At 39.8% G+C, this 144,179-nt stretch overlaps 6 protein-coding genes across 12 annotated transcripts; 3 read left to right on the forward strand and 3 right to left on the reverse strand.

The window, feature by feature from the left end:
* The first annotated feature begins 7,091 nt into the window (after window positions 1–7,091).
* avpr1aa (arginine vasopressin receptor 1Aa) lies at window positions 7,092–11,471 on the forward strand. The gene is given in 3 exon segments (XM_056740443.1): window positions 7,092–8,271; window positions 10,206–10,441; window positions 10,443–11,471. Coding segments are annotated over 3 exon segments (1,164 nt in total). The 5' UTR covers window positions 7,092–7,400; the 3' UTR covers window positions 10,500–11,471.
* A 6,831-nt stretch (window positions 11,472–18,302) lies between these two features.
* ppm1h (protein phosphatase, Mg2+/Mn2+ dependent, 1H) lies at window positions 18,303–27,588 on the forward strand. Its single transcript, XM_056740491.1, has 10 exons — window positions 18,303–18,771; window positions 20,538–20,703; window positions 20,924–21,286; window positions 21,445–21,557; window positions 21,665–21,749; window positions 22,441–22,559; window positions 24,395–24,458; window positions 24,745–24,852; window positions 25,497–25,648; window positions 26,502–27,588. The coding sequence occupies exons 1-10, from the start codon at window positions 18,542–18,544 to the stop codon at window positions 26,659–26,661; spliced, it is 1,560 nt and encodes a 519-aa protein (XP_056596469.1). The 5' UTR covers window positions 18,303–18,541; the 3' UTR covers window positions 26,662–27,588.
* A 2,784-nt stretch (window positions 27,589–30,372) lies between these two features.
* On the reverse strand, window positions 30,373–48,942 carry mon2 (MON2 homolog, regulator of endosome-to-Golgi trafficking). 2 transcript variants are annotated; one of them, XM_056740118.1, is made up of 35 exons: window positions 48,528–48,942; window positions 45,353–45,416; window positions 45,127–45,254; window positions 44,890–45,021; window positions 44,380–44,509; window positions 44,201–44,298; window positions 43,995–44,120; window positions 43,707–43,904; window positions 43,436–43,560; window positions 42,190–42,329; window positions 41,721–41,874; window positions 41,264–41,469; window positions 41,002–41,083; window positions 39,964–40,145; window positions 39,758–39,870; window positions 39,123–39,227; window positions 38,962–39,042; window positions 38,807–38,880; window positions 38,635–38,725; window positions 38,432–38,533; window positions 37,447–37,557; window positions 37,195–37,370; window positions 36,852–37,014; window positions 36,486–36,779; window positions 36,209–36,407; window positions 35,498–36,132; window positions 35,277–35,420; window positions 34,180–34,197; window positions 32,630–32,758; window positions 32,041–32,231; window positions 31,890–31,950; window positions 31,656–31,779; window positions 31,361–31,568; window positions 31,185–31,267; window positions 30,373–31,086 (listed from the first exon to the last, which is right to left on the reverse strand). In XM_056740118.1, the coding sequence occupies exons 1-35, from the start codon at window positions 48,633–48,635 to the stop codon at window positions 30,923–30,925; spliced, it is 5,139 nt and encodes a 1,712-aa protein (XP_056596096.1). In that variant the 5' UTR covers window positions 48,636–48,942; the 3' UTR covers window positions 30,373–30,922. The 2 variants fall into 2 exon arrangements, with proteins under 2 accessions (XP_056596096.1, XP_056596097.1); XM_056740119.1 differs by lacking the exon at window positions 34,180–34,197.
* A 2,057-nt stretch (window positions 48,943–50,999) lies between these two features.
* On the reverse strand, window positions 51,000–64,035 carry slc6a13 (solute carrier family 6 member 13). 2 transcript variants are annotated; one of them, XM_056740120.1, is made up of 15 exons: window positions 63,895–64,035; window positions 61,597–61,797; window positions 60,433–60,567; window positions 59,534–59,674; window positions 59,330–59,417; window positions 59,040–59,172; window positions 58,515–58,649; window positions 56,229–56,332; window positions 55,495–55,619; window positions 55,042–55,154; window positions 54,818–54,955; window positions 54,601–54,703; window positions 54,406–54,506; window positions 53,127–53,297; window positions 51,000–52,725 (listed from the first exon to the last, which is right to left on the reverse strand). In XM_056740120.1, exons 1-15 carry the CDS (start codon window positions 63,899–63,901, stop codon window positions 52,561–52,563), a joined length of 1,860 nt encoding a protein of 619 aa, XP_056596098.1. In that variant the 5' UTR covers window positions 63,902–64,035; the 3' UTR covers window positions 51,000–52,560. The 2 variants fall into 2 exon arrangements, with proteins under 2 accessions (XP_056596098.1, XP_056596099.1); XM_056740121.1 differs by lacking the exon at window positions 63,895–64,035 and adding an exon at window positions 61,910–61,993.
* Window positions 64,036–66,370: 2,335 nt separating this feature from the next.
* Window positions 66,371–70,706, reverse strand: LOC130414286 (aldo-keto reductase family 1 member D1-like). Of its 2 annotated transcripts, none has more exons than XM_056740122.1 (10): window positions 70,557–70,706; window positions 70,057–70,233; window positions 69,777–69,944; window positions 68,753–68,869; window positions 67,896–67,973; window positions 67,674–67,796; window positions 67,428–67,537; window positions 67,045–67,210; window positions 66,876–66,958; window positions 66,371–66,785 (listed from the first exon to the last, which is right to left on the reverse strand). In XM_056740122.1, exons 2-10 carry the CDS (start codon window positions 70,156–70,158, stop codon window positions 66,743–66,745), a joined length of 990 nt encoding a protein of 329 aa, XP_056596100.1. In that variant the 5' UTR covers window positions 70,159–70,233; window positions 70,557–70,706; the 3' UTR covers window positions 66,371–66,742. The 2 variants fall into 2 exon arrangements, with proteins under 2 accessions (XP_056596100.1, XP_056596101.1); XM_056740123.1 differs by having other exon boundaries at window positions 70,057–70,168; window positions 70,557–70,681.
* Window positions 70,707–76,730: 6,024 nt separating this feature from the next.
* On the forward strand, window positions 76,731–105,651 carry fbln1 (fibulin 1). Of its 4 annotated transcripts, XM_056739300.1 has the most exons (18): window positions 76,731–76,864; window positions 80,375–80,486; window positions 81,648–81,780; window positions 83,522–83,672; window positions 83,901–83,948; window positions 84,495–84,581; window positions 84,849–84,986; window positions 85,702–85,839; window positions 85,924–86,067; window positions 86,191–86,316; window positions 86,432–86,557; window positions 86,649–86,768; window positions 86,878–87,009; window positions 87,101–87,224; window positions 96,392–96,537; window positions 96,828–96,965; window positions 104,393–104,565; window positions 105,485–105,651. In XM_056739300.1, exons 1-17 carry the CDS (start codon window positions 76,810–76,812, stop codon window positions 104,530–104,532), a joined length of 2,058 nt encoding a protein of 685 aa, XP_056595278.1. In that variant the 5' UTR covers window positions 76,731–76,809; the 3' UTR covers window positions 104,533–104,565; window positions 105,485–105,651. The 4 variants fall into 4 exon arrangements, with proteins under 4 accessions (XP_056595278.1, XP_056595277.1, XP_056595280.1 ...); XM_056739299.1 differs by having other exon boundaries at window positions 104,393–105,651; XM_056739302.1 differs by having other exon boundaries at window positions 96,395–96,537; window positions 104,393–105,651.
* Window positions 105,652–144,179: the final 38,528 nt, after the last annotated feature.

Consider the following 144,179-nt stretch of genomic DNA (forward strand, 5'->3'; position numbering starts at 1 on the left):
TATGTGTATCAGCTCAGAGGCTCTTACAAACACTTATCAGCTCAGAATGAAGTGAACGATAACACGCTTGCCAGTCCAGATGACATCATGTGACTATATTTTCCACCGATGCCAGTCAGTCGGCTCTGTTCTCGCTCTCTAGAGAAATAAATAGGCCATTTCAATTATTTATACTTCTTACGTCCATCATTCACAAATGGAAAACACTTGATCACTCGCTCTCTGGTGTTAATGGATCTGATGGCTTGCTAGGCTGTTGCTATGTTGACAGTATAGATTATGCATGGTTGCTAGGGTATTCTGGGTATTGTTGAATAGTACACAGGACTCTTGTGTGTAGTCCAGATGATGCGAGCGGAGTGTAACTCTAACAAAGGGCTCTGTTCAAATCACTAATGCAAAATATGAACAATTACAAGTGATTCCACAGAAATCTGTAAACGTCTTATGAGTCAAACCCAAAAGAGCTTGTGAATGAAAAAACTCTCATGAGAGGAAGCAGACCAAAGGGCTCTCGTCCTTTCATTTGTTGATGTGTAGAGGGACATGTGTTTGTTCTGTACTGTGGTGTGTGATCATGTGTGTTTATGTGTGTCTTAATGACATTAACACAACTGCTTCACTGTAAAACCTAACAGTGAAAATCGCTCATTTAAATTAGTTACTTAACTTACTAACTAACTAAGTAAGTAAGTAAGTAAACAAGCAAGCAAGTAAGTTAGTAAGTAAGTAAGTAAGTTAGTAACTAAGAAAGTAAGTAAGTTAGTAAGGTGAGTTGAGTTGAGTTAAGTTAACTATATTATACTAACTTAACTTAACTTGTTAATAGTTAAAGTTAAGTTAAATCAACTCAATATAATTATTTTTCTAGTTCACATAACAAATATTTATAAAGCAGAACTCAACTCAACTTACTTATTTACTTACTTACTGAAAATATAATTACATTAAGCAGAAGTACTTAACTTAACTTAACTTAATTAAAAAGTTAATTAAACTCAATAAATATTGTTATGTGAACTCAAAAAATTATTAAACCAAGCAGAAGTCAATCAGAAACCATATAAGTAATCATTTAGGTGTCACAATGACATGAGATCAGTCGTGGAGATTAACATATTTAAATCATTTAGCTTTTCCAGGAAACCTTTCAAAAACATACGATGTATCGCAACCAAATGTGACGTTCCAGCAATGTTGTGAAATAACTGTTGGGTTTATTGCAGTAAACGTGTTTGGTTGAAGTGTCTTCATAAGAAAAGCACCAATAACATAGTCCTCCCAGGTTATACCCAAAAAAAATTTCATGCGAGCGATGTATTTGAATGATGAGTTTGTGTGTGTCAGAATATCTCAGTGCTGCCGGCGGTCTTATAAACGTTCATCAGCTCTTTGGAAGAAACTGTTCTGGGATAAGAAGGTCAGATTGATGAGATACTGATGTCACATGTGATGTAGACGTCAGCACGAGACGTCCGCAATATCCCACGAGTACTGATCAGAGGCTATGTTCACATGACATTCTACATTCACAAGTTCTTTCTGTGTTTTGGGGGAATCGCCTTCCATCAAACCGACATCCAAGAGCTGGCGGGGGGTTTCAAAAACTATTTTGCTTGGAGCTTGTTCGGGGAAAACCTCTTTGAATGTGTTTCATGAGTTTGCCCTCAAAACCCCGCAACGGCACGGAGAACAAACAACTTTTATGAAGAATGAACTAAATATAACATGGACAGAGGAATATGTTATTGCTCAGATGTTTCTCTTTTATAACTCAGGAGATGTGTCTCATTTAAGTCTCAGATGTTTCTCCTAAAATTGTCGAGGTGAAATCATCTGGATTTGAGTAAATGTGATGAGAAATGTTTGAGTTCACATCGAGATCTTCAATAATGTTGACTTTCGATCGCAGGCGAGACGAATCTGAGCTGAGTTTGACACATTGTTGACATGTCTTCTCAAACGTTTGTGAGATTTCTGAGTCTCTCCTTCTCAGAAGAAATATCTGAGACACACATGAGACTCTGGCGAACGTTTCCGCCGCTTTCCATTGAGTCTCGTTGATGTCCGAAGAGAAAGAATTCAGATATTGATTTATTAACGAAACGCTGTTTGCTCTGTTCTGACGTGTTCCGGGAACATAAGGTCCCAGGAGCTCTAGATACGACTACTGACCTTCGAGTCTAATGCTCCTGAAGTCATTGTGTGTTAACATCAAGGAAAGCACATTGTACACTCACGAATCAGACATTCTGATCCATCTAGAAAGTATGAGATTCAGATTTTTCCAACCTCCGAGACCACTAAAACCACTTTAATACCAGTTGGTCATAAGAAGAATTAACTTTAAACAATGATGTTTCTCCGCAGACGATACTTCATAACGCAATGATACATTCTTAAATGTCAAAACACTTCAACCACAGAAGCTTTGAGCCCACGCCAGCGTGTTCGTCACAAATGAACCCTGATGTTTGTGTGTGAGAAGTTCAAGAGCTACTGGAGTAAAGTTAATGCTGTTGGACATCTGAAACATTTCCACGTCTTTGTGAAGTAAAGCGTGCCAGTCTGATCGATTCTCAAAGTAAACATCTCGCGGAGGAGAAATCCATCGGCCGAAAGCTCTTCGCTATTAAAAGTATCTGTGTGATGAGATCATGAATGATGAATCTGCAGGTGGTGGATTTTGCTGTGAAATGAAATATCGTTGGTTTGTATCGTTGCCATCCAATGGTCGACGCGGATGTTGATGTCCCATAATGCTTTTCATCTGTGCGTCTGGATCATTTCCACATGCAGCTTTTTAATATCAGCTGTCAGGTTCAGTGTTATGTAACCGTTCACGCTTGTGTTATATAAGACTCATTTAAATCTTTATCTTGTTTGCACATGAAACAAAGAGAACAATCTGGATATGTGTGGACTGGATATGGGTTTATGGTCAGTCTTTGTGTGCTGTGTATGAGATCTCATAAAAGTTGACATTTGATTTGAAATGAAAGCATATGTATGGGTGCGTTTGTAAGTCTCTGTTCACATTTAACGCATGTTTGTTGGCTCATTCTCATTTATTTTGTAATCAAAGAAGAGTGTTTTTAACCGGTTACATATTGAAGTTCTACTACTAAAACTCTAAATAGTCCTCTGAGAGACGTAAAGGAAAAGTCCTGAAGTCATACATCAGGATGTGATCAATCTGTGGTTCCATCCCTCACACGCGTGCTCTCCGTCTTCTCATTATATGTCTAAGCACACAATCTCTTCTTTCTGGGAATGAAGCGTCTTTGTTTTCGTGTCCTCGTTCTGATGGGACGTTTTAGGCTGTTTTGACAGACATTGGATTGAAATGTGTTGGTGGTGATTTATATTTCCTCAGTAGCCTCTCTCTGCTGGACTCTCACAGAAATGAAGAGAATCAGCGGGATCAGATGTTATTTCTCTTCGAGAGACCGCACCGTTCATGTCTGATATTTCTAGAAACTTGAACCTTACATAGAAAACATCTGGGTCACACTTAAAAATCTGTTTCATAATAAAATGAAGCACATTGTTAAGCACAAAAGTCTCTCCCTATTCATTCAAAAAAGTTATGGAACAAACTTCATTAAATTAAAGAAATCTTTTCCACGAAATTGAAATACATTTTTACAACAAAATCTAATTTGTTTGAAACGATTCATTACAATCTCGTTGTATGAACTTAATTTTTTTAGTAGTCTTGATTCAATTAATTTGTGTCTTGTCTACACTAATATAAAATGAAATGTTTAACATTTTTTTATATTATACATTTTTAACATTAATTAAACATAATTCCATTTAACTTCAATAAGATTATATTGAGTCAATTATTGAGAACAGAATTGCAAATAAAGGATTGTAACCACAAATGACATAACCAAAGGCAACACTACTGAACAACGGTATCCATAAAACTCAAAAATATAACAAACTCTTCAAAACCTTAAAGATAAATGATCATTAAACAATAACAAGTATTTATTTTTACTGAAAAATACATCTTATAACACTTATTTAAGAGAATAACTCTGAAAATGCAGTTATACACAAATCATTGTGGGAAATATAACTCCCCAATTATAACTATTTAATGTTAACACAACACAACTCCTTTCATTCTATCATTATATTTGATTCATTTTATTGTAATACTTTGTCAATATTTAAAGAATACACAATCATGGCAATAAAGTTGAATTGGATAATCGAGAGAGTGTGTGTTCAAGGTTAGATGAAGTCGGCCTAAAGAAAAACAGACGAAGTGAAGTGAGCTGAAGTTAAATATGAATATTTCATTTGAAGGAGGAGGAGGTTGTTTAATGTTGGTTTTATTATTTCTCAGCGGCTGAGAGGTTTGTGAAACTGGAATGACTGAAGGAGATCTGATGCCCATATAATGATCGTCCACTGGCATAATAATACTGATATTTCACCGACACTCTCTGTGTCTTCAGTTACAGTTTTACAGTCACATCAAAATTAGTTTTCGAGACGTAACTCCAGACCGGAATATTATGAAGACCAGGAGAATCATGTGCATCTTCCTCAACCACACAAAACACCAAGATCACATCCAGACCTGTGAACACATTCAGCATTTACTCTAGAAAATCTTGTTGTGATTGATTTAAATCTCACTTTTGTGTAGTTTATGAATCTGGTCATGTCTTCCAAGCATCTGCTGACTGCTCCTCTCATCTTGCCATATTTTGGATGAATTAATCCTTTACAAAATGGAATGAAAACACTAGTCTGTTGTTAGGAAATATTTACTGTGTTATTTTATGTTAATTCTTTAAGAGTTTAACAATGAAGAAACAGACATTTGTGTAGCGATCACATGTTTCACACGGTAGTGCGTTTGATCATCTGGGTAAAAAACGATTTTAATGATTATATATTTTTATTAACATTTTTTTTATTAATTATTAGGACAGGAATTTTGCATTAGAGATTTTGATTACTTTGCATTATAATATTCAATCCACCTTATTCCGACGCCCCGTGACGCTTCGCGCGAGAGATGAGAGAAACTTCCGGTTCAAAGTTTAAAAACGCAATTATAAACTGATTATATCAGCATTCTGTCCACTACTTCATAGAGGAATGGGGATTTTTTTAATATTTTAACTTTATAGATTCTGAAGTTGTGACCGTAAACACAAATATGTGAAATCATATTTTTTTCTATTTAAAAACGAACAGCACCTGCACATATAAATCTGGCCCTTAATTAATCTAATTAACATTATACTAAAGATCACGTGCGAAATCTGCCTTTTAAACATTCTCTCTCTTCGTTTTGTTATAAAGTGGAATAAATACCCAACGTTACTGGCCGATGAGAAATGTTGTCCACGTGATGTGATATTCCAGCAGATTTCGACATCACGTCTGTAAAATACAATACAGAATGTCGCGTTATATTGAAGACCCAGAAGTGTGTTGATGATAACGTTTCATGAATCTATTTGAATTCCCTTTTAAAACTGCGAACTCTTTTTAAACTATGAGCACATTCAGACTAATGGTCGGTATTTGCTTGGAAATCGTCTTTTAAAAACGATCCAGTCTCTCACAGGACCAGACGTCTGTCTGAACTTTAGATCTGTGTGTGAGAAGCGCTCTTTCTTAAAGTCCCGGTGAAATAAAAAATGTCAATTCTTATTTTATCATGAAATATTTGCAGCGTTTATGGTAAATAGTTAATCAATGTGGCACTTTCTTTTTTTAAATTGATTTGACTTCAAAATCTTCAGTTTAAGTGTGAAAATTCACTTCCGCCCTGAAATGAATATCCATCTCTAGACGGCTTGGGCGGAGCATCAATAACTCCTCCCCTTCAACTGTCAGCCTGCTTATTTCATAATCAATGCAACAGCTGTTTTCACACAACCAATCAATTCACAGTAAAAATCACAAGTCACGCCCACTACTTTTCTCACATGAAATCCACTTGGAAGTCAGAATACGGAAGTAAAAACTATCGCAACTCCTGGTTCACAGGGACGTGAGACAAGCATCGCCAGGATAAATGCAGTCACGAACAGGAGGTTTTGCTCCTCAGTTTCTCAATATTTTTTTATAGATTACCACATAAAACAACAGTATTTCAATTCAAAATATGAATAACAGTCTAATTTATTCAAAGTGCAACACACTACTTCCGCTATCTCATCGGAAGTTATACCCATAATCATTTCTACAGCATCCCAGAGAATAAAGTGGATTATTTGGACAAATTTTTACAAAATAGATTTAATTGGGAGAGTAATTCTTGTAGTTTTTGTCAAACAGACATCGAAACGATAGAGCTGTAAACTTTTACAAGATTTTTTGACTGAAGGTTAGATTCAATCTAAAAATATTTCAATAGATGCTTTGAAAATAACATCTATTAAGAATTGGCATATTCTTAAAAGACAAGAACCTGGAATTTATGGTAAATATAATAATTGTATGCGCTAAACATTATATTCATAAATGTAAATACATCAAAGTTAGAACATATTTCAATGGCGGGTTCAATGACTTGAGGAAACAAGTTAAGTCTGTCAGCTTCATGAAAAGTAAAAGTACCTGTAATTTTATTTCTATTTTGGATATGCTTATGTTGTTAGATTAAGACCCTCATCTCTTTATATAATTATTTAATTAATCATTTTATTGACAATTGTTTGTTTAAATGTTCTTTAAGTATTTTACTTGTCATTTTTTGTTCCTTCTTTTTTAAAGGCTGTGCCAACACTAACTAATTTGCATAATATTTGTAGTGTGGTGTGGCATACATGTTAGTATTGAGATTTGTACAATAAAAAAAGTGTATTATTTTGGGTTTATAAATGATATATGACCCGGTGACCCGGACATGTTCTTGGCAGGTTGGTGAGATTCTCCCGCACTGTGTGGGAATGTGTCAAGGCTGTAGAGCTCTACAGTACGTGCCAGTAACACACTGCAGATTTAAGAGGGGGTGGCGACTCGGGGTCTCCTCTGTGGGGTGGGAGGGGTTATAATACCGACCTCAGCTGTTGTTGCTGGTTGGTTTGGCTCTGCGCGTGTGACGCGGGTTTATAAAGCTCGCTGACTTTGAGCACAACCAGAGACAGTTAAGGGGAGACATTTGGAAATGTTTGCACACTCTCATGGCTTGCACATCTTTCCATTCGTCAAATGCTCATTAAACATACCTAAATATTTATCACAGATCATTGCTGTTGTGCTCTTGACTCTCTCTTCATCGAAAGCCAAAATGGTGATGGTTCATAACGGCGGAGAGCGCATCGGGACACCGACGTCTCCATTTACGCACGGTGAAAGCGCGTCTTTTGCGCACTTTTAAGCACGTTGGACTACTGTGTGTTTTGGGTGATTTTGCAATGGACGACCTCAGCAATATATCACATTCATTGAATTCCTCAGACCCGTTCGGTCGGGACGAAGAGGTCGCCAAAATCGAGATCGCGGTCCTGAGCGTCACCTTCGTGGTCGCGGTCGTCGGAAACTGCAGCGTCCTGGTGGCCATACACAACACCAAGAAAAAGACTTCACGCATGCATCTGTTCATTAAACATCTCAGCCTGGCCGATCTGGTGGTCGCGTTTTTCCAAGTGCTCCCACAGCTGTGCTGGGAAATCACCTTTCGTTTCTACGGCCCGGATTTTCTCTGCCGTATCGTGAAGCACTTGCAGGTGATGGGCATGTTCGCCTCCACCTATATGATGGTGATGATGACCCTGGACAGATACATCGCCATCTGTCACCCTCTCAAGACCCTCCAGCAGTCCACCCGGAGGTCTCGCGTCATGATCGGAGGAACATGGGTCGGCAGCCTGGTCCTTAGTGTCCCCCAATACTTCATCTTTTCTCTCAGCGAGATCAAGAAGGGCTCGGAGGTCTACGACTGCTGGGCGCACTTCATTCAGCCGTGGGGAGTCCAAGCCTACATCACGTGGATCACCGTGGGCATTTTCCTGGTCCCTGTCATTATATTAATGACCTGTTATGGATTTATCTGTCACAGCATCAGGAAGAATATCAGATATAAAACCAAAAAGACATCAGCTGCTGGCGCGTGCAGGAACGGGCTGGTGGGGAAGAACTCGGTCAGCAGTGTGACCACCATATCCAGAGCGAAGTTAAGAACCGTGAAAATGACTTTCGTGATTGTTCTGGCTTATATCATCTGCTGGGCTCCGTTCTTCACCGTGCAGATGTGGTCGGTCTGGGACAAAAACTTCAAATGGGACGGTGAGAAATCTTTAAAAGGTTCAGGCAAAAAGACTAAATTCTGTCATCGTGTTTTCACCCTCATGTCATTTTAACCTGTATGACTTTCTGCAGAAGAACCCAAAATTGACTTCCATTGTAGGAACCAGTGAGACATTTCTCAAAATATCTTCTTTTGTGTTCCACTAAAGAAAGAGTCACATACAGGTTTTGATGTATTTCTTTCTTCTTTGTTCAGTTTAATTGATTGATTATTTGTTTAAAAGCTGTTTTATAAGGTTTAACAGATGAGCAACTCATACATTCAAATAGAAATAACACACTTTATGATTCACACCTTTGTATTTCAATATAGAAGCAAACAGTTTCTGATAGCAGATAACAAAACAGAAAAAACTATTTTAAATTTCTTTGTGCTTGATGTTGTTAATGTACATTTTCACTAAGTTATAAATGTCTGAACGGTCATATTTATTTTATGATGTGCACGATAGAAAGTGAAGATATATTCAGATTACACGATTAGTGAGCTGCTTTATATGATCTGAACACTTAAAACAGCAAAACATCCAGACAAGAGAGAAGTCAAAGAAAGACTTCAAAATACAAACATAGAGTAACATATACAAATGTAGCACAACTGTGTGTAACCGTTGATGCAATATGGGTGATAGGGTATATTGTGATGCACAAATAATAGTTAAAGAATGATACTAACAAGCCATATTAGATTAAATATATATATTAGTTAACAGATCATGAAATATCCCATTTGTGTGGACATGAACCTCTATTGTGTTAGACCTTTGATAGGGTTTGTTTATGGGACGCATGTGTTTATTTCTGCAAATAACAAACTGAACCTTTCACCAGGATTTATGATTTGTTTAAACATCATATTCTAGTGTATAAATAAAAATAATAGATGTATAAATATTACAATTTTCTTATCATAAAGTGTTTAGGCTATTTGCAGAAATGGACGGAGGTGATAATGTGATGAACATAATCTCTCTGAAAAGATCACACATGAATCATGAGAGGATTTTATCATGCCTTGATATACAGTTATGGGATATTTTATTTGACTTGTTTTCAGCCGACCGATTAGTGTAAATGACTAAATGCCTCATACAAAGAAAAATCAAAACTTAAAGGTTTATTAGTGAGGACCATACATAGATGAATTATTATCATATAAGATACACTCACACACACTGGAAAGACTTCTGTTGATTTGACTGTATATCAAACTTATGATCAATTCTATCCCCTAAACATAAAAGTCACACAATTTCTGCAATTTTACAGTTTCAATAAATATCATTCTGTACGATTTATAACCTTTTCCCTCATGGGGACCTAAACATTTCCCCACAATGTCAAAATCTACTTTTATAACTATCTTACAGTGATGAATACCAACACACACGTATGCACACAAACACACATACAAACACACACACGCACGCACACATACAAACAAGCACTCATACAAACACACACAAACACACAGAGGCACGCAGGCACGCACACACACAAAGATGTGCACACACACACGCACGCACACAAACACACACATACAAAGAGCCACGCAAGCACACAGATACAAAGAAGCATACATACACACACACAAAGATGTACACACACCCATTTTGTGAATGCAGATTCTATAGAAGGTATCAAAGCAACGACATAAACTAAAATTGATATACAATAAAATTCAACAAATTCTTTATTCAATACAATCATTATACAATAAAATATTAATATAAATGAATAATAGTGAAATAAAATAGAAATAGTTATATTAGTCACCAGCCAGACCGATCAATTAACACAAAGCAGAAGTTAAGTGTGAGTCAGGCCGTCTATATGAGCATTAAAAGTGTGTTGTGATGTGTCCACAATTGTGTTTATTGTTTGATGAAACATGTGTTTGTCACTGTGTGCAGACTCAGAGAATACCGCCGTGACTCTGTCTGCGCTGTTGGCCAGTCTGAACAGCTGCTGTAACCCGTGGATCTATATGATCTTCAGCGGTCATCTCCTGCAGGACTTCGCTCACTGTTTCCCCTGCGGACACAAAATCCAGCAGAGCTTCAGGAAAGAGGACTCGGACAGCAGCATCCGCAGGACCACGCTGCTCACCAAGATCACCAACCGCAGCCCCACCTGCAGCTCGGCCACCAGCGAGAGAACTTGACCGGTCGCCAAAGATCCTCAGGTCAGCTCAGACCGAGACGTAACGCCCTTTGGAAAGCCCTTTCATCCAGACACACAAAACTGGACGCAAGTCCCAGAGGAAATTGAAAAGTTTTGATTTCTGTAATATAAAGGAATGAAGAGATCAATAAGGAAAGGTCATTCTCTGGCAGGTTTAAGCACAGACGTTTATGAGATCTGGCGTGTCTACTATTTTTGGGAGAAATAGAACTCTGCTGTGCGTGGTGCCAAACATCACAGGTTCTCATGACTTTCTGTTTGGGAAACGTTGGAAACAAGAAAGCAGTAAATCTCTTGGGGGACTGTCGTACAATCGTGATAAGCGGGGAAATCTGTCAAGTTTTTCCTGCGAGGTGCGTCGACTAAAACACCGTTTATTTTGCCAGCAATTATTACATCTGAGTCAACCGGACACCTTCTGCCGGGAACAGAACCAAGTTCTCACCGACGCCAAAATATAAGACCTGCCTCCAAAAATAAAATGAATGTTGCACTAAAATAAAACACTGAAGAAACGCTCTGATTGATCAGACGTCAACACACCGGACATCACTCGTATCGCCAATTCTTATTATTTGTCGTGTAAATCATCTGGTTTTGCTTTTACGTGTCACAGTGCCATAGATGTTTATCACACACGGAAACTTTCTGCACGGCTTTAACGCAGAACCTCAGAAGATATGGGCTGTGTTTTGTGAACTATGCGTTGTGTTTTATTGTGCTGTGTATGACGACAGACCCGTAGAGAATCACTGCTTCACCGCTAGATATCAAGTCACTGTTCACAATCATAATTATTGCAGTTGAATGTGTTTTGATGTAGATATTAAATGTCAGATTGTAAAGACATGCACAAGTGTTTATCAGATGCTCTGTATTTGTGTTGATATTATTGTGAATGCTCTACGTTTTCTTGCCAAACTTTAAGTGTGTTGCACGCCTCACAAATGTCTCGGTGGATCAATGTGGCAATAAATGAAACTGTGAGGACTATAGATCTGTGCTCGGCTGTTCTTACAACCAACTTTTCTACTTTATATCATTCAAATGAAACTCTTTAAGTTCTTGCTGTGTAGTTTTAAAACCCTTAAAACATGTGTATTAAAGGATAGTTATTGTAGTAAACATACTTCTACTTGGAACAGAACTGGCTCGTTTTTTATTTTATTGTGAACTTTTAAACAGACTTTTATGTCATCGTACTCAGTCGGTTTGTTTAAAACTTTTCGTATCAATAAAAACTTATCATGGTACATTTTTCAAGAGGAAGTAATGCTAATATTTCATCTCTGTGAGGACAAAAAGTTCCGGTACAAAACACAATGCTTCAGTCCACAACATTTAACATATGAATGCTCTTGAGTTACACAATGAAAATCACCAGCTAGGACCCTTTCCAAACATCCCATAATAGCTTAAGAGCTTCCTGTTTGTTACACACACAGACCGCAGCTGTTTTGTCTCTGGAAAGAGAATGTGTGTGTGTGTGTGTGTGTGTGTGTGTGTAATTGTTTAGGATCTTTGTTTCTCAATGCTACATTCCTTCTGTTTATAATTGTATTAACATCAGATGTATTATTTGGACCTTTATATGTATTAATATAGTCATTAATCACTTCAGTTCTTTCATCTGATGTTCCATCATGGAAAATGTCTCTGTTAGTTCAGTCAAAGCTCTTGTGTTCTTCATCTGAACATACTCTGATTGCTTCTTCTCCAGTTTAACTGTGTGTTGTGTTCATGAATCATACACATCACGCTGTGGTCAGAAGTCAGTACTGGTGGTCCACATTTACATACGTACACATTCTTGACATTCACAAACACTCGTCCAAAATATTTTATTTTGCATTTCTTGTTCCTAACTGAACATGTTGTTTGTGTGTGTGTGTGTGTGTATGTGTGCGTGTGTTTGTGTGCATGTGTTTGTCTGCGTGCGTCTTTGTGTGTGTGTGTGCCTGTGCGTCTTTATGTGTGTGTTTATGTGCATGCATGCGTCTTTGTGTGTGATCGTTTGTGTGCGTGTGGGTGTGTGCGTTTGTGTGCGTGTGTTTATGTGTGTGACTTCTCACATCAGACATGTGTGTTTCCATGGTAACAGTCTTATTTTTCACCTTTGACTTTAATGTTTTCCAGATTCAAACCAGAATTCCAGTTGATCAGAAATTCTAATCATAGACTGCATCAATCTCTCTCTCTCTCTCTCTCTCTCTCTGTCTCTCTCTCTCTCTCTCTCTCTCTATGTCTCTCTCTCTATGTCTCTCTCTGTCTCTCTCTCTCTCTCTCTCTCTCTGTCTCTCTCTCTCTCTCTCTCTCTCTGTCTCTCTCTCTCTCTCTCTATGTCTCTCTCTCTCTCTCTCTCTCTCTCTCTCTATGTCTCTCTCTCTCTCTCTGTCTGTCTCTCTCTCTCTCTCTCTCTCTCTGTCTCTCTCTCTCTCTCTCTCTCTCTCTCTGTCTCTCTCTCTCTCTCTCTCTCTTCTGTCTCTCTCTCTCTCTCTCTCTCTCTCTCTCTCTGTCTCTCTCTCTCTCTCTCTCTCTCTCTGTCTCTCTCTCTCTCTCTCGCTGTCTCTCTCTCTCTCTCTCTCTGTCTCTCTCTCTCTGTAAGACTTATGTTCTCATTACTTTGAAAGTTTATGTTACCATGATCCTGAATGATTCTCTGGTGAGTGAATGTGCTGTTGTTTTCTGAAATCTGTCAGACCACAATGACGTGTACTTTATCATTAGCGGAATATACACTCAAAAAACAAACTTAATTAAATTAAGGAAAAACTTTTCCACTGTTTAAGAGAATAACTCAACAAAATGCAGTTTTAAGCAAAGCATGCTGGGAAATATAAGACCCCAATTATATATATTAAGATATTTTAACACAACACAACTCCTTATGTCGTCCAACATGAATAGATTCAGTTATATATTACTAAACATAAAGAAATCATGTTGTGAACACATTTTCACATTGACGTTAAGTAAATTGAATTGAGGACACTTGAATAAACTGAACAAAATGTTTACTGGTTGCATTTAAGTTGCTATTCTCTAAAGAGATATCTATACACACACACACACACATCTGGAATGACTACAATTCTGTCTAAATGTCATAATGGAGATGAATTGTTAGTTGTAGAACAAACAGCTTCCAAATTCGAGTGATGTGGCCGTTCTGGCCTTCTTGTATACGTGTGGCCTGAAGCTAAAGTATAAAATGTTTATTCGATGGAGAATTAAAGACTTCAGTGTTTAAATATGAACATTTACTGTTCAGTACATGATGGGCATGAGGTCTGAAAACAATGTCAAATATAATCTGATTCTCACATACTATTTCACGGAGACCCTGAAGCTCTGGCGTCAAGAAAGACATCATTAAGTATGAAGGATACAGGATTTACACATGCATGATCCCTTACATACTACTTTCACAACACACATCGTTTGATAAAATGCATCTTTTACACATTAATGGATGTTTTGAAAAGTGTCTGCTTCAGGCCTGCACAGATTTCAGATGTTAAAGGGACAGTTCACCAAAAAATGAAAATTCTGTCATCATTTGCTCACCCAGAAAATGTCCTCTGCTGAAAACAAAGGAAGATATCTGGAAGAATGTCAGTAATCACACAGATCTCATTCCTCGTTTACTGCCAAAGCAGAGAAAAGAAATACGTCAACAGGAGATGAGATCTGTTGGTTACTGACATCAGAACTTAGACATTCATATGTTTGGAACAACCTGAGGGTGATTCAATGAGACTGAATTTTCATTTAATGGTGAACTGTCCCTTTAAGAACACATCAACACTTGCAGGAAAACATGTTTTGATTTTATTCAAGTCAAAATATTCCAGGACAGTTTTACTGCGGTGTCATTTATCAGCAGTGTTTGGACTGTTTTACATATTTGAGTCTCTAACCCAAAATATTACATTTCAACTTCTAATTCATTCAGTGGTGATTTTGTGCTTTGGACATGAACAATCTTTTACATTTTCATTGAGGAGAGATGCTGTTCGTGGTTTTCCTTTGAAACCTTAAAACAGGTTTAACCCAAAGATGTTTATCAAAATAAATCACACACACATGTATGTATTAACAGTACTTTCCATGATAAATAGTTCTTCTCAAAGTATTGTTGTAAAAGAAGATCCCGGTAAACCTCATGAGTGTACGACTAGAGGACGTGTAGAAACCACAGTGATCATCTTGACCATCACCTCATCACCATGACGACGGGTTTAGCACAGGCCAGCACACCTCACCTCACAGTTTCCCTCAGAAGGAAGAAAAGTAAGAATCTAGTTTTTTTGTTCTTTTTTTTTCAGGTAAACAATGAAACAGCGTACAGACGGACTGCTCTCAGATCAGATTGTTGACAAACAGAAGGTCAATATGAATGTGTTCCTAAAGTTTCTTTCCTGTTCTGCTGTTGAACGTCCACCTCATAACAAAAGCCTCTCTTCTTTTTCTTGTCCTGCTGTATCCGCTGTGATAGAACATGTTGATGCCAAACCTTCATTAAAGAGTTTCATACCAGACCAACACTTCATGAGTGACTGATGAGAGTAAAGTCTGAGGATACAGAGGGGCAAAACTCTCTCTCTCTTCCTCTCTCTCTCTTTTCCTCTCTCTCTCTTTTCCTCTCTCTCTCTCTCTTTCTCACTCTCTCTCTCTCTCTTCCTCTCTCTCTCTCTCTTCCTCTCTCTCTCTCTCTTCCTCTCTCTCTCTCTCTCTCTCTCTCTTCCTCTCTCTCTCTTCCTCTCTCTCTCTCTCTCTCTCTCTCTCTTCCTCTCTCTCGTTTTCACATTCTGACTTTTAAAACGTTAACCATTAAAAACCATTTATGAAATCACTCATAGATTCACTCATATCTGTTCCAATGTGTTTTTACAGCCTGATCACTTTTCAAACAACTGGAGGCTTTTGAATAGTTATGATTTCATCATCATCATTTAAATGAATAATCAGAATTCACAGTTCATTACTCAAGATGATGAGGGTTTCATTTATAAACCATTAAATGTGTTTTATTGCTCATTATCGCACAGCTGGGTGACTGTAATGCATTTTAAGACACAATGAAGTCAATACTTTATCTAGTTTCACTTTTGTAAAAAGTCATCGTCGTTATTAATACGCCATAGGTCAAAGAGCATACGGGTCACATGACCATAGAACATGGCGGACACAGAATTATATTTTTTTATGGCGGACGCAGTATGTCCAAAATGTTTTCATACTACTCCCACTCATACTTTATAGAACGTACTGTTTTAACAGCCGATAGGTGTGTACTTATTCAAATTCAGTCTGATTCCAGATCACAGAGATGTCATGAAAATAACAGACATGATATCTCCAGGTACTTATACAGAATATAGGGCTGGGTATCGATTCTGATTTTCCGATTCTGATTCACAAGCTCTCGGTTTGATTTGATTCTCGATCCGAGTCGATGATTGTACACTGTAAAAATCATTTCAAAACACAGATCAAGTACCGGCAGAAAATTACCAGTAAAAATTATTTTATTTGACAGTTATTTCCGTTAATGCTAAAATGCGGATGAAAAAAGGATGAATTGATTTTTCGATATTTGTTTGCCCGGCTCTTGCTGTATCTGTAAAATGTTATTTTTCTGTTTTCAAGTTGTTCCAAACATACTTTTTTTTTCTGTTGAGCAAAAAATGATATATTTCGGTGAATGTAGGAAACCAAACAGCGTGGGGCACTATTGACTTCCATAGTAGTTTTGTTCCCACTGTATAGTGAATAGTGCCCCAGAATTGTTTGACTATGACAGAATTGTCCCTTTTAGCTGAACTATCACCTGCTTGTGGAAAACTCTCTGTCAAGTGTCGCTCCGTGTTTGTTTTTATGTTGCTATGCAGATTTCCGGCGAGTCCTCGTCTCTCTGCGATATTCTGATGAGTATCGAGTTCTGTGTTCAGGTCAGGTTTAGAACCAACGCTGAGGATTGTTTATCTGAAGATGAAATGACCTTGAGCTTCGACACAACAGACCATCACTGTAGATTCTGAACTCACAGTGTGACGTGTGAACAGATGAAATCATTTCCCAACAACAATCCAGACTTCAGACACACCAGTGCCTGACATTTCCAGTCCTGTCTGAGAAATGTCAACCTTTCAAATCCTCATGCTGTGGGTTTACTGACCCCGGGTCAGAGGGCTTTAATGAGTTTTTCTTCATAGACGTTTCTTCTGATGGCGGATCAGTTCTTACTGTAGGTTGGCTGAGAATCTGGCATGTGAGAGCTGATCTTGGATCAAGAGGTTTACCTTCCGTGTGATGATCAGTTGATTCTTCCCAGATGGACTGAAGGAAAACTGTGAAGAATTTGTGTGATGGACCGGCTCCTCGTGACGCCCTAAAATCTGTTTATTTTTTAAAATAAATATGTGTATACAAATGAAAGATGTGTAAGATATCATACATGGGCTAAGATAAATATTAAACTCCATTTTTTAGGAGTTGTATCCTCACTTTACATTGTTTTTTAAAAAGAAATATACTTATAATGTATGCCTCACATTTGAGCAATATTGAAATCTCACGGCGTTCATTTATGTCTTGATCACTAAGTAACTCACCGTAAGTGTTCACCTATATACAGTATTTGAATCGGTGACATAATACGTTTTCTATACATTGAAGGAACCTAAGTCTTAGAGCAGTATACAAATGATTTACAGGACTTTCTCATAGAGCCATTATGATGATTTGTGTCATTTCATAAACATTCATCTGTCCACAACAACCCAAAAGAATTCTCTCCCAAACTTCAGAAAATACACACACAGAGGGTTTCTACACCAGCCAGAACCAATAAAAATAACAAATTACCTGAATCAAAGCATCCATAAATCCAGTGTTTGATAGGAGGCTGATTTAACACTCTTAAATTCATGAAATTACCCATCAGCCCTCAGTTTCTCCATGATCCTGCTGCTCCAGAGCGACACAAGGACTGAAATCTCTGTTAAAACCATCTGAATTCTGTTCTCATGAGACAGCGACCTCTAGTGGAGCAGAAAAATCATTTTCCCCTCAAATAATGAGTCTGAATGTTTACGCACAACAGACATGATGGACAGTAAATGTTTCCTTCATATTATTTAGGGGTGAACTATATATGGCATTGGTTATTGACATAAATTACAGATTAATCCGATTATAACACATCATCAAAACATCTGATGACAAATCCCATAATCTCTGATGTTCTCTCATCTGCGGTGTGTTGTGTTAAATACTGTAAACGAATTCGAAAAAACCTCAGAAATAATTTTTCAGTATTATTCAAATGTGTTTAATATTATTTAGCATGGAAAACATTATCCAGAGAGATACATAAATGTATTTACAGATTATACCACAATATTGATTTTTATATAAACCACAATAGTACATGTACAATTTTATACACCAGTATTAGTTTATGCCACTAACTTTTGTGATGCTTTTGTGAATCATGTAAACTACTCTCAAGACTCATGATGTTTTATATTCTCAACGTTAATTTATAAAATTCAGCCTTATAAAATCAATCCAGTGTTGTTGTGGATGAACTACAGTGATGTATTTAAGCATTATAACCAGTAGTGTGTGTTATCACCACCACACTTGTGAAGTAAGTGAACAAAGGTCACTCAGAAAACTGTATAACATTCCTGATGTCAAGCCAGATGAACACTCATAAACAGTTTATGGGCTTCAAAAGACATTTGGTTTCAAAAACATCATATTAAAACATTGACCAAATGCTTGACAACATGTTTCAAACGATCCTCGAGTTAGTAATTCTACTAAATGAAATAGAAATAAACTCACTGAACTGAAAGAGTTAAAGGTTCATTTTGAAAGTTGAACTCATGTGAGTGACCTGCGGCGATGGTCACATGACTGCGTGTGAGGGGCGCGCAGGCTGCGGTGCGTTTACAACGCCGTTGTGTAGTGCGCGTTTCCGCGCAGCTCAGGACGCACTGGACGCGCGCACACACACACACACACACACACACACACACACACACACACCATCATGATGACACGCGTGAGATCGGCGGTCTCCAGCATCCTCGGCGGCATGATGAGCTCGAGCGCGGAGGAGAATCAGGCGCACCGCGCGGATCAGCCGCTTCGCTTCCAGTACTGCAGGCCGGATTTCCTCGCGCTGTCTCCTGATGAGGTGGAGTGCTCGGCGGATCACATCTCGCGACCCATTCTCATCCTCAAAGACGCCAAGCTGCCGTGGGCCACCGGATACGCGGAGTGAGTACCGATGCGCTCGGGCCGTGGACGCGCAACGGGTCGACATGCGCGTCACATACGCGGACGCTGCGGTTGTTTTGATTCTGTTTAATCATCGCACGCGTGTTGTCACGAGCAACAGAGATGATGATTTATCTCAAACATGCATGTGTATGTTCTCATGCAGATGTTGCAGAGCGCATGTGCGCACTTTACGCATTATAACCTTGGTCATGTGAAACTGCCCTGCTGACATAAACAACACGGAATCGAATGCTTATAGGTTTAAATGTTATTATGGAAATTGTATTGATTTGAAAGGAATAAGACAATCATCCATGCATTTAAAAACCATGACATCATTTTCAGAATAACACAACTTGAATGTACACGTGCGATCACAATGTTGTGTAATATGCTGTTGCGTTTACAGAAAGAGGTGAACTTGTGTCACATGCTCTCTGGTTCGGTTCATCTTTTATACACATACAAATATCCCCTCAGATCTGAATGATTGTTTCCCTGATTGAGAAAGTAAAAGGGCGTTTGCTTGCTTCCTCTTCTGTAGGTGCTGGTGTGTGGAAGTGAGATAGAGAGTGAGAGCTCTCAGTCCAGTAATGTGACCCGACTCATTTGTGATGAGAATATAATAGAAGCAGAGAACATCAGCAGTCCTTCAGCTTTAATGATGACATCAGGTCATTGTCTCACAGTGAACCGTTGAATGTTAACCAGTGAGAAACTGAAATACTGCGGCTCAGTTCATCTGATGTCTGTCATACAGATGGAGATCATTTGATTGATTTATCATCATGTGGTTTGGGTGCTTTTACATGTTCCCGCATGTGTTGCTGAAGTGCTTTTGAAACCAAAGTGTGTAACTGACCGACAACTGTTTGACTTGCACAGTATTTGACATCTACACTGCAAAAAATGACATTATTATTCTTTGTCTTGTTTTTAGTCAAAATATCTGAAACTTCTTAAATCAATGTAGAATTAGTTGACAAGAAAAGTGACCAAAGATATTTAATCTCTTTTCAAGGACAAATATAAGAATTAAGTAAATTTATGATAAAAACAAGCCAAAATTCTTCCTATGGGATGAGAAAAAGAATCGTGAAGTAAGGTTTACATTTTTCTCAGTCACTAAATTAAAGATTCTTTTTCTTACCCCATTAGCAGATTATTTGCTTATTATAAACACATATTTGCTGAAACTTCATATATTTTTGTCTAAAAACAAGACTTATTTTCTTAGCTCATTTTGCTCATCAAGAAAACGTCTCTTGATTCAAGAATTTTGAGACATTTGTCCTGGAAACGAGAAAAATACTGAGTAAGAAAGTCATGTTTTGCAGTTTAAAATTTAGAGATAGGAGAAAGAATTCAATCAAATGAGTATTTTTCATGTGGGAAGAAACTGGCTGCCTTGGAAACCCTGTAGTGATGAGGTCAATGATGAAGTGTTTTCTAGACTCACGCTGGTACTCATGACATCATCTGATGATAGAAAGTCAAAGTGCTTTGTTTGATAAATGTTTTAATAATGAAGTGATCAGTGCGCTGGAGGTTGAAACACAAGCGAGATGAATCTGTGAACCATCACAATTGTGTCTGTGACTTCAGAGGGACTATTGAATTGAAAATGTCAAATAAATGACTGGCCTTAAATCTCTTTGGATTGAAGTAAAGCCTCTGATGAAAATGAATCATACACTATAAGTAAAAACCAATATGTTACACGTTTCGTACGGTTTGATATCAAAGTTGTATTTGTCACACAGGGTGATAAACGCGGGTAAAAGCGCTCTGAATGAAGATCAGGCGTGTTGTGAGGTGGTGGAGCTCAGAAAGAGACCCGAAGACCATTCGAGTACCGGTTACACTCCCACCAGCAGGAGGCGCTCTTCACTTCCCAGTGCTGACATACTGGAGACCATTGACAACCCAGTGAGATGATTTCATCTGTATTTACATTTAGTCATTTAGCAGACGCTTTTATCCAAAGCGACTTACAGGTGGGGTAGCCAATAGAAGCAATTGGGACAGCATAAGTACAACAAAAGCATAAGTGCAATCAAAAAAAAGATTTACTCATTTATTATTCACACACATAGCATTCTTGTCACTAAATGCGTGGATCTTTCTTCATGTGTTTGTGTCTGTTTAGGAACACAAAGAACTGAACTTTCATTACTGGGGTCTGTTTGATGGTCACGGAGGTTCTGGTGCCGCTGTGTTTGCTTCCAAGTTTCTTCATCTTCACGTCGAGGAGCAGCTTCAGGAGGTGCTGGAGATCCTTCAGAATCCTTCCCTACAGCCGCCCACCTGTCTGGGCGAGGAGCCCACCCTCCATCACCTCCACCCCGTCGCAGGCTGCTCGCAGCGAGGTCTGTCCAGAGCCGCGTCTCTTCGGGGGGCGGCGGGGGCTCCGGGCTCTCCGAACACCATGACCCCGCGCTTCTTCATGGAGAAGAAGATCAAGCAGGAGAGTCTGGTGGTGGGGGCTATTGAGAACGCCTTCAAGGAGATGGTGAGTCGCTCTGTCACGTCAAGCATATATCCAAGGTTCAGAAATCTGCCATTGATTCTGGACGACAGTGAGATGAAATGGCCACTAGGTGGCAGTCATAGCCGTGATGTTGCTATATAAGGTGTGTGTGTGTGTTTGTGTGTCAATGCATGATTCAGGATGCACATATCGGCCGAGAGAGAGGCGTGTATTCCATCTCTGGTGGATGTACGGCTCTGGTGGTGATTTATTTACTGGGAAAACTGTATGTGGCCAATGCTGGTGACAGCAGGTGAGACACACACTTTCATTTCAATCAAAAACAAAATCAGTGTGTCAATCAAACGTATTCCGTAGATGCATGAAGATGTTATAAAGGTCTGTGCTGTTGTGTTTAAGGGCTCTCATCGTCCGTGCGGGAGAGATTATCACCATGTCCAACCCGTTTACTCCAGAGTCGGAGCGTCAGAGACTTCAGTTCCTGGTGAGAAAAACAGTCAAACTCTGGATTTCCAGATATCACAACGAATAAAAAAATGACAAAACATTAGCGCAGTATTTAACTGGAATGTGGACCCTGTTTGAAATACATTTATTTATATTAATTTACATATTTATGTAGTTTATACCTTAAAGTATGTTAAACTGGAACAACTCATTTTGTACTAAATAAGATTAATTACAAACGTGAGAATTATTTATTTAAGCACAGGTTTAAAGTTAGACTTTGAATTGTTATTTCGCACACACATATATTACACAAAATATTTAGTTCAATTACATCAGAAGTAACTGTCATTAAATTACAGACGAAATAAGAGTAATCCCTTACTTTACTTTTCATGGGAAAAGTAATTGTGCAGAAGTAGTACTGCGTCTATCTTCATTTAAAGACTTTTATATATGTTTGAATCCTTCTCAAAATTGACATTAAAATATATTGTAGGCTTAATTTAAGAAATGTGCAATGTGTAGATGTAGCAGTCCACATAAAGTGATATTATAATTGTATTTCAGTCTTAAGAGTAGTGTCAGTAAATAAGGAATATCATTTAAACTATACTAAGTGTTAAAGAAAAGAATTCTAAAGAAATAAAGAGAAGATAAAGATTGTGTCTAGATATTTGAGAGAAAACGCAAGAGCCTGAAGTGTGTTGTGTCTGATTCTCATCCAGGCTCATCTTCAGCCGTCTCTGTTAGGAAATGATTTCACACATTTGGAGTTTCCCAGAAGAGTCACAAAGAAAGAGGTGGGGAAGAGAATGCTGTATCGAGACTTCACCATGAACGGATGGTCAGTGTCATCACATACGAGCTCGTCTGTCTCTCTTAGAAATCTCTCTTTGGAGATGTGCAATTAAATGTAAAAGACTTATTGATGTGCTTCAATCCAAATGTTCTCATCTGACACTAGCAGTGTTTGCCAGGGAAGTTACTCGGGGAAAGTAATGAATTACTAGTTACTAATTACATATTCAATAGTGTCATAACTGTACAAACTACTCTCTCCACAAAGTGTTTAATTACTTATTACTAGAGCTGTCAAATGATTAATAACAATTAACTGCATCCAAATTAAAATATTTGTGTTTACATAATAGTCTGTGTACTGTTGATAATAATTTTGTGTTTATAAGCACATTCAAATACATGCATGTAGAAAAAGAAAAATATTAAAATGAACAAACATTTATAAAAAAATTAAATTATTGGTTAATATAAATAAATATATAATTTGATTTAAAAAAAAACTAAATATTTATACTCGATATGTGTTTATAAATATAAAATTAAAATCAACACTACACAGAAATATATAACATAAACACAAAGTTTTATTCTGGATGTGATTAATCGCGATTAATCGTTTAACGGCCTTATTACTAATGACTTTTTATATCTTCTATTAACCTTGATTATTTCAGTGATTTAAGGATAGACATGAAATGACTCTTTTAATTCATTCAAATAAATCATATAAAACTATATAGAGTATTATTATTAACTGACCAAAGAATAACAAATATAATACATTAAAGCACAGATTATAAAGTTAGACTTTGAGACTTGTTCAAGGGAAAATGAATTAATTACAGTAACTAGTCACACCTAACACTGGAAACTGGTGCCATTAATTCTGCTGTATAATCTATAAGTCTTACTGTACTGTACTGTGTGTCAACAATTTACTCAATTGTGTTTATGAGCGCTTTTCCACCATCGAGCTGAATCCTTCTTGTTGCTTAATCGTGCCGATCCCTGCCAACTGGTACGTAAATGGTTTCATTCTTCAGTGCTGAGAACAGAAATCTTTAGTGAATTTAATGCAAACTTGGCCTTGGTAACACAAGAGACTGAGCTATTAGACAACTGTGCTGAAAATTATGAGCCGAGAACGGTTTGTTATCATGCCGTGTCGAAGCAGGTTCACATATCTGTAACACTTCCATTCAGGCCACATTTACACAATGAAACAAAGTTTTTCCTTCATATTTTTGAAAAGTTTCACGTACACATGACAGCGTTATCAAAACTGTCTGTAAAAACCACAGATCCAAGAAAACAGATAAAAATCCTGTCGTGTTCACTCCAGGCCAGTGGATGGCGATGTTGGTGTGTAAAGAAACGACGTGCCATAGTACACACACTTTTAAAGTCTGGCGAGTGTAAATATTGTGTCTCTGGCAGTGTTGGGTGTAACGCGTAATTATTTTCTGTAATTGAATTACTTTTCCCATGAAAAGCAAAGTAAGGGATTACTCTTATTTCGTCTGTCATTTAATGAACGGCAGAGTTTTCAAAAAGTTGCACTTTGAGGCCCGTTTTCAGTCCCCCAAAATCTGAACTAAAGGGTAAAACGTACAAAAAGTTTCATTTGAAAACAACGTCGTGTAAACCGCCTTGATCGGTTCGGCGTGATGCATTGAGACAATTGTGTGCATTTTTATTTTTCCAAAAGAAATATTTAAATAAGTTGAGTATGTAGCTCAAAGATCAATCAATGATCCTGGATGTCTGAATGAAGCATCACTTTAAACGTTTAACAGTCAATGGAATAGATGATTTGATTTATTTGACACAGGCAGACGTTTGTGTTTCAGTGTTTGTCTGTTGTGTTGTTGTGTGCAGGGCCTATAAAACGGTTCAGGAGGAGGATCTGAAGTTTCCACTCATATATGGAGAAGGAAAGAAGGTGGGACTGCTGTGAAATCTGTAGAATACAAATGATACGTTATATGATGAAATGTTGAACTTGAAACAATACAAAAAAATATATAAGTCAACTTAATGAACTTATCTCCAATGATTTATCAGTGTACGCCATATTAAAGAAGAAATGTTTTAATGTCTTTCATTCTTCTTCATCTGAAACTGTTTTGTTGTGTTCACGTCTAAAGAGAATAATAATATGAAGAGATGTTTGATTTGTCAGTAAATGTTGTTGACTTTGCTCATAAGATGACTGATATAATCTTCAGGCTCGTGTTCTGGCCACCATCGGCATCTCCCGCGGCCTCGGCGATCATGACCTGAAGGTTCACGACTCAGACATCTCCATCAAACCGTTCCTGTCGTGTTCTCCAGAGGTCAGACCCCTCACACACTACACACACCATCATTATTGTAATGTGTTATAACCAGATTACATCACATCATCCTCACAGTTTGATATCACTCACAGAAACATACACACACTTGTCATGTTTCATGTCTGGATCATACGATCACCATTTCTATATGAGAATCATCCAGTAGATGTAGTGTATATCTCTGTCTCTCCTCCGCTCGGCTGCACTCTTCTGACATTCTCTTGATCTCTAATTCACTCTGTGCGCGCGCGCGCGTGTGTGTGTGTGCGTGTGTGTGTAGTTCATCGACGGTTCAGCTTTGAGTTTTTTTCATTTTCAGCTTCTCTTTAATCTCTTCCTCCTCCAGCGGGAATGCTCTTGTGTAACGTGTAGAAGTATGTAAAGTATGCGTGCGGTGTGCCGTCTGCAGCGCCCACTTCCTGTCTATTGTGTAAATGGTGGGGTCGAGGTCAAAGATCAGGGCAGGGTCATCACGGCCAGACGTTACGTTTGCTCTTATAAATCGGATCGGATGGTTTCATGTTAATGTGGTTAAAGCTTTATAGACGTCTTGGAGCGCTGCTTATCCAATCAGATGTTATAACGGGATGAATTTGTACTAATGTGCCTTTAATGTTCAGTGGATGTTGTCATTCGCACAGGTGAAGGTCTATGACCTCTCTCAGTGTGAACTCGGCGCTGATGATGTCATGGTCCTGGCTACGGATGGCCTCTGGGATGTGCTGTCCAATGAGGAAGTGGCAGAAGCCATCACTGGTTTCCTTGGAAACTGTGACCCTGATGACCAACACAGGCAGGTTGATCTGTGATGTTTGAAGCCGTGATGGATTACTCTTACATGTTACATTCATCTACATTGAGCAGCGTAACTGAGACTAACAAACTCAACTTTATGTAAATGTTAAATGAACATGATCACAACGTTGTGAAAAAATCATTTTTAAATCCTTTAAGTCTACTTCAAATGTATTTATACTACTGTATATTTTCCAATATACTTTATCTAGTAATATTAATATCAATGCTATAGTAGTATTGATATTCTTTTAATATTACTTGGGACTAAATTGGCGACTTCTTAAGGTAAGAAAAAAATGTTGAATTTAGTTCAACATAATTCAAGATTAGTTTTTGGCTTGTTTTTAACACTTAATTCTTATATTTGCTTTCTTAAAACAGGACTAAATATCTGAAGTCACTTTCCTTGTCACATAAACGTATCTTGATTTAAGAATATTTAGATATTTTTAGGGCTCTCAAACGATTAATCGCATCCAGAAAAAACACATACACATACACGTATACATATACATATGAAGGAAATCTTTAGGTGTATTTCTGGAAGCGATTAATTGTTTCCCGGCTCAAATTTTTACTAAAAGAAGACAAAAATGCTCTCTAAGAAAGATTTTTTTTGCTGTTGATATAAATGAAGTATGCAGCACTGAAGTGTGATTTTATAACGGAGAAACAAAGTCGACTGGAAGTATGCGCTCTTATTTTGTATTTTAAAACAAATATACTTATAGCACACTTAAATAAACGTCTTTTGGGATTGGTGACTTGTTATCATCTTTAGTTGAAGATATTCTTTAATCTCCTGTGATAAAATGACTGTGGAGTAAACAGCTCTTGTTGTTGTTCAGGTACACCATGACCGCTCAAGACCTGGTGATGAAGGCCAGAGGTGTTCTGAAGGACCGCGGTTGGAGGATCGCTGGAGACAGACCGGGATCTGGAGATGATATTTCAGTCTTCATAATTCCTCTGATGCACAGCAGCAGTAATGAAGCTGAAGCGAGCTGACCCGTCAGTTTCACACGCACGCTCGCAATATAATCCTGACGGTGTGCTTTGAAGAGCCGCAGCGATATTTCAAGCCTCTCAGTGTTGGTGGGATCAGTATATGAGTTATAACGTTTGCACAATGACTCCGGGAGGGTCCGATGGTTCTTTGAAGTTCTCCGTGGACAGATGTGCGCCCTCCACAGAGTGTTTATTCACAGAAAACTCATTTGGCAGCTAGGCGGAACCCACCGTGTCTTTGGTTGAGGACATTCGTTTATCCTCTCAACGTGTTTATTTTGCGGTTTTCCCTTTTTTCGAGTTCCCCAAAAATCAAAGCAATTTCCTCTTGAGATATTGTGATGAATTAAAATACGGCCGTGTGGTTCATTTCCTTTGCTTTGTGTGTTTCCACCAAATTCTGCTGTGTGATCTACACATCAGCCGCTGGAGATCTTTTAGTGTTTGTATATCATCCGCAGGTGCAGTTTATGTTTTTTGCACATGGTTTTGTTATTTGTATGTGTAGAATCTCATCTCACAAAAACACAAATCCATCCACGATGAGGCACCGCACTACACAACATCCGACCATACGGAGAGCGAATGTGGCCGGTGTCTGGCAATCTGACGGATGATTTTTGCTTCATGTGTTGATGGTTTTGACACTCATATTTGATTTTGCTCTTGGGATGTGTGCGAACTGAGAGTCCAGCTGACAAAAACTCAATCGTCGATTAAAACTACACAAACTCAAACTATTTGATGTGTTTATTGGGATTTGATGTGCCTCTACCATTCTCAGAATGGTTTTTATACACACTCCTACCTGCAATCTGTTGTCCAGAGCTCCTGTGTGGAGGTCCGATGAGCTCTGACTTAAACCCGTCATGATCACAGTAGCATCTTCCTCTCGTACAGCACAAACCCGCTGAGATCCTTCACATCTACACACACACACACACACTCCCCATGAGCGGCCATCTGCTCTACACAACCTCACTGTGACCAACACAAGACTCATTCGTCTGGGTGGTGCACACGCGTGATAAAATGATTCATATTTGTGTGTAGCTCCATTAATGCTTGAATGTTGATTTAAACCGTCTGTAGATTTAAATAATAATAATAATGTCTTAAATACATTCTAAATGATCAAATAACATGAAAAAGGGCACCGAGTCAAGTCAAATTATTTATATTTTTTTTGTTACAAAGCAGCTGTACATGAAACATTTTGACTATAAGCAAAACATTGAGATATATAAGAGTAAAAACATAAAAGGTGAAAACACAGAAAACAGACACATGCCGATTCAAGCACCACACACACAATATGCACAGACACACAAACATGTAGTCATCACTGACAAGGACACATTTAAGATAGAGGAGAGAGAAACAGGTCAAATATTAAATAAATTCCGGTATTCAATATTAATTTGAAGTGAAACTTTACAATTCTGATACTGAGCAGAGTTTGATCATATCTCATAAACTGACACTTCTAAAGAAAGATAAAAAATGACGCATGACTGAATTAAGCCCTTTACACACATAATAATGTTTATTCCCACTACGGAAAGTCAGCGATGCCAATTTTGAAGTAAACTGCTCCTTTAAACTTCAGATATCTGTTACAATAAAAAAAAACACTGTCTGGAGTACAAATGTAAATCTGTGAATGAGGGACAGACTTGAGAATCCAGTGACGTCCGAGTCTCATGATCTCAGTTTGAGTCGATCTCAAATATTTCTTTGATTATCAGACACACTGCAGCAGAAGTTCATCTGCAGGTCAGAGATGCAGCAACACTGAAGAATCTCTCAGAATGAGGTCAGCGCACATTATGTGTGAAATCCCTTTAATGTGACCACATACACGACGTCTCATTTATATGCACTAGAATGTAATTCCAGCTTCATATGTTTGTGCTCCCTGGAGATCGAGCCCACGACTGTTGTGTCGCGACCCTTGAGCTTGCGGGGGGTGAGACAGATGCTTCAGATATTAGGGTGCATTCGCATTACAGACACAATATACACACAGTCATTCTGCTTCATTGAGGGTCTCGCGCGACCCCCGCGCGCTGCGGGTTCAAACGCGGTGACGTCAGAGGCGCGTTCAGCCACGGTCCACGTGTACATCAAACGCACTGCATCCACAAGCTCACTGGACTGATCGAAATGAGATTTTTTCTGTGCACGTGCACCGGTCGAATCGCCGAAGGCATGACAGGTACCCCGTGAACGTCACGAGCGACGGTTCTAGCGTAGTGGGCAGCAGAAGCCACGTCACAGCTCTCTTCATAGCAACAGTAGAGTGCGACCTACATGCGTTACACATCCCAAGGGCAAAATCAAGCATGTATTAAAATTAATAACCCCACCCGTCCTGCTCTCGAGGGTAATATCGGATTTTCTGCTGCGCGCGACAAAACCACATCATTGTACTGATAGAAACAAGAGCTCAGTTCAGTGTTCCAAAATACATGACAGAACAAATCAAGACTCGTTTTGACGTTATTACACATTTCATTTAATGAAGACTTACCGTTGAATTTACACAACAGATTCACACATGCAAACCGCTCACACAGACACACAAGACTGAATACATTTAACACATTTTCCAGTCGATTCGAATTCCGACGCGAAGTGAATCCCAGCGCGGGAAGCGCGTGACCGGCACTGGCAAGGGAGTAGCTTGCGCAGTCATCTCCATAACGGGCAATGTCACATCCCAAACCAACAGCACAAACTACTACCTCAGCCAGTACACGGTCTGTCCGATCACCGCGGATCCGATAAACTCGTCGGGCTCCGGTCCGTGCTCACCCAAATCCGAGCGGTGTCGCTGGAAGTGCGCAGTGTGAAGAGCGCGAAGAAGACACTGAATGGTCGTAGTACTCGTGAGCGCGCTACACTCCCTTCTACCGCGCGACTATTGGCTAGGAGCGCAGCCAATGGCGTGTCAGAGGGACGCCGCCCACCGCCACGTCACACACGCCCACACTGAGGACACGCCCTGCCGCTAGCTTCCGTCAATGGCGGCTTCCTCAGAGCACGTGACGTACCGAGACACGGAGGAGAGAATTTCAGTTTAAGCAGTCGCGCAAATGTCCTGATAAACAAGAAATGCGGCAGTTCCATAGAAAATTATTATTACATTATTAATACGGTACAATAAAACGATATCACCGTGATAAACACATCGAAAAACTACTGTAGTAAAGTGTATTAATCACTATGCAATGACCACCGTTTGTATCACCGTACTTTGACTACAAATACCGCGATAAACTATAGTTACTCAAGTAAAACCATAACATTCTTCATTTATTTAGGTATATATATTGTCCATTTACCGGACCGTGTAACGTTTGGACACACTTGACCGCTCCATACTTCCATTACGTTACTTATAAGAGGGACTGAAAAATCTATATGTATAAAAATTGGGTTTTAGGATTTTTAAATGTAGTCAAGGCTATAAGTGTTATATATGAAGAGTTTTGTTCCAAAATGAGATAACTACATTTTTTATTGTGCATTCCAATTCATATCAATCAAACTGCAGTTGTTTTGTTTTGATTTAAGCCATAACTCAACAAATACAGCTAACTTACACAATAAAACACGATTACAAATAAAAAACATGTTTTTTTCCATGGTTTGTTATCTCCTTTTGTAACCACACTTTTCATATTTTATAACTACAGAACACTAATGTACTGAAGTGATTTTTATTATAAGCAGAAAGTGAGGCGTTTAGTGTTCATAGAACTGTAGCATTTATTATTGTACACACACGGGTTCAACCCTTCTCAATGCGACTAAAGATGACATGGAATGTTACAGTAAGATCTTGCATAAAATCCATTGCTGTTGAGAAAATTTCACAAAAAAGCCCATCCTTCGTGTTGTTTATGATTTATGCAAATAATTTTTTGATTTGATCTGGTTTCAAACCCAAAGACTTCATTCTTAATTACATCTTTAACACTATCACCAAACACTGTACATGAGGGGGAAAACAAACAAAAAAGAAAAAGAACCAATAAAACAACAAACACTGCAAGTTTAATTCAGGCCTAGCTGTTAATACATCATTTAAGTCGGCCAATTAGAATCTAACGTCAGCTTGTATTAGAAGCTTTGGACGATGACATTTAGAGCTGTCAGTCAATGGTTTCCATGACGTTTGCCATGACGGTGGGGGGTGGGTGAGGCTTCACGCGTGGCGTATGAAACAGTCACAATCATGAATAAAAACGTTCAGTCACGATTCGCCGTTCTGCACTTTGGAGACGGGCGCTTGCATGAAGTCCTTAAAGGGTCCCAGGGCGTCTTTGAGGGCGGAGCTTACTTCAGGAGACGAGCAGGTGATGCACTCCACCAGTGTGGGGTAGAGAGCGATCACCTGAGCCCATACGTTACCGTCCACTGATGGGAGAGAGAGGAGAGACACAAATGAGCAAAAATAACAATACAGGAAGCCCATCGTTCCGTCTCAGTGATGCTGAAGGACAGACGGCTCTCACCGTTCTCCGGCTGTGTCTTATTCAGAGAATCCATGAGTGTGCTAATGGCCTTTAAGACAAAGATGATCTCGGTCACTTGTTGCCTTGAACAAAAGGAACAAAAGAAGAGAATGAAGATTTGTGTAGTAACACTTCCGTCATGCGACTGCGCTCAGAGCTGGTGTGTTTGTGTTCACCTGGGCAGCGGGCAGCGACCGCTCAGCCTCTCGTCCTCTACGTATCGTCGCAGCACGTCCTGTGCCCTCTGCAACAGCACTGACAGGGCCATCCGGGAGATATAGCCCTCCTGTGGCGTGGTGACTTTATTACTGAAGGAGAACTGCAGCAGGGTCTCGAAACAAACCTTGGAGAACTCCTCTCGCATTCGCACGTCCATTTCTGCCTCTGCGGTTGACGAGAGCGGTTGTCATACTTTTTTAAAACACAAGATCGCTTTAAAACAAACACATTGCCGTGACATTTTCCTGGTACCTGTGAACGATGAGGACTGCGAGTGAATCGAGCCTTTATTGAGCATGCTCATAATACGACCCACAAACTCTTTGGGTATGAAATTGGCAAAGGGTAAAATCTCTGCGCTGATCAACTGCACCACCTGGTGGACAAAGAGATCAATACATTTAACACATTTAATGTTTATACGAAATACGGTTTCATGTTGGTAAATTCAATTCGGAGACATCAGTGTATGAACGATGATGTTACCTCGACATCCACAGCTTCATTCCCCTGGAACTCTTGTATGGATAGATTATCTGGAGGTGTGCTGCGAATGGAGAATAAAATAGATTTCTTTACTCTGTCATACGGTTATACTTTTATCTAACCAGATTTTCACTAGTAAAGGTTCGGGCACCTTTTGGTAAACAGAAAATCCTCGAAGGCGTTCGCCAGCTCCGGCCACATGGTGTCGAATTTGCCCGAGGATGCTTGTTGCCGGGCAACAGGGAGGCCAATGGAAAGCACTTTGAGCAGCGAGGATACGGCGAGTTTCCAGGTGCTCTCGGCAGGACACGCATACTTCAGACCCAGAGGAACCCTTAGAGTCTACATGCACAGAAACGCACTGACTTTATATCATGTGTTCACTTAATTTTGGCATTAAATATCGAAGGTGTTCTTAAATCGGATTCCAATAAAAACACATCGATCAGATATTTAATACAGCCGGCTGCTTGTACATTCTCCCGCTTATTAGACGGCTACTTGACAGAATCCAGCATTCCCTCGAGCCGCGTGATAAAACACTTTAATGTCTAAAGGATCGGTTCACGGTCATGATCTTGTGTTCAAGAATGCATTCTGTGTGATCAGTTTTCAGGGAAGCATGTGATGCTGCTTTAGATTTGGGTTATATTGATGAGGTATTTAATCAGATGCATTCTGTTCAGAACAGCCTCAGGGTTTGAAGTGATGATGATGCAAAAGTGTGGATGTAAAAATACCTTGATGATGCTCTGCAGGACCTTCTCATTAATGACGGCTTTATGACACGCCGTCTTATGATACAGATCCACCACCACCTCCAGGGAGCGCTCGGCAAACGGCACATAGTTTAAGGCCACCCACTCCGCCTGGACACACAGAGACAGAGATAAATAAAGAGTAGAACAAACACACACATAATGACAATCTGCTCCTAAGCCTTAACAAACGTGAATATTTGTCAAACAAAACATCAGAAGTGAAGAGTGAAGAATCATAAACTAAAGAAGTAAACAAGAGTATTCAGCTGTCATTCCATCAAACTAGGGCTAATTACAATTTTTGTTGCCTTGAAGCTCTGTTTAATCCGTTCAACTACAGTTAATAAAAGAGACGTACTATAAAATAAGCGTCTTCCGACAACCTGCCAAAATAAAAGTCTGGTTAACTCTGTATTTTGTGTGGACAAATGTATTACTATTTAATAGTAAAAAAACTAATTTAGATAAACTTAATTCATCTGCATAAGCTGAAGATAGTTGTTTACCTTTGAAATTATTCTTTCTATTTTTATTAATGTTTCTTGTTTATACATTTGTATTATATTGCATTTTGAATGTTATACGGCAATGCAATGTATTAAATGGGTTAACTTTTCAAAGAGATTACTGTATTAAATTTTAACTGCTAATGCTTCTATGAGCTAATTCTTAATCGGCTCTTGTCTTGGTTACACAAGTAACACACACGTGGACACTGACACTTAGTGGTCACTGCCTGTCGACATGGACAACGACGTAGAAGTATAAATGAAAACCAACAGTAGGCTATGGCGTAAATCCAACGCTCGAGTATAAATCCAGTCTAAGTATTCCTCCTTAATAAAGAAAAAGTATTTATTATCGGAATACCCAATTAATCGATGGAGTAGGATACTCTATTAATAAAATAATCGATAGCTGCCGCCCTACATCAAACCAAGAGCTACAGTGTGAATGAGTTACAGGACAGAAGTCAAAAACCGAGTCAGACCATCAGATCGAATGGAAATATGAATGACAGGACACAATTGACAGGCCATATAAATTATATTTTAAGGTGCATTTTGTTGGTTTCACCACCAAACAGAACTACTGTCTGTTGAAATCACTGGTGAACTGAATTTGGCATTATAATGGAAAGATTTCTGAGCAGTCAATACTGTACACATCCTAATGCATGCTTAATTCAGCGCATGTTGGATTGAATTACGCCATAATAGTTTAAAGCTATCAAACGAAATGTTAAACATTAAACAAAATGTCAAATTCTCTCTCATTTGCTTTGGAAAAACAAAAGAGTCTGCTAAATAAAACACACGTGAATGTAATGTTATTGTGAATGATGATGAGATTCTCCACTATTAATGTGACAAACATCTGTATTTTATGACACAGCCACTCTGTAAAAGTCACAAAAAGTGTTTAATAAAACAGAAAAACCAACAACTGGACAGTCATCTGAAAGAGAGAAGTTGTTAGATGGAGCTGAAGAGAGATGTAGGAGAGAGGATGACAGCAGAAGAACTCACCGGTGCGAACAGTTGGATCTACAGTGGATCCATATGAGGTACAAAAACAAAACAAGAGAAGATCAGACAAATGTTTACTACTGCCAGCAAACTACACACACACTGATGAAACAAACACATCTACTGCACAACATGACACGTGTGATATTGTGAGGATGAACAACACAATAAAACCTGATTCAACAAACGAACACTACACACGCTCCATTCCAAACCACAATGAGCTGACTACATACACCACATCATCACAACAACAACAGATGTGGAAGCTGATATTATAGTTGATTAAAATCAAAACATTTCTGTTTATTGAAATCAAATGAAGTATTGGCTCAAATGAAATAAAATAAATCAATAATATATAGCCACATAAAAAAAGTAAAAAGCATGTGACAAATTGCTCTAGAATATCATAAAAATAAAAGCTTATTTAATATATTAATAAAACTACAATAAAACAAAACTATAAAAACTCTGATTCAAAGAGGTAATACAATTCTTAGGATTTCAATCATTGAACATCATAAGGGAAGAGTAAAATTCATTTTGTATGCTCATTAGACTATTCAATTGTTAGCTTAAACATGTCAACGTTTAACCTTTAATCAAATAAAGTGACAAATCTTTGCTTCACGCAAGATATTTATTATGAAGACAGATGCTCATGCTGACAGCTCACTAGGTTTTGGAACAAAGCCGACATGTGCAACTGAGAAACAAAACCATTTTAAATGTTGGTTAGAGCAGAGCACAAAGCTGAAAGAAGATAAAATTGTCCTAAGATATGAAACGTCAGTAAGAGACGCTCCTTACAAGTGAGCCGAACTGAAGGACACCTTACAAACAAACTCAATCAAGCACCAGTGAATAAATAAACAAAGGAGAAAAGCTACTAAAAGGTCCTCAAGAAAAAAAAGAAGCACATTTATATTCCACAGACTGAGGCGAGACTTTAGCACAGAGCAGCAAAACTAAAAGGGTCTTATTCAGCACAAGAGTTCTTGAAACGTTTGCAAAATGAACAAGTCGTGCCTCTCAGATTAAACCAGAAAGATTAAAGAGCCAGAAAACCGCACGGAAGTAGAAGAGACGCTCACCTGGTTATATTTGGCATTGGCCACATGTTTGGTCTCCATTTTTCCGTACTGAGGAGGTTTACAGGAAAACTCCACGAACAGCAGAAGCTGCTGGAAGATGGCGGGATACATCACCTGAAGATTCTCAGAGCCGACGCAAATCGCCTGGAAGAATGAAACACCATCTCAAACAACAAACGCTCAACCAATGATAAACCAGCAGACAGAGCATGTTTTCTGACCTTCTGTAGGACGTCGAGGCTTGTAAGCACCACCTCCTGTAGACTGGTGAGCACCGCCTCTGTGTAGGACGGTAAGATGAAGGGTGAAGCGTCAGAGCTGATGGGGACGGAAACGGCTCCGTGCAGAATCACGCCCAGCTTCTTCAGATCTTCCATGCTGAACCCTGCCGCGATGTGCTGATACAACGCCGGAAAAATCTGTATTAATGCCGTCAGGAAGGGCTGGCTGGGCACGAATGCCAGTTTATCCGCTCCGCCGCTAGGAGGACGCGTGCACTCGGTTCCTATCCGGTACCAGGTGTTCCACGCCGACCACCAGAGGGCGGAGTCGTCTTGCTCCTCCCCGGGCGGAGGCAGCTGAAGTTGAGCTATGTAGCGCTGGGCTAACCGCTCGGCGAGGGAATCGGAGCGGATGAGGGGTCTGCCCGGGCCGGAGCTTTGAAGAGATTCCATGAGGACGGCGGAGACGTCCAACGCAGATAGAGTGTCTGGTTTATCCGTGTCTTTAACGGGAGTGACCAGCTGAAGAATCTCTTGGAAGCTCTTGAGTGCTGCGAGAGAAACCTCGCTGTTTTTGCTGAGGGCAGCGGACTTGATGTGATCCAACAGGACTTCCCAAGCTTTGAAGAAGTCACCTGAAGGGGGCGCATGAGGGGTTACAGTCATTCCTAAAAACGGATCCGAAATTCCTTTGTGCTTCTCAGCACTTACCCAACTGCTGCAGCAGATATCTCCTGGTGTTGAAGATGCGAGCGACACCCGCCAGCGTCAGGACCCACGTCTCCGCCCACTGCTTCTCAGCTGTGTCACGTGAGTGGTGGATGAGGATGTTCCCCCCCCCGGACTCAATCTTTTCTTTGTCAGCCGTGGTGGAGGACTTCCTGACACAGTTCAGCAGATGAAAGAGAACCTGCGGGATAACGGTACACTAGTAAGATTAACCGTGAAGCACACGGAAACAGACATGTGACCCGGTGTCACCACGTACCTTCCAAACCACAATGTTCCAGGTGGAAGGTTGTAGCAACGTTCCGTGAGCAGCGATGGTGGAGAACATGGTCTGGCCTGCGCTCTTCCTCACGGCTGGCCGCGGATCCACACACAGCTCGCCCAGTTTGGCGTACAGGCACAACCACAGGCAGTCGAAGGGCGGTGCGGGGTGAAAGGGTCTGTTCAGAGGTTCGCCTTTATCTTGAGCCTGTTTCACCAGAACGGCTTCCTCCTTCTCCAGCTCTTCTGTAATGGCTTCTCCTCGTTGGAAGAAGTAATCTGAGATGTTCCACTGGACAGAAAACGCTCCCAATGAGTACAACCCTAAGATCTGAATCATCATCTCATTTTAAACATGCCTCACCAGGAGTCCTATGGACGTCAAGCTGATGTTCAGCTCCTGATTCTGAAGTCCAAAACTGCCCGCAACATCCACCACTATCTGGAGGCACGTGCAAGGCATTGTGGGTAGGAAGTCGGTCACCACCAACTGCAGGCACTGGAAGGCTGTTCGTATGAGGGACTCGCTGTGGAATAAAAAACATGTTTAGTAAAGTCACAATAAAGTTTTTAGAAGAATGAAGACACCGAGAAATGACACGGTTGATGAATGATCAAGTCAAAGTCAATCAAGATGTGAAAACACAACATGATCTTCCATTGGTGTGGACGTTCATATATTTCGTGACATAGTCTGCACGTCTCACCCCTGGTCATTCCGAATGGCCCCGATGACCCCCAGCACCAGAGGCCACCCCGGTCCGAGGCTGTCGCCCTGGTTCTGAAGGATCTGAAGAACGCACTCCAGCTGTTTCTGTCTGATGTCTGCGTGAAGGACGTTGGACAGCTCCTTCAGCGGGTTCAACAGCAGCAGCTGGAGTCTCTGAAGAGAACAGAGATGATTGGTTAGAGATAAGATCCATGCGTTCTTCTCTGAGATCATCCGGATGAGCGGTCACCTGGTTGTGTGACAGCAGCGGTTGGTGTTTGTAGGAGAGTCCGGCTTTAATCAGTGAGGTGATGGCCTCCGCACCCCATTCCCTCATGCGTGCGTTAGGATGCTGACACACCTGCACCAACACAACACCAGATTCATATCACGTGCTACAAATATTTTAAGATCTGAGCATTTTTATAAGCTTTCTTTGATTAAATCAGACACATTTAATGAATCACAAATCAACACAAACACAGTTTAATGTAATGCACAAAACAATGGAATTTTTGTGACACAGTTGTAAAGAGAACGTGATTCATTTCTCCTAATATCGTTTTCGACATCACAGGGTCTGAAAACAGACTGTTGATAAAGAATTGCTCATTTAGAAGAAGTTTGGTGCTGATACTCGGCTCGAGATCTGGATAAAACTAACTCAAACTGATCACGGGTGGGAAGAGAGATGGCAGAAGATTTGTCATTACAGAGAAGAGATTGACAGGATCATATGACCAGACTCCTCACAAAAGGTTTCATTTAATAACGTGAGAGAAGATCATCGGAGAAAAAGAGAGATTCAAACTTACCTTCTACAACACAGACATGTCGCAAGAGAGAAAGAGAGAGAGAGACGTGATGAGACAACATGAGGAGGTTTAGTATCATCAGAAGGAAAGTTTCAGTATAACAGACCAAAGCAGGACCAAGAAAAGGCAACAGAAAGATACAATCTTTTTACACGTTGTTTTTACAGACACCCTGGTGTCTCTTTTCAAGTGTTAAGGTCATTGCACATTGAGTCCAAAATTTCAGCACCTCACGTTGCGTCAATCACATTTACACACTGCCTCCGATATGTCCATCATGAACCAATTCGGGCTGGGTTCGATTTTCTGCATTTTTTGCATTCGTAGCAAAGCGTTTTGACCAAATACGAAAAACACATACAACATTTTTGGACTCCCTGTGCAAAGACACATTTGAGTGTGTTGATTCTTCAGTCTCACCTCCAGCAGATGAGCCGTCAGAGGCCTCCAGAGAATCTCAATGCGAGCCATGTTGACCAGCCCCGTCTCCAAGAGTTTGGCCACAGCGAACAGAGACGGCTCCTGACCACAAAACATAGAAAAAAGCCAAACATCACTTTCTATTGACGTAGCTGGATGAGCGTCGCTGGTTTAGCAGTCAATGCAATGCAGCAGAACAGCACCTTGTTGTTGCCGTAGGCCATCTCCATAGCCTCCATCGATAAAGAACACAGAGCGTTTATCAGGTGATGCAGGGAAACGTCATCCAGATATCTACAATCACACACACGGATCACGTGAAGTAAGTGAAAAGCTTCTGATAATCATCAAACTGAATGATTCCTCTGATCTTACTGTGAGCTTTCAAAGAGTCTAGAGAGAATATTGGATATGACGGGCAGATCGGTCATCACTGCTGTGGTCAACACCTGACAAAAAAAACAACAACATTCAGTCTGTGACACACGGAACAGTTTAGAGAGGAGTATACAAAAGAATACGTTTCTCACCGTGCTGGGACCCTCGACGGCCCGTCCGGGTTTCAGGACCCCACCAACGGCCGGCTTCAGACCCAGAATCCACACCAGATGCTAACAGAAACAAGAGAACATTACTGAGCGTCACACATATGAATTCATGAGATGAGAACTACAAACGTGTGTGTTTCTACCTGGAGTGTGGCTAAAACCAGCTGCCAAGACGTTCCCAGATAAACACCGTGACAATGAGCTAAATTCAACAGAGTCCGCATGCACTGAATGTTCTTCGCCGTCAGCTGAGAGGAAGAGAGAGATAATATATATAAACAATACATTATAATAGAAAACAGTTTGTTTACAGTATCAATGAGTGAACCTGTATTTAACCAGAAAAAAATATTAGAGTCACTCACAAATAAAATTCAATAATCATTATAATTCAATTAAACAATATCATTAGATTAAAGTCACCATGAAATCAAAGTGTTGCAGTGATTATTATAAATGATTCAAGAGTGCATACCAATATTTCTTTTAAATGAATTTGCACTTTCTTTAATGAAAAACATTAAGCTCCCTTTAACAACAGCACTTCAACACATGACATAAGCAACAAAAAAGGGGTCGGACTTAACTAACGGTCCAGGAATCTTTAGCCTCCCCTCCAGACCCATGTCAGTCACAGAACAAACAAACCAATCAAAAAGGGAAGGGCAAAATAAAGCCCCACCCTACATATTATTGTAATTTCAGAACGGCACGATGTGGAATAGAAGTCAATCGCAACTTCTGTTTCATGGTGACTAAGACAGTGTGTGTGATGTACCACTACAGTCCCCTGTGGCTGTGCGGTGAGAGGTTGACCCACTGCTACCACCTGCTGGTGAGATTCACTGGACGGACTGACCATCTGAACACTCTGACCCTGGATTGAGTACACTACACACACACACACACAAACATCAGCATATATTCACACACATGCACAGGTTGTATTTTGTAAAGGATTTAAAGTGAACACGGCTCTTGTACCTTTATTAGAGAGGTTAGCGGTGTTGCTGCTCAGGATGGTCAGGGCGTAGTGGGGGGGCAGCGAGGCTTTACACACGGCTGTGATGAAAGCATCACGCGGCGTCACTAAACCCAGACGACCGCACAGAGCTGCCATGGAGAGCTCGGCCTTCAGAATGTTCTCTGTGGCCGCCTCGTCCGTACTGAAAAACACACACAGTCAGATGATCAACAATAATCTGATATTAAACGGATGAAGACGATACTCTGATTGAGAATGGAGCATGTAAACACAGCTTTTTGATTAGCGTCTGAACTCATAAGGGAAGTGAACACAAATGGAATTAAGATGTTGATTAAGAATCAACTTAATTCTAGAAAATAAAGGAAACCCGAAAGCTGTATGTGGTACCATGGTGAAGACAAACTGTTTGTTGATACATTACATTGTGAATGGAACGTTGAACAGCACAAACTGTCAACACATTAATCGTAATATTAGTTTACTCAGAATAAGGCGAATCATTTGATTCCTGACGTCCTTGTAAACGTGGTCACTGTTCATAAAGATGTTTCCAATACACAAATATATGAAGAGTTTGGTTCTAAAATGAGATTACAGTTTGAAAAAAAAATGTTTTAATGTGTTTAACTGTGTTAGTTAGCTGTATTTTTTGAGTTATTATGGCTTAAATCAAAACAACCAATCAGCAATTTGATTGATATTAATTGGAATGCACAATAAAAAAACATGATTGAGTTATCTCATTTTGGAAACGAACTCGTATATAAACAATAAGACAAAGCTCACTACAGCACAACAATTTAACAACTTGCTATTATATAATTGCTTCGATAGTATATCCTGCACTTGCTAATTGCACTTCTGGTTAGACCTAAACTACATTTCGTTACACTGTACTTGTATATGTGTAATGACAATAAAGTTGAATCTAATCTAGTCAGAAAGAAATTGGTTTAGATTTAGTTTTTATGTGAACAGGATTATAACAACGCTTAGTGTGTGTGTGTGTGTTTGCATCCACACACGTGTGTTACCTGGCGTCCAGCAGAAGTGAGAGAGCAGCTAGCAGTCCGCACCAGCAGGCGTTCACCATCTCTTCCCAAACCTCATGAGCCACTGTAACAGACACATTGAGCGGAAGAGACACATGACACGAAAAGCCACTATAACTACAGATATTAAATATATCTCAATTATCAGGAAAAAACATTTGTAATGCTTTATTTTTAGGATCAGAATGTCAAAGACTCATTCGCAGATGAGTCACATGCACGATCGACTCCCGCTGTGACTCACGTGGTTCGTGTGGGCCGCTGTAACTCAGAGGAGGCTTCACAGGTGCCTCCCCCTCTCTCACTGGCGCCACCTGATTCTCTACCGCCAGCGCACTCTCGATCATGGCGGTGATGCCCCTGACCAGATCCAGCAGAGCGCTGAACGCCACAGACATGGCGTAACCTTCAGGGATCGAGGGCGGCTCCACTTTATCCAACATCTCCAGACTGACAGCCAGAACGAGAGAGAGGACAATCACGAGTTTAGGTAAACATTATACACAGTTGTTAAGTCTGGGTGATACGGCATTCGTGAAACATTATACTTAATATTTAGTGAAACTAGGAGGGCGGGACTCGTGAATTTTGATTGACAGGTCTTGATTGTTGACGTTATGTTATTTTTCTCCGCATGTATTTGACATAAAATCATCCAGTAAGTGTGGAACATCACCCCTGGAGCGCGTGTGATCACTCACTATGTGGCTTTGGCACTGCCCTGAACGCTGACGTTCATGAGGGGAATCCAGGTGCCCCGGTACTCAAACGCTGCCTGCGTGGTCAGAGGTCCACCTGAACCAGCGGCCCCCGGGATGCCCTGAGCAGACCCCTGCCCGCCTGACACAGACCCACCTGATACACACACATACATACAGAAGTTCATTTGAGGGACATCAGGGTACACAGTTTCATTTTTTGTACAGAATTTAACAGATTTTTCATGTATTTTAGGAAATATTCTCAAAATCCGTCCAGTAACAGAAAAGGACAGCATATTTATAAAGAATGGTAAAACACTGTTATTTAACAGTTTATTTCTGGTGCCCCAGCTGCTGTTTTATACATTATTCTTTTTTTAATAAAGACATACTTATAGTGTGCAGAAGTATGCCAGAAAGGATGCTGTCGGTATATTTGTTAACAGTAAACAGCGTGTGAGTGTGTGACCTGCGGGTGCGCTGGAGGATGAAGAGTTTCCAGCACTGGGGAGGATGAAGAGCGACTGGATGAAGGATCCCAGAGCGTTGACAATGTCTCTGAACACTTTAGTGGAGTGCTGCTTCATATCATAAGACTGACAGAAAGACCTGCACACATTAGAGACAGAAAGAAAGTCATCGATACACCGGACGCGTGCGTGCCTGACCTCCAGTTAATTCCAGTGTGTGTTTGCCTAGTGTATAACTGGGCGGACGCGGTAAATTGCGCTATTCACGCGTAGTTGGACGCTTGAACATTTTGAGTTTACTCGCTTCATGTGCGTGTGAAGTTCACTTCACAACAAATGGAATTTGCGTCATAGGAGGGGCTTCTGCCAGGCGGCTCCAGTCATGAAATGGCGGTCATGGATTTTGTTGAGATTTACCAGATTGTCAGACCTCCTTACTCCCTTTCTTCCCAGCAAGATCCTTTTTATTCCTGTTTGGATGAAAGTAAGAAGATGCATCGTACAAGATTTGGTCCTCCATTGTCGTTTCGGATTTCTGCCTCAGCTCGCTACGTCATAATCACGTTACAACTAGAGCAAGCTCCTGATTGGTTAACGTGGAGGGAATTTTCGGCAAAGTTAAAAAAATTTGTCAAATGTCCGAAACGCTGAATTCGAGTGAATCGCACCGCAGGATGTTCATCGTGTCTTAGCATTGATTTAACATGTGAATCACTCGCTCTCAATGGTTCATTTGCGTCTGGTGGGAGCGCAGCATGATTATACAACTATTTATTTTCGATTTCATTTATGTTACTATAAACTTGTATTAATATTTTATTGTACAATAATTGAATTAAATAAACATTTTGTTGAATGGGTGCTGTGGTTCGGTCGCATTTAAACAGTACGATACACTGACATCTAGCGGTCAAGCTTGGTATCGCAGTCTGAATTCAAAATATTAGAGAGACAAGTGACTCGTCTTCTCGGTTTCTTTTGCTTGTTATCAGAAATCCTCTACAGGCGCTCTTTTGTTTGTGAATGTGTACTGGAAGTTAAGGGCAGTCCATGAACGTTTGTTTATGTTGTCACTTTAAAACTGTCTATATACCCCAGACATTCAGTCTAAGAAATAATGATTAAACGTCATTCAGATTTAATAAGTGTGTCGTGAAATAAACCACATGGGAGACGACGTCTGAAATTTTGATATAAAAACGGATTTGTTTGTCATATTTTTGTTTGTTTGGTATGTTCTCTCACCGCAGTAAATGAGGCTGAACACACAGTCTGTGCACAGACTCCACAGCCACGGCTCTCAACCACTGAGGTTTCTCTCCATCCAGAAACTTCACCAGCAGAGACAAGAAGATCTCACACTCCGTCACCTACAACACACAAAGCATCAGATCATTAACATATGCCCGCCCACATTCACACTTCCGCCCCACCCAGACAAACAATCACCCGAGAAACATAAAATATATAATGAGAAATAGTGTGTGAGTGGAGCGCCGTCTCATCTGTGTCTCACCAGGAGGCTGTAGAAGTGTTTGATGAGAACAGAGACCACCCGCAGGAGTCTCATACAGATGGGGAAATAGGGTTTCTCTACGGGGGCCGGAGATGCCGCGCTGCCGCAGCTGCCCTGACGGAATTTGATGTTCGGAGAGAAGAGCTTGATGACCAGCGGACAGACGCGTTCCTTCAACAGGAAACTGAACTCTTGGTGCTACGATAAAGAAACACAGAAGAGGTCACGGCGCGATCGCAGGGTCAACAGCTGTCATCGTGTTTGTGTCACTCAGTGTGGTGTGTTCACCTGCAGGAAAACTTCAGGAAAGTCGTTCAACACCGATTCCAGCAGCTCCAAGCCGAACGTCCGCGTCATCTCCGTCATGCCCACCAACCAGTAGGGGGCGTCGGCATTCACCAGCTGACACAGATCCTGTGGAGAGGGCAAAGTTCGTCGTTATAAGTGCTGTTAGGTGTATATTGACATCAGACAGATGCTCCGCCCCCTCGCACCTGAAACAGCATGTATGCGTCTTTGGCGCTGGGTCTCAGCGTGCTCACAGATCGCCGGTTACTGTTACCCTGGACGGCAGGAGGCTCTTCTGCGAGACCTGCGGTGACGTAAGATAAACATGAACATGAGAGACAAACATGGGAGACTTCGTAAATACAGTAACATCAGACGTACTGACCTTTGAACCTCTCGTCTTCCGCCACCATCCTCTCAAAGACCACAGTCACGACCTGCCGGACGGTGGCGGCCGCTGTGTTGTTGGTGATGTTGTCTTTCGTGAAGTGAAGTCGGAAACACAGAACGATCGCCTGATGAACCACAAACACAGAACCATCGAATGCGCTACGTTTCTGTCCATTGATTAGCTGACATAACCTAATTCATGCCCACGGAGGAATCGCATTGGTCCATATAAAACATTTCAAATGTTTGGATCGGCTGTGAGAGGTGATGTGGAGCTTCAATAATATTCTGGTTGGACTAGAGAGAATGATGCCGAACATCTTAAACTTTTAATGTGTGATGTGACGCCTTGGATTGTGAGTGTTTATTTGCATGTCCTCACAAACAAAGTGAAATACCACTAATGAGGAAGCTCGACTGCTTTTCACTCCATCATGAGGCTCAGATGGGTCTGTGTTCGTCTTTAAATCTACTGCAGTGTTTGTTTCATAAGTGTGTATGGTACCTTCGACAGAACCTCATCGTGTACGACGGTGTTGGTGGTGAGAAGCACAAGAACCGTCTGCAGTAGTTTCAGTTCCTCCAGTCCGTTCTCCATCAACTGCCACAGCATGTTAATGATGTTCCCCGCAGCCGCCTGCACATGCACACACACACACATGAACCACTTCCTTCAAGATTCCTCACAAAACAGAATATGGCGTTATGTTTGTTGAAATAAGCGTGTACACACGAGTCTGACCTCAGAAACCACCTCGTGTGACATGAGTCTCTGAATGGCAGCGAGACACAGCTGAGTGATCTTGGGTTCTTTGGTTCCGCAGCCCATGAGGAACGGCTGGACCACCTCAGAACTGCTCTCCTTCAACGCTGATCACACACGACAAACCAACAAATTACAACAACATCACAACAGAGTCTGATGTCTGTGATCTCGTTGTGTTCTGAACGTTCAGCGTGTCACTCACCTGCCAGGACGTCTGTGTGTCTTGCCGCGATGGTTTTGATCTTCACGATGCCTGACTCGGCAGCCTAAAAGCAGAGGACAAGATAATAACGTGATTCAATGCTCTTGTGCAGGCGTGTGATTGGAGCATTTTCATTCTCAAAACAAGCAGACACTGAGTGGAATGAGCAGTCGTTGTGTTACGCATGGTATAACATGCATTTAAAATGTGTTTGTTTCCTGATTTACAAAATAAAAGTCACGCACTGTGAATGTGACGGGCCGCAAAACTCACACACCACTTATAGACAAAGATTTTATGTTCAGTATATGATGCTGCGTTCAGAAGATATTCAAAGATCTACTTGAACGATGAATGAAAACAACTTCAAATGGAGAATTCTGAAGCGTTTGAATGAGTGTCGAGCGCCACTGTTCACCGACACACACGTTCACAACAACTCCTTTATCCTGAAACAACACACAGCAGATCTCGCCATGACCTCAGCTGTCACATATGATGGTCTCGCTCGTGACTCTGGAGAGATCGGCTGAGACACGCGAGCACGAGGAGACGGATCTGACAGCTGTGTGTTTGACATCTTCATCTGGGATGGTCCTGTAGCTCAATGTGATGCGTTCGCTAAAAGGAAACCAACTTCTGATGTTACACAAACCCCCGTGTGGATGTGAACGTTGTTAATCTGACGCCACATGATTTTATACAGACAGAAAGAAGGAGTTTATGCTACAAACATTTTAAATTTGTAAATAAAAATAGTTTTAGATACATTCTAAAGCTGTAGCAAGTTGTTTTCAGTACAATATGGATCCATTGAAATTTTGAGGTTTACAGTGCAACACTTCTTAAATAGTTCATCTAGGCGACCTTTGACCTCTTGACCAACAATGTTGACTAGCGACAGCGAATATGGTGATTTCTACAGGAGAGAGCCACATGTCCATTAACCTTCTTACAACACAAAAAACTGCTGAAGACATACATTGAATAATACGGTGGTCTCTCCACAACACTTTTGTTATTAAATGCAAAACATAAAGCAAAATACAATCGAAAACATGATCCGAGGGTATATCTCCAATCAAGTACATGAACCTTTCACCAGAGCTCGTGTTTATCAGCAGGTGAACAACCCAGAGAGAACAAACTAGTGTCCTCTCCACAGCTAGACTAAACAAAAGCACATTTCTGACATGTTCACAGGAACTCAGAGGGTCAAAGCACAATGCTTACGGAGTAACAGATCTCGTGGTGTAAAACATAGATATATATAAACATAGATGCCACATTTCACCGCTCCAGACATGCCAACGTGCCGCCATCTTGGAGCAGTCAACGTGTCAGTTTCTGTCATCAATAAAACCAACAGCTTCTTGTTGTTAAACTGCTGAGCTGAACATTCCCTGAAGAGATGAGATAAACCTTTTACAGACGAGAATGTGCTGCTTTGTGTTTTTATCTGTATCAACTCAATATTACAGGTTGTTGAACTCCCCATGAACAGAAAGTTGTGACCGTTACTTCCGTATTTTGACACATTTTCGAGTGATATGGAATTTGAATGAGCAAACTAGTGGGCGTGGCTTTTGTCCTTCTCTGCGAGTTGAAGGGGAGGAGTTAACCGAGGCTCCGCCCAAGCCATGTAACATGGGTCATTTAAGAAGAATTTTTAAATGACAATGACCCACATTGATAAACCATTGACAATAAACGCTGTGATATTTCATGAAACAAAGGCAGTGTGATATTTCATTTCACCGGGACTGTTAACTCTGATCACTTTTGAATGTCATTTCATGTTGTTGTATTGTGTTAGCTTATCAGATATAATTATGTTTGTGTCTACGCAACATCTAACATTTAAGATCTGTACATGTGCATAAGTTGCAAATTTGCTTCTGAATGTTCATTGATCAACTTGAACTGTTCAATACGTTGTTTGACTTACATAAGGCATCCCCTATAAACAGGAGCTCATGACGCATCTCTTTATTGTGTGAAGAATAATTCTACAGTCTCAGATTAGAAGAGCATTACTAACACACTGAGCAGATGATTTGTGTATCATGAAAACACACAGCTGAGGGAGAGACTGTTTAACATAAATACTCAACAAAACTGTTCACTCTCACCTCTAGTGGCCTGTCCAATCAGAGTTGAAACTGAATTATCCTTTCATTAGTTCTTTTGTACAAATACATACTTGAACACAAAGTACCTCATCAGAAATTCGAATAAAAGACATCGATCTCTGTCGAAATGTACACTAAAGGATCAGATTAACACAGCTATGCCACATACATCCAAACAGACGTGATGTTCTGCTGAAATGTGATGGGTCCATTTGTCTCGTGTGATTTGTTCATTCATCGAGACTCTGATCTGATCTGTGATGTCTGAAAGAACTTAATGTGATGTTTACTTCCCCAAAAATGAAAATTCTGTCATCATTTATTCACTCTCTGGTTGTTCTAAATGTGTATAAATGTCTTTGTTCTGATGAACACAGAGAAAGATATTTGGAAGAATGCTTGTAACCAAACAGATCTCGACACCCGTTGACTCCCATAGTAGGAAAAAAAAATCTTCTTTGTTTTGTTCTGTTGAACACTAAAGAAGATATTTTGAAGAATGTAGGACAGCAAACAGTTCTCGGGCACTTTTGACTCCCGTTGTCTTTTCCTACTATGGGAGTCAACGGGTGTCGAGATCTGTCTGGTTATACGCATTCTTCCAAATATCTTTCTCTGTGTTCACCAGAACAAAGACATTTATACACATTTGGAACAGCTCGATGGTGAGTGAATGATGACAGAATTGTCATTTTTGGGTGAAGTGTGTCTGAGCTTTCTGGGCTGGGCCTTTTCCGGGTTTCATACATGTGACACTTTAAATACCCAGAAACAATGTTATGACGCTGTCTGACGCTCACGTGCACAAACACAACGACACGTTCTTATTATCACAATGACTTAAATATTCAGATCACATAAATCTAAAGTGCAAACAGGTTGTACACACACACACAAAGTGACACATGTATATAGTCAAGTGACTGCCTGTAACTGTACATGTATCCGCGTACAGTATACAGACATATAGATGTATATGTGAACGATATGTAATATATATAAAGACTCAGATGTGTAGATGTATATTGTGTTTGTAACGTCACCTCTTTGACTGGAGGAAATTTCTTCTTGCACTCCATGGACAGAGAGCGCAGATCCGTCTGCATGTTGTCCAGGAGCTTCTTCACCGCCTCAGGGCTGCTGGTGGACATCTTCACACACGCAAGGCTGTAATTAAACCCGAAATAATGACCAATAGAATAAAATAAAGCGAATTAAACCCGCTTCAGCGCGAGGCACATAAACACAGCCCTCAGTGCCGCACACACATCAGTCTCTCTTCAGCCCGAACCGCTCTCACGCGCATTCAACATGATCATATTCATATGATCTTTATGTCATGTGTGATCTTTATGATCTAAAATGTGCGCTTCATGTCTCAGTTTCGTGATTTTTCTTCATTCCTGGATCCCATAATGCCCGTGCGGAAAACGACACGTCAAGCCACGCGTCACTTCCGTAAACACTGACAGGATCCGCGGCGGAGCGGGGCGGTGGCGCCCTCACGTGGTCGCTCGGCAGCAGCGCAGCGCTTTTTATTGGATGAGAGGTTTTTTGCTTCACCAGCCGCATGCGACAAAGAATAATTCTTTATTCTATTGATGTTAATTGTTTAAAAGAGGTGAAAAGAAAAAGAAAAACAAACAAAATGAACAAAAATTCCCCAAATATATGATAAATGAGCGTTTTACTGGGTCAAGCATTACAACCAGTGACAGACGGATCTGTTGAGATTAGGATCGCAGTGGCCAATAGAGGACGATCTTTCTACTGTTTCTGTAATCTGCTTTTGTGTAAAATTGTGTTACTATATAATAAACACGCCATGCAGCTTCTGCAACAATGTTTTTTGTTGATGTTAACATGAACAGTATATCACTGCTGAAAATAACAATTGAAATCCAATAGAAACCATCACAGAATGTTTCATTGTTTCCAGTACAATTCCCATTATAACCAATCCACTACATTTTCTACTGTGGTTTGGTCTGGAATCTATAGATTTTTTCAGGATGTCTTGATTTTGGCAGATTTGTAATCAGTTCCAGGGGAAAATGTTGACCTTTAACAGAAGGTTAATTTCTGACCCTTTTTAATGCTGTTAAATTGTATGTTTTGGAAAAAAATGCATCTGCCCTCTCTAACGTATGACATTAAATATCTTTGATGTCATGACATGATGCAGCCACTAAATTTCATGAATCTTACAATATATAATATTGGTGTAAATACGCCACATTTGAGCAGCAATAAACAGTAAAAACAATGATGTTGATAACATTTTACTGTCTACAGCAGACCGGCCCTACCTATAAGCAAACTGAAGGCTAAAGTACACTTTAAGACTTTTACTCAGATTTTCAGTCAGGACTTGTTGCAGAAAGTCTGTTTCATTAGTTAGTGTGTTTCTATCTGAAGCTTTTAAAAAGTCTCCAAGTGTATGATGTCTAAAAGAATCTGCTTAGGGGCTCACCGCCACAAGAGGGGCCCCCAAGAGCACATGAAATTACAGCTTACAGCAAATAACTCTCTCCAAAAAGCATTTAATGACTTATTACTAATTACTTTCTATATCTTATATCAACCTTGATCAGTTAAGTGATTCAAGGAAGGACATGAAACGACTCTTGATTCATTCACATAAATAATATTAAACTACATAAAGTATCATTATTAATTGACGAAGGTATTACCATTCCATTCCATTTTCTACCGCTTATCCGAACTACCTCGGGTCACGGGGAGCCTGCGCGTATCTCAGGAGTCATCGGGCATCAAGGCAGGATACACCCTGGATGGAGTGCCAACCCATCGCAGGGCCGAAGGTATTACGATTGTAAGAATTATATATTAAAGTCCGGATTTTAAAGTTAGACTTTAAAATTGTGATGTCAATTCTACTATTGCACACATATATGTGACCAAAACAAGTCTTAAGGGGGAATTTTTCGAAATTTAGATTGTTACATCATCTGAAAGCTGAGGAAATAAGCTTTCTATTGATATATGGTTTGTTGGGATAGGACAGTATCTGGTAGAACAACAACACAAAGCTGGAATCTGAGGGTGCAAAAAAAGCTAAATATTGAGAAAGTCGCCTTTGAAGTTGTTAATCTGAGGCACTGCAGCAGGCCATCCACTCACAAAAATAAAGTTTTTATACATTTACGGTAGGAAATCCTAATGATTTTTGGACAAAAGAAAAATCTGTAATTTACCCCCCTACAATGTAATTTTGGATATAACTAAAGATGTTCCCGTGCTCCTTAAGACTGGTTTTGTTGTCCAGAGTCACGTATATCACACACAGTATTTAGTTCAATTTCATGGGAAAAGTAATTCAATTACAGTAACTAATTACTTAGTAACCAGTTACACACAACACTATTGGGGATATATGGGATTGAAGCTGTGACATGTATGCTGTTAAACAAGCCTACATGTTGATCTATCTAAAATCAACCATCAGGAGTTACAATTTGCACAATAAACTGGATTGTGCGGCTCAGAGCGAGTAGTTTATAATAGTCTTTTATTGGTGTAATGTTCATACAGGAGTAATATATCTGGAAATCAAACACGTTTTGTACAATGTTGTAAAAATCAAACTATGCCGTTCTGTACAAGATATATACATGAAGACTGCTTTCACATAACACGTCAACTCTTCCAAATAAAATCAAGAGAAGACAATGGTCCATAATACGTGACCGAGTTGATTTTTGCAGACATTAAAATGTATACATTCAGAAAACACAGAAAATCATGTGAAAGAATTTGATTGACTGTATACCAGCTTTCCTCCAGCAACATTTTCAAGTGCAGATTAAATTGAGATTTTTGACCCTGTGTAACACTGTTCAATAGTTTCACATGACCTCAGACACTCCCTGATAGCACACATGAATCCTGCATACGTCCATTTGATGTTTGCTAATCTGCAATACGTCTCGGTGACGTCTGCTGTCAGTCTTCATAGAGAAATGTTGAAGATGAGTTAGAATGGATGTAAAACTGTTCTTTCTAAGATGTTTAGCAGATGTTTTTACACAGGATGTTTTCCAGGGCCAGTACTGTATGTATAAAGCCATTTTTTAATATTCTTAAGTGTAAGAATAAGAACATCTCTGTTTGAAAAATGAAATCGCAGGTTACTTTATGTATTTATCTTTGTATGGGTCGATGTCAACCGATGTTAAATTTCACACAAAAGTGTACAGCTCAATATATCAATCACTATTATAAGCTCAACCTTGTAAATCTATTATTAGTCTATTATTACTATTATTATTCATCTATATATCTATTATCTACTATTATTATTATGTAAATCTATTATACATACAGTACGGGCCCAGATCTTTAGCAGACGTATTACAGACGTCTCCGTCTCCGAGATGAGCAAACTATGTATTGTAGATGTCTTACAGACGTCAAACAGACGTAATCCAGATGGAGTGTGCTATCAGGTCTATCATCACATGTGTTAACACTAAACTCTTGCTTTAGTACTGTCAGATCTGTTAAAAGCTCTGTTGAAAGTCTATAACCTTCATAGACATGTCTAACTCATGCACACTTAACCCCACATACTCTGTTATATTAATGATGCATATCCACATCCATTCTACACGTCTAATTGCTTCCTCAGAAAGCAGATGTGATGATTGTATGAGCCGAAACGGTCCAGCTTCTAACATCTACCGTTTTGAATCTGATCCGCTCGGCCACACACCGGACAAAGCGTCCCAATGGTGAGAAACAAGAGGGGGAAAAATGATTTATAGTGTAAATAGAACGTGACGGATTTGAAACCCAACACATCATTGCAAACTCACACTCATGTTTCTTTTGCTCAGATTGTAAAATCTGCTCTCGCTGTTTGTTCAGAAGAACATTCTGCTTCTGTAAAATCTAAAGGCCCGTGAGAAAAGAATAGAAACACAAACACTCCTCTTCTCATCTCAGGACGGTTTCATCGATGTAAAGGTCCTCGTGTTTATTTGGCTGCCAGTGTTGTGAGGTATCACGGAAGGGTTTATCAGAAGGCTCTCGGGGTAACAGACAGCGGGACGGTTAACAGTGCGACTCTTTCTCGCTGACGGGGAAGTAGCCGTCTTTGGTCGGGACGCCTCTTTGACGAAGACCGCCGCCATCGGCCACAAAAATGGCCTGAAGTTTCTCTTGTTCTTGTCTGGTTTTAGGCAGGTCTGGGTACGGTGTCGTGAGCTCGATCAAACGCTGAAGACAATGCAAACATTTATAAAGCAACAGGTCAGCTTTACAGTAGCTCAGAGGAATAAAAGTTATATTAAAAATATAAGTGGGCCACTTCATGCTACCTTCACATGCTTCACACTTGTTAGTCATGTTTTAATGCTAATAAATACTTGTCACGTTACTTCTGGATGAAGTGGGATTTATCCAATTTCCGAGAGCACGTGACAGCAGCGTTATTCACATGTCATATTGAAATAATGCACTAACAAAGTATTCTACTAAATTGATGTATTACTACATCATACAAAGTAGCCTTAAATCTACCTTTTTTGAAGTCTATTTATTTTTGGAAGGGTATTATGCAGAAATAATCAGGGAAATGTGCTTTTTCATTGGTAATCAGCAGATAAAGTGTCACTCACCTCTTTGAGGGAACCTTTGGACGTGCTCAGTTTAGAAAGCACCCACAGAGGAATACAAACCATCGAGGACAGAGCCAGCAGCCAGCCGAGAGCGTAACCCCACCACGGGTACACATACTCATTATTGTACTTCAGAGGAGTGTATTTGATCAGGGAGAATGCAAATGTACACTGCCGTGAGAAAAAAAAAACATTCTTTAAGAGCTACATTTCATTAAAATAGCTCTAATGATTTTTTTCAAAATAAGAGTTCTGCTTGCCCAACCCAAGTCAAAAGGGCAATTCCAGCGTTATGGACGTGACATTTTGCGTTATGGACATGACATAAATATGCTCAGAGAATGGATTTTTTACGATTATATTGAACCATCTGTTAATATTTTACTGAGCCCTTGTTGATAGAGTCTAAACATCCAAAAATACATATAAAAAAAGGGAAATAAAAATGAGTTATGGATGTGATAAAAAAGGACAATTTTTTTAGGAGACGATAAACTTTGTAAGATTTCTGTCAAATAAAATGCACAATCCTGAAGCAATAATACACAATGAATGGAGAAGGGATGGCTCTTTATAGAACATCAAATAGTTACTTTATTTTAATTTTAATGTGTCCATTTACGAGGAATATGAAGCGTTATGGATGCGACAATCCTGAGAATGGCTCTTACCTGACTATGAAAAATCATGAACTAAAAATTAAACAAAGACTTTACAAATTTGAAGAGAGATCTCATATGGGTATTTGAGCCACTAAATGTTCAAATCTTTGCTGTTACCATAATAAATATCGCTGGTAAAAACTACATTTTTCGTGGTAAGGTTGACATTTTCACAGAATTGCCCAAAAAACATATCCCCAGATAATCTGTGTATTCTGAATTGACTAAACCGTGTTTATATGGAGTTGGTACGGTGTCTCATGAAGGTCAAATAAACTTTTCAAGACTACTAACTGTATGTTCAAACCGCCAGCGACTCTGTGGCTGAATTCGAGGGGTGACTTCATACCTCATGACAATGGATGACGTGAGCTCCGCTGTTCTATTCCTATTTGCTCCCGAAAATCGCTCATCATTTGCATAAAGTTGAGCAAATCTCTCGCCAGTGGTCACTGTCGCACGTGTCTCGCCGGCTCTCGTTTGAAATGAATGGCCTCGCTTTGTCGCTGGCGCATGAACGCATAGTAACTTAAACTATAAAGTTCAATGACACTGTCGTAAAGCATGCAAAGACTTCTCGCACATTTGAATTGATTTCTAGGCGAATAAATACTCACGAGACATGTGGCTGGAGTAAAAAACATCCAACAGTATTTAATGTAAGGGCCAGGACGATATCCAATCATGTCCTCAATTTTGTCGTAGAATCGATCAGCACCTGCAGTCAAAACACAAACAAATGATCAAACTCGGGTGACACGTCACCATCTGAATTTTTCATAAAGCACACAAAACACGGAGATGACTCTCACCGTAAATCCAGGCGATGCAGACCGTCTCAAAGACAGCTACAAAGAGCAAACACGTGCCACTCGCTGCGTAATAGTCAAACAGCTGGAAGACGTACATTCCACCCTGAAGCAGACAGAGAGAGAGAACAGGATTATAAACATGACCTGTAGGACATACCATAATATTCCTTGTGATATTGTGTGAATACCACGGTAAATGCTAACAGTAAACTATCACCTCCGTGAGCATAATGAGACCCACGAGGAATGACACGACCGCAACGACAAGGATGAGCAGCTCCCTGCGGTTCTTCCGGCGGAACAGAGACGGGTGCATGTCCACCATCGCTGTCACCAGACTCTCCACACACACAAACTGAGGCATGACACACACACACACACACATTAATCCCTGCAGCACAAACACACATCAGTGTCTCCGGAGAAAAGAAAGATTCACACCTGACTGTCTAAACCCAGAAGAACGATCATGATGAAGAAGAAACAGGCCCACAGAGGAGGGAGGGGCATCATGGACACTGCCCGCGGGTACGCGATGAACGCCAAACCAGGACCTGAGTGAGACCATGCATGACACAACACACAGCATAAGACTTAGCAAAAGAGTAGAAAGAAATCTCGTTTTACATATCACATTTTCTTTTGTAAAATCAGGCTCTCCTTACAGTAGATAACAAAAATACGTTGTAAGAACGTTTTTCTAGGTTATTTCTGAACGAAAAAAGTTTTTTATACCAATTATTTTATAACATTTTTAGGATGTTTAGCATAATGTCAAAAATTACTCTTTGAGAGAACGTGAAGAGAATGCAAGTCAAAGTTGTGAAAATGTTGCTTGTGTGGTGAATAATTCATAAAGAAACATGTCAAAGATTGTCGTGGTCCAACACCCACCAGACTCGGCCACCTCTGAAATTGGGACGTTCTGCTCGTAAGACATGAAGCCGAGAATCGAGAAGATGGCAAATCCAGCCACAAAACTCGTTCCGCTGTTCAGACAACACAGAGCCAAAGAGTCTCTAGAGACAGAAAAACATGCAGAAAAAACAATATGATATATGAGATCAACCACAGTGTTCCACATTTACAGAGCTTGTTCTCTATAATGTACGCAACTCAAAAATAAAACATCAACAGTGTTTCTTTTGAGTATCATCTTAGTCATAAAATCTTAAAACTAAAGGTGCTTGAAAGGTTGATCACAGCGATGCCATAGAAGAACCATTTCTGCTTCCACAAAGAACCACACTGTCATGATTCTGCCCTTCTTGTGGTTGTTTTTCCAGTTTGGAGTGACAGGATCATGACAGTCCCATGTCTTGTGTTTGGAACCACGTGGCCACTGTTTGATTCTTTGTGCAATGTGCTCTACTGTCTTGTGTCTTAGCCCCGCCCCCTTCATTATCCCATTATCAGTCCACGCCCTTCACCTGTTAGTTGAGTTGTAGCTCGGTTTTTGAGTTGTGTCATGTTTTTTTCGTTCTGCTTTAATAAATAGGTTTAGTTGAAGAGTTATCTGCATCTGGGTTCTGTTTCATGAACATCCTGAAACATTCAGTCAAAGGCTCTTTGAAGAACCATCTCATTCCTACTTTTATTTAGAATCTGAAGAATCAATGGATTCTCACCTGTAGCAGTTGTTGTTATATTTGTTGTAGCTTCCGAGTGCCGTGAGACAGCCCAGACAGATGGCGTATGAGAAGAAGATCTGTGTGCCTGCATCCATCCACACCTACAAGAAGACAGAAGAACACCTCATCTCACTTTGATGTCAGTAGATTACATGTATTTTGGGTCGGTCTCTTGAGGTATAAAATCAATAAAAAAACTAATCCTGGAGCACACAGGCTCACACATCTCACACATCTTTAGAAGCAATTTAGTGTCGGGTCAGAGGCCAAGTGAAACCCTTTTGTAGGATTCCTAGAAGTTCTATAATCTCTTACATCTCTCAATCACATAACATTTTTTTCGAGGTTTTGATGCTTGAGAAAAAACACGCTGGCATGTTTTTAGCACGTCTATCTGACAAGACACGGGTCATCTGGATCTGAATTCATATGACATGACACATCATGTGAATGAACATGCACACTCCTCATCAAAACAAATCAAGTTTATCGAATTATCATCTGTTTGTTGAAAGCACGTCCTCGTGTCTTCACATTCATCACCTGAGGCTCAGAGATTTCTGAACAAGACCCAACACAGAAGATTCCCCTCATGACACTTAACGTTCGGAGAACTTGTTCACGGACAAACTTCATTTATTCATTCCTGAGAAGCCAAAGGCTTCTGTTTATTTGGCCTCATGTTTGCAGACGTATCTCAACGCTCTCATTGACTAGACTAAGATTCCTCGGATATAATGAGCTGTGTTAAGTGAAGTTAAAGAATTCTGGGATACGTCTGGATGACCGAGTGGCTTCTCATCCCTGCTTTAAAAACAGAAGTTCTAATGGTGTGTTTTGGGGCAAGAGGATTCATCTGTCACATAACACCCCACCAACAGACACCATTATTAGTTTCTATTCAAACCAGCACAATTCGCATTATAACAATTTAATCCATTAAGTGTTCTACTGTTTTTTCAGCAGGGATGTATCATGTGGGGTCTCTGTCTGACACAGATGCCAAAGTTCAAACGCACAGATGGTTTCAATTGTAACAGGACAGAAAACAGGCATCCCTACTGTGTTTCCTGCTCCGGGACAAATCTAAACACCTGGATAGACAAAACCACACGACCTTTCAACTCAGGACACCGCATGTCCCAGAAAACACTATTAGTTCCAGACAACTTGCTAAAAGACACTAAACTGGGTTCACACCAAACGCGAATTAAGTCAATGCAAAGACGCGTATGGATGCTAACTCAGTCTCGTCAAAGATTATATCTGTCAGATCGCGTCACTCACAGGAAAATAACAAACTCTTCCTGCAAGTAATTAAGAGTGTAGAACCCGATTGTTCACGTTTGGTGTGAACCAAGCATTACACACAGTTTTACGTATATACCCTAAAGATGTATAAGTTGTTTTGTCATTTACTAGAATGTTATTGTGTATTATGCTTTGTTTACACCAAATGTGAATAATCGCGCTCCACACTAATCATTACACTGCGTTCACACCAAATGCAAATTAAGTGTTTTGCGCAAGTAATTAACATACAAAGTTAATGCAAAGACGCATAGACGCAAACTCACGAATGACGAGCGCGCATCAATCTCGTCTTCCGCCAAGGTTAAAAATATTTGTCAGATCGCGTCACTCACACGTAAAAACGTTTCCCACAAGAAATAAAGAGCGTGGAATGTGATTATTCGCTTTTGGTGTGAACCCAGCATTACTTGCGGGAAAAGTTAATACATTTTGCATGAGTGACACGAAAAATATCACGTAACGGGGTGTGTCTTTTCGCACCCGGACATGTCATCTAGTGGTTGTCATGAGCTCTTCACCAGAACTTCTCGCTCCAGTCCAAAAAATGTACTTTGTATGTAATTAAAGGCCATTACACACACAGTCCGACATTTTCGTATGTATTTTTTCGTATTTGCCACTTGCTTGGAATTGTCAAAACGCCTCTCAAGATGTTTGCTATGGATGCGAACAAAGAAAATCAAACCCCGTCCAAATTTTTTCTGAAGGACGAAAATATCGGAGGCAGTGTGTAAATGTGATTGACACAACGTGAGGTCGTATTTATTTTTTAACGTGCAAAAATTTCGGACTCAATGTGCAATGGGCTTTCACACTATTCGCTTAATTCGCGTTTGGTGTGAACCCAGCATTACTGTATAACATTACATACACACGTTGTGTCTCACAACTATGGTACTTAGAAAGTGGATCTGATTGTTGAGGTCGTTGTAAGAGTTTGTTTTATGTGAAATGTTAGTGATGATATACCTGTGGATCTGCTAATCTTCCCAGATCAGGATAAAGGTAGTACTTGATCCCTCGGGAAGCTCCTGGAAGTGTGACTCCTCTGATCAGTAAAATCAACAGCATTGCGTATGGAAAGGTTGCGGTGAAATAAACCACCTGATGAGAGACAGAAAACCAGCATCAGGCTTGATCTTTGTCTTCAGATGCACTTTACAATCATCATTTAAGTTGAATTACTTAAGCCACATAATAATATTTACTAGGTTCATTTACTTTTGTATTTACATGCAAGCTTACCATATCAAGTTTTAAAATAATAGTTCCTTCGTTTGTCACATAGAAGTTGTATTTTGAGTGCACACATTTTAAAAGATATTTTGACAAATAAAATACATAAAGTATTATATTTTATAGAATACATTAAATTACGGTTGTTGCCTGTTGTTCTTGGTAGGAGACAAAATAAATAATATTGTTTTAAATAAAAATACAAATGTATTTTATTTGACGGCAATTTTCAGACAGCATCAGATGTGCGATTCGTACTTTTCCAGTGGACTTGACACCCTTCCAGATACAGAAGTAACAGAGAACCCAGGCCAACAACAGACACAAGACCAGATCCCAGTGCAGCGTTCCAATCTCATCGATTCCAGAAGAGATCCGTAAAACTCTCCGTCTGCAGAGGCGAGAATCACACATAACACAACACATCAGAGTCTTGCAGACGGCTCCATTAGTTAGACGGAGATTGACTGGTAAAGAAGTAGAGTATTTGGACAGTAGAGGTACAGTGAATATGCAGGAGATGAAAATACTCTTACAGTAAAACTTACTCCCAAAATTCAATGACTGGTGATGTTGCGTTTTCCATGTTCATTTCCACAATGGAATCATTTCGTCTCTGGAACTCCACGCAGGTCTCTATAGTAAACAACAGTGAGTGCGTTTACTTCAACCTCTGATGTGAAGTTTATATATGAGGGAAATATGATGAAACGTGATGATGGCATGACACTTCAGGTGGAAATGTTGCTCACCTGTGTTCCAGGTGTTGTTGCAGGAAGCCCACGGCAGATCCCACGTAAATGAAAAGGAGAGATAGAATATTCCCCAGGCCAAAACTATTATGTAGTAGAAGTTCAACAGGGCCACAATTACTTGTGTGGCGTATCCAATACCTACAGAGAGAGAGAGAGAGAGAGAGAGATGGAGAGTAATATTGTGTAGAATCAACAACAAAAAATTATGCAAAGGTATGCATCAATATTTTAGAGTTGTGCCAACTTCTCACAAACAACATTGGGTCAGACAGATAAAATGTGTTTTTAAGTAACACCAACTTAAAAATTGTTGCTCATTATTGAAATGATTAAGTTGTTCCAACTTCTTTTTAATACTGATTTAATCAAAGACAATGTTTGCAAATGCACATTTTTTTTATCCCAATTTACAAAATTCTCAATAACAAATAATGTTGTCGTAAACACATACACAAAGATTTTTAGGTTAAATCACACACAATATTAAGCTAAAGTAATTTTCAACATTATTAAGTCAGCAAACTCATCAAAATAGAGTTTCAAACTTAAATGTTTTAACTATACCAAAAATAGATTTTTGACTTGCACCATTTCATTTAATGAAGTTGTGCCAACAGATGCCATGAATTATTTTGTTACAGTGGATGAACATGCTATTTAAACTTGTACTGAAGTGTTTTCAGTGTAATCATAAAGTAAATATTCATACAGCAGACAGGATTCAACGTGAGAGAAGATTGTTCAGAAAGAATTTCACAGCTTGATGCTGTCGGAGAATCACGAACGCATGAGACTTCTCATTTATTGATCCGACACAGAAGCCAGAAACAAAGACCTGTAATGTTTCAACTCCATAACGTGAGAATGTTTTTATTTGATCTTCTGCACAGTTTTACCTTCAAACAGCGGGCAGATTTTCCTCCAGCAGGTGATTCCTCCCTGACTGGTGTACTGACCCAGAGAGATCTCCAGAAAGAAGACGGGAATACCGCAGGTGAAGAGGAAGATCAGGTACGGAATGAAGAACGCACCTGCCACAGAAAAATGAATCATACTTGACCATGGTAGAGCGATGGTAAAACTGTAAGAACAATCAACATATCGGTGTGATATTAACACACAAAACAACAACAAAAGCAGTGTTACAATCAGATCTATGGGTTCATTGTGTAGTTTCTGGTTTTATTTATGTTTTTTCTCAAATGTAAAACGAGTCACAATTTCAGTAGATTTCCAAAAGGCTTTCATGTGTCTCTCTGGACACACGCCAGGGGTCGATCAAACAACAGATGTGACCTTTCACCTTTTGAATGAGTAACACTGTAAGCTCAAGAGGTCAAATCTCAACACATGCCAAACACTCAACACATCTCCACCAAATCAAACTTCTGCTGAATAACTGGTTCTTCTGGACTAAATTATATTAACAATATTAGTCAAATGGTCAATATCTTTCACTCTAATAAGAACTACTGTAACAACATAAAATGTTTGTTATTATTTTAACATTTTAAATTTTTTAAATGTGCAACATTTAAACGTATAATACGTTTGGTTATTATCGTCAACGAAAAGTTAAGCTATTAAAAAATGTCTGTTTATTTAAATCAAATCAAATATTCTCTTGTGAGAATTATTTGGAAACCTTCAGCAAAACGCAAATAAAAAACTTGTGTTGGCAATAAACTGGAATAAGTTTAATGTGGACACTAAAAATAAAAAAAAGAAGCACACAATTGTTAAAGTGTTTTTTGGTCATTTTTCGTGTTTCGACATTCACACTAAAGATTACAAAGTTGTGCAATAGAAACAATTCATTAAGAACGAGTTTAGACACTAAATAATGCAACATTTACACCTCAGAGCTAACCCCCGACCTGACCAGACGCATCACACATTCTCTCTTGTCTGCCTGAGGGGCTTCAAGTGAGTGAGAAGTGCGTGAAGTATTCTAATAATCTTCAGCTCTTATGAGGTCAGTCAAGAGAGTCTCCTGAGGCTGCACCTCCGGCACATCTCAACACTCTCAACATTTTCATTTGTGATGTGCACCTCCTCACCTCCTCCGTTCTTATAGCAGAGATAAGGAAAACGCCAGACGTTTCCCAGGCCGATGATTTCTCCGGCCACCGACAGAACAAACTCCAGTTTATTGCTCCACTGGCCGCGCTCCGTCATCTTCTCATCTGCATGTGTGTCGACCTCCAGCGAACGGTTCGGCCCGTTCGACGGCTCCGTTTTGGCCGTGATTTCTTTCTCACCTGTTGAGGAATTTAAGAGTATAAATCAAAAGCTCAAGACAAGCATTTTTTAAACAAAAACTTGTTTAACAAGTTTATTTATTTTATTATTCAACTTGTTTTGAGCTCACACCTCACACTATGTTTTGTAAGATTTAGAAAGAAAAATTCAATTTTTTACTGTGAATTCACCAGACATGAGCATGCAAGGATTCTCGCACAAAACAACACAACAGCAGTGGAAAAACACACAACCGCATCATCAATACATTCGTTCTTGCTGCAGTGCATGTTGGGAATCTGAGTTCACTGCAGCACATCACACTAACAAACCTTAAAGGGACAGTTCAGCCAAAACTGATTCAGTCCTCATTTATTCTCCCTCCTGCATCATTTATCTGCACGTGAGTGTTTCTTCAGTGGAACACAAAAGAAGATACTTTGAGAAATGTGTCAGTGGTTTAGAAGTCAGTGCAGAAACAATCTCTTCTTTTGTCTTTTATCTACAGAACCCCGTCAGGACCCCACGATGACTCTGACAGATCGCTACAGTGCTCTGAAAGACCTCTCTCTGTTTTCAGAAGAACAGAAGAGCCACTCATTGTGTTCATTTCTGTCAGCTTGAATTATCCGAGCGGATCCATTTGTGCGTTCACCAGACCCGCAAAACCAGAGGAGCAAAACTGGAGAATATCTCAACTCAGTCTCTGATGTTACTCTTCAAATGCTCAGGAGAAATAAAAAAGAATCAAAAGAGACATGAAGGAGGTTTAAATGAGTCTGGATTGTAGAGGTGAAATCAGTGGATGTGATGAGAAATGTGTTAGTTTGAGATCTTTTGATTGCAGATGAGACGAATCTGAGCTCAGTTTGATACAATGTTGACATTTCTTCTCAAACTCTCATCATCTGTCACGTTTCTGAATCTTTTTCTTAGCAGAAGCATTTGATGAGAGTTAAGCAAACATTAACATTTTCTCTTCATTTAATCTGGCTGATGTCTAAGAGAAATCATTGAGATATTAAAGAGATCTCATGTGTTAGCTCTGGTGTGTCCAGGGGTCAGAGGTCACTACAGGAACAGATGAATGTTTCACATACTTGAGGTTTTTCCCAACATGCCTGTTGGACGCAGGGGTCAGAGGTCTTGAGAATGTGTTCTCGTCCCCAACACTGCATCTCTATCATCACAGCTGGACGACATGTCAGGAGTGTGATGCAGAACAGGTTTCACAGAGGTTTGATCCCAAAATTGTATAGATCACACATTTGCTCAGAGGTGAGGTGGAATATGTCGGTCACGTCTGATCTCTCCAGGACTCCAATGAGAACAATTGGACTAGTGCAGGGCTGGGCTGGGAAGAAAAACCCTAACCTTTGGCCCACATCAGCCCTACACCATTTCTGTAGTTTTAGGAGGGGGGGAGTTGGTTGCATGCACTCCCATTTATAATACATCTGCCTCAGCGGCCCAAGCGTCCGTTCCGGCCCAATACGTTAGCGGCCCACCTGGAGAACTCCAGATGGCCAGTCCGCCCCTTAATCCCAAGTGCCACATTAGATCTCAATAACGTCTCAAACTGTGCTCAGGCTGGACAAGACGACATCACGTCAAACCTTAAAGATGTCAGGATTAATGTGACTCATGGCCAACAGCTGCCGATCGTTCACAGATGGAAAACTAGAACATCCAGACAGGAAAAAACCATCCGGTCGTTCAAATAAACGCCTCATTTATGATCATGAAAAAAAGGCAAAAACATTAGAATAGAGACAATTCTAATGAACAGAATAGCAAACAAATGTTAAAAGAAAACATCCTTCATCTCTAAACGTCCAGAGATCTCAAGCATCATTCAGACGGCTGATGTCTTGAATGAAAAGATTTGTATTTCAACTCCACAAGACTGAATTTTGCAGGATTTCACGGCTCAATTCTCCACTGACAGCATGAACGTGTTCCCTGAGATGATAAGAATCAGTGACAAGCGTGACATAACTTGCCTTTAAACTGCATTCGGTCACATTCTTACAGAAATACATTCTGCACAAGCGTACACTTCTCTGAACGCACATGATCTCTGTGTCCCTCAATGCAAACATGAATCATTAACTCACCTTTCATGAGGACGACTGAATGCGGGCGGCACCTCTGTGAAGTGAAGTCTCAGGTTTGGCTGTAAAGTGTGAAGAGTTTCCAGCTTTAGTGGGACCAGTCGGTCGGCTCAGGATGGTCCAAGTCCAACTCCTCCCCCGAGCCCTCCCTCTCTCTTCTTTTCACAAAACATGGGCCACCCGGGAGCCGAGCGGAGAGATTGCATAACATTAGCACCCAGCGCCTGTTCTCTCTCTATACTGATCCAATAAAGACTAGAAAAGAAACATTATGATTTACTGTGGCAGAAGATTCACAGTACTTGTTTTCATGGACATGAAGACTGTCTGTCATTCCAGTCGCTTGGTTAAAGAAAACTGTCTCACCAGATATCCGTTGTTATAAGCATCTTATTTTCACAGTTTAAAACTTAAATTCACATGTTGCTGCGATGAACAGCAATGATGCTGATATCAAACGGCCTGGCGAGATGTGCTGTTCTATTGTGATCAGACTTATAACTTTAACCTGCATGTTGATTGTAAAACAGGCAAAAATAAATCGATCAACAATCTGAGCCGGTCAACAAATCAAATAGTCTTGTGATCTGTTTTTATATGAACACACACAACACTCTACAAGCATCTCAAGACACTCTAGTGCCTACTAAAACAACCTAGCAACCACCAAGAACACCTTAGCAACATCTCCAAACACCATAGCAACTTCCTAGATCTTTCTAGCAACCACTCAGAACACCATAGAACCTTCAGAAACACCCTCGCAACCTTTCAGAATACCCTAGCAACGTTCCCCGACACCATAGCAACCTCACAGAACATCCTACCAACCTCTCAAAACAGCTTCCCAGACTACCCCAGGCCTCACAAACGCTCTTGAACCTCCTAAACACAATGCAGCAACAACACAGATCACAATAGCAAACTCTCCGAATAACTTAGTAACGTGAAAGGACATCTTAGCAACTACCCTAAAAAACTCAGTATGGCTGTATCATGATGGTTTCTTTGAGGGATGTGAATTATTCTTGGTAAAGGATGTAATGTTACTTTAAGTTGAACTGAGAATGTTGATGAATTGAGTGGTTGGTGATGTTCATTCATTCCTGGAGTTTCTTCGCTCTTTGTGTTGGGTTTCACTCTTTGCATACTGATGATTCTGTGTTTCTCTTCTCATGGGCTCAGTGGTTTGTGTTCAATGACTGAAGAAATGTGCCTCTGTCACCTCACAAACACTCTCTTCTCTGCATGACATTAAACACGTTCTGAACACGACTCGTGTTCACCTCAAGATCCTGAAACATATGACATGCAGAACAGAACTGAATCTCGCGTGAAACGGTTATTCACATAATAAAAATTAAGCCAATTTAAATACACACCTCAACTCTTCACATTACTCAAATCTGTGTTTGACATGAAGTCAGTGTGTTTAAATGAACAGTACACATGATGTGTGAATTACAAAACAACTTTCAGTCACTTGACATGATCATTAAAGACATTTTACATGTTTTTCTATCATGATTCACATTTATCTCTATAACGATTCTAACGATTTCATATCACTTATACAAATTGATTTAATAAGTTCATTTTAATCAAGGAAAGTTCAGTAAATACTTTGTAAAGAACACTTTGAAGGAAATGTGCACAGTTGTTGTGTATATAATGTCATTTATTATTTTGGGTGACTTGCACAAGCTTTCTCAGATCTTGTCCAAATGTATTCTTCCACTTTCTGATTTTGAAAGTAGATGTTCTTTGTGTGCCTGTCTGTGTTAACATCACCTCAGTTACTAATGAAGAGCCCGCTGAGAACAGTTCATGTCTGTCGTCTTACAGCTGGAGACTCTTGTATAAAACACCCAGACAGACAGACAGACAGACAGACAGACAGACAGACAGACAGACAGACAGACAGACAGACAGGGACGCTCAACAGACCTCGGTTTTATTTTCTATTTTCTTACCGTGTGAATCTGGTATTTACAAAACCATTGACTGAAAAACAAAACACTAAAGAAGGAAATCCTTTTCTCACTTTGAAGAAATCAAACCCAAGAAGAGTTACAGAACTCACTGGCGCCACACAGTGGACATTGAGTTACGGTGCATACACCTGTCAGAAAGATGAAAGCTAAACCATCACGATTAATGTGAGTTTACTGTTGTTTATCTGTAGTAAAACTACTGTAGAGTTCATCTTAATACAGAGTTCACTGTCCCAAACTGAAACTGTTTACTTTCATGAACGCTCCGTTAAAAAACAACTTAAACTGGTTAAACATTAACAGATGAAGAAAAATATCACCAGAGATAAATACTACTTTTTGATTTACCATTTTTTCTAAATCGACTGTAATAGAACATTAGATTTTTATTGGATTTTTTTCTCTCAACACTCAGAACTGATGGTAAACCGATGAAACAGTGACCTCGTAATCGTTTTCAAGAAATAAATCACACACAAAATAAAAAGGGTTTCATCATTTATTCACCCTCATGTCATGATTGTCTTTCTTCTGCACAACACAAAAGAAGATATTTTGACCAACAACACCTCCCGACTGAATTTTGATTTCAAAGATATTTTTACGGTCACGGTAAAATTATTTTATCAGATTTTATAAATTGTATCTTTAATTTTTTAAAGATTTATTTTTGCCGTTTTGCCTTTAATTGTACAGCGGAGTCGTAGAGAGGACAGGAAGTGATATGGGATAGAGAAGGTGGTGGGTTCGAGAAAGGACCAGGAGATGGGAATTGAACTCGGGTCGCCCGATGCGCAACCGCGCCACATGTCGGAGCACTGCCTACAAGACTATCGGCTCCGACGTCACGTCTCATTTTAATATTCATCATGAAATGGATACTCTGGGTGGTCACACCACCTGTGAAAAATAAAAACAAACCAACAATGTTCAACATGAATGAGACGACATTAAAAGCGTGTTTTTACACCGCTCCGATCTGAAACTTACATCAGTAGTTCCACGAAACGAACATCTTTGTTCAGCTTTTCAATGGCACTGGATTCCTCCTCTGTGAGAGAGAAATCAAATATCTGCCAAACACAGAAGATGAAATGATCAGAACGCCGGGACTGAATGATTAAATCAACTGAAGTGAATGAGGATGAACGCGACACACCTGAAAGTTTTCTGTGATCCGCTCAGAACTGAAGCTTTTGGGTATCACGGCGACTCCTCTCTGAGCGTTGAACCTGAGGGCCACGTGAGCAGTAGTTTTCTTGTATTTCTTGCCGATGGAGACCAGGAGTGGATCTTCTAGCAGCGGAGGACATTTCAGATTCACCCTGTGAACAACATTCACACATTCAACAATAAACAACTACTCAGATCGATACAAAATATCATTTTTATGTAAGTCACTTTGGATAAAAGCGTCTGCCAAATGCCTAAATGTAAATGTATTTATATCCACCGTGTGCTGCACATTACAGAAATGTACTACGGTAATACCACGGTACTTTAATATGGATCATGACTCTAGAGACAGTGATGGATCGGTACCATGATGCATCTCGGGACGTCCCGAGCGGACTGTATCCCACTACCGTGATGTCATTCTGCCGACAGAACTCCAGGAGTTTGGGCTGGGTGAAATATGGATGACATTCTACCTGCAGGCGACAACATATAACAAAATACTTTATCTGTAGTTTGAGCTTCTGACTGTGGTGTTCATCTGTTCGATTACTGACTATGTGACTATCTGTGCATCTGACAAACGACAGACGAGCGGGTGTGTTTGGATACCTGGTTGGAAACGGGTTTGTGCTTCAGTCCCGGCTTGTTCAGAATGAGCTCCAGTTGTCTGCGGTTGAAGTTTGAAACGCCCAGAGATTTGGTCAACCCTGCGTCCTTACAGGCTTCTAATGCCTGACAGATATCAAAACGTGAATTAATGCAAGTATTTCTCAGAATGTTCCACGTGAATCAAAAGACATGAGTTCTCTGATGGACTCACTGCCGGCTCACCTCCCATGTGGCGCGCAGATCATTCTGGTAAAAGATGTACTTCCCGTTCTCATCTTTGGGGTAAAACACGTCTCCCGGCTGAGACACAGACATACAGAATTTCATATTTAACCAAACCTGTCTTTTTTCCCCAGAGGGAAACTAAAAATCAGCATATTTAGCAGAAGGTGCTCGAGTCATTGACCAATAAAAAAGCAATAAACTGAAATGTGAGAATAAGCCTGTGTTCAGACTTGACTTCTTCATTGAAGCTGATAGTGTCCGATTTACATTATAAATCTATGGAGTAAACTGTGTTTTTAAACGGCAGGGTCTTTTTCTGCAGCTCAGCATCTTCTGAGGTTGATAAATGTTAAACATTTCTGGAAAAAACGCCCTACGTCAAGCACAGAGACCTGTCGTTTCCATTACAACATGCGAGGAACGTCATTGGTCGATAATGCTCGAACAAATAAAATAGCGGCCGAAACGCCCGTTGGAGAATAGTCATCTGTCTATAATTTAATATATTTATGTTTTATTTCCACTTTGAACAACTTCTAATTGCATTTCTAGTGAGAAATCAGTATTGTCATTTTTTAATATGTGATTAGTTATTCCAAAGACGCTCTCTGTTTATAATGCAAATACACTTCCGTTACGCTGCCTGGCGTTATCTGTTTCTCTGGGCTGCCTTCGTGCACAGACGCTGCCTCCAAAGTCATGGCGTTCAGATGCTATTTGTAACCAAACTTTGAACCCAAAACACTTTGTCAACTTTCTCTTGTCAAAAAAGAAGTCAAGTGTGAACACGGCCTAATGATGTAAAGCACAAGATGAAGCCGGTGTGAGGCTGTAGGTCGGGTTTGGAGACTCACTTTAAATGCGACGGGAAACTCAATGATGTACAGATCCACATAGTCCAGTCCTAAAGTCTTGAGTGTTCGTTCTAACGCAGGTCTCACCAGCTCGGGGGGGTGAAACGTGCACCATAACTACATCATACAAACACAGTGGAATCACACATTTACATTCATTCATTCAGCAGACGCTTGCATCCTGAGAGAGAACACACATGTCACATGTCATGTAGAATAAAAAACTCAACTGGCTTTAGCTATGAAAATAAATCTGTTTTAATCTCAATGCATGTTTCATCAGTAATGCATCATGTACAGTAAAAACTATTTATTCGAATTAAACATAACTACACTGAGAAAAGCTTCTTGCTAAAAAGCTGAAGTGAAACTTTAAAAATACACAAAAAGTGAAATAGTGTACATATAGATGGTTTCATCTTAACAACATAAGATGAAACCCCCAACAAGTGAACTTCCGGTACACATTCACAAACAATCGAGCGCCTGTAGATTATTTCTGATTAAAACTCCAAAGAAGAGTTTAGAAGTGTTACTTGGTTAAACTTTTCTCTAAGATGTTGAATTTAGACTGCGAGATGTCAGTGTACCACACGGGTTCTCTAAATGCGACCGAACCACAGGATTCATTCAACAAATTGTTTAGTTAATAAAAAATGAACTAACTTACAAGAAAATTCAACAAATTATTTTTTTATACAATTATCATACAGTATAATAACAATTCAAATTAATATTAACATAAATTAAATCAAATATAAATAGTTATATTATTAGACACTAGCCAAACACAAACTGGAAGTTAACAGGAGGTCAGTCACGCACGAATCCTCTGAAACGGTCTATATCAGGAAAAACACGTTTTACAAATGAGATGTGTGCAGCTTTTCTGTAAGGGGACTTTTATTTAAATGCATTTCTGAATATATATTTTTTAAAACATAAAAGCAAACAAAAATTAAATAGAAAATAATATTTTTATAAAACTATTTCTGTGCTCTATGACAGTGAGCAGTGAGAATACCTTTCCGCAGTAGAAGATCTCTTCTCTTGTCACAGTTCCATCAGCTATCTTCTCTCTGATGGCCTGTCCCACCTCATGTTCATTGTAGTAAACCAGAGCACCATCAAAGTGTCTGTATCCCACGTCTATGGCCCGTTTCACAGACTGATATGCTGTTCCTTTAGGAGTCTGACAGTACATCACATTAATAAACTCATTTTATTAGATTGCAGGATATCGTCAGTATATCAGATCCGTGGATTTATGGATGGGTTTCCAGCTACCATCAGATGTTCCTCACCTTACGGGGGTCTCCGTACGTCCCCAGACCGATGATGGGCATTCGGTTGCCGTCACTCAGAGGGATGGAGTGACTCTCTTTGGTCAGCGACGCTGAAATCATGACCGATGATCTGATGTGGCACAAAGGTTCACGTTTATCCCTTCTTATCACGTTTATAGGTGACCAATTTGATACCTTTGATCAAAAAATACCACATTTATAAAGTGAGAGTACAGTATCACACAGATCGAGTTTGATCAAATGACATGTATAAAACCTATAACAAACATCAAAAAGCAGAAGTTTAATACTGTCTGGTGTCTGTTGAGAGCATATACGACCAAATTCTTTACTGATACATGTGATACAAACATACAAGAATATTCTTTAAAGAGGTTTACTGTGGTACCAGATGTATTTGATATTGAAATCTGTAAAGCATTTTCATTTTCAGGGTTTGCTGATATACAAAAGGAAAACCAGTTAGACAGAGAATCACTCGTAAGTTCAGTTCTTACCGGCTTGCTGAGGATGATTTTCAAGTCTTATCGATGAGTTTCTGTGAAATAAATAAAAAGAGGCGTTCTACAGCATGTGTTTGGCACACACGGCTCTCTCCTTCAGTGTAAATCTGAGATTTTTAAATCGTTTTATCTTCTGCCAAGCAAACTTTGCACCGATGTCACAAAATGTTGGAGTGCATCCAGAATCCTGCTGCAGGTAAAACAAAACATGTCACCGCTTACAAACACACAGCATTCTTCAATACTTCAAAGTCCTTTTAAGTATGCATGAGTCTTTATTTGAAGTGTACTTTATTTAATACTAACATCAATGTACTAGCTAGCAGTATACTGTTAATAATACTTGGGACTCCATTTTCACACTTGTCTGTTTATGAAAGTCTACTTTTATATGAAGGTATTCTACATAGAGTTCAGTTGTTCAGAAATGTTTTCTTTGTGCACATTGTTCCACGAACACAAAGTCAATATAGGTCATGTATGAGACTCTTTCATAGATGGTTTTCACAATGAAAAGAACATTAGTTCAACTTTAATGATACAAGTTTACAGTATTTGATATAAAGCATATTTAAAATAATGAAGGCACTAAATCTACTTTGAATGTGAAAAACATTTTTGACCCTGGACAACATAACCAGTCCGGGAACATTTTTAGTAATCGCCAAAAATACATTGTAGGGGTAAAAATTACAGATTTTTCTTTTTTCCAAAAATCCATTAGGATATTAAGTAAAGATCATGTTCCAATATTTACAAATGTTCTAATGGAAATGTATTAAAATTCTCTTTTTGTGAGTGGATGGCCTGCTGCTGTGCCTCAGATGAACAACTTCAGAGGTAATTTTCTCAATATTTGACTTTTTTGCACTCACGGATTCTAACTTTGTAAACAGTTGTTGTTCTACCAGATATTGTCCTACCCTAACACAGCATATATCAATAGAAAGCTTATTTCTTCAGCGTTCAAATAAAAGTCTAAATTTCGAAAAATTGACCCTTAAGAGTGGTTTTGTCGTCCAGGGTCACATTTAAATAAGTGCTCAGATGTTTTCTTTCACTGCTCAGGAGATTTTGTGTGTTAGTACCTTAGTCTCATATTTTGCTCGGGAGGAATAAAAACAGAATCAAATGAGAGTGTTATTGTTGAGACACATGAAGAGTCTGGAGGTGTAAAATAATGTGGTTTTGAGTAAATGTAATGAGACATGTTTGAGTTGATATTGAGATTTTCAATAATATTGATGAGACGAATCTGAGTTCAGTTTGACACATTGAGATCTCCTCTTATAACAGACACATCTGGGAGATTTATGACTCTTTTTCTCAGGAGAAATATCTTAATCTCATTGATGATTAATAATGAGGATATAAACCGTTCCCATATGTGATTTATGTTAACTATGGATAATAAATGTGATGCGATCTAGGAACTGGCTTCACCTCACCACACATCAGTCCTCTCCGAGGGGGGTTGCATCACAGTTAACAGTCCCACCAAACCCCAGCATGGGTGAAAGTTTATGACCCCAAGTCTCTCTAACACCCTGAGCGCCGAGATCACATGAGTTCCCCCCAAATGGATCCAACAGTTATACATCTAATATATACAAAAACCACATTGAAATCACACGAGTGTAAATCCAGCTGGTCACGTGTTTGGGAGCGTGTGGAGTCTGTGTTGATGTCTGCTGTATTCAATGTGTCTAGACTTCCTCACAGTTCTTCTGGCTCGCTGTCTAGAGTCCGGGCTGCCATCACAGTGGTTTTGTGGTTGAAAACAAAACTTTTCTGGGGATAACATTTAATGAGCACAAAAGAAAAACACCTTCAAGCTCCAAAAACGTCTACCAAGTCATTAATGAACTCATGAAAACATTCAGCAGCTTTGTGTGAGTACAGGCCGACATTTAATGAGCTCGTAAAATCAAAAACATTTCTTATTTCCAGTACAAACATCTCCACGTTCATAAATGAACTTTCAAAACGACATATTAAAGATATTGACGGGAGGAAATTCTCTGTTCATTTACTCAACTTCATGTCATTCCAAACCGTTCCACCAGTGGGAGCCACAGAGCAACTGCAAGACGGCCACAACGTCTGGACCCAGTAAGATTACCCAGAATTCAGCAGTCATCTCATCTGTGACATCATGTTCATCATCTCAGCATCACTAACCTGACATCTTCATTTGAAATTCCTCCGCGGTCGTAACTTTCCCAGCAAACAAGCACGATGCCAAGACTAAGAGACGTGGAGTGCACGTTCATGTACACAAACCAGACGCTAATGGATGACATCACACACTTTACACAAAGCACAGTTATAAAATTTACGAAGAAAGAGTTTAAAACACTGCCGTTCTCAAGACAGATGCTATAAAAATGATTGATTTCACTATGTCGCATCTACTTCCATCTGTTTGCAGTGTTTCACGTTAACATGTGTAATCCATGACATCATCCATCTGCATTACAGAGAGACAATTAAACATCTCTATCATCATATTAAAAGTGTGTGCATGTATTTAAACGTACGTTTGCTTTGTAAAACAAATAAAATAAAATTGAAGTAATTTCAAGAAATCTATTGTTTGCACCGAAGGAGAGATTTCAGACTTCTATTTTTAAAATGATACAAACATATGAAATGCATTAGAGATGAACTCAGCTGACATTTGTGCATTTATTCTTCTGTTTCAAAATGTGCATTAAGTCGAATAAATTGTACTAATATCACGGACATAAACATCCATCTTGACCTCTACTTTGGACATATTGTAATTGTGAATAAAGTTACGTAACTTCCTAAAGACAGAAGCATCTCTTTAACGTAAAAACACATCAAACCTGGGTTCCCTGGCCCCTTTAAGAGCTGTCTGAGGGGGTCTGCCGGTGATTGCGGCCCACCGCTGTGTGACACAGATAAGACAGGACGGACCCATTGGGAGTTCAAAAGAGTGTTGGAGCCCCCAGCGAGATTACAGTCATTTAGGATGACCTCTGCTGGGGTAATTTCCTTCTCAAAGTCTCAGTTGTGCTGGCCGCTGGTTCTCATTAAACTCTTGAGAGAGAGAGATGAAGATAGCAAAGGCTTGTGAGCTCGCTGCGTCTGAGCCTTGTACATAAATGCTCTTAAGATGTCTCCGGACCATGAGTCTGGTCTGCATTAGAGTGTGTCTTCAGAAGCCCGTATGAAGTCACGTTTGTTCATTCTGAACGCACACAAAAGTGCAAAATTACACAAATGTGTTCTTGTCTGATGCGCCGAAACATACCTCGTGCATGCTTCATTCAAGCCATCAAGTGCTCAAATCAATGTAAATTATTATAAAAACAACAAATGTGAGGTTTCAGAAACTCAAGTCTGACCTCAAGTGTTACACATTACACAGGAGATAAATGATTTCTCAAATCACTTGTTGCTTTTATGTTTCTAAGAGGTCACCTGGACAGCGCAAAATAAACAATGAATAAAATAAAGAAACATATTTACACTGAAAGATTGATGTGCCTTAGCAACCATCTAAATAAGAACATTTTAAAAGGACAGTTCACCCCAAAAATTTGATTTTTCTCATCATTTATTCATATTCATGTCATTTCACCGGTATATGTTGTTCTTCAGAGCACAAAAGAAGATATTTTGAAGAATGTTGATAAACAAACAACACTGACCGAACCCCATTGACTTCCATTGTATGAACACAAAACCACCAAGACATTTCTCAAAATATCTTCTTTTGTGTTTTACTGAAGAAAGACTCTCATACACGTTTACAAACACACAAGAGAGAATAAATGAATTAAGAACAGCAGAGCAACAAACAACATCACAGATGATGCAAACATCTATTAGTTACATTCATCCATAAATTATTTAGCCTATTGCGCAACATTTCTTTCTGTTATTTTCCGTAACGTTGAGACACACAGTGTGTGTGTGTGTGTGTTTCTCCAGCTGTGAGCATGTGGCTTTGATTATTGAGCGCTCTGCCCAGAAGGAGTCACTGATTGAAGCTTCAGACTCCAAACTGTTCGTTATGTCGTCTGGCAATTATTTTACTCATGCTTGCTAATTTCAGGAAATTCGATTTGTGTGTGAGACACATGTGTGTCTTAGTGTGTGTGTGCGTGTGTGTGATTGTGTGTCTACTCACTGGCCCGTCAAATCTAAAATGTAAGTGTATCCTGAGATCCGTGAGTTTAATAGAGGGTCCTTCATAGATTATAGTTTGAGAAATCTCAGAACATCTACTACTCAATAAAATGAAGACATCTGCCACCTCATAACAAACCCTCACCAGAAACCAGTTTATTCATTGTGCTATTAGTATACTTCTAAACTAAACATACTTCCAAACTTTTTATGTACTTCTCAGAGAAACACAGCTGTAAACTTGTACTTAAAGACATAAAGTACACTTTAAAAGTGGGCCAATTTAGTTCCAAGAACGGCTCAAACAGTACTCGTACAAGTACACTTATAAAATAAGGTATACTTAAAAAGTATACCTAATATAATGACATTAAAGTTGGTGTTTTTTATGTAACGCAATGAGACTCTCAACATGTTTGTCTTCATGAGATCAGCGTGTGGTTCTGTCCACAACACTTTAAGTACATCTGCAAACTTAGAATGTTGATGTTTGTTGGCATTTGTTGGGGCAGTGTGAATTAACCTAAGTAACCGTAGGATGTTTATGGTTGCTAAGCAACAGAGCCACTTGAGCATTATGATGTGCTGCTGTCACATGTGTATTTGTTCATCTTCATACAATCACAATTGATCCATTTATAATGACAAACAAATTGTCACAAAGCCTACAACAACGATATCAGATAGAATCATCCAAAGAGAATTTTGCGTCACAAGAATTATCAATTTATTTCATAATAAAAACAACGTTAAAATAAAGTAAAAGTGTTTCTCAACGATCATTGATGTCGTGTTCCACCGGCTGTGAAGGTTTGGTGAGACCATCGGTGGACCACACAGTCGTCTGGAAAGAGAGCATCAATCAGTCGAAGTTTCAACAGTCTGAACTATTGCTCAACGGTCTCTGGGAGTGAATGACTGACGTTAAAACACCGATGGCGTGCATTCTTCACATTTCACAGAATACATTTCTAACCAGCAACAGTTTGTAGAAATATTTCATGTCTGCTGATTGAATGATTGCCAACCACAAAGGAAAACAAACCCTGCGTGTGCACATAACTTCAACTTATGACAGAGATATCATTTAATTTAGATCCGTCTCTTTAATCAAACCAGACTCCAGACAATAATGAGAGATCAGAGATTGTGGTTTTACTATTGTAAACACGACTGAAGTAGGCAAAATACAAACTTAAACATGTTTACTTTACTTTGAGTATATATAATAAGAGCATGGTTCTAAAAGTGATTAAACTAAAAGTTAAACAGTATTTGCAGATTTTTTTTTTAAATTAAAACTGAAGTTAATTTTTATAACTGTTTTCGTTTTTATTTTTTTTATTATAATGCTGAGCTTACATATTAACATACCGCATATAATCAGGGAACAAATCTTCATAACTTAACAATTTGTAAATAATTACAATATTTATAGAAAATCATATATTGATCGAGGTACCGTTTTCGTGAATAGAATTTAAGTGTTAACGTCACTTCCGGTTGCACGTTTTCAGCGTCTTCTACGGTTGTCGCTAAAATGATACATATACGGCTGGAAATGGTGCAAAATCTCGCCATACAATTACAATAAATGACATCAGCTAATGCTCACACATACCCTAAACCTAACCACACACACAAAACAATTATATTTCTCAGCTGTTTTCAGCGAGACAACAGATACAGCTAGCTGTATTCCTTAAACCGCCTTCTACAAGCAATCGTCCCCAAAGATGAGCACCGCCATCACAACGTACTAATGAAAAACACACCTTAGCAACCGATTATTGACAGCCTGACAACCACCCACAGCAAACTAGTATTTCTGCATTAACTTCGTCAAGTGGCAAACGGCAACAGTAACTAAAGTGACTGAAGTATTACTGAGTTTAATATTTTAGCGGACCAGTCTTGACTCTGAACTCGCGTTTTTCTGTGAGAGTGAGGCCCCGCCCACCCGCAGCGCGGAGACGCCCGAACGCGCAGCGCGGAGACGCGCTCATTAAAACTCCGGTCAGTCTGACGGGCGCTGTTTCTCCTCTCGTGAGTTTTGAGAAGTGAACTTTAGTGTTGTGTTGTGATAATGTCTCTCTGTGCGATAGTGTTGATCTGTCTGTGCGGTGTCCTGAAGGCACAGGGTGAGTTTACCTTTAATATTCTTATTCATCATCTTTCAATGCGTTCATCTCATGTGTTAGTTTCAACATTTAGTGTTTTCTGATGTTGATGTTTAATCGCACTCTGGTGAACATTTACTGATCATAACTGATCTCTTATTGAAAGTTTGTAATGTATGGATTGGAATGGTACATCATAGTTGTGTAATGTATTCCGGTATATTTAGGAAAGTCACGGACTCATTTCCTATGAGAAAGTGTGTAATATCCCTCCTATAGAAGAGAAAGAGATCTATAATGGGAATTGTATTGGTTTAATGGGACCTATAATGGCTATACAAGAAGGGTCCCCACAACATGCGGAGAGCCTCAGATGTGAATGCTGACCTGAGATCAGTGGTTTATGAGTTAGAATCAGTGTTGTGATAAAAGGAAAGTCTAAACAGTGTTGAGTCATGGGGGAGCAGACCCCCGCTGGTTCTAGATGTTGATTTAGGCTTTAACGGCCGTACGGGCTCAACAAAACCAAGGACTTCTGGGATCGAGTGACCCCACATAGAGCCTCAATCAGTCTGTACGGCTCCTCAGGTGAACTCACCAAAAATACAACGTTTATTCTTCACACATTTGTGTTATTCTGACAGATTTGGGTTCTGGTCGTAACTCACGGTGACACAATAAGTGTGTTTATTTTCACATCGCCAGCAGAACTCCACCAGTTTACCTGCACAATGACATGGGGGTGAGCTTTGGGTTATGAGGCTCCACTCATTTGTCGTCTTTAACACAGAGGTCAGGTGCTGAAGTGCATTATGGGATTGCTTTTATGTGAGATGTGTCTATAACACCTGTACATGTTGCCTTTGAAGGTTTAATGAGGGTGCCGGGAGTGCTGAAGTATTGAACGTGATTGATTTATCTCTGCCGGGAGAGTTCACCCAAAAATTGAATTTCTGTCATCATTTATTCACTCTCTTGTCATTTTAAACCTGTATGACTTCCTTCCTTCTGCAGAACACAAAAGAAGATATTTGGTACAATGTCGATAACTTTTTCCAAGGACCACAATGGAACTTTTTGGTGTTATCCTTGACAAGAGTGTGATGCTCACGTATAGTCACGCTATGTCTACTCAAATCAAATTAATAATATAAAATCAACCGAACAGCGGTGGCAGCCATTGACTTCTATTGTATGGACATAAAACCAATGCAAGTGAATGGCTGCCATCGCTGTTCGGTCAACAACATTTCTCAGAATATCTTCTCTTGTGTACTGTGGAAGAGAGAAAGTCATACAGGTTTGACAGGACAAGAGAGTGAGGAATTCATGACCGAATTTTCATTTTTGGGTGAACTATCCCTTTAAGGATTTAAATGAGATTAAAATAAGAGAAATGTGGCTGCGCAGCTAGAATCATTTGTGTTGTTGGTGATGGTGATGTTGTGAGATTTTAGGCATTTGGGCACATTCTTCTCACAGTTTAATAGAGACACTGAACTCAAGAATCAAAGCTCACTCGCTTTTATAAACAATTGAACTATTTGTTTGTTTTTTTGGCTTTTTAGAGAACTCTTCATACAGAAATGACCGTAAAGTTTACTGCTCAATTAAAATAAAACCTAATTCACGTATTAAAGGGATAGTTTAGCCAAAAATATAAATTAAGTCGTTTATTCACTCTAATGTGTTTGTTTCGTCAACTCAACCTAACTCAAAAAAAGATTTTTTGTGATCGACCTTTTATTTTTATAGAGTGAAAATATGTAAAGTCTTATTCATGAAAAAAGTATACATACCTCTGAACAGTCCCTCCAACATTAAAAGAAGATATTTTGAGAAATGTCTCAGTGGTTTTGTGTTCATACAATGGAAGTCAGCAGGGGTAACTGAATACAATTTTTATTTATAATATATAATATCTCTGTAAAGAGAAAATTCATATGATTGTTCGTATGGCTCGTTGCTCTCAATGAAATAGAAACGTGAAGAAACGAGTGCATATAAAATCCATTTGGCATTATCATCCGTGTGTCTGAAGACGAGATGTCCAGAACCACTCGCATGCCAGATATTTGTCATGTTTTGGCAGAATAAGGAAACCATGGGGAAATGATCCGGTCCAGTCCAGTTGTGACTGTGGACTCATGGCTCTTTGGAAATGTGGAAGTTTTGTGCTGTTTAATCGTTGGGAGAGAGGCAGACGTGGTTGGTCAGCCGCCCGCCAGACAGAAAACATTTGGCACCGGTGGAAAAATACTGCTGGAACAAATAAACAAGAGAGAAGAGAAGCAAAGCCGAGCAAGAGAAGAACTCTTTCAAATCTTCAGTTAGCAAATGGCTTTGAAGAAAGTGAATCTGACTTTAAATGAGTAGAAAAACATAACTGGATATGAGGCCGGCACAAGCCTTTACGGCCCTAAGCAGAATTTTATTTGGGGGTCCCCCTGTGCCCCCAATGCAATCGATTATTGTCAATGTTTGATTATATGCATGCACACTTTATACCTAACACACCCAATTCTATTTCTAGTTCTAGCTGTGTTTGGGATGTATCAATGTCATAAAAACAAAAGACACAGAAACCTTCATACAAGTGTATTGTGATTGTCAAAACATTTGATCATTTTATTACTTCAAATTTTAGGTGAACTGTCCCTTTAAATTCTAAGCACAGACCATACAAAGGTTCTGGAATTTATTTTTCAATGCATTTAACTATTTGCAAAGAATGTATTTAAAATAAATCATTTTTATTTTATTGTAACCACAACCTATAGATGCCCTTTTAAAGCCACATAGCCCTTGAGGATGATTTCATCTTTTTTTGTGTAACTTGTTAACCATTTAAATAAATTTACAATATGCACACAATAATTATTAAACTTATCCCAAATGAAACGCTGAATTGACAGAGAATTATAAATGACATGAATCGCGTTAATTACATATTTTTAATCTACATCAGCAATCCGAAATTAACATTTCTTAAAAAAGAAATGATTCTTTTAAGAACATTTGACTGGATCGGTTCTTTAGGGAAACAAATCCATGGATCTTCTATAGCATCCCTACGAAGAACAATTTGTAGGACCTTTGTTTCCAAATTAATTTTATTTTTGATCCCCAAAGAATCAGTCTGCAAAGGTTCAAAGAATGAGTTCTTACATTCACTTTCAAAAAATAAATGTCCCTAAAAGGTTCTTCGTCAGGTTTTCTCAACATCCACTGTTTGACCTAAAGGTTCTCTGTTGTGTGGATGCATCTCCTCTCGCATCATTAGTCGTGTCATGAGTTGAAGCATCATGACCATGAACCCTGACCTGTGACGGAGACGATCTGTCAATTTAGCTGCAGTTACGGACTTCATACAAGAAAAACATTGAGTTTTCAGACATGGATGTCTGTCGGTGGTCGATGTCTGTTTTAATAAGCACATGACATGTAACGCCTGGACTATATTTCAGACTAAATAAAGTGTCTCTGATTGGAGTTTTAAAGTTTCAAGTCTTTCCTGTTTTTATTTTCCAGAGACGACAGATCCCATCTCACTGGATGACTGTTGTAAAGATGGTAAAGAGAGAGGTCAAGAGTCACAGGACTGCTCCAGCCTGCCGCTCATCTCTGAATCCACCACCTGCAGGTCAGATCCGCCCCCGACTGACTAGAAAACACTTAAAAAGAATAATCTGGTGCCAGTAAAAGATGATTCATATCCCTGTGTGTCCCTGATCCCTGATCTAGACCAGTGCTTCTCAAACTGGGGGGCGGAAGATGGATCTGGGGGGGCCACAGATTTTTTGGGCATTTTATGAAGTATTGAAATTCAGCATAGATTTTATGCAATCAAACATAAAAAAATAAGATTGATGTTCCAGCATTGTATTACTGAATATGTTTTTGGTTTAATTAGAATTCTAAGTTTAAGATTATAAGTCTTTATTTGGGGGGCCACAGAGCAATGCATTCTTCACAAAGGGGGCCTTAAAAAAATAAGTTTGAGAACCACTGAGCTAGACGGCCTCACGAGACTCACAAATCAGGTTATTTGAGTCCAAATCTGCTCAGGGCTCATTCAGTGGAACAAATAATGTCAAAGGTCTCTTTCGTTAGAAAATAAAACAACTTTTATCAAACATATAATGGCTTGAATCTTTGAAGCAACACTAAGACAGTGATGAAGAGTTTTCTGTGAGCTGCGCTTGAGTTCAGGTTAAGTGTGAAACACGGCGAGACATTTCAAATAGTTGTTTTTTATTTCACAGAACGAGATTTATTTTCTGGCTTAAATATATGACATGTTACGCAGAGAATATGTCCCAAATTGACTTTTGAAACTCTTTTAGAAGAAATGCAACGAGAAATGACATTTTAAGAGCGTTGTTTAATTATCATCCCTCAGCAGATTTTGACTCATTTTCCCAATCCACAAAATTCCCCTTAGTCAGACGGTGAAGAAATATCTGTGTGAAGAACAGTAGATGTGCTCTCAGACCTGTGTTGAGATGTTTCTGTAAGGATGGATGAGTTGAGTTTCTCTGCTCCTCACGTCAGCTCAGTGGACCAAAGCCAAACCGTGACGTCCTTTAGACGAAATAGTGTCGTAACATCTTAACATCTGTCCTGTGATGTGGAAAAGATGCAAACAGTGATGTGATGTTCTTTCCCATCTGATATCTCCTTTATTTATTTATTTATTTATGACCTTGTCACACATTGAGACTCGCTTGCTAGACTAAAATGTGTAGGTTTTTTTGTCTACAGTATGTGTTGACATGTATATGTTGTGTTTTGTGTATTATAGGATAGCTCAGGAACAGTGTTGTGCTGCAGTTCTAGAAGACAATACCTGTACCACCGGCATCAACATGGCGAAGGACCAGGGAAGCTGTGATGCTCTTTTATCCAGCAGTACATGTGAAACAAAGACATCCAAGGTGTGTGTGTGTTTCTGTGTGTTATAAGCGTGACTCAGAGTAACTGAGTCTAAAATGAACTCATGGTAGCACTTAATACTAGCAGTGTGCAGTAACAATGCTCATCCCTTAAAACAAATTTAGAAAACCGTAGTAACCATCAATTTAACATCGTCTCAATTCAGGAACTTTCAAATGTACAAACAAAATAGACACACAATCTTAACTCAAAATATACACAAAGTAACATGTTTGGTTGAGCACACCAGTAATGAGCAATCAGAAATACAAATTAAGAACAAACAAAAAATATAAGCAAAAATAGGAATGAAAGAAAGAAAAAAGTATTACTGCGGGAACTAGTTTATTCATAATATTTAGTCTAAAACTATGGGAATACAAATGGCAGTGTCCCACAAAACATGATTTCTCTACTTATACCATGGTAAAAAATCACAGTTTTCACAAGTGCAAAGTTACAAAAAAAGGTCTTGCAGATGATGCCGTTGTTTTTGCCACGTCTACACACGTGACGTGATCATGCAGACGCGTAGAGTTACTTAGAAGACACTTAGAAGATTAAGAAGAGAGATAATATATCTTCACTTGAAACACTCTGTTCTTTCATCATAACAAACTTATGAACATCTCACAAAAATATGTGCTTGTGCTGTAGTGTATTCACAAATCACACTTTGGTTTGGAATCGTATCCACTACAGTGATTTTCAAACATTTTCAAGTGTCCAGAGAGCGACGGCAGACTCATTTTTTATTCGGGGAGATCTTGTGTATACACGTCTGTGAGATGCGTCACAAAAACATCATCAATCTGTTTTGTGAAGAATAACTCTTGTGTTTATCAACCGATGAGAGCGGGCGATACGAGCCTTTAGATGAGCTAAAGATGAATATTGGTCTCTGTTTATATTGAGCAGGAGTGAACTTGCCCACGTCAGTAAAGTAAAGAGTGTTCCTGTCAGGACGGATTATCTCTGCCAGACGTCAGCGTGAGTGATGATGTGACATCAAACACACCTGAGTGAATTTTAACATCAGCCTGGATTCTAGGAAACATTCGTCTGGGTTTGTCAGCGTGATGCTGTACAGATATTAATCTTGTAAAGTAGGTCTGAACGCAGAAATGATTGATCACGGTGTGCGGTTTCATCCAACACAAGACTGGAAGAGTTTAACATCTCGGCACAGAACCCAAGCAGAACATATTTCTTTCTCCCCACAGGTGTTTCACAAAACTAGAATCAGTTTACGAGACAAGTATTCATCACCTGAGGGTTGTTTATTGAATTATATAATCACTGACGTCTTAAAGTTTAGAATATTTAATCTAGCGTGTCAAACGATTAATTACATCTAAAATAGAAGTTTGTTTTTATGTAATATATGTCGGTGTACTATTCATATTCATGAAGTATTTATGAACACATGCACATAAATGCATATATTTAAGAAACATTTAAAAATAAATGTTAAAAAAGAGTTTCAATTATTGGTAATTCCTAAATATGTTTATAAATACGAAATGAATATTCACAGTACACGGACATATATTATATTAGCACAAACTTTTATTCTGGATGCGATTCATCGTTTGACAGCCAAAGTTTAAACCTTTTGAAAATACTTTCTTGAAAAAGAACTTCAATATAGTATACTAAAATATATTCGACTAAAGAGAGGTTTTTTCTTTATGGGGTCTTTAGTTTGAAGAGAACAAAAAGATGTGATGTTGTCGTCTGCAGATGTGTTGTGAGTGTTGTTTGCTGGGCCGGTCGGCTCAGGAACGCGGGCTGTCATGTGACCTCAGTCTCCCGGTGGGGTATCAGTGCGGTCTGGTGTCTCGGGCGTGTTGTGTGGACCGCTCGCCCGGCGCTGATGTGAACTCTACAGACGGTGAGAATCTCAAAACCAGCGCACACATGCTTTTTATTGATGATGATGTTGAGTTCTGTTTCCCTCTGGTGGTCATGTGAGGAGATCTCTACAGCTTTTCATGTGTATGAACTTTGTCTTGTGTAGATTATATATACTATAGATGACTGGACATTAATTGTGAACCCGTAAATATAACTTCATAACTCTAATGATTTGCTTTTAAATTATTTTGCTTTGTTTGTACAGGTGGAGCTTTAGTGAGCGATACACCGAGTGCAGAAGATCGATGCAAAGGTCTTTTTGTTTATATACATTATAAATACATTACAGAAATTAGAGATTCACACTTTTTTTAAAGGTTAAGAGTCACTTGACTGAAATGTTGAAGAACGTTTTGATCGAAAAATATAATTGTGCCAAAAGATCAATTAATTTTGTAACCAAATATGGTCAGAGGTGTTACATTTCCCTGACACGCTTACAGTATTCCACCAATCACTACACACTGATGAACTGGCCAATCACAGCACACCTCACTTTTCAGAGCGATGAGATTTGTCAAAAATCTGTGTGTTTCAAACGAGATACAAACATGCACAGTATGTGGAAAATACAGCGTTTGTGAACCTTAAATCTAAAACACACCATAATATTCATTTTAGCCCTGTCACACGACCCCTTTAACATAATTCTCAAAGTTACCTTTTTATTCAACAGTTTTGATAAGTTATTCATAATATACTGTAGTTTTTCCATTAGCATGAGTGAGTGACACTAAGCGTTTGTCAGTATTTTCTGTGTTTATGATCTTAATGATGTTTGTGTGTGTTGAAATAAAAGCGGCCAGATGTGCCCAGCGCTGTGTGAACGGGACGTGTGCATGTTTCAAGGGATACAAGTTCAAGGCCGATGGACAAAACTGTGAAGGTGCGTAAAAACATCCCTCAAACCCAAACCACAACACCAGTCCTTTTCTAATGTCTCTCTCTCATTCACTTTCTCTCTCTCTCTCTCTCTCTCTCATTCACTTTCTCTCTCTCTCTCTCTCTCTCACTCTCTCTCTCACTCTCTCTCTCTCTCTCTCACTCTCTCTCTCTCTCTCTCTCTCTCATTCACTTTCTCTCTCTCTCTCTCTCTCTCTCACTCACTTACGTTCTCTCTCTCTCTCTCTCTCTCTCTCTCTCTCTCTTGCAGACATTAATGAATGTTTGTTGGGGGCTCATCTGTGTCGCTCTGGTGAGCGCTGTATTAACACCGTGGCTTCATATCGCTGTCAGAGGGAGGTGAGCTGTGGAACGGGGTATGAACTCACAGACAACAACAAATGTGAAGGTAAGAAGACAAACAGACACGGTTAATTTCCTAAAATGATCTGCGTATCATTTACTCGCCCTCCTGACATCCCAAATGTATGGAACTTGCTTTTACCACTTGAACAGGAACAAATCATTTGTTATATCAAAGGTCCAGTGTGTCATTTTTTGGAGGATTTATGGACAGAAATGCAAATATAATATTTGCGTTATCTCGCAAAACGTTTGCGACATTTCCGCAAATTACACATATACTTCTTTACACAAGGATCATCGACCTAGTCTTCCTCAAAATGAGAATATAAATAGATCTCTATATGAACAGGCGACATGGACAAACAGTGGTCTGCACAGTGACTGTAAATCCGAAAAGCGTTAGTGCAAAAATATTCATTAAGAACTTAAATGTTACACCAAATTCAGTTTACACATTAATATTACGCTGAACTTAAACTGGTTTCAGTTATACTACAATATGTAGCACTAAAGTTAATTAGGCCTCCTATTGTTAGTAGCCTAATGATCTTCGGTTTAATACAAATATGTTTACGGGAGAACGCGAGGTTTTGCGAGATAACACAAGTATGTTTGAAAAAATTATCTTCCCTTTCATATATTTTCCACCCCATGTCCCTAAAAGGGCTCCGTATGTTTCTTTCTACTTACACCGCGAGTGAGCGGTTGGTTATAAACATGCATCATTGTTTGTTCTTGTTTGGTTGAATGTTGTTCAGACATTGATGAGTGCGAGTTAGGTTCTCATAACTGCGCGACCGGACTGGAATGTCAGAACACGTTCGGATCGTTCCGGTGTCGACCCATAGAGCAGTGCGGCACAGGATTCATCCAGGACGCTCTGGGGAGCTGCATCGGTCAGTCTGTCATAAAAATAACAGATTTCTGGGTTTGTAATGTTTGTATTTTTACGTGTTATTTGTTGTTTGGTTCCTTCACAGATATAAATGAGTGTTTAAGCATAACCGGACCGTGTCAGCCGGGTCAGATGTGTCTTAACACGGTGGGCTCGTACACTTGTCGGAGAAACTCTGTTAGCTGTGGCCGCGGGTATCACCTGAACACTGAAGGGACTCGCTGTGTAGGTACAGAAATGAGCATTCCTTTGAAATAAAACAGATTTTCTTCTCTCACTAAAGATGCCGTTTCTTCATTATATTAGTGAAAGACATGATTGTGTACGCTCTCTCTCCTGTGGATGTTTGTAGACATCGATGAGTGTGCCGGACCTGATAACGCCTGTGACGGTCACGGCTGTATTAATCTGATGGGATCGTACCGCTGCGAGTGCAGGTCCGGTTTCAACTTCAACAGCATCAGCAAAAGTTGTGAAGGTGAGGATATGTGTGTAAATATCTGCGTTCAAATCTCACAAGCCATATAATATACAAGAACAAATTCACACAAGCCATCTTCTAAACATCCTTCCTTTCTGTTCTTTATTGTCAGACATTAATGAATGCCGGAATTATCCCGGCCGTCTGTGTGCTCACAAGTGTGAGAATGTGCTGGGCTCGTATCAGTGCAGCTGTACCGCTGGATTCAAACTGGCCAGTGACGGACGCAACTGTGATGGTGACGTTTCTTCAACAAAACATTAACAATTAACAATCAGTCTTTATGTAGAAACACGCATAGAGCGTCACATGGACACTTTCACACACAGATGTGAACGAATGTGAGACCAGTCCGTGCAGTCAAGAGTGTGCGAACGTTTACGGGTCTTATCAGTGCTACTGTCGCCGTGGTTATCAGCTCAGTGACATTGATGGAATCACCTGTGAGGGTGCGTGCATCCAACTCCACTATTCTCTTTATAAGATTTCAAAACTTTCTCTTTATGGTTTCATTGTCATCATAATAAATGAAAGTGTGATTTCTCTGTCTGTCCTCAGACATCGATGAATGTGCTTTGCCCACCGGTGGACACATCTGCTCGTATCGATGCCACAACACCCCGGGGAGTTTCCACTGCACTTGTCCCGTGAGCGGGTACACGCTCGCCCCCAACACCCGCAGCTGCCAAGGTCAGAAAACACCACATTAAGGGTCTAAACCCATGAAACAGACAGCTGACTGTGACGCTAAGGTTGTGTTGTTTCTTTTTCGCACGATTAGACATCGACGAGTGTCTGACGGGTACACACACCTGTGCAGAAGCCGAGAGCTGCTTCAACGTTCAGGGAGGATTTAGGTGCCTGAACTTTGAGTGTCCGGCCAACTACAGACGTTCAGGAGAAACGTAAGTGACAATCACACATCCAGACAGTCTGTTAGATTTGTGTCGTTGTGATGTTGAGTCACAGTTAGTGTGTATGGCTGTGAGGATGCTGAAAGGCACAGGTGAGTGTTGTTAACGGTATCAGATCTGCTGGTCACAGTGTGCATGAGTGCAGCGTTCATGATGGCTGCAAACAGAATGCATGAAGAATACAACAGACAAACTCTTCTGCCGATGGAAACACAATACAGCACAACAGTGACCTCCAACCATACCGGAAATTAGCAAATTGTATGTATTTTTGTTATGTTTATGTATTTGCCACGCATATCCAATGCATAGTCAACCCTTATCCATCGAATATTCAACGCATAGTCAATTCATAGTCAACTCGTAGTCAACGCTTATCCAACGCATACCTAACGGTTGTCCAACACGTATTCAATGCATAGTCAACGCATAGTCAACGCTTATCCATCGCTTATTCAACGCATAGCTAACGTCTGTCCAACACATATTCAACGCATAGTCAACGCTTATCCATCGCTTATTCAGCGCATAGCTAACGGTTGTCCAACACATAATCAACGCATAGTCAACGCATAGTCAATGCTTTTCCATCGCTTATGCAACACATATCTAACGGTTGCCTAACACGTATTCATCGCATAGTCAACGCTTATCCATCGCTTATACAACGCATAGTTAACGGTTGTCCAACACATAATCAACGCATAGTCAACGCATAGTCAACGCTTATCCATGGCATATCCTACGCATAGCTAACAGTTGTCTAACACGTATTTAACGCATAGCCAACGCATAGTCAACGCTTATCCATCGCTTATCCAACGCATAGCTAACGGTTGTCCAACACGTACTCAACGCATAGTCAACGCATAGTCAACGCTTATCCATCGCTCATGCAACGCATAGCTAACGGTTGTCCAATACATAGTCAACGCATAGTCAACGCTTATCCATCGCTTATCCAACGCATAGCTAACGGTTGTCCAACACATAGTCAACGCTTATTCAACGCATAGTCAATGCTTTTCCATCGCTTATGCAACACATATCTAACGGTTGTCCAACACATAGTCAACGCTTATTCAACGCATAGCTAACGGTTGTCCAACACGTATTCAACGCATAGTCAACGCTTATCCATCGCTTATCCAACGCATAGCTAACGGTTGTCCAACACATAGTCAACGCTTATTCAACGCATAGCTAACGGTTGTCCAACACGTATTCAACGCATAGTCAACGCTTATCCATCGCTTATCCGACGCATAGCTAACGGTTGTCCAACACATAGTCAACGCTTATCCATTGCTTATTCAACGCATAGCTAACGGTTGTCCAACACGTATTCAACGCATAGTCAACGCATAGTCAACGCATAGTCAACGCATAGTCAACGCATAGTCAACGCATAGTCAACGCATAGTCAACGCATAGTCAACGCATAGTCAACGCATAGCCAACGCTTATCCATCGCTTATCCAACGCATAGCTAACGGTTGTCCAACACGTACACAACGCATAGTCAACGCTTATCCATCGCTCATGCAACGCATAGCTAACGGTTGTCCAATACATAGTCAACGCATAGTCAACGCTTATCCATCGCTTATCCAACGCATAGCTAACGGTTGTCCAACACGTATTCAACGCATAGGCAATGCTTATCCATCGCTTATCCAACGCATAGCTAACGGTTGTCCAACACGGATTCAACGCATAGTCAACGCTTATCCATCGCTTATCCGACGCATAGCTAACGGTTGTCCAACACATAGTCAACGCTTATCCATTGCTTATTCAACGCATAGCTAACGGTTGTCCAACACGTATTCAACGCATAGTCAACGCATAGTCAACGCATAGTCAACGCATAGTCAACGCATAGTCAACGCATAGTCAACGCATAGTCAACGCATAGTCAACGCATAGTCAACGCATAGTCAACGCATAGTCAACGCATAGCCAACGCTTATCCATCGCTTATCCAACGCATAGCTAACGGTGGTCCAACACGTACACAACGCATAGTCAACGCTTATCCATCGCTCATGCAATGCATAGCTAACGGTTGTCCAATACATAGTCAACGCATAGTCAACGCTTATCCATCGCTTATCCAACGCATAGCTAACGGTTGTCCAACACGTATTCAACGCATAGTCAACGCTTATCCATTGCTTATCCAACGCATAGCTAACGGTTGTCCAACACATAGTCAACGCTTATCCATTGCTTATTCAACGCATAGCTAACGGTTGTCCAACACGTATTCAACGCATAGTCAACGCATAGTCAACGCATAGTCAACACATAGTCAACGCATAGTCAACGCATAGTCAACGCATAGTCAACGATTAGTCAACGCATAGTCAACGCATAGCCAACGCTTATCCATCGCTTATCCAACGCATAGCTAACGGTTGTCCAACACGTACACAACGCATAGTCAACGCTTATCCATCGCTCATGCAACGCATAGCTAACGGTTGTCCAATACATAGTCAACGCATAGTCAACGCTTATCCATCGCTTATCCAACGCATAGCTAACGGTTGTCCAACACATAGTCAACGCTTATTCAACGCATAGCTAACGGTTGTCCAACACGTATTCAACGCATAGTCAACGCTTATCCATCGCTTATCCGACGCATAGCTAACGGTTGTCCAACACATAGTCAACGCTTATCCATTGCTTATTCAACGCATAGCTAACGGTTGTCCAACACGTATTCAACGCATAGTCAACGCATAGTCAACGCATAGTCAACGCATAGTCAACGCATAGTCAACGCATAGTCAACGCATAGTCAACGCATAGTCAACGCATAGTCAACGCATAGTCAACGCATAGTCAACGCATAGTCAACGCATAGCCAACGCTTATCCATCGCTTATCCAACGCATAGCTAACGGTTGTCCAACACGTACACAACGCATAGTCAACGCATAGTCAACGCTTATCCATCGCTCATGCAACGCATAGCTAACGGTTGTCCAATACATAGTCAACGCATAGTCAACGCTTTTCCATCGCTTATGCAACGCATAGCTAGCGGTTGTCCAACACATAGTCAACGCATAGTCAACGCTTATCCATCGCTTATCCAACGCATAGCTAACGGTTGTCCAACACATAGTCAACGCTTTTCCATCGCTTATGCAACGCATAGCTAGCGGTTGTCCAACACATAGTCAACGCATAGTCAACGCTTATCCATCGCTTATTCAACGCATAGCTAACGGTTGTCCAACACGTATTCAACGCATAGTCAACGCATAGTCAACGCATAGTCAACGCATAGTCAGCGCATAGTCAGCGCATAGTCAGCGCATAGTCAGCGCATAGTCAGCGCATAGTCAGCGCATAGTCAGCGCATAGTCAGCGCATAGTCAGCGCATATTCAGCGCATAGCTAACGGTTGTCCAACACATAATCAACGCATAGTCAACGCATAGTCAACGCATAGTCAACGCATAGTCAATGCTTTTCCATCGCTTATGCAACACATAGTCAGCGCATAGTCAGCGCATAGTCAGCGCATAGTCAACGCGTAGTCAACGCTTATCCATGGCTTATCCTACGCATAGCTAACGGTTGTCCAACACGTATTCAACGCATAGTCAACGCTTATCCATCGCTTATTCAACGCATAGCTAACGGTTGTCCAACACGGATTCAACGCATAGTCAACGCTTATCCATCGCTTATCCAACGCATAGCTAACGGTTGTCCAACACGGATTCAACGCATAGTCAACGCTTATCCATCGCTTATCCAACGCATAGCTAACGGTTGTCCAACACGTATTCAACGCATAGGCAACGCTTATCCATCGCTTATCCAACGCATAGCTAACGGTTGTCCAACACGGATTCAACGCATAGTCAACGCTTATCCATGGCTTATCCTACGCATAGCTAACGGTTGTCCAACACGGATTCAACGCATAGTCAACGCTTATCCATGGCTTATCCTACGCATAGCTAACGGTTGTCCAACACGTATTCAACGCATAGTCAACGCTTATCCATCGCTTATTCAAGGCATAGCTAACGGTTGTCCAACGCATAGTCAGCGCATATCCATGCATTTCCAACACATATCCAACGCTGGTCGAGAATAACTTCCTGTTTAAGTCTTTTAACGCTACACAAACATTTGAACTAAATACTTCCACCAGAACACCGAATCAAAAAGTTAATGGAACATCTTTAAGATTGAATTATATCTGTAAGACTTGAAAATGAATCAAACTGAAACCGTAAGTGCTTCTGGACCAGTGTTTACATCTGGCGAAGTCTTCTATAACCGTACAAGGACCAGGAAAAATGGGTATATATAAAAAAACTTTAGGAACCCACCTGTTGTGCTGTATACAAGACTGATCAGTCACTCTGAATGCCACGCCCCCTCAAACAAACCCCACCCCCTCTAAAATCACACTTTTCTGCATGTGGTGCACCGCAGCGTTCTAACCCCGCCCTCTCTCTCTCTCTGTCTCTTTTCCCTCCATGTTCCTCTCTTTGCAGCCGCTGCGAACGCTTGCCTTGTAATCACAGTAGCGAGTGTCTGGCCTTGCCTGTGAGAATAACCTACTACCACCTGACATTCCCAACCAAAATTCCCATTCCCACCAACATCTTCCGCATGGGTCCCTCCAACTCAGCGCTCGGGGACGACATCGAGGTGGGCATCGTGGACGGTAACCAGGAAGGCTATTTCTCTGCCCAACGTCAGGATCACGGCGGCGTGCTGGTGGTCCAGAAACCCATCGCGGTCCCTCAGGACTTTGAAATCTCTCTGGAGATGAAACTTAGGCGATACGGACACCTCAGCGTTTATCTGTTCAAGATACGCTTGTTTGTAACCCCGGAGGACCTGAGCAATGCCATCACTGAATGAATGAATTGATCTGATATATTAAATTCATGTTTCTAGAAGCGCACTGCTTTAGTAGTTAAAATGTGATAAGAGCGAGTGTCTCGAGACCGTTCATTTGGATACTTTAACAAAATCAAAAGAAATATCATATGGTAATCCTTCTTTAAAGGAATAATTCACCCGGTTATGAAAACCTCTCCTCATCCTCATGTCATCCCAAATACAGTTATGACCACTTTGGCTTTATTCTGATGTTGGACCCGGACCTCGTAAAAGCCCAAAGTATTGTCAATCGATCTACTGGGTTGGTAAATGTCTTCTGATGCCCAATGATATGTCTGTGAGAGAAAACCAGTCACGTTTGAAGCTTATTTACAGAACTTAAAACAATCTTAAAATATGGTGAAAATGATGATAACTTCAAATCCTATTGGGATTGCTTTCCTGTAGCTCAGTGGTAAGAGCATTGAGTTAACAACGTGGGTTTGATCCCAGGGGGTCACAAATACCTATGTAAAATGTTTAGGATAAAGCAATGTAAGTCACTTCGGATAAAAGCGTCTGACAAATGCCTAAATGTAAATGTAAATAATTTGTCTCATGACAAAATAGCATTTGAGAACTTAAAGGACAAGTGAGAACCAAAGAAATGATCAGTTTTAGACCAGTCGGACGTGGTTGTTCTGGTTTTAGTTTCACTAAATAAGCTGAAAACATGATTTGTGCATTCTGGAGCTTTTGAACATTTTGATCAAACTTATTTGTGATGTCATGAGTGAGTGATTGAGATTTTATTTTATATTCGGGTGAACTGTACCTTTAAGAAAATTCTGTTGGCATTTTCTCGTCCTCATTGTTATTGTAAATCCATATGCTTTTATTTGTTTAGTGCTTTAGTCATGGCATTTGATCACAAAACATACAGAAAGAACGCTCTCATATGACTTCTAAAGGAGTTCCAGTCATATAAAACTGCTTTTATCAATATTACAGTTTAAATGTTTTGTAGTCGAAATAAACTATATTAGTATGAAAAGAGAACGATTATTTTAATATCCACTTTGTGTACCAGCAAAGGGGTTTAAGAACACAATGGAGGTGAGATGATAAAGGTTTTATTTTTAAATGGGGCATTGATAACACTGTGGTGGTGTCATGTGTGAGAACAATAGACTTGAGTTGAACATTACTGCTGTAAACAGAATCCAAACACTGAGAGCCGTTTGTTTTCTCGTGTATCAGAACTGCTGTTATGTGACTTCTCTGTGTAGTCTGCAGTGTAGTTAACATTCCCTCCTGATCTCTGATCTGTATGAACTCAGCCACTAGATGGCGCTTTCAGCCAAAGCAAAGCAAGTCAACCTAAGTGAACGGTTGCCCAGTCAGTTTATCCTTTAGATTTTGTTATTCATTCAGTCTTTTATTTTCTAATAAAATATTACCGATGTCATGGAGTTATGATTGGTGTTTAATAACATGGGTAATGATTTTTCTGGGCCTGTTGCTCTGCGCAGGACGGTTGAAGGGACGGCAGGTGAGCTGGTGATGATGGTGGAGGTCACACTTGTGTTCGGGTTTCACTGCACAACGTTTTATCATGTTGTCACATCTGATGTAATCTTAAACCAGTCTCAGGTGGTTAATTTCAAATGTTGGAAAATCAGCATAAAAAACAGGTTTGGTATGTTTTGATGCTGGTTTAAGATGGTCATGTGCTGGTCCTTGGCTGATTTAAGCGGATCATTTACTGGTCCTTAGCTGGTTTAAGATGGTCCTAAGCTGGTTTAAGATGGTCATGTGCTGGTCCTTGGCTGGTTTAAACTGGTCCTCTTTTGGTCCTTGGCTGGTTTAAACTGGTCCTCTTTTGGTCCTTGGCTGGTTTAAGCCGGTCAAACCAGCATCAAACATGCCTTTCCTAGCATATGTTGTTGTTTTCAACAGGGCAGTTCAGCGTGGCTATACTGGGAGACCAGTACAAACCAATTTAAACTACCTTAGACCAACAAACCACCTCAGGCTGTTTGAAGCTGTCCCTTTCAAAAATGAACAATCATTTTATTATTAATACAACCCCAAAAATTATAGCAACTACAGTGAAATGTTACTATAAAAAGCATGCTTCACATTCTAAACATTTAAAAAGGGAAAACACGTTCACTTTTGCCTGCCATGTCTCCAATGTTATATAAAGCATTAATACTGTGAATTTGCTTATTTTGACATAACTATTTGTTTTAATCATCCTAGTACCTCGGTCTGTTTTCGGCACATGTGTTGTAGGTTGTTTCCAGGCACATAGTGTCCCCACACAGCTAGGTGGCGTTGTGCTGGTTTCCATCTCTGTCCCACACACACACACTTTCTGACAGTGAATTATGAGATTCTGGGCTTTGGACGGTGGTCTGAACAATTTGTGGCGGAGCTACATCGCCGCTGCGCACCAAGAAATGAGGCCCACTGTGTTAGTGTTGGTGCTTTATCAACACCCGGACTATAAATAATAATTACTAGAGTAAAAGAAGAGAGCTTTCGCTTGACCATGAGCGCAGCCGTCCAAAAACTCTGTTTTCCCCTCAAGCAACACGTTGGGATATGTCCACGTGACGGGCCGGGCGACGAGTTTACCCCTTGGATGAGGGGAAATTACCGCTTGCTGTAAGACCCTGATGTTGGCTTTGATGTTCGCTGACAGGCGGGTTTAGCCTCGGGTCTTAATTTGTGGCGTTCGCCCCTCGAGTCGAAAGATCCGTCCCGCTCTCCCTCCGCATGTCGTGCACAAGTTGGGTATTATAAGCAGGGAGAACATTTGGCGGTTTTGGCCCAGATCTAAGCAAAACACGGACCCACCCGCTAATTGCTAATTACAGGTCTATGCCCAGCGGTGGCTTGACTTCTCTGTAAGGGGCTTCTCCCCTCTCGGCCGGTAACCTGATCTGAGCTTTGGGGTTTAGCTACAGCTCCTGCGTTCCATGAAAGAGTGCAGAGATGGATGGATAACTAATCACGGCACGTCTCCAGACCTCTCCGGCCCGCCGGGGTCTAATTCATTTGCGCGTTAGTTTAAACAGATGCACACATTCGACTACACTTTACTGGAGTTCTCCAATGGAATTGGATTACGAGAATTTGGTAATTCCACCGGCGAGCAGATCGTGGGACAATTGTCAAAGTCATCCCCTAAATTCACACATCTAGGGAAGTATTTAAAAAAACTATGATTCATCTTCATTAATCGCAACCAGAATAAAAGTTTGTGTTTACATAATATATATCTGTGTACTGTGCATAATAATTTTGTATTTATTCAATCATACACATACATGCATAGATTTAAGGAAAGTCTTAAAAATTAATAACAGACTCAAATGGGTCCATTGTTAACATCAAGTTTATAAAGTCCATCTGGGAAGCGTGATTTGATGAGAAATGCTTGCGTTTATGTTGAGACGTCTGACTTGTGGTTGCTAACATGGCCAAGACTAATGTCTTCTCGAAGTTGGCCACCAAACCAAAGAGATCTCGATGAATCTCTCCCAGAGTCCTTCTTATTCACATTTGAGCTGTTACAGAGATGTGCTCCAAAATCTTTGCCCGAACACCCAGAGAACGTACAAAACGCAGCTTTAAAAGAAGTCAGAGGAGTCGAGTAGTGTTGTCAGGAAGTCCAGGATTTAGGGCTCCCCCGTACCATAAATTCCACACCAAATTTTGGGACGCAGAACTGGGAATGCTGTGCTAAACCAAATGTTTTCAGGAGAACGTTTTACATCAATGTCACAATTTTGAAAAAACATTGAGTGGCTGACAGGAAACTTGACCGCCGATTCTCCTGTGGTGGGATTTTTGGCCTCTCGTCATGTTCTGTCCACTCCCCCCCCGAAAACCTAATTGTTTGTGTTAGGAGCTCCGTTTTAAGAACGCCCGTTGTATTTGCGCACATAATATTTATTTAGTGAAGGTTTCACTCGCCTGCTGGGTGCTTGGTTCTGCGGTGGGTTCTGCTGGAAGTCGTCCGGTTGTTGGAGACCCTCGACTGTGAAGGAAGATTATTTTCCCCAGTCAACACTAGAGATCAGGGCCTGTTTGTCTGTGACGTCTCACAAGGGGTCCTACTGTGCCTGAAGCGGCTTTGCATTGTAGCGTGTCTTCATTGAAGCCGGTGCGGACAGAGAGAAACTCAACCCCACATCGTTAGCGTGTATTCCTTTGGCAGAAGCAATGTTTTGATCAAGAAAGAAACTGGCATATAGTTCATGACGGTTCATTTCTTCCAGCAGGTCAAGGGTGGATCGTGCAGATATCATCCAGTGTGGGAAATCCTGCCAACCTAATGACGTATCCTGCATCCAGAACCCCATCCACTCCATCTCCAACACGGCTATCTCGCTTCCCACCTTCAGAGAATTCACCAAACCAGAGGGTACGAGCTTTCATATCTAGATTTTATTACCGTAGCGTAATTTTTACATGAATGGTATTCTTCGCAGGCCACTTAGAAGCAAACTTAGTAAACTTAGCCAAGTCATCGTAAGCATGTGGTTATTAAAAAAGTGAGCTGTGCGGGTTGCTAGCTATAAACATGTCTAGCTATCTGACTAGCTTAACATGATAATCTGTTGAGTGTTCCGCCAAAGTGATGTTTGACGGCCTAAACTATATTCATTGCACTGTAATGCGTTTTACTAATCCCAAACTTTCTTTCATCAACAGAAATCGTGTTCCTGAGGTCCCACATACCTCCAAACTTCTTTCACACGGAATCCATGGATATCTTCTACGACATTCTCGACGGGAACGTCAACAACTCATTTGACATCATCAAGCGTCTGGATCACAGCATGGTCGTGGGTGAGTGTCGCTCCGGCATGCGGCTAACAATGCCGAAGGACCGCAAGCTCAGGAATCCCTCTCTGGAAATTACATTCGCATCAAGTGGTTTTCTGACCTAATTTCCCATTACCAAAGATTCTCTTCGGTTTTTTCTACAAACAAACCAAATGCACATGTGTCTCTTTGCGGGGGAAGGAGAGCGGGAAGCATGAATCTCGAACGGAGAAGCTCATTCAGTCTAACTGCTTCCGACAGTGTGATTTCTATCTTGGTTGTGCTGATGATAGCTCTGCGTCTTCTGTGGCCTCCTCTGGCCGTTCTGAAGGCCCGTGTGTAGACGCTCGTCCATGTGTTGTTCATCCCCAGGCCGTGTTTTTCCTTTGCTAAGCATGCGGCCTTGTTTGCCACTTTTGTGGCACGGCCGACTTTAATGTGCTCTTCTACTCTTCGCTGTGTTTTTCCAGGACGCTTTGAAAAGGGTTTTTCGGTGTCCAGATGTTGGTGTACTTTCGCACTGAGGTTATTGGGAAGGGTAACCGTACTCGGCGAAGTTAATGCGGGTGAGAATGACAAGGAACAGGCGCTCTTTTGACGTCTGCTGACCAAATATAAAAATGAAATTCATTCATAGATTATGTTAGCTGGAGGGGGATAACACAATAGAGATCCAAAAACAATCTCATTCATGGTAGGGGGCGCTGTCACACACTTTCTGATAGACCACACCTTCAACGTATGCCTTTTGAATCTGCTCTGATGAAAAGAGTTTCCCAAAATGTTTTTTTAAAGCTCTGTTATCAATATATCGAATGTTTCCAAATTCATACAACCAAACGTTTTTGTGGATGTGCTTCAAAATGGTGCTCTTGGCTGGCAAGAATTTTACAATAGTTGTCGGGGAAAGAGTTAATAATGGTTTAGGGGGTGCACTCTGGGTTCACGGTTGGTGGCTAGTCATTATAAGTAACAGTTTCTCAGTAAGTATATAGTATGTACATGTCGAACAAGTCTGTAAAACAAACTACCCCCTCTCTTTAGAGTTTGGCCTGCAAGCAGCCCTTAGCAACCAGACAGACGCACCCTGGCAACCGCTCAGAAGACTCTCGCCGGCAGTCGGGTTTAATGTAACGAAGCTTTGCAGCACTTACTGAATTTACTCCTCAATGTGCTTGAACATCAAAGGCGTTCTGAGATGAAATCTATTGTAATGAAATCCTGAAGTGGCTCATTGATCTCCGTGTGTGCGGACCTCATGGGTAGTTTCCCCTTGTGCCAGAGAGAAAAGACTTCCTAAATCACAATCGCACAAAGACGCAAAACAACCGGCAATAATGCAGACAGCAGACACTTGTGGTCGTGTGGAATCCTGGTATGATGTCATGTGTGTGTTTGTCTGGACGGGCACCAGCGTTATTCGAGCGGGTACCACATGAAAGCCTCGGAGCGACCATCTCGTTCTCCAGCGCTGAGATCTTTCTCAAACAGGCTCTGGGTTAGGGGGCCCCGTGTGCCCTGTGCGTCCCATCTGGGGCCTCATATCGTGACCAGAAGCTCCTTCAATTAAAACTCGACGGTGGTCCTCCACTCGTCTTTGCCATGAGTCAGAGGGGTTGGAGAACAGCTGGTGTGGATAAATCATGGACTCAAACCGGCGCAGCGGGTCTTCATCTAGATCTCCCCTCGGGCTCTGGATTAGAATAAAGAGGTTTGATGTGATTTATGGAAGAAGTCGCTGGTAAAATAACATTTGTTGATGCTGTGATGCATCTGAGCAACGTGATGATGGAGAACGGCCAAGCAGATAAATCAAAGCACATATTAACACAATACTTGCACATTTGTAATGTTAGAGATAGATTGTGTAGATTATGAAAGATAATTGCTTTAATCACGTGATTGATTTAACTGAACCTAGAACATGTCCATATTTAACCCAACCAGTGGTTGAGTGTATTTTACATCTATTGGTCATTTTTGTTGTAGGATGTTGAAATTGTTCTTTCTGGTTGTGGCTTAGACATGACAAACTTTACTCAACTCATATGAAACAACCATTGTTCGACCAAACACACAGTTCCTCACTTCATTGATCTTTTGGAGCAAGTATTAAGCCGCACAAACACATGTATTGTGATATCATTTTGTGTTGTTGGTGTTGCAGAAGTCATGGATAGAAACAGTTTTGTTGTAGGATTGAGTTGATTTCATCGCTCGTCTGTCTGTCATCTTTACGTTCTTCGGGGCACTCACCAATGAAGGGAAACAGATTGAAGTGGTCTCCATGGCGACGGCATTGGAATAGCACCTTGTGTTTGTTTTTAACACTGTAGGTTGGTAGGCTGTTTTCACAGAGAGATGAGAGAAGCAGCTGGAATTAGACAGTCTGGGAAGAGTCAGCAGTTTGACAGCTCACTGATGACATGGACATTCACTCCACAATCGCACAACTCTTCACAGTGTGACACAAGGCAACATATATATTCATTGTGTGTGGGTGCTGAATATATATGTTGCCTTGTGTCACACTGTGAAGGGTTGTGCTTCTCTTTCTCTATATGGTTGTGTGTTCATTTGTTTTGTTGAGGTATCTACGTGTTGGTGTGAAGATGTGTGTGTGTGTGTGTGTGTTTCGATATGCCTGTATGTTGGTCTGTGTTGTGTTACAGTATATTGGTGTTAGTGTTTGTTGGTATTCTGGTGTGTCTCAAGCAGTCTTTGTCGTTGTGTCATGTCATGTTGTGTTGGGGTGTTTGGTGTCTATGTGTTAATTTGTGTTGGTATGTTTGTGTGTTAGTGTATGTTGAGGTGCCTGTGTGTTTGTGTGAGTTGTGTTATACTGCTGTTAGTGTGTGTTGGTATGTTTGTATGCTGGTGTGTGTGTGGTGTCTGTGTCTTATTGTGTGTTGGTATGGTTGTACGGTGGTGTGTGAGTGTGTTTGTGTTATTGTGTGTTGGTATGTCTGTTTGCTGTTGTGTGTTGGTGTGTGTTAAGTTGTCTGTGTTGGTATGTCATGTTGTATTGATCTGTGTGTCTTGGTATGTTTGTGCGTGTTGAGGTCTCTGTGTGTTGGTGTGTGATGGTGTGTGTTGAGGTCTCTGTGTGTGTCCGTTGCACAAGTGTTGTGTTGACTCTGATGTGCAGCTTCAGTGTTGAGGATGAATCTCTGGCGTTGTGATGAGGTATAAACATGAGAAATGAAGGATAGGAAAAGCCCAGAGATGCGGTGACTCCCTTCACTGCCACCAGCATGAGGAATCTACCGACATCCACAAGCACTCGATCTCTGTCCCTTCTTCTCTTGAGCGGCTCTGGGTTTGAAACATCTGGTGCGGATGATGCACCTGTGGTCAGGATTCGGTGCGTGTGATGCTGTGTGTTAGTGGAGGAGAGCTGGCGGTAAGGCGGAGACGAGCTGTCTGTGATCAGGTATGTGACGTTGGCTACGGCTTCTGTCCTTCACACACACCGGAGGAATTTTAGTGAAGTGTGTCAGAAGTGAAGATGCTGTGGAGGATCGAGGATCTTCATGAGTGTGTATATCAAACTGGGTAACACTGTGTTGTTGTGTTGGGGTGTGTGGTGTCTGTGTGTTAATTTGTGTTGGTATGTTTGTGTGTTGGTGTGAGTTGTGTTATATTGGAGTTAGTGTGTGTTGGGATGTTTGTATGCTGTTGTTTGTTGGTGTGCGTGTGTGTGTTGAGTGATGGGATGTTTGTATGCTGGTGTGTGTTATTGTGTGTTGGGATGTTGGTATGCTGGTGTGTGTTGGTGTGTGTGTGTTATTGTGTGTTGGGATGTTTTCATGCTGGTGTGTGTGTGTTATTGTGATTGTGTGAGTTGTGTTATATTGGAGTTAGTTTGTGTTGGGTTGTTTGTATGCTGGTGTGTGTTGGGTGTGTGTGTGTGTTGTGTGTTGGGATGTTTGTATGCTGGTGTCTGTTGGTGTGTGTGTGTGTGTTGTGTGTTGGGATGTTTGTATGCTGGTGTCTGTTGGTGTGTGTGTGTGTGTGTGGTGTCTGTGTGTTATTGTGTGTTGATGTGTGTGTGGTGGTGTCTGTGTGTCTTGGTATGTACTCTACATCATTAATCCTACCCTAAACCTAACAACTACCTTACTAACTATTAATAAGCAACAAATTAAGAGTTTATTGAGGAAAAATGTCCCATACATATGAAGTATTTTGAATTGTAAAACTAAGAGCATTTTATCAATGTTTTGACTGTAGAGTGACGAAAGTAATGCTTCAAAAGGTCCTCCGATGAAAGAACATTAAACATCTGAAGAACCTTTCTGTTTCACAAAAGGTCCTTTGTGCCGAATAAAGGTTCTTCAGATTATAAAAAAGTAAGAAGAGATGGTTCTTTAAAGACTGAATGGTTCTGTGTGGGACCAAAAATGGTTATTCTATGGCATGAACAATCTTTCCAGCATCTTTATTTTTTTTCCCATTCCATTTTCTACCGCTTATCCGAACTACCTCGGGTCACGGGGAGCCTGCGCCTATCTCAGGAGTCATCGGGCATCAAGGCAGGATACACCCTGGATGGAGTGCCAACCCATCGCAGGGCACACACACTCACTCACGCACTCACACCCAACGGACAATTTTTTCCAGAGATGCCAATCAACCTACCATGCATGTCTTTGGACCAGGGGAGGAAACCGGAGTACCCGGAGGAAACCCCCGAGGCACGGGGAGAACATGCAAACTCCACACACACAAGTCGGAAGCGGGAATCGAACCCCCAACCCTGGAGGTGTGAGGCGAACGTGCTAACCACTAAGCCACCATGCCCCCCGCATCTTTATTTTAACAGTGAAAATCACTAAATGAAATGAGTAACTTTAACTTTACATTTTTAAAAAGTGAATTCAACTAAATAAATATTTGTTATGTGAATTAAAAAAATATATCATTTTAAGCAGAAGCTTTCAATCTGAAACCATTTAAGTAGTCATTAGGTTGTTAAAACTTAGATTTGTAACCTGAATTCAAACTGACTGAGTGAAACAAACTTAACATCTTTAAGTTGAATTAACTATGATGGACTAAACCAAAAATTTTAAATATAAAGTAAATGAGTTTTCAATACTCATATTAAGACAATCGGTTTCCTCAAATGGTTGAGTCAGCGTAACTTGTCGGGTTTTACAGTGCATAGTTTGCATTATATTATATTTCAATGTATTTTTTGCTATGATTTGCTCGTGTCATTTTTTGTTCTGTTTAGATCCTCCTTGAGTTCAATCATTCCTGAATTTGTGCATTTTATAATCCACATCGACAGCATCGCAAACAACACGAGCGATCTTTTGTAAAACATGACGGCGTGGTTCCAGCGAAGCAAACATTCCAGATTCAGTCCAGGCACTTGACCGCAATGATTCATCGCTAATTGAGCCTGAGACACCAAACCGCACATGTGGCCTTTGAGAAAGTCAAGTCAACTCTTTAGTGTTGTTTGGATAACGCAGCCACGCTTTCCAACAAGTGCATCGCCGGGTTTGTCGTGTCGTCGTGCGATGCCCTGCTGGGGGTGTGTGTAGCTTTTAGATATGTGGGCAAACGTCTCTGCCCTTTCCTGTACCAGCTAGTGTGTCATTATCCAGTTCTGCGGTGGTGAAAGTCATTCGTTGCATTTGTCTCTTGTGTCAAACCTGCCCAGTTTGGATGCTCTCAGACATTTCCTCCAAACGGCAGAGCGACCAGAAAACCAGAAATTGCACTGTTTACATGTAAACCTTCAATATTGTAACCCATGTAGCCATCGAGGATGACAAATGGTTGTTGGACTGGACTTTGTTTTGTGGCGAGCGTGTGTACTGCTAGCGAATGCTATTTTATTTGTCTTGCTCTTTAATGGCATTTCGAAATGAGCGTGGGAAACGGAGATTTGGACATGTTGGTGGTTTAGAAGTTGACCACAGACACATTCGAAGCTTCTGAACAACAGCAATGTACTGTAGGGTGACTTCCCACGTCCAGAAACACTTTGATCGGTCGTGTTCATAACACTGAATTCCCAGCGAAACGCTTGCAACGTGAATGTGTTGTGTAACTTTTTGTACTTTGCTAAAATGATAAATAACTCTCTTGGTTTTTTTAATTGAGCAGGGATGGTGAGTCAGACGTATTTGCGCAAAGGTCCATGTTCACAAACACGTTTTATGTCAGAATCACGTTCTTTTTCTTTATTTTAGTTTGTGAAGGGTCAGAACTGCTATCATCACCTTCCATCATTTGTAATGAGGGTAAATGAAGGTGGTTTGGAGATCGGCTCTTATAGTTTGACCTTTGGTTGTTTTGTGGTGTTGTGTGATGTCACAGCTGCTCTACGACTGCTCTTTACCATCACACAAAGCTTTACGTGAATGTATGATGCGTGTCATTTAAAGGGCAGCATATTTATGAGTTTCTCATTACGGCTCCTTTAAGGTCTAAATTTTTGCCAACTTAAATATCAAATATGAAGGGAACATTTTTTTTTTTGACCAAATTTTGTCTCCAGTCTTCAGAGAACTGATGAAGGGCATTTTCCAAACGGCATTTATGCGCCCTTGAAGGGCACGCCATTTGTAGGGGCGTTCTAAAGGAAAGTGAACACCTGAATCCCTTTACGAAGAGCCCTTTCAGAAGTCCGTTGGCGAAGGCCACATGCCATGATCACTTCAAGGAAGTGAGTTTCAATTGTGATCACGTGATCTTGGATTACGAGTTCTCGTCACGCATTTTGAAGCAAATATGGTGCAGGATTTTTACGGTTAGATAAATGTAAATTCAATCATTTATTTTGTATATGTTTTACGGTATTTTTGTCAATGATAAATATCATTTAAGATTGTAAAATATAGAGTAAGATCATTTAGTTTACAGTTGAGATCTCTTCTCAAACTCTGACGGACACATCTGTGACATTTCTTAAGAAAAACATCTGAGACACACATGAGACTTAAACAAAAGTTACCATTCGTTCTCAGTTTAATCTCACTGATGTCTAGGAGAAACAAATGAGATATTAAAGAGACGTCATCTGTGATCTTTCTCTTCTGGAAGAAGTGGAACGTCATCAATCCTCTTCTGAGAGAGTTTGGTGTGTCCAGCCCGTACAAACAAAGGATTTTCGTCTCGTTCTAATCATGTGTTCAGTGGAAGAGAATTTTCCAGAATTCTTGGCTCATTGGTGAATTCTGAGAGCGGGTGTGGTCTGTCAGCTCTGTAATGCAGAATGTCTCAATTCCTTTGGGAAATGTTGTTCCTTGTTTCTCTAACAATGAGGTTGAGCGATGCATCCATCATCACATATCAAGTCGCTTTGTGATTGTCAAGAGTTATTCGTATTTCCATAAGCATTGGGTCCGTTAATATTCCACCACACGATAGATTTCAAATGTCTCCGAGAAAATGCTGAATGTTTTATTTCTCTCTGTTCATGTCGTTCTCAGGTGTGGTCCGGCAGGTGAAGCCTCTGGTTGGTTCTTTAAGCACGGTGCTGAAGTTGGCCATGAACCACGTCATCAACGGAGTCATTTCTCACCAGAAAATCATCAATGTTCACATCTTTGTGTCCGAGTTCTGGTTTTAAAGAGGTTCCCTTGATCATCTCCTGACATTAAAGGTGTTTATTATGAATGCATTACTACATCTTTGAAAGTTGAAGAACATGAATGACTCGCTCTCTAGTTGTTCCAAACGTGTTAACATTTCTTTGTTTGGTTGAACAAAGAGACAGATATTTGGAGGAATGCTTGTAACCAAACAGTTCTTGGACCCCATAGACTCTCATAGAAGGAAACATGACAATGGTGATCAAAAGTGCCCCAGAACTCTTTCCTCTCCTACATACTTCAAAATATCTTCTTTTGTGTTCATTAGAACAAAGAAATGTATAAAGTGTGGTTCCCTTCTATGGGAGTCAATGAGCTCCAAGAACTGTTTGGTTACAAGCACTCTTCTAAATATCTGTGTTCATCTAACGCATTGATACAGATTTGGAACAACTCGAAGGTGAGTAAATGATGACAGGATTTTCATTTTTGGCTGAAGAAAGTATCACTTTAAAGAATTGTTTATCTAAAGATGAAAATAACCCTGTGCTTTTTAGCCACTAGATTGTTTTGTCTGTGTAATACTAAGATAATTTCGAGACTCAAAGTGCAGCATATTTCTGTCAATGAAACTTATTTTAACCAGGGTCAAGCTTTATGACAAAAGGCAGTAAGAGTAAGTTAGCAATATGACTTCTGAGCTGTGCTTTGTTCGAGGATCAGGCCAAAAGTATACAAAGTCAATAATCACTGAAAATACCACTTAAAAAGTACTCAAACAGTAAGTCGTTCATCCTTTTGAGGAAAAAGCTTTAATATGATTACTTGTGATAATTTACTTAAAATCAAACATATTAATTTGTTTTAACAACAAGAACATTGCATTATGACAAACTGGAACGTTTACATCAGTGAAATGAGAATGTTTTTTGCGGCTCTGAATGTTTTTTAATGTAAAATGAAAGCATGTTTTCCTCTTTTGTTTTGTAGTGGGACTGACAGCGTTTGTACGCGTTATTGCGAGAGGTAAAAGAAACATGAATGATTATAGAGATGACGACTCGACACTGATTGTACGCTTGTGTAGACACATTCTGCATTGCTAAATGTATTTTATGTATCACCAACTGTGTCATTAAAAGCTGTTTTTAGATTTATACTTTTGCTTTCCAGAAAAGTATTTAGTCTGTTGACTACTGAAATGCTAAAACGTGCGCTTGTTAAAGTAAATTATTAGACATGTAAGGGATAATGTACAGGAAACCGGTTGTTATCACAGAAATAATCCCTGACAGTGTGATCATGACTTGACGCGGAGGGTCTTGTCACACCGAAGAGGATAATTTTGCGATTACAGCCGTTAATGAAAAAAAACTGGACATGAAATGTAAATTTGAAATATTTTATTAGCTAATTTTTACCGAATGCATTTACTTTCGGTTTTAAGATAAAAAACGATGTTCGAACGTCACAAACTTAATTAAATCATTTGTAAATATAATCTCATGTATGTCATTAAAAGACATTTTTAGATTTAATTTGTCAAAAATAGTCAAAATGATTTGCTGCATCCGGGTAACTGTGTGTTATTAGTTTTGAGCAGTTGTTATCTGGGAATAACCAACCTGCAAATGTTGCGAGTGGGCCAATCAGAATCAAGCATTCCAACCAGCCGCGTGATATGTTTGAAATGTTTTTAAGCTCTTTGTTAAACATTTAAACCAAACAAGACGAACATGCAATTTTACTTTAATCGTTTGTAAATATAGTCTCGTGTATGTTATTAATTATTTTATATAATAATTATTAGGTATTAAGTATTTCATAGTTCCGTGTAATTTATGTTTATATGGTCCGATGATTTGTTATATAACATCTTAACGTAACATAATATTTTCTAATTTTATGTCTTGAATTTTTATGATTTATTTATGACATTTTATTTGGCATCATTAAGTTTCCTATAGCTCTAGTCATGAGGCCATTTGACCTATAAATACACACCGCCCATCCCTTTAAGTAATGAACATACTGTATATATATTTTTACTAGAACCCTTTCATCTCTGGGTAAAACATCCACAGAACTCAAAGCGTCCCCATATAGAATGAGTTGGTAAAAATGAGTAATTTAATTATTTCACGAGCTTATAATTTGACCATAATTTGCTCGGGTTGATTCAAATCATTAGTAAATCAAACTTTCCATGTAACTTGGCCGAGCATTCAGCGGGAATAAAAGGCCGCTGGTTTTTGCGTATTGGTCAATTTAAGAGCTGAAAGTCATGCCAGCGAAAGCCAATCATTCCCACAATCCTCTTGTTGGACTGGCAGGCTCTTCATGCCATGCATTGATAAATCCTGCTAAGTGCTGCTCATTCTCAGCAGTGGAAAGTTGGTCGTGGCGTTTGGAGGGACGGCAAGAATGGAGACCGCATCTCTTTTAGTGAGCAGCTATTGAACCGAGACTGTCTTTCCTCAACGTCAGGAGACGAGAAACAAACCGCTCCAACTTATTTCAGCAGATGGAGAGGAGAGACCGTAGCCATAGTTCACTCATGAACGCTGCCGACGAGAATGAAGAAAATGTAGATTGTAGAGATGAAATAATGTGGATTTGAGTTAATGTGATGTGAAATGTCTGAGTTTGAATGTCAGATGAGACAAATCTGAGATCACTTTGACACATCGTTGAAATCTTTTCTTTAACTTATTTCTGAATCCTTTCCTCAAGAGAAACATCTAAAACACATGAGACTTAAACAAAAGTTTAATTTGCTCTCCATTTGATCTCACTGATGTAATAACTGAGATTTTTAGGACGTCTCATCTGTGATCTGTGAGTTAACAAAGAGTGAAATGGAGCAAATCAAACCATTTGTTTCTGGACATGAGATTAAATGGAGACTAGTTTTAACACTTATGAACGTTTATGAATAACTCTTATGCTTAAGTGTAAGAATAAGAATAAAATTACGTCATTCTTCGAATTTTGACACTTAAGAGTAGAACTTTACTCTGAGTGGCTTTATACATTATGCACATGTCTCTCTTTGTGTTTTGTTTGAAGGTCAGAAACTTTCTCTTGTCTCAAGGTAGACTTCCATATTGGCACATTATTTCTCATCGATATCTCTGTGCTCTTACTGTGTGTCAACAATTAACTTAATGTATTGTTTAAGGTAAGGATTTTGGGGAGAAAGATTTTATTAGCGGACAAAAAGGAAACGTAATGTTACTTTTGGCATGAACGCTGCAACATGACTCTGGAGTTTTAAGCAAATAATAACACGCGTGTGCAGTGTGTGCAGAACCAGCGTATGGGGCACGTGCAGAGTAAAACCCAGCACAAGAATTCTCATCTGTCTTCATGCCACACACAGCCAAAGCTGGATCACATCACATCACGACATGACCTTGGACTGTGTGTGTGTGTGTGTCTGTGGGTTGCTCTTTGGTGGGGTAGTGGTCAGGGCCCATGGGAAAGGGAGGCTCTCTGGATCTTGAGACCGGAAGAGAAATAAGGGTGAGATACAGTGAGAAAGGAGAGATGCGTCTGGGACGGGGCCCAGCTTCAGGACACACAGACGACGGGGTCGCATCAAATGCGCACACACACACACAAACATGCTCCCTTTCCCTCCACCCCAGCCATTCTTTACCGCAACACATGTTTTAAAACACATGCAAGATGATTTAATCAAATGTTGTGGGGGTTTCTGTAGCCGTTCTTTCTCATTATGAATAGCAAAAAATGAAGGAAGAACTTTGGGACGTATATACGATGGCTCTATTGATACTAAATGCTTTAATCTTTGAGTTTAAATCCAGACAGATCACTTAGAACTAGGGCTGTCAAACGATTAATCATGATTAATCACATCCAGACTATAAGTTTGTGTTTATATGATATATATCTGTGTACTGTGGATATTCATTTTGTATTTATAAGCACATGCACATACATGTATAAATATTTAGGAAATATTTATTTATTTATAAAAGTATGCATTTATTTATATTTACCAATAATTTAAATAATTTACAAATTATTGTTATTTTTTTATTTTATTTATCTGTATGCATATATTTAAATGTGCATTAAATATATATTTTTTAATTATTATGTACTGTACACAGACAAATATTATGTAAACACAAACTTTTATTTTAGATGCGATTAATCGTGATTATTCGTTTGACAGCCCTACTTAAAACCAATGCTTTGTATGCTCGCATTTGAAGTTTGTTGGTTAGTCTATTTGCAAAACATTGGAGTTTCAGTTCCAGAGATAAAGAGTGGGACTTGATTTTATCCATCATGACGTCAGTCAACAAGAAAGCTAGTTAATTCATTTTAGTTCAATTTTTCACACGTTTTTTTGAAGATGAACATTTTACATTTGCTCAAATGTGCAATGGAACATTCATTTATAATGAGAGTGCTTTAAATGTTATTTCCGCATCAGGGCAATTCTAGCGTTATGGACGTGACATAAAAATGCTCAGAGAATGAATTTGTTACGAATATATTGAACCAACTGTTTATATTTTACTGAGCCCTTGTTGATTGAGTCTAAACATCAAAAGATGTCAGTCTATGAAAAATAAACATGCGTTATGGATGTGAGAATAAGAAAGAGGGCGCGTTTTTTGGGAGACGATACAATTCTTAGAATTTCTGTAAAATAAAATCACAATCCTCAAGCAATAATACCCAATGAATGGAGAAGAGATGCCTCTTTATAGAACATCAAATATAAATATAGTTACTTTATTCAAATTTTTATGTGTCCATTTATGAGGAATATGAAGCGTCATGGATGCGACAATCCTGAGAATGGCTCTTACCTGATTATGAAAAATCATGAACTAAAAATAAAACAAATGCTTTACAAATGTGAAGAGAGATCTCACATGGGTATCTAAACCACCAAATGTTCAAATTCCTGCTGTTACCAGAGTTTTTTTTGCGGAATTGCCCATTTTTTACTGTCGTTTGAGAAAAGCCAAAAAGTGGATTTTTACCCTTCTTTTGATATAACAGATTGCACTAACACAACAACTCAGTTCTCAAAACTGTGTACTTCATGTGTGAATCATGCACAGCGAGAGCAGAAAGACGATTGATAGGATTGATGTGTATTTTAGAACAACCATGAGGTGTTCCTTTGAGTTTCCAGGTGAGCTGATCTCATATCAGCAGAATTTGTGTAACCTAACAGTCAAACCTTTGTTCGTGCACATTCTTGCCATTCATAACTCATAATGGATTTCTCCAAGATCTACAGTTACAGCCGAAACACCATCAGATATGAGAATTTTCATACCGAACCATCATGGATGCTGATGTTTTACTGTAGACCAACAGGTGGCAGACCTACACAACACTAGCGTCTCTTCCTATTGGCTAGCACACACAGACACAGGGCTGTAATGATGCATTATTACTTCTCAGATGATCAATGAGGATCATTTAGGTTTTGAACACACATGCAAGCGAGCCATCAGGGGCGCAACCTTGACCCGAACCCAAAGCGCTCGGTTGAGATGTGTGACTCCCCATAACTTACAGCGCCGGTCCAAACCGCCTATAACCAGAACCACACTCAAACCCCCAGCCAGAATACACACGAGACACAGAGCGTATGGAATGGAGGGCTTTTGGGACTTCAGCCACGCTCATTGAAATTCAGACTTCACAAGCCAAAGCCGTTCTGTTAGCGCTACTGTCAAGAAGAGAGGCCGTGATGTTGGGTCTTGCGTTGCCCAACGCTCGATGACGTCAGTGAGGCCTACATGCTCCTGCATCCATAAGAGTCCCAAAATAAAGCATGACATCAGATTGTAAAAGTTGCTTTTCATTTGATGGATGGTTTTAACAGTAACTTTATTTATGACCGGCACATCATTATTGGCCTTTTATGGCCGACAGTGTCATTTAAAACAAATGTTCTCTCCAGAAGAATATAAAGCACATTGTTCATTAAAGAAAATCACCAGACATCAAACGACACATTGGCTGCAAATAGGCAGAAACAGAAAATTTGACTTCAAAGTGGAGAGAGATCGCGACTGTCTGTAACTGACTAACAACCTAATGTTTCGTGTTTTCTTTTTCATTGTAGGCAGACGTGTGGAGATTTTACACCAATGTTTTTTTAAGGAGAATGTTCTTTGTGAAGCATTAAGTTATACATTCAGTTTGAAACCAACATCATCAATAAATGTAGAGAGACAAAATTCAAAAAACGTGTGCAGCCATACTGTAATATTTGCAGAATTTTACAGGTATTTTTTTACAGAATTTCCACGAAAAATGTAAAAACTGAATAAAAAAATTCCTAACTGATTTTTAAGTATTTTTTATGTATTTAAGAAAAACAGTAAAAAAAACGTTAAATTACAGAAAAAGACAACAAATTTACAAGATTTTTTTTTTTTTGTATATCCTTAAATATTCTAATTTTACAAGAAAATAATATTTTACGATACATTTCTTATATATATTTCTTATAATTTTCTCCAGTTTAGAGAAAATATCAGTTATTTTTGCAGATTGTTTTACAGTGGAAAGTTTGTTGAGTGGTCCAACATGAAATGGTCAACATATCAAATGTAAAGTTTAATGAAAAGAGCTTTGAGTAGGAGAGCAACAACAAACATCTGTGGCGTTCATATATATTCAGTAAAGCAGAGAATGATTTGAAGAGTTTGGTTCCAAAATGAGCTAAACATTTTAAATGATTATATTGTTCATTCCAATTAAAATCAATCATACTGCAGTTGGTTTGTTTTGATTCGAGCCATAAAACTAAAAAAACTAACACAAACAGAGTAAAAATATTACAACTTAATAAAAAAAATATTTCGAAAAAAAATCATGTTTGGAACCAAACTCTTTATTTCTTGTTTTCTTACGATCTTGACACATTTTATGTTTTAATAATAATACGTGTACTGCATTTCTTCATCCAATGTCAATGTGCTTGTTCTTTAAGAGTTATGGTTTTAGCACTCGTTTTTTTGAGAATGTGGTGTAAGCTGTAGTCTGATTGTGTTTATGAATATAATCATGGAGATAACTTGGTGAGACACATAAGGTTTTTTACACATAAGACCCCTGTGATGAATTTACCCGATGCTTCATTATATCTGATTCTGACTCAGTGGTGGTAAATCTCAAAGATTCACAGCTGTCAATCGTCATCATTGATGTAAATGTTCATCCGATGCTGTGATGCTGAAGCCTGAAGAGTGTGACCGATGTGAATCAAGACGTTTGGCATCTGTGTTCATCACACAATGTTCCCTCGCCCATCACATTCTCTCTCTCTCTTTGTTTGTTTGTCTTACTCTTCTATTGTTGTCTCTCAATTTTGTAAGTCGCAGGAACATCATCGAGACGTGGCACAGCGAGGGCCGTCTATCCAGCGTTTCTGTCTTTGAACCCAGAGAACAGCCATGAATAATTGCCCTACAGAAACAAAGCGCTGGCGTGTCACGGCCGATAATTATTAATACACGCACTTCTCTTTTGCAAAGCCGTCCCAGGCTTCTTTTGTTGGTCCGTGGAACGATATCCATCAATATGTTTTTGTTTTGGTACCAGAGTCGGTTAAGTTAATGCTTAACGGCATGAGAGGGGCTCAGAGAGGCCTGCGCTATTACGACACTTCCAAAAACTCCTTGATTCTTCACTGCAACAGCATTCCTGCATCGCACCAGACAAAAGGAACAAAAGCACCCGTTAAGGATGTCGCCCATGTGACCTCTGACCCTGGTGACCCTGAGCTCGGCTGGGTGTGTGTTACAGTTCACAGATGTGTTTCTGCACATCACAGAATAACTGATGTCTTTACATGATGTCTGAGTGTTGGAATTGAGCAGTCGTAGCAATCATAAACTACACTTTCCAAGGCTCTATATTACCTTCTTCAACAGGAATGACGTCTGAGGATGTGAAACCGAATCAATCATGCGTGTATATAACATGTGTGAGTCTCACTGTCCTACAAAACAGAGTTTTTTTCCATGTTTTAAAGGTCTAGAGTGGGATTTATAGCGGCCACTGGTGGTCAGTTGAGAATTGCAACCAATTTCTCAGTCCAAACACGATGGTGGCCACCACAGTACAAAAAGATGTTGTCCGCTGAGACAGCGTGTCTTCCAAGGGGCAATCTTCAGGTCTCTCTCGTGAAACTGCAATTCATTTTGGCTGGCTCCAAAACTTTACAAACCATCCATTTAGATTATATTGAGCCTTAATATTATCCATAATTAAGGGCGTGGTTTGTTTCAGCAACCAGACACGTACATCAGCTCCACCCACGTCATGCCTCTTTGTCCTTTTTCGATTATCCAGGAGTGACGCGCGATGACGCGATGCCAAGATGGCGACGACCGGTTCAGCCTACTTTAGGCTTCATTTTCACAATTTACAAACCTACGGGTGACGTCACGGACACTACGTTCATGTATTTCACAGTCTATGGTGTCTTCTCAGTTTGATGCAGGGAAGAGATCATGAGTGCGTTAGAAAGAGTCATGTCCTATTTATTACAGGAAATAAGGGTCTGTGGATTTTAAGTATGAAAAGAAGGATAAAGTCAGGACCTGTTTTAATATTCTAAAGACTGTCCACTAGGACCCGCGGTAGCTACTAAGACTTTCAGCGGAGATACTCATAGATGGAGATTCTTTCCAGCAGAGAGACGTTGGAGCGAAAGATGGTCTAAAAGTCACCCCGAGGAGGTTTCTTTGACTCGGATCAGTATGTCAGTAACATTAGTTTTCATGTCTGTAAGATCCAAATATGTTGTTGTTGTTGATGTAATATTAGCTTGACCGTCATTGTTTATCATTTTCGCCCCAGAAATGATTATTTAAATATAAATATTCTTTAGTGCAGTGGGAGCACTTTGGCCGATGTCGGACATAGCAAAGGAGGTGAGTTTTGCGAAGGGTCAATTAGGCACAATCAAAATCAATATGACACTGATACGAGAGCCCATTTTAAGATAATATGAGTCACATCTGAAATCTGTTTCCAGATTTGATGGAGTTGTTTTTGATGAAATTGTCAACTTAGTCTAAGAGGTCAAATCAAAGAGAATCAAAGGAGAGTGTAATTGTTGAAACACATGAAGAATATGTAGGTGTACATGAATGTAGATTATAGAGGTCAAATAATCTGAAGATTCAGACGTCAGTTGGTGATCGTTTTACGGTTCTGCAAGATTTCCCCCATGTTCAATGATGAAGTAAAAACATGTGTCATGTCAAGTATGAAAGTATTGTTTCTATTAGTTTGATCAATGTTTAAAGGGGACACAGAGGTTTTTGGTATTTCTCAGATTCCGGGACAGTGACTCAAGCGTTAGGCTCTGTTTGTTGTCGGCTCTCTGTCGAATGAAAAACATGACGGCTGGATATCTTGCAGCTTTTCTTGTCTGTCCTACAGGCTTTTTCAGACAGTGACTGTTACTAAATATTTTGTCTAATTGATGTTCTTGTGTGCAAATCTTGGAATTCGTTGAAGAGGAAACACGTACATGCAACGCTAAATAATTAACAGATAGCTGGTTAAAAAGACGAATGGTTTACTAGTCAGGTTGATGTTGAAAGTCACACAGGTTTGGAGTGACATGATGGTGAATAAATGAGGAGAGAATTTGAATTTTTGGGTGAGCTATCCCTTTAGTTGGAGTTTTGACCAGTTCTTTGAATGCAATGCCGTCTTTCTGACCAACTAAACCAGGTTTAAGACCACCATCACCCCCCCAGCCAGGATCATTTTTTTTCTCACCACTGAAAAGTGTATTTCAGAACGAGACATTTGATTTGCATTTCTCAGGGCAGGGAAGGTTGAGGTGTAAACACTGACGGGATAATTGTAGGCTAACATCTCATCTTTTCATAAACTCAGCACGAAAAATGTTGATATATTTAACATGGCTGACCCAAACTTACAATTTTTAAACCTGAGAAAATGTCATTGCTTTTGGAACAACGCATAAGCTTTGGCCACGAGCCTCTACTGACCTTGAGCCAGTGGGGACCACACACATAACTCATCCTGGCGTGAGTCCTCTGACCTCAGACCAGTGTAGAGAACAGTGAAGAGAGCTGAAAGCTCAATGGACACCAGAATATCTTCCCTAGGCTCGACCAACAGTGATGCCCACGATTCATTTAAAGGAATAGTTTGGCTAGAAATGACATTTTTGTCCATTTTACTTTACATGAATCTACAGTAGGCCTACATAAAAGCGCTCTTTGTCCACACTAGCGTTTTCAAGCGTTTCCAAAATTGTTGCTCATCCTAAAACGTCTAAAAATGATTACGTCCCTTAAAGACTGCATGTATGTAAACTTTTCATAAATATGTTACGTATTTATTTACATTTAGTAAACGTTTAATTATTTAAAAATATTCTGAGCTAAGAAAATTCAATGGGCTTGTTGCACAAGATGGCGCGAGCTTTTCCAAAGCCAGAGTCCGCTGACTTATTTCTGATCGTTTAACACTATCTAGTTGTTTTGGCTTAACGAAGTGCTCAGCAATGGAAAGAGGATATGTCATATCGCTGATATATTACTTTCTTCTTTTTAATCGGATAAACAGCCGGCCAAAATTCCTCCTTTTCCCACACAGTGTTATAAAACCGTAAATGACTCTGCCGACTCTGTCTCACCTGCGCCATCTTGTGCAGCTAGCGAATGGAACGCTGTTACAATGTTGTTCTCAAGATATGTTTTTAAACCCTAAAATAATATGTTTAAAATAAAAATGCACATTTGTAAAATGACACATGATGCAAAGGACAAAGGTATTGAATTTTTCCTATATGAATCTCACGGTATGTCCCGAAAGGGTTTTATAACTATTATTACGAATGCAAAACGTGTGCTATGAACGAATGCTATTCGAAAGCTTTAACAAAGTATTACGTATTTAACTAAAATGTGAAATAGTTTGAAATCTACTTCAACAAGCAAACACGATCTTCTTATAAGTATTCGTATTGTTATTGTTAGCTCATTGACAAAATGTTAAATGCTCAGTTATAAGTTGCTGAATAAATAACTGTAAATGTTGTTTACTGTGACATTCTGACAAAGCTAAAATCTGCACATGTGTCTTCCTGATCTGCGGTGCTTTCTCTTTGATGGCAGTGCAGAGCGGGCATAAGAAATGTCATTAGGAAACCATTTCTCCTCACTCTCGACAGCAGGATTTATGATGTGCTAAGTGCAACGCTTACACGAGGGGTTGCAGACCTCCTCGTCAAGAACCTCTTAATCTCTCAACAAAAGAGAGTAAACAAGGGATGTCTTTTGGAATATGTGACTTTTTTCCGGCATGGCGGCCAGCACCAGTTTAGATCTTCCAGTCCTGCTAGTGACACATTTAAATGAGCTGCGGTCTCAGTTTCTTCACACACGTGGTAGATTCATGGAGATTCCTCTTTTCTCCTCGCCTGGCTTCCCCTCGGCCCGATCGGGCTCAAGAGAACCACATGCCAGGGTCACTCCTCTCCTCTCCCACCCAGCCAAACCAGAGCCATAATTGTGCTTTTGTTTCAGGCGCTGCCCCAGTTATAAAGAAGAGAGAAGCCTTGGAAAGGTCAACAAAAAGAAGAAATGGGTTCTGGATGGTAAAATATTCTTTCATCTTTTATTCAAATTTAGGTTGAATCAAACCTCTATGACTGTCAACGGCAGTATGTACTGTACAATAAAAATTGTCTAGATAGGTCACTAGTGAGTAGGGTTGGAAATCTTAGATCAATTCAAATTAGGAATCGAAAGGTTCTACTAGGTTGATATCTACTGTAAATTATTTACTTCCACTTGGAATCGATAAGAACCAGAATCGCTAAGTGGAATCGCAGAAATTCAAAAGATACACTTGAGGATTTGTAATGGAGCATCAGAATGCTACTACACTGAAGAAAGGTTTCCTTTAGCAGGGCCTCCTGGTTCAAACCACGGATTGTAGAACACGCTGGAAAAGTCAACCATGATGTCGGCCCCCGATGGGACCATGTCAACAGCGGTGAGTAATTATGCCGTGCTGAAGCTTCTTCAGAATTTCCTCCATAATCTGGTTTATGAAGGATGAAAGAGGTCTCTAGTCTCTTCCAACGACTGATGATTAACATGAAATATTCACTCAAAAGAAACTCCCTAATGTCACAAATGTAATACATCTGAGAAAAGCCTTTCCCGGGGCATCCAACAATTCCAGAATCAAGTGGGAAGGAAATTAAATAAATGAAACTAAACATTTCAAAATAATAACCTAAACAAAAACTGCTTGGCATATTAGACAAAAACCATGTCATTGTTGTTGCAATGCTAACATTTGTCTTTTAACTTCAGTCTGAGTATCATTTTTTATGCCCACTATGTAATGTGTTATGTTCTGCTGTGTGCACACAGGAATTGTGGGAAATCTTCGGCAGTGCCATCCTACCACGTCTTTGTCTTCAATGCCGGAGGAAAATGTCATTGCTCAGAGGTTAGCTCTTTCAAAGCTCTTGGGAGTTTTTGGTTGTTTCAATTATATTTCAAGTTTTTCTCAGATGTTTTTGTGCAAAGGACGAGTAAAAGTAGACACAAATAAGACGACTGTTGACAAAGACTATAGACCTATAAAGTATAGCATAACTCGTTGGGTCTTGGAAGTATTTAAAAAAATACACATTAGATAGTTTTAATATTTTTGTCAAGTATTTACTGGATGAGAAATCCTGATGTTTTCATTCTGTCTAGCGTGTTACTCTGGGACCATTGATAATGCGCATGAGTTTGCACAGAATCCCAACACTCGTTGGAATGAGAATATCCACCCGAAACCACTGATCTTAGATCTGTCTATGTTTTCCCAGTCTCTCGTGCTGTTCCCGTAACCCACTGGCTCCCTGCTCCAACAAAACCCTGTAACTGTGACTCCTGGAAGCTTGTGGCTATTTCTGTTGTGATGGACAACCTGACGGACAATAATCTGTCCAGAACTCGACTCTTGGAGAGCAGAGTTCATTCGTGCTGAGCAGATTCCCAGCGGCTCTTGCCAGCATCCGTCGTGAACGAGTTGAAAACAGTGACTCCGATATGTGATCCAACGCAGTGAGTGCACGGTTTGTGCATTTGTTAAACCAAATTTATTTACTCGGGGAAAGCTAATGGGGCGTTATTATTTCTGTCAGTTTCTTGTTGCACGGCATACATTAGCTCGGTCTTCTTGTAAGAGGGCCTAAATTATAGTTGTGTCTATACAGGGATAGTAAGAAAAGACAGACAGATGTCTTCCTGATCAAACCGTGCTTGTCCAAGTGAGTCCTATTGACTTGATGCATCAGTGTTTTTAAACCACTTATTGTACGCTTGGCCTGCGTAGACAAATGTCTACATTGGGGCTTTCAACTGGGAGTTTGATGAAGTTTATTACAAATCAATTATATTCTAATGGCTGACAATAACGAATGGGGCTCTCATATTGATGTAGTTGGCAAACGTATCCAAACAAAGCTTTACATAGATCAATACAAATGGAGGATGGTGAACCCTATAAATGTTGTATTTTATGTTCATTCTGTTTGCTAAACTTTGTGCATTAGCCGCAGATGATCTTTAACACAGCAGGATCTTTTTGCTTCTACAGACTTAGGTGGGTTAAATTGAATGCTAAAGGAATATTTATTTTTGACCACGTGAGTGCACTTGTGGCTTTCAACAGTCTTAAAACCAAGGAGCTGAAGAATTTACCTAAGACAAACAACAAGGCCGAACGACAACAAAACAAGTTAGTTTCTTTGAATGCGAAGCAAACACCAGAGATTTGTTTGGCCGACCGTGCTTACTAGTGTTTTCTCTGTATGTTTGTTTTTGGTTTTGTGTTTTTTATTTGTTTCAGGTATTTTTCTGTGAGTCCTCCAACCAGAAGATGCTTGAAAGGGTGACCCCACCAAAATGCAAAGTGCTTCAGAGTTGCTGTTATTCTTGCACATGTCGTATGGGGCCCTCAGATCATAACAGAGGAGATGAAAACTATTATAGAGTTTCCCAGTGTAGAAGCATGTGGTTTCCATGAATGTGGCGGTTAATGAGTTGGTAAACAGTGTTTCGGAAGCAACTTTGTACGACTACAGTCAAACTACTCTTTGATAAAGTAGTTAGATACACTAGAGAGTATTGACAAAAATTGAGAATATGTTTAACTGGTGACAGTTTCGAAACTTGGTGCAGTGAAAGATACCAACCCACAATGAAATAAAAAGAATAAGCACGGGTTCACTGCAAGTCAAGGATCTGGTTTTTTGACGTTTTTGGGAAGGGTCTATGTTTCACACCATGCACATGTGACACGTAGTTAAAGATATTTGTGTCTTTAGCCGCGTTCCCTCCAACTCAAACGCCGTTGACCCTGTCTGTGGTTTCTTCCTGTCACTCTCAGAACAGAACAATATTTTCCCGATTAATTAATTTCGGCCAGCAGAAGTTCTCTAAAGCATATAAATATCACAAAATGTCTCCTTTATTGCAACCACAAGGGATGTTGGGATTGTCCAAGACACACAACCTTCCTGGAGAGGTCAAACACCAGCCCTATTTTCTGCTCTGGTGGGCAGGGAAAGCGGTGGTGACCATCGGAATGTTCTGGATTCAGCTTTGTGTTTGAGCTTTGCTGATACCCTTTTCCCCATCACAGCACCACCAGCCCCCGCCGGTTTGGCCCATGGTCCCCAGAACTGGTGGCTTGATGCCCTGGCACGGGCTCTGAATACACCCCCGCTCTCTCCGGGCTGGTGTGTGCAACTTCCGGAATACATCAATTTAAATGTAATCTGTGGATTTACAAGCGCATCTGATAAAGGTTTGTTTTCTTGGCACTGACCCCTGACCGTGGAAGTTCTCATTTTTTTACGGCTTCCTAGCTCTCTTTTCTTGAAAGGACTGGAAATGGATTACTGGAGATATACAGGGTCCAATTAAAACTCCTTGTTTTCCCATGGCTTCCTGATGTTCGTAAAGGTCTTCCACTACCAAAGATTACCAGGTCAGAAGTTAAAGGCCAATCCCAGAGAGGGCAGAGATACGCCTAAGCAGGTGTTGACCTGAAAAATCCTCACCATTTTAATGATCCTTGCGCTCATCCGAATAACAAAAAAATGTGTTCCCATTCACTTGTTTTAGCCCGTGGGGAAGCCTCCTTTTCTTCTAAGCCTAGCTAAGTTAGCTTTGTTTCCTAAAGCTGCACTTTAAAGGGGATTAATCTGTGAGCCAAATTTACCACCAGCCTGGTGGACGATTGATTCCTGCGCAACAATTAAAATTCCGGCATTTGCCGCTCCAGGGATTCACGGGAGGTGAATACCACAGGCTGGCACTGACTGGGCGACCGTGGCATTGTAGCTTTACATGAGGGTGTTATTTTAATGGAAAAGAGATGGTTATTCACCCGGTCAACGCATGAACACAAAGCAGATATAATGAACCAAATGCTGGCAGGCGTCCATTCTCACATTCAAAGTCTGACTGCCGAACAGAAGCATTCCATAATGTCACTGGCCGCAAATCTCTTAGATGACACTCACTTTATGATGTTTTGTCTTATATAGTCTGGGCTGTTTTTTAATTTTAATTGGTTAGCTGTGGAATATTGTTGTGAATAGGGCTAGACATCAACAGGAAGGTTTAGTTTTAAGTCAAAGAAAAGTTATGGGATTGTGACCTTACTACAGTGAGAAACAAGTAAATTTGTGATGTGATGTGATGTATTATTCTTTGTTTTTTATTTTATTACATAAGATCCTCTATCCCTATATTGTCAAATCATACGATAACATGAATTATTAGGCTTTATATGTTTTCAAGGAATTTTCCCCAAAACTAAGGAGTGAGAAAGTCAGTGGTGTATTTTCTCATGGCTGTGTCACCTCCAGGAAAAACTTTCTGGCCTGTCACCAAACCAACAGAATGTATGTGGCCACCTAAAGTTCCAGAGTTTCCTGTTTACAGCAGCGTGTGAGAGACACGTTCTTGGTTTGCGTTTTCAAGACATGCTTCAAATTCTTCAAGAGCACCTCTCCTATATACATGTACATTAGTGCGGGCCAACCTCAGCGTCACAACATCGAGTTCCCCAAAGTGTGCTGGCTGTTTTTACAGGAAGTGTGCTGGACGGATAAAACCGCTGAACAGCGCTCTCGTATAGTAGCCCGTCTGAAACATGAATTATGAAATGCGCATTCATTGGGAAAAGAAGAAAACCACTAAGACAGATCAAGATGATGTGGTAAACAGGGTAAACGCTGGGCAGGAGTGACAGCACATGAGCGATTCATTCTTGTTTATAAGTCAACCGTAGTACTATTGTTTTCCGTTCATCTCTGAACTTTAGAAAGTCATTTTTCCTTTGTTTTTTGGAGACGCAGCAGGATAACTTGTGAGTCAGTTTCTCTTTCACCAAACACACTCCAACAACTCCGAACTACACTATATCTGAAATACATATGGAGCCCCAAGACACAATCTTCTATCAGCTGCTAGACGATTTCTGCAAATGAACAACTCAAATGATGATTCACAATGATCCATTACAGCATTAAAGTTAAAATAGGTTTGTTCCGGTGGTGAACACATGTCTCCATGGTTAGCTTAACAATTGCAAGGAATTGCCAGGGAGCTCTTTTCCAGGCCAACCTTAACATTACACATCGCTCTGGAGAGAAGTGTTTGAAGTTCTTTCAATGAACAAACATTTAAGAAACAACTGAAGACACACTTGTCCACACTCACCTGACTTACTCCTAACTGTGCTTTTCCACAATAAAATAATCACCGTCCAGACGAGAAACAATCAGTCAAAGTGAAGTAAGAAAATCGTCAACTTTTCGCGTTTTGAGAATAATCGCGCGCAATATGAATAACTTCATGGGAATTTATTGTTTTTGTTCTAGCGCATTATTGAGACGAACATTTACTTAATTTTTTCATGTTCAGTGTATAAAGACTTTACTCTGTTATTATGTATTTAAAAAATAAAATGTCGCTATATTTCCCTAGTTTGAATATTGTTAGGCGTCTTTGAACATGCAGACTTTCTATGTAAATGACTTTTAAGTCCCAGTGAAATTAAGGAATGACAATTCTTATTTTTTCATGAAATATCGCAGCGTTTATAGTAAATAGCTAATCAATGTGGGTCATTTTCTTTTTAAAATTCATCTACCCTCATAATCTTCAGTTCAAATCTGAAAATGCACTTCCGCCCTGTAATGACTATCCATCTGACATGACGTAAATTAGACGGTTTGGACGGAGCATCCGTTAACTCCTCCCCTTCAACTGTCAGTCTGCTGCCAGTTTCATTTCAAAATCAATGAAAATGAAATGAAAATCAATTTCAAAACAGCTGTTTTTACAAATACAATCAATTCGGAGTGAAAACACAAGCCGCATTCCGTTTCACAAATGTGTCCGAATACGGAAGTAAAACCGATCACAACTTCTCGTTCATGGGGACTTTAATTAGAGACTTTTCTTTATTTACTAATGTGCTGTTTGCATGACGGTTTTCAGTCATGTATGCTCTACAGTCTAAGTTTAGCACACATTTTGTAAAAATCTGTTTAGACTACAACTTGATTTGTGTTCTGTATCTTCCAGAAATTGCACACAAATATGCACAATGTTATTTTCAGGTAAAATGTGAACATTGTGGAAGTTGGAATATTTGTATTTGAAATGAGTGGCCTTATTCAAAACACTCAATTAACTGAGTGGGTTTGTTTCTTTCAGTCCTTATAATGAAATAAACAAAAGCTGAAGCATATGTAACCTTTCCAACAGTGCACAAAATAATCTAACATCTGGATCGTACTCCTCTGTCTGTGGATGCATTCAATGCCAAGTGGGTTATCTCTGGACGAAACCAGAAATATTTTCTGTTAGAGTGAAAAAGAGGCAACGCTGAGCCACATGTAGACAGATGATTTGTGTTTGTTCCGTTCCTGCAACACTCTCACCACAGATATTTTATACATTCACAGAAAAATAGCTTTTTCTATCCCACAACACACAACGCCTTAGAACATGAGCAACATTTGTGAAGAATTTGTGGTTCTACCAACATTTCCAGGTTGAAACTAATCTGAGATGATTACTAGAACACAAATGTACCATTTCATTTGATATCATCTTTGTTTTATCAAATTATGATATAATATTATCATTCGCTTCTCCAAAAACCACCACAACCACCAAATGCTTTATACAGAAAAAATATTAATCATTTCTTGAAATATTCATCTGTAAAAAACACCAGTTTAACAGTATAAACCTTTTACATGTTTCAGGCATGTCTGGACTATGACCCAAAAGTGACCCTGGAAACCAGGAAAATGCCCAGTGTGCCCGATAATCAATCCAGCCCTGTTCACAGGTTATTTATGATCCTCATCATTTTTTTACTTTTCATGTTTCTCCTGCTAAGAGATCACAGCTAACAGTGACTTCATTTCTTAATAAAACTAATTGTTTGGAAATTGTAGATTAATTTGGTTAATAAAACATACAGTTTTTTATGACTGTGGCTGGCTTTGTGAGACCAGTTATCTTGCACATATGCTTTTTTTGTTGTCCTTGTTGTTCCAATTGCTTACATTCTTAACCGCATTTGTAAATCGCTTTGGATTAAAGCGTCTGCTTGATGACTTTTTTTTTCATTTTCAACACCTTTCATTGGTCTGTTCGATGGTCATGAAACTTCAAATAACTGGAACCAAAAATCATTTTAAAATCCTGTCGCTTCATTCATCCATTGATTGAATGGATTGTTTATTATTATAAATATTTGACACAATATGCATTGTGGTATTTATATTGTATAATAGTAGATCTGTGGCTTGTTTTTTCCCATTACCCATGAGAACGAGTGGATAGTTAATTTTTCATTTTATTATATTGCCTAGGAACTTGATGGTGATAAAGTTTGACCTCAAAACTAGTATTCAGAGATGTCAATTATTTTGGTCAACCCTATCAATGTCTCAAATCTAAACGCAGCAAGCAATCCAACCAATCATCATAAATGTAGTAGTCACAATATTTGAGTTTTCAGCCAATCAGTGCAATTCAAAGCAGCCAAGATGTTGCAGAAATTGTCCTCCGCCTCCTTGGGCTAAAGATTAAAGTTTAGACAGTGAAGAGGACATCGTGAGCCGCGGAAAGATCCAAATGCGTTTTGTAACTTGCTGAGTGCACGGAGAAGTGAAAATGGAGGGGATAAGCCACAAATTATGGTTTCTTGTGTGAGGTAACACAGTGATCCATAGAACTGGAACGGAGTCAGGAAGTTTCTGTTCCTGTCTACAAAGGTGTCACAAAGTCTTTCCACATATGCAGCTTGAAGTTTAAAGTTGAGATCTTACATGGGTAACTTCTTCACAGGGTTGATTTACCGCCACAGTTCTATGTGGCTTTCATTTACTCACATGCCCCTCAGTGCTTGGCAGGGAAACCCTTAATAATATAATGTTTCCCTCTGCGTGAGGCAAGGGGCAATTCGGTGCCTTGTTGAAGTTGAAAGTGAGCCCAGTCGCAGATCTATTGTGCAATCCGCTGGCCTGGTACACGTCCACTAGCGTTCACTTACCGGGTGATCCAAACGCTTTTGAACTCCCTGCTGAGCTGTTGGGGGAACGGCGTGTAGCGTGAGTTTCTACGTGTGGTCAGTTTTGTTTGGGTATCCAGTCGCAGCTGTAACGTGGATTCCCAGACATCTTAGCCTCCTGCGGTCGGACCATCACCCAAAGGTGTTCGATGCTCTTGGCGGTCACGGTCGGGCGATGAGCCTTGTGGTTCTGCTGTGCTCGTGGGGTTAGAGTGGCTGCATTTAGATTTGTGGCTATCTGCACTAGCTTTTCTTGGACCCTCGCTACTGTGCATCCTGGCATGGTGGGGATCTTTCTGATGAGAAAGCATCTGACGGCTGCCAGGATATAACAGGATAGCCCTCAGAAACCACTGCAAATAGATTTAGGTGCCTAAGTCCATTTCGGAGAGAATGAGCTAGGTCAGACAATTGCTGCTGTGCGACTTTCTCTTATCAAATGTTATTTCAAATACAAGGTTAAATTGGCTATATATGCATTTTTATACTGTATGCATAAAAGCCTAACAGCAAAACTCCATCTCTTTTAGAAAAAAACGTTCCCCCTTTGCAGGGTCATGGAAGGGCGGGAGTCTATACTTCTAAATACTTTTAGGATAGTAAGCATTTTGGAGGACATTGTGTTGGTAATGCTTTGTCCTAACTAGAATTACTTTTTTTATGTTCTTTTGAGGTGACATAATGAAAGTCACCCTGTTTCAGGATCAGAAGAACTTCTGTTGGGACCCTAAAAGCACCTCCACCTGTTTGCCTCAGTCAGCAAAGGTTACACAATGTGACATAATGAGGGAACGTCATCAAAACGAAAACCGCATGGGAAGGTGTTCTTCCTTGGCCACAATTAAGGAATTCCTTGAGTGGAGTGTGGCAGCCCACATGGGGGAAATACAGTTGCTGTGGTGGCCGGATGGTTGCCATGGTAGCAGGAATCAGACCGATGACTGCGAGGCAGCCTCTAGGTAAACAGAAAGAGTGACTCATGGCTAGACGCAAGGATCTCTTCTGTATGGATCTGTGCTTCATGGGCACATGACTTCTGCACCCTTTCCCAATAGCTGGAGATCTTACCCCTCTACAGACCAAACCAGACCTGACCACGGGCACTGCTCCACGCACATGCACAAACTAAAAAAGGAAGCCTTAAGTTCTTTCTCATCTGCCCAGGCAGACATTAGACATTATTTGAGCGGAATAAATCGCCCGCCGCAGTCTTGGTTCCTCATTCGGGATAGCGGCAAGTTTTCATTTTGACCAGCTGACTTTGGCCCAGGCTTGGATGTCTAGAAACCATTTATGGAAACATCTTGGAAATGTGAAAAATCACCTAATGCCATAAAAATGATCACCATTAATTTTTAAGGGTAAATTTAGAAAAGAGATGATGTAGGAAAAGTCTGGGGCATGTAGATGATCGCCACATATGTCAAGATTATCTTATTAGAATTAATTTGATATATAATCTTACTGTGTGTCAACAATTATTTAAATTGTCTATCTACCCTCATTTTTTGAAGTTGTTAAATACAGCATTGATATCTCCATTATGTCTAAGCTATGATACTTTTACGCTGGGTGAAAGATATCTGAAAAATTGTAAAAGCAAGAAAAATCCTACAATACATTCTCAAACGATTTGAAATGTGTTATACCAAAACAAAAATGTATGTAGCACTATTTTACTCAAATCGACGAAAGTCAAGTTACTTTATATGTATATGTATTATTATTTGAAAACGAATAATAATATTTGACGTCTACTCAAACGTTGACTTTGTGAGAGTCGTCACGTGCTTTGCCTTCTATGCGCTATAACAGCGTGGTCGTGGTCGCACCTGTCAGTCTTCATTCACCTGTTCGCTGGAACCATAGAAAGATTGCCGCAAACCTGCGATCTGCACAACATGACGACGATTAATGAGGCATGTTAATGTGTGAGTATGTTCCTGTGGCGTGTCGGTTTTTACGCCTTTAATAAGCTGGAGATAGTGATCCGTTTCTGCTCCAGCGTGTGCCTGTCAACTAGCTTGAATGCGCTGCTAATGTGGTTGCTGAGGTGTTTTGATTGGTTGCGTGTTGCTGTGACGTTTTAATTGGTCGTTTGCGCGTTGCTATGCGGTTGCTGAGGCAAAGAGTGATTAGTAATTGCCGGGGCAGTGATAGGGCATTCTGGTGGTCGATAAATGGTGTTGCTATGCTGTTGCCAAGGCGTTATTGTGGTAAACAAATTTCCTTTATTTGCTTGAGTGTTCGGAGTGTGGTTGCTTTGTGGTTTAAGTGTCTCGTGTCTGTATCACAAACTGAATGTTTATAAACTAGTAAGTGATTCTTGACACCACTAATGAGCAATAATTGAATGATGTACCGCAAATGTAAAATGTATTAACATAATAAAAAGATAAGGGTTGATAAGAAGTTTGAGCAACAGGTGTTGATGAGACCCAAAACACTAGATGTCAGTGTTGAGTCTCAGTCTCGCCTTCAAAAAGCTCATTTACACCTCAGCTGTGTTCTCCAAAAAAGAATTTTGGTCAAACCTTTAGAATCATTCTTTCAGTGAGTAAACCTTTGATCTTAAGGTTACCAGCTTGTATGTTTAATACAGTACACCAAACCTCCATTAATTTGTAGTTTCTGCTGGATGAATGTACTTTTTTGTGTTTGTAATGGTTGGAGAACAGTCAAGTGGGGCACATGTGTGTTTAATGGATGGATAGATATAGTTTGTGTGTCTGTTTGAAAGATTGATCACAGTGTAGGAGGTTCCTACAGAATGCCTGGAATCTAATCTCTTGCAGGACTGGACAATATTATTGGCTTGACCTTCCACTGTCTGTGTTTTACACAAATACACACAAAGCTTTCCTGTAGCTCAGTGGTAAAAGCATTGCGTTAATAACGCATGGTTGTGGGTTCGATCCCAGGGAATTGCAAATACCTATGTAAAATGTATTGGATAAAGCAATGTAAATCACTTGGGATAAAAGTGTCTGACAAATGTCTAAATGTAAATGTAAAGTTTTGGGACATTCAGTCATGGACCTCTGTGGTGTTGTGGAACCCAATCCTTAAAACAATGTGCTCCTTAGAATGTAAATGAAAAAACTAATCATTTAACTATCATTTGGTGGAACTGAACAAATGTGATTATCATGACACCACTTGTTATTGTGATACTAATTAAGTTAGTGAAGTAATGAAATGTGTAAAATCTTTTAATTGAGTTTTGCATGTAATCAAACACACTGAACGAGGACATATTTTGCGAGGCCAACCTGGAAGTGAACGTCACACTGGATCCCTTGACAAAGAGTCAATAGATTAGTCTTAAAAAAAAATAAGATAACATGTTCACATAAAAATAAGCTCTGTGTTCAAGAGTTAGCTTTACATGAGCGAAGCTTTATAACTTTTGTCCATCTTTACACAACTTCTTTTGAGCGTTGTCCGTAGTTGCCTATTTATTCTTGGTGGTGTTTAATGTTCCTGACAACATATTAACCAACATTTTATGGTATTTTTATTATGGTATTTTTATTATATTTTTAATTAGCTGTATTTTAGTTGAGTTATTACGGCACAAACCAACGACAAACGAATTTTATATAATTGGAATGCACAATAAAAAAACATGATTTTTGAAATATTTAAAAAAAAGAATTTTCTCATTTTGGAACCAAACTCTTCATATTTAGTAGAATGTAGCAACTTGTTAGCTATCACCTTTTTAAAGACATGTTCAAAATCCCCAGTGTGGTGCTACTGTGTATTTATGTTGTAAAATGAAATGTATAAATATCTTGAGCTTGTGGTAACTAAAAGCCCCCAAAAATAAAAAAACATCAACTTTGTGCTAAAATGCGAACTCATTTCCATGTTTTGGCCTAGTCATGATATAAGAAGGCTTTGTAAATAGTGTGCAAGTTTGATGACTGTTTCACCGTCCACTGTCATTATACATAAAACAATTTTTCACACATCTTTTAATGATTTTCCTTCCATGTTTTACAAAAATTCATAGATGCTTGGCGGACTCCTCTTTAAAGGTCAATTTTTTTGTTTACATGAACACTTCTGTTTCTTCCTCGTGTTTTTAAACCTTAAACCCCTAAAGATCTCTTCCTTCCCTAAAGAGTCCTTTCTGACCAAAACCCTATAAACCAGATGAACACATCAGTCAAGTGACTCTCATCCGATGGGATCTTTGTGCATTTCTAACTGTTTGGATCTCCGGAGAAGGCAAAAGCTTAAAGGCAAAAACGAAAGTTCTTTCAGATATCGTTCAAACACGGTACATGTCTTTTGGTGTTGGTCAATTGTTTCCTTTCTGTAAACAAAGTTCACTTCCAGAGTAGAGCAAGAATTCATGCGTGTTTGCAGTGCGTTGGATAAGCGTCTGTGTTAGCATTTCTTTCTACACATTTGCGTATATCGAAGATCTGTACGTTTAAATATTCAAATATATTTAGCAAAACTTGTTCCACCACACCTGTGATCTCCAACAACTAGCTACGATCTAAACAAGTGTTTTTAGAGAGTATGTTGTTGTAAGGTCCCCCTGACTCTATAAAGACATTTCTGGGTGTAGCGGCAGCGCCTCGTCACGCAGGAAATGGTGATTACGCTCTGGTTTGTGGAATAGCAATTATGTGAACAGTGACCTGTAATCTGTGGGTTTCCATGATATGATGTGTGTGTGTTTGTGGAGGGACGCAAAAGATGGAAACACTTTAGATTTTTTTCTGCTTGGGTGAAGCAGTGGTCCATGACACATTTGAGAGCTTCATATTTCCTGCGGCACTTTTCAAATGCACAAAAATGGCATTGATATGTTATATTTGCATACAGACCCCAGCGAGTACCCGAACACACCGCACGGTTAAACTTTCTAGTATAAAACAAATTATATTAATAATAGACATTTCTTTAGTCTCTTATCAAAATGCATACTAGGATTTAGGGCTGCACGATAACTAATCGCGATACCACTAAATCCTATTGTAATCGAGTTACCTGCGAAATGCAATGTGTCGATATTTTTTTTTAATGCGTAGCTTGACTGTGAAGCATGGCTCTGAGATCAGTAGGAAATGCTGCTCGATCTAAAAGCAGTGCGAGTTTGAGTCGCTTATAATGTGCATTTGAAAAAGCAACACCCGTCAAACATGAGCATTATAAATATACTCTATTATCATAAAAGTACCTGATGAGGCTTGAGTTACAGTGATAATAAGATGTCCATAGGCATTTCCCAGATTCTAGAACGCGTTATGGTCTTCTTCTGCAGTGCGCATTTGGAGTTTTCGCTCGTGAGTGCCCTCTGGCTTTCGGATGCAGAAGCATTTTCTTCACTACTTCACTCAAAAGCTGTGCATAAACCAAGTGATATTTTTTGTCGGTTTATTGTGACAGCCCTACTAGGATTGATTTTTCGACGCAGAACAATGCCTTTCTGTTGATACTTGCTCTTGAGAAGATGCTCCCGCATTTCTAAAAGCAATCTGTTAGATGTTGTTTGCATGAGAAGTGTTTGACGGCCAGTAAAGTTCATCCTGACCCAATGACCCTGGTCAGGCACTGTGTTCTTCTAAAGCGTCTTCAGACAGGACATATTGAGTTTGTTGCCAAGCAAGGCGAGCTGGACTCTCGAGTGACTCATTATCTGGCGCAGCTTCAAACTTTGCTTTACAAACTTCTATGGTAACTTCCTGTCTTTAATCTGTGAGATCAATGAATTTAGCATATTTAATCAAAACCCCTGTAACACACACACAACAGTCTTTATGATCTATCGCTCGGTTTTGAAAGGACTGTTTGATATGGGCAAATATCTAACCTGAGCGAGGCCTCTTGTTTAAGGAAGGTGCGCACCTGTGCATGCCAATGCCGCCCCTCCAACAAAACACGCTTCAGTTTCAAAGCCCTGAGTTTGATTCTTGTTCCTTGAACATTTTACAATTAATTAATCTTTTTTTTTCTGAGGGTTTTAATGCCTGTTCATGCAGAAGCCAATGCTAAAGTGCTCTTGGTGGTTGCTATGGGATCAGAGCTAGAAAAAAACCAACCTGATGACCAAACATCTTTTTCTTTGAATTATTGTGCAGTGATAAATTGGAGCATGTATTGAGTATATAGGTCTCTCTCTCGCTCTCTCTCTCTCTCTTTTCTCTCTGTTTGCTCTGTTGAAGAGATGTTGGTCTCTTGTGTTTGTCTTGTGGAGTGAAAATCTTGTTGTATTTGAGGATGCTCCCCGCCCACCGGACCCGACAGCTGGAGTCAACCCTGTGAATGTACAGGGTTGACGGTTGCTATGATACGGCAGAACTGGGGCAATAAACAGAAACTGTTCTGGACCAATGTTAAAAAAGAGCATGTGGAGCTTGTTCATTCAACGTTTTCTAACTGATAATGTTTAGTTTTTATGTAATTACGCAGGTCTCATAAAATGACCAAACATCTTTGCAAACAGTAAGAAATAAGGAATAAGTTACCCAAAAAATGTAATTCTGTCATCATTCATTCCTCCTCATGTGAAACACAAAAGAAGATATTTTTCACAGTATCTTCTTTTGAGTATTTTCTTTTATCTTCTAATGAAGAAAGAAAGTAAAGTTTTTTCGTAGGGGGCACGATCATGGTTCAGTTATTTTACTCCAAATTTTAACCACGATTAATAAACACGTTTATTTTCTCAGTTCAGTTCATGTTTATATGTGAATATGTTATAATATGCTGCCTTGAACTTCTTCAACAACTTATTTCAAAGCACACAATCAATAATCTATACACTTGAATTTGACATTTCGCAAAACTTTCAACACTTCGGAATGAAACTTTGCTATTCCATTCTTTTTTTATAAATGATTATCACGATTAAATTGCGATGAGTCGTGTAACCCTCATTTTTTCGTGTGTGTTATTATTTACATTTGCTCCGTGTGTTTGAAGAGATTTTTTCCGCTCGGCTGCTCTTCTGTTCAAATGTATTTAGCAGTGCAGTTCATTTTGATGTAATGAGGAAACGTGCGCTGTGACTCGGCAGGAAACGGCCGGTGTGTTTAACATCCCAGCACTCCGTTCTGCTCTCATGACTCACGGCTTTCCTTGGCAAACGTGCTCGTGCAGTCAAACTGTGCGCTAACTGAACGCACCGCAGGAGGTTTCCCACAGACAGCAGGTGAAATAGACGGGAGGTTCTGGATTTGACAAGAATGTTTGTTTTGTCTTTTCATGCATTCTGTGTGCTTTAGTTCTTTTCAAATGTAAGGCTAGGTTTTCCAAGGAATGTTTGTTTTTTGCATTGCTGACGGTAAAGAAAGTATTCCTTCCCGTTAACCAATGTGTGATTCATTGTTGATGAACCGGTTGTTTGTTGATTCAAGATCTCGTATCAGAGTATCAGAGTTATCTGTACTCGACTTGCGAATTCAGTTTTGACACGCGTAAGTGAATGGTCCAGTGAGTACAACCCCCAGTGCATGCTGGGAAATGGATGGACGGAGGCCACATAGTATGATCATTCATGCATTTAATGTATTTTAAGCTGTGAAGGCTATATTTCAAAATACAAGTAGCATAATTATGCTTAAATAATAAAGTAGAAAAAATAGAAATGCCTGTTTAAGATGCCTTGTTGACCAAATAGTTTTGCATCACATCCTTAATACAATTTTATTAGAAACAATATTCATATTTTATTCTAATCGAAAAAAAAAGTGGTGTATAAGGAAGTCATTTATTAAAGGAAGTGCACTAAGTAGGGTCTGTCTGTGTTACATCAAACGGATGACTTTGTATTAAAGCGTAAAGGTAAGATAGTGGGCTGATACTGCTTGATTTAGCTTCGAGCAGAACGAGGGTTTTCTTAAGACGATAGATCTTAGATTATCTTCTGTGATCTAACGTCGCTTATTCGTGTCAGGTCTTTGGATCTTTCCGCCTAATGCCTGAAGATCTTTTGTAGGCTGAGACGGAAGATGCCATCCAACTTAACGTGAACAATAACTTCATCCGTTACAGAACGTTCATGACCTACGTGTGTTGATTTCTTCTCTCCGCCCGACCCAACAATGATGGAACGGTGACGAATGGCAGCGTTTAAAAGGTTTTAGACAGATTGTGTACGCTACAGTCTGCTGTTTAAATGTGTGCCGGGACGTTTGCTAAACCCATTGTCCAGACAAATGGCTTCCTTTAGCGAAAGAACCTGCGCCTGTAAGTATGCCATGGAGACGTTCCTTAGGGTTCCTCAGTGTGATCTACGAGACATTTCATTTTTTTGTGACTTGCATGCTCCTTATTCTGTTTTGAGTGATTTGTGAAAAGTTTTGCTTTTACAGCTCAGCGCAATATGAAATACGGTCTGTTGAATTTTAGTTGATGCATGTTTGGTCTGACAGAGCACAAATAATATGAGATTGAACCTTGGGCTTGCCGCTTGTGTTTGTACTGGCAGGATCGGAGGATGTTTTTCTTCACGAGTTTGCCCGCCACGCCGCGCCGATTCCACTCCCCGCCAAATTCACACGACCCGTTTCAGATCCGTTTGTTGTTCTGAGGCCTTCTGCCATATATGTTTTATGATGTTTAGAAAATCATAATTTCGTTTTAACATTTATGGTCTGTCCCATAAAATATTTTTTTTCTGTTTCAAACGTATAATTAGCAATTAAGCTGATGTTGTTTTCTTGGCCTTCTTATTCGCAATATTTTTTGGCAAAAAAAAGACGCTTGTGCTCTTGATGACCTTATGCTTTATTCTCAAAAGAAAAGCAAATATGGGATATCGATCTTCTGTGACAGAGCTCTTATTGCTTTTTCAAATAAATTACAGATATGGATTTGAACGTTGTGACCCTGAGAACGCACTAGTAAATCAAGAATTGCGAAAGATTCATGTCTTTCTCTGTAAATCTGTTGTTCTGTTTTAATATTTGCAGTGAATATTTTGCCCGACAGCATCTTTTGCCCGTGTGACAGTGACCTCTGACCCGGTGTACCGTGCCGTGAGAAATGTGTCCTGGCTAGCCCGCTGAGGTCATCTCTTTCCTGCGATTGGTGTAGTTTCGTTCCTGCGTCCGCGGCCTGCGGTTTCGGTGGGTTTACTGCAGTCGGTCATGCGTACAGACATGAGAATCCTTTGTCGTGGTTTGGGTCACATGGCAGCGTGCATCTGTTTTCTTTTACTTCATGGGCTGAGAAGTTCAGAAACTTTACCTTCGGCCAACATTTAATTAAAAAAAGAAGTTTGCTTCAAAAATATTCTCCTGCTGTTAATATAAACGAAGAAGTTTTAGGCGGATGCATGGAGGCCATATTGAGTGTTCGCTACGCTGCAAAGATGATCGCCGGCGTTGAAGTTCATTCGGTATTTGTAAGATCATTGTCAGGACATCTCTGTCTTTGTCTGTGAGAATATGTGATGAATCATTTCATTGTTTTCCGCTCTGATTCTGTTTTGCCGCTGTAGAAGAAGTTCATTTTGTTCCACTCATGTATGCAGGGTGAAGCCGAGGCTCAGAAGTGGCTAATATTTAACTAGCTGTAGAATCCATTAGGGTGGTGGTAGTGTTTGGTGAACGTTTTGTACTCTTTGACAAATATCTTTTGGCTGAATGTCCACGCACACATTTTGCTTCTGGAGATTTTCGTACCAGAATATAAAACAGCACGGATTCCCAACCCCTGGATAATATCAGACCATCATGTTTTGCTTTGTGTTTAAATGCATTTACAACAATATAGTTTTATCGTAAATACTCTCCAGAAAATTTCAATTATTTCAATAGAACGACAACACAAAGTTAGCCATGCGGTCAAGCCCCAAAACATGAAGCAGAAGTCTTCCATATTCACATCCTGGGGTTTGATTTTAAAATGCACAAAATGAGCATTCAAATATAAATACTCATAATTGGGATTTATGTGGACACCCTTCAACCTCCACGTTTCTATGCACACACAGAATGACATCAAGTTTAATACATGAGCCCCCAGACCTTTTGAAGTCACGCCATAGTATTTAAGAGAAATAATGTAAAAGTGTAAATTGCTGTTGCAAATCACAGAAATGCCGATTCACATCGCGGACTAATATTATTACAGGACCTCAGTGTTCATCAAAATATGGATGCTTATTTGTATTTTATTTTTATTCTTATGACAAAAAATAAGATGTTCTTAAGAAAATATTTGAGAATGTTTTAAGAAGTGTTTGAGAATTGGACTTTCGAACATTCTTACAAACGTCCTATAAATAATCTTACGAAAAGTTCAATATTTTCTCTAAAAAAGATTTCCGTGAATCCGGCCCCAGAGGCCCACAGGTAATACCAATCCTGTGTGAATAGAGCTATAGACACGAGAGCGAGTAAATGATGCCGCAAGTGTTTTTTACTCTTAAAAATTAAGTTTGTTGTGTACAGAACGGACTTGTGACTGGAGCAGATGAGGATTTAGAGATGAACTGATGAATTAACCGTATGTGATATTTAATGGTGTCTGTGGACATGTGCCAAACTTGCTTAGGTCCAGATTAAATTGAAACACTCTATATGATCCAGAAATGAAGATATTAAAACAGTGGGGTGTTTCTTTAACAGTCGAGAACAGAGTTAATATTCAAACGCCGAGGGAGGTGATGAGGAATGCAGGAGAGTTGAACATTAATAGATGATGAATTGACGTTCATATAAGGTCAAATGTGTAAACACCGTTGTGAAGTATAAAGTTGTGGGTCTGTCACATGAGGCTATTGGAGCTGCTAACTAATATGCTTCAACTCTTTTTGATGTTTGTGTCTCCTGGGGGTCAAAGGTCAGCTGACTCACTTCTTTGTGTGGTGATGTATTTGAAATGATGTCAAATTAACACAACTGTCGTAGAGCAGGAGAAAAGAGCACACAAAGCATTGACACACAAAGGAAGGTGCTATTGGAATGAAAAGATTGAACACTGTAGACAGTGTGCAAGTTTTATGTATGCACAGAATGTCTTGATGGTCTAGATGACGGGACGTGAATTCTGATTGGATGAGCCATTTTCAAAACACAGATCGACCGAATGAAGGGTTTTTCCATCCTGGTCTTGTACACGCGAAGGCCTACTGTACCTTTAAGTGACTTCAACATATTAAAAGTTCTAATAAAATTAGATGACAATTATTAAGTTATATAAAACATTACTTTTATGCAACCAAACAGAAATGTTTTTTTTAATCAAAAAGGTTTTTATAGCCTACAGTAGCTAACTGAATTAACCAGTCTTACTAAATGATCAAAGCTCATTCACATCTTGCATTCTCTGTGATTCACTTAAAATGATTAAATGATCTCTTATATTTGCAAGTGACTGAAAAGTTCAATCATTTTAATGAACGCAGCATTTCTTGTGAAGACACCCCAAATAATTTTGGCGAGAGACTGAGGCGGCACGACATTCGACAGATGCTGTTTTGAGTAGGCAGTATTTATATTTTGTAATTGAATTGTATTGTTGATTAATTATGAAAGAACAGGTGAATCTAATCCAGACAGAAAACTAATTTGCTATCTTATAAACTTGGATGTATCTGTGATGTATTAAAGGGAAAGAAAATGTTCAAGGGAGAGTTTTCGTAAACATGCTTTATCTGCACCCATTACTTAATGTTTCTACATTTCATTACTTTATTGAATTTTCTTGGCACTGCGCCTCAAAAGAATATTATTACTTGGTAATTGATTTAGGATTATTTTATTTTGTTTGCGGTTCCACACTGATGTTTTATTTCTATAAGATGGTAATTAAACAATTTCTTTTGAATTGCAGGTTACAGGTTATTTGCGGAGCGCAGTCATCAGGATTGAAACAATAATTCTGTGGATGAACTGATAACATGGAGACAAACGTTGGATTGGTCTCAGCCTCGCGTCTGGAGGCCAGCCTGTGTTCCAAACCACTCCAACCTCCAATTTACAAAATGCTTTTGGTTTTATCGTCCGCTCCAAGAAACAGATCTTAGTTGATTATGTTAGTTTATATTTTAAAGGCTAGACGTTTGAAGAGGAATCTGTACATGAGCGATATTTCAACAGCGAAGCTGACAACCCGTCATCTCTCATTGGAAACAGCGGCATTCTGAGGAAAATCGCTGGCAAAACTTTGTGTCAAATTACCTAATTGAAAGCATCCACCGTCTACACTCGTCTGTAAGAAGGTGACATGCTTCAAAACAGTCAAGTAAACGTGTTAACGTTCAGGCTGGCAGATGTTTATTTGCACATGCGAGTCTGATAAATCCAGACGCTGGGATTTAGGAAGTGCAAAGTCAAAGAAACAATGAATCTACAAACATCTGTTTTTTAACCAATCAGAATTCAGAGCCAAAACCATCGATTTTATTGACAGTTTTAAAGGTTTCAACTCGAGTGTTTATAAAGTTTGAAATTTAAAAGAAAATAATGTAAAAGTTCAAGTACTTTTCCTTTTATTAATATAAAATATAAATCATTTATATAAATGTTTTCAGTACATACAGTTCGAAATTTAAAAGAAAAGAATGTACAATTTTAAGTACTTTTGCTTTTATTAATATAAAATATAAATATGTAAATTAGCCATCAGTTTATTATGTGTTCACACTCGCTAACACCGACAAATACAAAAAAATAATAATAACCGGTTCACCTGAGGGTTAACGTGCTAAATCGGGTGTAGGCCACCATGTAACCGTACATCAAACCATGGATGTCCCTCTCCTCACATCAGATCTCATCTCCGTCTTTAACACAGCAGGGCACACAAAACACAGCGAATTAATCCGACTCGTAATAACAGGTTATCTGAAAGGGTTTTGTTGGGACTGGGATGGGGGGGTAAAGTTCTGTGTTTTCTAAAATGGAGCTTTTTCACAGTGAAAACACGGCGGTTGCGTTATTGTCGAGTGGCTTTTGATTCCCACGCGAGGATCTAATGCGGGGACACAACGGCTCCGCTGTCTCTCACCGCTGAAGAGCGAGGCCTCGAGAAGACCTCCATTAACCGGCGCCGGGGATTAAAACTCCACCTCATCAGCTGCTAAGGAGTCTCGGACCCTCGGTCTGGCTCTTGAGCGCTTTTGACCGTTGCGCCTCTTTCTTGGGGCTGAATGCGGGGTTCACAGTTTGTTATATGGAAACAATGCGCAGGGGTTGCATGAATGGCGAGTCTCCGCGAGCTACACATCCTTTTTTCTTCATTCTCTGCAGTCATTGTTCCCCTCCTTCTCTTTTTGTGCTCCAAGGGAACGCAATTAGAGTGGGGAATTGGCCGGGTGGAGGCCGTGTATGGGGGCAGAGAATGAGAAGGCTATTATCCCACTGTTACATGTGAATGGAGAGCTCCACTCAGAGAACACAAAAGCTGAGAAAAAAGAGAACGGGTCAGCCGCAGCATCAGGCTTTCTCTGCAAACTTTCTGACACGACGGGTTCAAATGAAAAATACATGCGGTTCAAGCGTAGATCTACAAAACTAGATGCATAAAATGCGTTGGCCAGATGTTTGGGGTTTCGTAGCTTGGTGGTTTTTACAGGCCCAAGTCAGAAGAGAGAGGGATTTGAGATATGCCACTATTTTACAGCGGTAGGTTTTTCTAAACCATCTACCAAGTCTGTTTTCTTACAGTCATATAACGAACGACTTTAGATGTTTCGGATGAAGTTTTCTCTTTATTGGTTTATCCCAACCGCTTAGGATTGAGGACTGAGCGCTAGTGCTAGCGCTAGCATAGCTCCGTGGTTAGAGCATGGCTCAAGCAATCCCATGGTCATGGGTTCGACCCCAGGGATTGCACATTCTTAAATACAAATGTATAGTATAATGCAATCTAAGTAGCTTTGGATAAAAGCGTCTGCCAAATACAATAATGTAAATGTGATACTTTACATGTCAAGCATTATTTAATGATGTAGATAACTGCTCAAATAATTTGACGTTGTAAGAATTTGATGAGAAATACATAAAGATTTCATTTGCAAAAGAGATAACTCTGCTTTTATTTAGTATAAATCGTGTTTTTTAGTGTGCATTCCAAGAAAAATCACTGCAGTTGGGTTGTTTTGTGGAATAACTAAAACAACACAACTAACAAACACAATAAAACATGATTTTTGACATTTTTAAAACAGTTATCTGTTTTTGCAAATTTCTTCATATTTATATTAGAATGAAAAGCTTGTGTTTAGAGTATGGCGCTAGCAACGCCAAGGTCATGGGTTCGACCCCAGGGATTGCACAAACTTTCAATCAAATGTTTAGTATAATGCAATTTAAATCGCTTTGGATAAAAGTATCTGCCAAATGCATTAATGTAAAATCTCAGAATTTGGCAAATCTGAAGGCATGTGACATTACTAAAGTTGTTTTGTTTGTATTCAAATGATTTTATGACAAATCAGTCAGTGAGTGCGTTTACTTGCACAAAATAAACGGAAATCTATCAAAAATCAGCTTCAAAAATCCACAGAAAGCGCCAAATCAGAGTAATGGGCACAATACTAACCCAGGCGTTTATGAACTTTCCCCAATAAAGAAAACCACGACCTTACATATATCAACTTATCAAGAGTAATTGGCGTAAGACTGTGCATGTAAACCGCTCACTTTGTTTTATCATTGCAGGTAAATTAAATGTGTTTTTTGTCTACAGTAGGCTACTGTACTGTCATAAAAGATGGATGTCGGATGAGAAATAGTCGTTGGCTCTTTCATTTTGTCATCGGTGGCATCATCCAGCATAGCTCTTAAAATACGGCATTGTATAAGTCACGACTCTTCACTTTTTCCCTTCATGTTGCTAGTGACATTCTGCAGAGCGTTTCCAAAAAAACGGAGAAAAAAGGTCAGGTCTTACGCACGCTTACCACACACATCTCAGGATTAAACGTTACTGTGTGGGCAAGGGGTTAAAAAAAGAGTTTAGAGAGAGAGGGGAAAAACTTCCCCGTGTATTGGGCGATGTGGTGAACTTTACGATACAACAAAAACAATCGAGTTACAGAGACAAGTACAGTTGTTAATATTAGCATCAAATGTGAAACCATCAAATAAACAAACACAAGTCTTTTACAAATCACCACAACAAGGAATGTTAATGCAAAACACAAGGAATCGTAACCACTAGAGATGTCAAACCTTCATACTTCTAATATTTATTTGTTCTGTATTACTGTTTACATGAAGCAATATTTACATTTAAACATTTGGCAGACGCTTTTATCCAAAGCGACTAACATTTGTTTCTGAATATGTGCAATCTCTGGGATCGAACCCTTGACCTTGGTGTTGCTAGCGTCATGTACTAACCACTGACCTACATGAAAGCAATATTTCTATATTTAAGAAGTGTGCAATGTGTCTGTTTAATCAAATAAATATGTATAGTTTTATTTATTAACCACTGCATCTGGTATCCCTTTTTTTTCTTGGGTATTGAAATTAGCATCAAGAGTCGTGAAATCACTAGTTATTGATGTTGACTACTGAACGTCTGTCATTGATAAAGTTGTATATGTGACCACCCGGGTGTGCTTGTTTATTAAATAAATGGAGAGATTGTGTGGCAGTAGTGGCAGGGCATTGACATCGAGAGCAGCTCTGTTTAATAGTTTCCAGGCTGGTCATGAACCACTTCCTACATCAGACCGGCTGTTTTTGACCCCAAGGCCCCTGCCCTGTCTGGGGCGAGAGAGCCACAAACACACTAATGCATCTACATGCTGTAGGTCAGACGGTTTTCCACTCTTTTAAAAATTAAAAATAAATACTAGCATATCTAAAGAAAAAATGATGGCTTGTTTTAAACCATGGTTGGGTAAAATATGAGGAAAACCAATTGCGAGGTCATAAATTCACCTTTGCTGGACTGTCGTTGAAAGGACCCAGCACTTTAAATTGGATCAATTTAACCCATCCTAGTTAAGTTTATAACACAAAGGTTGTTTTTTTTATCCAAACATGGTTTCAAACAACAGTTTTTTCTAGAGTGTGTGAGGATAAGATGTTGTGATATTTGTAATTACATTTTATTTTTTATTATTTGACCTGAACACACCAGTAGTCTCACGTGCGTCTCAGATTCTCCGATAGTTCTCAAATCTTCAATAATTCTCAGATTTCATCCCAGATTCTCCGATCTCTTTGGATCTCAATGATGTCTCAAACTGTGCTCAGATTTGCATCCGATTCTTCAAATGAGAAAATCGAAATATCTGAGCTAGACTATCTGCGTTTGTTTTATAATTGTAATGTGGTGACATTTCAGCTTTCTCTTATTAAAAATTTGGTATATAAAAGTAAAACAGCAAATTGTATTTGCAGTCGGACCACATGTGAACAGTTTTCCTCTGATGTCACGGGACACAGCGTTTGTTTTATAACATCATTTACATTTACATTTACATTTAATCATTTGGCAGACGCTTTAATCCAAAGCGACTTACAGTGCACTTATTACAGGGACAATCCCCCTGGAGCAACATGGAGTAAAGTGTCTTGCTCAAGGACACACTGGTGGTGGCTGCTGGGATCGAACCAGCAACCTTTTGATTTACCAGTTCAGTGGTTTAACCCACTAGACAACCATCTCCACTACATACTAACTATAAGACGACTTCAGACTTCAATGTGTGGAAATAGAGAAGCTGATCTTGATTCAGGCCTCAGATGTGTTTTGTGTCATATTTTGGCCTGGCTGAGAAGAAAAAGGGAACATTTTAAAATCTGTAGACTGCAGAGATGTAGATTCAGCAGTAGTACCCTTGTGTGGCGTACGGCCGGTGGTACTGCACAGATCACTCGTACCGGGGTGGCCGGTGGTCCCCCAGTTCCTCAGACCCGGCAGAAGGCCCCTGAAGGGATTTCCTGACCCCGTGTTCAAATATAAGAAGCTTTTACGACTTAAGCGGCGTATTTCAGGGTCTGCCAACCGAGCTCTGTTCCACCAAAAAAACACAAGGCACGGCAGTGTGAGTCAACGTCTCCAGAAGGGAATCGCCACGCTCGGCTGACAAAACCACAGGGGTCCGTAATGGTTTCATTGAGAGGGTGAATGTAGAGATCATTTCTGTACATATTCTGTAGCACCGAGATAAATCGGAGCTGATGGGTACAAGCGAAGGATCTGGAACGGATTGAGCCTGCATGCGTCACGAGAGAAGACCCAAGCTGGCAAAATCTGGGTTGTTTCTTTCTCATCACGATTCCCCCGAGCAACCGCTCTGGCGTGTGAGACGGACCCTCGGTTGCGCCCTCGCGTCGCGCGCTGGTGTATGTGACAAAGGCTGGTTAACATAGCATTAATTAGGACCCAAAAACAACAATTCCTAAACAATAAACACCCGTCCGCAAAAGCCACCGCTGCCTCCTCGGCCGGTCCGGGTTCAGCCAAAGAAAGTAAATCCAGTAATACATTCAAGATTTGATTTGCCTCCACCCTGTACGCAGGGCTTTAAATGAAATGTTATTCAACAGACAGAGGCGTACGATTGTCATTGAACGAAGGAAAGTCGAGCGTTGAAAAGACGGTGTTCCTTACAGCCGTCTGGACGCGGTCCAACGCAGATGTGCACGCTGGCACCTCCACTCATTTCACAACTACATGCTGTATTTTTTGAGTTTGAATCTTGTTGTGTTTTCTTCACATGTTTAATGTGTTTTTGGTGTGTAGCTGTGCTGTCTACAACATTTTATTTTTTTCAACATGTGTAGAGAGGCACTACTGAACATTCATTGATTTCAGACTCGATTCATTCATCAGTTTCTGCTCGGCCAGTACAGTTAAACCTTTAAACAACTGGAGCCGAGTTTTCCAAAACACACGCTAATCCTAAACCAACAGTAAGTGGAAACTCAACATCAGGAGATTAAGTCAAAGACTGCAGATCTGTTACAGAGCGCATTTCACGCAAACCAGATAGTTAGTTGTGGTTGCGTAATGGTTTAAAGCAAGTTCGCTTTTTATTCAACCTCATGTCGATCCAAACCCACACGACTGACCCATGCAACACACCGGCAAACATTTAAAACATGTCTCAAGTTTCAAGAGTACATAATAGTACCAATAATAGTAATAGATTGTGCATGTTTGTGTTTTTCTATTGTTTTTGTCTTCAGAATTGTCATTATGAAAGCTCAGATCTTCCTGCAGACTTTAAACATTCATCGTTCTCTAAACCTACTGTAGAACCCTGAAGCCTGCATTTATCATTGAGTTTACATGCACAAAATAAACAGACATCTATCTTTTAAAAATCACCTTCACATGTTCAGGTTTCGCTTACGCCATTTGTTAGCTTTCCCTGATAAAGAAAACCGTTTTACACGTTTACATGACTTAACATATATCAGCTTAATAAGCATAAACAGCGTAAGACATGTAAACGTGCTCATTGTTTGACATCTGAATTCTTATTCTTGCACAAATCAGCACAGAAAGGGGTATTAAACTTTGTTATTTTATATAAAAAACATTGTTTTTGTACATAATTGAGTAACACCCAGTCATCATGTCGTGTCCTGTCGTGACGCATCTTGGGGAATCCAATGAGGAAGAAATTTTAAATTACATCAAGTTGTTGTAAAAAGTTATTTTGTCCCGTCGCCTCACCCGCCTTCTCGCGTCATGGGTCGATAGGGTATAACTTGATTTACACGAAAATTTACTCTGTCTGTACTTTTATTTATTTTTATTTTAATTATTGTTTTATTCTTTCTTAGTTTTTATATCAATTTTTCGTGTTACATTTGTTTTTTGTTGTTTTTATGTAGTCCATTCCTAATTTAGCTTTGTGTGAAATTACATAAAAAAATTTGAAATGAAACTGAGATGAGTGACACATGTGTGTTCACCTGTTAGTTTCCACCCGACAGACAAAAATAAAGAGAAAAAAGTCTCAGAAATTGAATCTCATAAACAATTAATTCTGTAAGAATCAGAGCTGTGATATATAACTGTATTCATGTGTCCCCCTCCAGTACACGTGTGTGTGTGTGTGTATGTGTGCACAGGGGACTTTGCTATAAATGTGACTGAATCACCTCATAAGTGAAATACCAAACCCGGTGAAATCGTCAACCGCAAACCAACACTGCGGTCCAAATGTTTTTCCAACATGGCATGTATTTATCTGAAACATATTGGGATTATAAAAAAAGAGATTTTTCATTTCCATGACACTAGAGACAGGGTACAGGAGGTGACTGCTGGCTTACAGTCTTTACAGAAGAACACTGTGTGACACGTCTGTAACGACAGAGCCTCAACCAAAGGTTGCGATGAAAGTAAACATTGAAAATAAATGCGCCACGTCATTACGATGTCTGTTTTTCCATTAGCAGCGTCTTCTTCACGACTGTGGTTATTCACTTTCTCTGTCTCGCTCTTTCTGTGAGCGCTGAAAGAAAGCCTTCACAGCAGTGAGAAAGGCAAATGAAGTGAATTCAAAGTGGTTGATAGACTCGTCGAAGGCGAGGTCTTAGCGTCTTGGTTGACAAAGGTAAGTAATGAGAGTTGGCCGAGAGTCTGGACGTTCCTTTAAGGAGCACTGAGGGTCTGGACAGTGGGGGTTTCGCAGGGTGACATTGGGCCTTTTGTCGACCGAGTCAGAGATGCTTCTCACGGGCATCAGAGTGTCAAGATTGGTTACCTCTAACCAGCACCGATTGTTGGCGAGATGGATGGACCCTCTTGATTCAAATCACAAGCTCTTTAGAGAGAAAATGGGGGAGCGTGACCACACAGCGACGGCTTAGCATTCATTCACGCTGTGGGATTCATTGACCTGTGCGGCATTGTTCGACAGGTCACTTCCCTGAAACCGTAACCTCAGGGGTGAGAATCATTGGAATGCTCAGGACGACATTCCTACGCAAGACCATTGAGTCAGATTGGCACTCTGTGTTGGCCTGCGGAAACATTCTCCACCATTAGTTACTGGTCCATGGAGACCACGATGGAGAATAGCCGTCACTGTCCGAGCTGGAGAAACCCT

This window comes from Triplophysa dalaica, chromosome 24 (assembly GCF_015846415.1).
Source record: "Triplophysa dalaica isolate WHDGS20190420 chromosome 24, ASM1584641v1, whole genome shotgun sequence".
Lineage (NCBI taxonomy): Eukaryota > Metazoa > Chordata > Actinopteri > Cypriniformes > Nemacheilidae > Triplophysa > Triplophysa dalaica.

Excerpts from the sequence above, each read along its gene's own strand:
- ppm1h (XM_056740491.1), top strand. The coding sequence starts at position 18,542 with ATGATGACACGCGTGAGATCGGCGGTCTCCAGCATCCTCGGCGGCATG. Across the intron at positions 20,704-20,923 it reads TGGAGACCATTGACAACCCA|GAACACAAAGAACTGAACTT; the intron begins GTGAGATGATTT and ends GTGTCTGTTTAG. Across the intron at positions 21,750-22,440 it reads GTCAGAGACTTCAGTTCCTG|GCTCATCTTCAGCCGTCTCT; the intron begins GTGAGAAAAACA and ends ATTCTCATCCAG.
- LOC130414286 (XM_056740122.1), bottom strand. The coding sequence starts at position 70,158 with ATGATTTCAGCGTCGCTGACCAAAGAGAGTCACTCCATCCCTCTGAGT. Across the intron at positions 67,538-67,673 it reads ACAAACCCGTTTCCAACCAG|GTAGAATGTCATCCATATTT; the intron begins GTATCCAAACAC and ends TGTCGCCTGCAG. Across the intron at positions 66,786-66,875 it reads CGTTTCGTGGAACTACTGAT|GTGGTGTGACCACCCAGAGT; the intron begins GTAAGTTTCAGA and ends TATTTTTCACAG.
- fbln1 (XM_056739299.1), top strand. The coding sequence starts at position 76,810 with ATGTCTCTCTGTGCGATAGTGTTGATCTGTCTGTGCGGTGTCCTGAAG. Across the intron at positions 86,068-86,190 it reads TGAAGGGACTCGCTGTGTAG|ACATCGATGAGTGTGCCGGA; the intron begins GTACAGAAATGA and ends GGATGTTTGTAG. Across the intron at positions 86,558-86,648 it reads TGACGGACGCAACTGTGATG|ATGTGAACGAATGTGAGACC; the intron begins GTGACGTTTCTT and ends TTTCACACACAG.
- slc6a13 (XM_056740120.1), bottom strand. Across the intron at positions 59,173-59,329 it reads CCAGTCATTGAATTTTGGGA|ACGGAGAGTTTTACGGATCT; the intron begins GTAAGTTTTACT and ends TCGCCTCTGCAG. Across the intron at positions 55,620-56,228 it reads TATAACAACAACTGCTACAG|AGACTCTTTGGCTCTGTGTT; the intron begins GTGAGAATCCAT and ends TTCTGTCTCTAG.
- mon2 (XM_056740118.1), bottom strand. The coding sequence starts at position 48,635 with ATGTCCACCAGCAGCCCTGAGGCGGTGAAGAAGCTCCTGGACAACATG. Across the intron at positions 41,875-42,189 it reads ATCCTCCAGCGCACCCGCAG|GTGGGTCTGTGTCAGGCGGG; the intron begins GTCACACACTCA and ends TGTGTGTATCAG. Across the intron at positions 39,871-39,963 it reads CGCTAACCTCTCTAATAAAG|TGTACTCAATCCAGGGTCAG; the intron begins GTACAAGAGCCG and ends GTGTGTGTGTAG.